The sequence below is a fragment of the Enoplosus armatus genome, chromosome 15 (assembly GCF_043641665.1).
Source record: "Enoplosus armatus isolate fEnoArm2 chromosome 15, fEnoArm2.hap1, whole genome shotgun sequence".
NCBI classification, from domain to species: domain Eukaryota; kingdom Metazoa; phylum Chordata; class Actinopteri; order Centrarchiformes; family Enoplosidae; genus Enoplosus; species Enoplosus armatus.
In genome coordinates, this window is record NC_092194.1 from 13357607 (window position 1) to 13468581 (window position 110975).

A 110975-nucleotide genomic window follows, 5' to 3' on the forward strand; every position below is an offset into this window, starting at 1 on the left:
GACACATTAACATAAGAAATATACAGACAGACGTATAGTTTATACAGAAATATATATGCACACACATTCATATTCACCCGCACCTGCGCTTGGCTTTCCTTTCAGGTGTCTGGGCATGCCTTTAGCTTGCAGCAGCCTCTGACAGGATTTAATTTCTCTTTTATTGCTCGGTATCTTTGGCCTTTTCCCCACCTGGAGAGAGCAACACCGTAACATTACTTATACCTTGCCAAGCCCATTATGTCAAATGATATGATTAGAGCGGTATGGCCTTTTATGAGAGAGGAGGGGAAACAAAGGCTTGTCTGTGGGAATCTCCGCGAAGGACTGTTGTAATTACTCGTCACACAAGACACTGTCAAGGTCACGGATGAATGTGAGGCTTTTGACACCCAACAACTGTATTTTTTCCCTTTCACAGAGAGCAACAATGTGCTGATGGTGTTACTTTTGAATAGCAACCATGCAGTATAGATTTAGTCTTTGATAATACAACAGTGTCCTAAAATGACGGCAGCGCCTGTCAACAAGAATCAGTCTAAACTGTTCAAGAGATACAAAAACACTTCACTGTGTGAGAGCGTGTGTGTGTGTGTGTGGGGGGGGGGGTGTTCACCTGGTTGACTGGCTGCCTATCACATTCATAAGAGGAGGTTAGGGTTACCATCTTACTGAAGTCATTCCCACAGTTACGTAACTTAAAGACAATGAACCCGCGATGAAGAATTTACTGCCCCATCATAATCATGCAATACACAGAGAAAACAATAAGCTTCTGTTCCAGATATTATGAAGAATTATGAAGCACCAGTTAAAAGCAGGGAGTCTTTCATACCCAGGTACAGTGATAGCAGAGAGGTTGCACTGAGTGACAGCACAGGTTGATCCATGCGTCAGGCAGTCTGAGCTGCACTGGGTTTGAACTCTGGGGAAGAAAATGATATGACGGGGCCTGGTAGCATGAAGTGACTGTATTGTCAATATTTAGCCTAATGTATTTGCCACAACAATCCTACATAGCCTAAAACAGACTTTCCTGGGGTCAGTGGGGTCAGAGGAACATCAAGAGTCTTTAAAAGGGTTTTTAAAAGGGTGTAAATCTAATTTTCAAGAGGGTCATGACATATTACATTTTACCGAAAAAACAAACAACAAACAAAATAAAGAGAAAAAACTGTCGAATTCATAATATTTAAAAAAAAAACTTTAGGAACAAGAGTAACTAGATTTCAGATGAGAAAAAAAGGCTGGTTTTGAATAATCCAAAAGAGGTAATAGATTTTATGTGTGACGGTAAGTTATTCCACTCAAAGGGCGCCTTAAAACAGAAGGCTTTTTTTCATCCTCGTTTCTATAGAGTGTATTAATAAATACATTGAGGCATATGGCTGTAAAAATGGCTTCAAATAAACTAGAGAGGGTACAAGCACTTTTTTTGTCCATATCAAGTCACATTTACCAAATCCAGAGGGCCTGAGAGTTCTTTAGGATGTGCTGTTGTCAAACAGGGGCCCACAGTCTCACTTGCATACTTTTTAGGCTGCTTCTTCATGAAAAACTTGCTTTGAATTCCACACAGAACGTCCAAACACAGCGATGCCACTTGCATTTATCAACCTGACTGCATAAAAGTTCCATAACTGTAATCGTGGTATTTGCACATTTATATGCAGAATAACCAGCATTTTTGTGGCGGTCAGTATGCAGTTGCTGCATGTTTTACTGGTGTTACAGTGCACACAAACCAAAAAAAAAAGCTTTATAACAATACAGTGGGGATTCATAATATGTCTGTGCTACTGGAAAATAAATTCATAGTAATCTTATCTGTATTTTTCAGCCCTTGTGCTTACTTTAAGACTCTGGTAACATTACTACAGGTGGTACTCATTGAGTTTATAGGGACTTTATGATACTTCTGGTACTTAATTCCTGTATAAGTACTTTTTAATACTGCAATAGGGACTTAAAACTACGATACACAATGGGAAGCTTAAAGTAAGTTTGTTGTTAATGGTATTTTGTATCCCCAGTAGTGCAATAATATTGCTGTGGATGCTCATGGTGTATCAGTAATTGTATATGACCTATATTAAAATGTATATTGTGTGTGTACAGAGAGAGAGAGAGATGCAACTCAGACTATATTAAGATACGCGGACTATCCACTCACCGTCAGTTTGGTTTCATTCCTCCTCACCGGCCAGACTTGCGTATGTTATGTGGGGGAGAGAGGCGGGACCTCGCAGCCGGGAAGGGCGTTCTCTTTGCGGTCAGACCGGGCAGAGTCATCCCGAGGGGTGGGTCCTCCGGCAGCAGAGAAGGAAAACCCACCTTTTTTCATTGTTAAGGACGCGGTGGAATGTGATGGTTTGATCTCAGACGGGCCAGGGAGGGGAATATCCGAGAGGAAAGGACCGACGAAAGTGATTTAGGGAAAAGGGGGAAACCAAAAACGCAGTCCCACCTCCTGCCGCCTCCAACTCTCTGCTTGTTTCTGAAAATATGTGGATGAACTTGTCCTCGCCGTGTCGGCAGCAGCAAGTCCTACCGTCCGCATGAACTCGAGCCGTGTGAAGTTGTGGATTTACCGTCGCGTTTTTCTGACCCGGCGGTGGACCAGCTGAGGTAAAGTTGGAGTCTTTATTTTTGAGTGTGTTTTGGGTTGAATTGGGAACATGGGGACAGGGGGTTTCGGGGCTCAGACAGCGGCTTCCTGAGTTGGACCCAGTCAGTCGGGACTGCAGAAGTCTGAACTGCGGCAAGTTTTTCAACCCTCCTCCTCCTCCTCGTTCTTCTTCTCCTCCTCCTCCTCTGCTCGTTTAGTAGCCAAAATGAAGCATCTAGGACTGCGGCGAAAACCTCAGGTGGTTAAACTGTAGCGACCACGTACATCTTATTGTGTTAACACGTCGCAGTTTTTACAATGTGTCACCTATTTGGCGGCATAATTGTTACATGTTTGCGATTCGCTCGTGTCTACGCACTCAATAACGTCGGGCTTTTTCATATAGCCTGGGTTACTGCACAGCAAGCTGTACTCCAGAACAGGGGCTTCATGAAAACCTTAAAACATCGACGTATTGGATACAATGCTCCTGACATTCATGTAGTCTTGTGTTTTGGACACTAGGGTAGTATCTTGTGCGCCGTTTCAAAATGTAACTTGGATAATCAAACTGTAATTCTGCCTATTTCTGCAGTCGTTAGGAATATTTATGAATTAAGTTGAAATGTTTCCTTTTCTTTTGTTGACATTCATTATCAGCCACATGAGTTAGCATATATAGACTTTGTACCAGACTGCCAGAAGGCTACTGTTCTGGCCCTCCTTTTCCTTCAGGATATAAGGAGGCATCAACACTGTGTTTACCCGTACACACAAATATATTTCCTACATAAGAGTATGTTTACAGAAATGAGATACTGAATGATATGTGGTAGATATCTAGCTACTGCAGTTGTTCTAGTGAGGTGGCATACACGGTACAGGATATTGTGTGGCCTAAATATATTTTGGGGTTAGCTTAATCACACTTGGAGCACTATAAAATGTCAACTGAGCCCAAAAGTCACAAGGACACACGAATAGACTAGTGGAGGACATACACAAAACACTCAGAGGATATTCTAGTGATTTTTACATTAGGAAGGAGACTTGAACACCACCTGTATTTAGGTCTTTAATCTGTTGAGTTCACTGTTCAGTAGTGCACATGTTCTTGTGTGCAGGGGTCAGTTTTTGGATGATGGACAGCCTCAATGTAACCACCAAAAAGATCTAAATCAGTCTTGGATCTAGTGCTTTAAGTTAGTCTGAAAACCAGTGCCGAAAATGAATTGCAAACAACAATTTAAATGATTAACTAATAGTTTAAAAATGCCAAATATTCTCTTATTCCAGCTTCTCAAATGTGAGGATTAGTTGCTTTTCTCTGTTTATGTGACTGTAACGTGAATATTTATTTGTTTTGGACTGTTTATCAAACAAAACAAGGAATTAAAGATGTGTCCTACAGCTTTGGGAAACTGTGATGGCCATTTTTCGCTTTTCTTTGGCATTTTACAGACCAAATTAATTGAAGTTGACACACTAAACAGTAACTAAAAATAATCGGAACTTGGATTATTACATGTTATTTGTTAAATCAATAAAGAGTGTTGCAAGACACGTTTGTTCTGTTTGAGTATGTGTGCGTGTTTGTTTTCCTTTGCATGAGGTGGAATGTGTTGTGTTGCGTAGGCCACACATGTATGTATGAAACTTAAGGTGGCAGACCTCATATTCTGAACAGTATGTGCCCTGTGCTGCCTCACCCGAACAGTAATGGAGGAGTGTGTGTGATTGCATGTGTCAACAGCAGAAAAGGTAGTTGTAGTGGTGGAATACTGATCTGCCAGGTGGGGCTCGTAAAGAGCAGCACAGGGAGGGAAGGAGATGGAGGGGACCTGCCTTGACCTGTTTCAGACATAAAGGAGACAAAAAAAATCACTGATGACTTTCCAGTAAGGCTCTGCCTCCCAGCCAGCTGTAGTTTATACCAGCTGAGCTACCAGCTTGTGCTGCTGTGAACCCACTTTCTTCCTGGACTCTGCACAGGAACTTTCATGGCAGCTTGTCACGGTGGTAGATGTGTGAACAGGGTTTCCTATGGTATTTCTTTTGGGGGGGGGGGGATTATGATACCGCATGTGGAGGGAATGTCTGCAGTTTGTGCTGTCAGTTGGGAAATGTTGGGAGAAATGCAAAGGGAAAATTAAATGAGAGTACCAGCAAAGTGAAGAGTGAGATGTCTAAAATGTCCCTGATTACTGCTTGATCCATGCATTTACAGACTTGGGAAATTATGCTCCAATGTCAGGTTTGGTTGCATTGGCTCTCAAGAGGGATCACCCCCCCCCCCCCCCCTTTTTTTTTTTTTTTTTTACGTTCATCCCAGTAACTGAACATGATTGCTCAGTGCAATGATAGCTGTTCATGTTGACACAGTAGGAGTGCCACCGCCGCCACCACTTGTGATCTTGATGCCGACAAGTGAAAGTTACAGAAAGACAGAGTTTGCACCATGTCCTCTCCAGGAGTTGTCGCCTGCCATGCAAAGTAATAATCATACCCCTCACTCTTCTTTTTATGACCTGGGCTATACCACGCATGATTGGTTTTCCACTCCGCAGAACGCCGCGACCGCCCTATGAAACTGCCTGCACTGCTTTGGGTGAAACCGAAAACTAATCATTATGGGTGTGCAATAAGGGTAATTATCAGACTAAGCACTGGACCTGGGGATTACGGAGTGGCTAAATGACTGCTCCTGGGATTAAATTAAAATATTGAGGTTTTCTGCCTGGGAGAATCAAACCGCTGGGAATGTCAAACCCAGCCTGTCGGTGATGGTATTACTGCCACTCCGCACATCAAGGTTTATGCACAGGGCCCCTGCTGTTGGTGTAGCACCGTCACATCAGTGTGGAATTACAGTACGTGGACATTGACGTCAGCTGTTGCAAGTGCATGATGCAAATAAGAATGGATATTGTTATTGCTTAGTTGGATGGAAACCCATATTGAGAAATAGTCCGATATTATTTCAGTCGTCAACCTGTATCGTTATCAAAATCCACAAGAAAAAAACACAAAGTGGAGGGAAAGTTAGCTAATTAAAACATAATACTAGTAACAAACCATGTAATATATAACAACTACCAGTTATTTTCATTATCAATTAATCTGCCAGTATTTTCTTGATAAATAGATTAACTATTTCGTCTATGAAATGTCAGAAAGTAGAGAAAAATGGCCATTTTGATTTCCCAGAGGTGAAGGTGATGTAATCAAATTGCTTGTTTTTAAATGAACAACAGTTCAAAACCCCCAAATTCGTAATTTACTAACAAATATGATAATGATATGATATTCTTCACATTTGAGAAGCTGAAACCAGCAAGTGTTTGCAGGAAAGATGACTGAAATGATTAACCAAATATCATAATAGTTAAACAGACAAAATAGTCTGTCGCCCAACTAATCGATTAGTTGTGAACATAAGTTAAAATGTCAGCGTAGCTTGTTTGTTCTCAAAGGAATAAATGGTAAAAAGAAAAGTCAGCACCCACATGAGCAGACGAGTAACATATATATCCTAATAGGCTGTAATGGATCGCTCAGATACAATCTGGACAGGATGGTGTTGGTGTTGGTTATTATTAGTGGTAGACTAGGGCCTCCTTGAAATAGTACAGATGAATCGTGGTCTCTTAGAGGCTCGTATTAAAGCCCACACACAGCCTGTGAGCGTAGATCCTTTGTCAGTGTGTGTATGCGTGTGTGTGTTTTGTGTGATAATGCAATAATGGGCTCTGTATCCGGGACAGAGGCTGCTGTTGACAATATGCAGGCCAGCTGGAGTTGCTGTCTGTCTATTAGCAGCGTTGTAGGAGGATGGCTTAATGCCATATAGTCGCCTAAATGAGGCCGTGTACTATATCTCTGGAGGGTGTTTGTTGGAGGTAGGAAGTGCTGAAACAAATAGTCGATTAATCAATTAGGCAAGCGACCGAAACTATTTTGACATTCAATTTTTCACGCAAAAATTATAAAACATCTTCTTCCAGCTTCTCAATTGTAAGGGTTTTATGCTTCTACTTTGTCATACAAAACAATCAATTTGAAGACGTCTCCTTGGGCTCTGGGAAATCATGACGGGGCATTTAATAGACGAAATGATTCGATCAATCGAGAAAGTAATCGATCGTGAAAACAAACATTAGCTGCAGCCCCAGGTGTAGGAGCCTGCATCTCAACTGCTTGTATTGTGTGTACATATGTGTATGTCCGCATATTTAGGCTCCTCTTGTCACTGTGTGTATGTGTCTAATGTGTACAGCCATCAGACTCTTTTGAGTTGGTTCTTTTCCAGACCTTTTCTAACCCTAAACGTCTTCCCCTCTTCCTCCTTTTCACTCTCTTACCTCCCCTCTTCCTGCCTGACCTCCCTGCCAGCTTTCTTTATCAGTGGTGGGCCAGTGACAGGGCAGGGCTCTGTGATTTCAGCTGGAGTTCAAACTACTTGAACCGTGTGTGTGTGTGTGTGTGTGTGTGTGTGTGTGTGTATGTGCGCGCGCGCATGTCCATTTTCCTCTGTGCTGTTCCCAGCCATGTCAATCTGTCATCGGATACTAGAGTCTGAGAGTGTCAATCACTCAGCGAGTAGTAGCCAGAAGTACATCTCAGCTCCAAGCGTTCACACGCCTCGCTCAGGCTCTCATGAACACACACGCTGAGCGACAGAGCAACAATTATGTGCTCTCACTCTTTAAGAATTCCATGTCAAAGCGAGAATGAATTCTGTTCATACAACTTCTTCTGCGTGTGTGCGATTGTGAATGAATCCCCCCTCGTTAGTCCTCCAAAGCGTGCCAAACAGCTTCCTCATTACCAACTGCACTGGTGGGCTTTCTGTCCTGTGGTGGTGGCGTGGTCACTCATTGAGGCCTTGCCGCTCTGCTGTGCTGCAGGTGAATGTGAACCAACAGTTTCATCACAGAGATCTGCTCCAACGAAAGCTGCAGGTGCACATGATAGTGTTGTGTCCTGAACGTTGCAGCAGATGTCCATGATAACACAGCATTGACTCTTTTTTTTCTCCATGACAACAGGTGGAAAAACGTATCAGTTAGGTGAGAAAATCACTTAATCTCTTTCCAATTCTAACCAGCTCATTTAAATGATTGTATTTCATCAATATGCCAGATTTGAAGTGAACTTCTGTATTGTGCCTTAGTGTACAGTTTAACAAAGAAAGTTTCTAGATAAAGTCTATATATGTAATTTTATTTAGATTCATATACTGTATATGGTGATTGATAACATAACCAGACAGAAATGTCTGTTTTTGGCAAATCCCAGTGAATTAAATGCCTAACAAATAGAGGCGCTTCATCACATTTTTGCATTAATTTCCTACATTTCCCACAATGTTGTAATGCACCCAGAATTGTAAAGGAAAAGCTACCTTAGCATGAAGAATATGGCACATTTTATATTGTATCATGGCATATATTGTCATATCAGCCAACCCTTCATGAAATGGATAAGTGATAACCCCTTTTTTGCGGGGGAAACACTTTTCTTTGCATTGTAGGGCTTCGAAGTTAGTCCCAAACAATAAATACAATGTTTTACCTTCAGTTTTACCTTAACGTAAGCTTTTCTGGCTGTATGTAGGATCTTGTGTTTTTGTAATTTGTGTCCTCAGCAACATTGTAAGATTGTGTAACCAAGACTCCTATTTGACCAGTCAGCCAAACTGACATCTCTGGTATTTACTGACCTGTAGAGGATTGTATTGAGTTACTGGGTGGTTACCAAACCTGTTACATGGTGGTTATGAAATAGGAATGTTCGTGGCAAATTAGGCTTTTCTTAAACGATCAACTTTGTACACTTGGCACAAACTTTTGTTCAGAGCCAAAATCTCTGCCACTGAGAGGCTGACAATAATGAGTCATTGAGTTTGAGGAAAAACGTGTGTCTTTGAAACATTTACTGTAACTTCACTCAGACCTCTGCTCCGCTGAATGACACATTTCCACTTCCTTGTATTCTTTTATGTGTGACAAGCTGCCAAAGCCAGTCAACTTAGCAATTTTGGCAGACGGACATTGCCTTTCCTTTTGTCATTATGGAGAAATCTTCACAGCTCAATGGAGAGCTATAATTGTACGATCCCAATTATGTTTGTAAATCCTTTTGCTATATATGTAGCTGGAAGTCTAAAAAGTCTAGAGGATAGCATGACAGCATATATACGACCTTTCCGTTTCTAAATTTACCTTTGGCTCTGTAAATTATGGTATGTTGCCTGAGGAGTTCAAACCTTTAAGTAGGCTAAAACATGTGGCTGTTAGAACACGAAACCTGGAGAATTGCAATTTGGGGCATCTTTTATGACAAATTATAAGACTGGCTCAGATACTGGACGCACTGGCTCAAAACAAATGTCTCCAATGCTCCTCTTCTCCTTCTCACTTCTCCTCAGGAGTTATCCATTGGTTGTAATGCAGACCTGCACCAAACTTCCAAACTGCCTCCTAGCGCCATTTTTCAGAAATTGTAATTTATGAACACCCATCGCCCCCAAAAGCAGGCAGCTGCCCTGCTGTTGACCATGTGATGGTTTTAAAGCTATGGTAACTGGAGAGGGGAAAAAAAACTCATCATCTGGTCTTCATTTTGGCTCCCCATCCACCATTTCCTTATCGCACGTGGGCAGAGACAGACGTTGTTAGCGGTGAGTCCGTAGATGCTACAACAGAATGTAATTTATTGTTTGTGGCACTTTTGATTGATGATCTGGTCTTGAATCCAGGGTAAAGATAACTGTGAATCAATTAGTTTAGTCTTCAGACTTTACTCTAAAGGTTTCTCATATGAGTCATCCTCTTGAAGTCATGTCTGTCTCTTTGTCTTGCTTTTGCAAACAGTAACATCTATCGTGGATGCGACCTCACTGCAGCTTGTTGATAACCTGTTATCACAATAGATTTCTATGAATTTTAGGTTCTTACATGTGAATCGTGACTTCTTCTGTCTGTCTTTCAAGCTGTCTCTTCCTCTCACCCCCCCCCCCTCCCCGCCCTCCGTGCTGAGTGCCAGTTTATTTAGCAAAACACTCCTGCCAAGAATGTGTTTGTGGCTGTTAGATATACCCTGATAGCTGCAGGTGATAAGTCCTGTAATATTTAATCTGCGGTCTGGCCAGGCCAGCTACCCTGCATGGCTGGAGTTTGGACCACATTGACTAATAATGTGGGTCACTCTGCTACTGTGTTTGTGTTTTACATGCGACACAAGTTTCCTCTTGGTTTTGGTATTTTTTTTGTTTTTTCGAACTGGTTCCTGTGTGGGATTTAGATTTCTGTTGGACATTTCAGCCTCCAATAAGTTGTTTTACAGAAGGTTCCCTGTGCGCCTGTTTTGTTCCTACACTGTACAGGCTCCTCAAAAAATGGCTACCTTGCCGATCCTGGAAGAAAAGAGGAAAGAAGTGCAAAGGAAACAGACTTCAAAAACATGTAGGAGGCACAGCAAGGCAGAGAGAGGGAGGGAGGGGAGAAAGGGACGTTTTAACAGGGAAGAGCTAAAGTTAAGACATTTCTTGTAAATTCCTCAGCCACACTATTTTTTTAGGTGTTCTCCTCCTCAACAGGCCAATATTTCCCCTCTCTCCTTCCAACTGTTATCTTGTCTCGTTCCCTCTCTCCCTCTCTTTTTGCCTCGCTAAAGAGGAGAACCACCCCCCCACCCCCTCACCTTTTCCTGTCACTCCCCCTTCTCCCGCCTGGTCCAGGAGTATTTTTGGAAGTTAATGAAAAGAGAAATCTGAACCGTTTACCCTTAAAAGGCATGTCTGGGTCAGCTGGGTCCTTAACATTTTCTATGTGAGTGGGTCATCTGTGATTGTAAGTATGCGAGCGTTCTGTGCTGTGTACAGCACAGGAATGCTGTGGGTTGGGGGACTAGAAGGGAAGGAGGGTGGGCTAGCAAGCAGACCTACGTCTTCAGGAAAGGGGGGGGGGGTCAGGGGCATATTTGGCATATTTCAGGAGCCATTCCAGTCTGGTTCAAGATGCATTCTTCTTCCTAGAGATCTGGCTGAGCAGCCAGACAGACGATGATCAAGGGAGGAGAAGAAAGGTGAACATCACGCTCTACTTCCTATCAGTCTCATGATGCTGGTGGTGCAAGATGGCACCGCAGACTACACATACCTCGCTTTGATGGAGCCAAAGCTAAAAAAAGCCACTAACACAGGTGGCAAAAAGATACGAAAATACCACCTCATGCCACCTACACACTGACACAGATGTCTATAACCTCAATGATATCCATAAAAGGCTAAATGTTGAACCAAAGTCCTTCACCCAGCAGCAGGGTTTGTGTGTCTTGGGTACCATCACTACAATTTAATGAGTGTTTATATGCTGAGAGCTGTAATATGTCCCTTTCAACTTCTCTTCCGTGGCATTATAGTTACTGCTTCTCTCCCCTAGAATTTATGATGTTTTAGCCTGTTATTTGCAGTCGGATGGCTACTGACTGACGTGACAGCGGTTGGCAGGAGTTCACTGTGGCGGTACAAGTCCAGTGCTCAGCAGAGGTCGGGTTCATCACGAGGTCTCGAGTCTGTGTCGAGGGCCCGGTTGGAGTAGAGTGTACAGATCTATCCCTGACCGGCCAAAACTTCTTTGTTTAATTCTAATTATCTCTGAACATAACAGCAAAATGTTTCCTTTATGTTTTATACAGTCATGGCCTGGTAATCGTGTTGATAATAGTGAAATCAATATGGCACTAAACTGAACGTATAAAAGAGCAAACAATTATAATATCAAATACTTGGTGGGTGCTTACTGTCCTGACTCTGGTGCTGCTGTTTCTGGGTGAGGCCCAACATCAAATGTGGCTGCTGTCTGTCTTGTGCTTTGATGTGTCTGATGTCTCTTTATGTTTTGATCTTAGTAGGAACATGTGCATTAGGGAACCCCCTCCTCCAGGAAAAAACCTGAATAACTGAGTGCAGAACAAATGCAGATGCTTACAGAATCCATGGACTGATGAGTATGAAAATATGAGTCACTAGATCTCAAGCCAGTTGAAAACCTGTGGGAGATTCTGGATCAGTGTTTTAAATTGCACTCTCTACGTCCATCATCAAAACACAAAATGCGGGAACATCTTTTGGAAGAGTGGTGCTCATCAAGTAGAGCTTGAGGATTTGTACTCTTACTGAGTCTTACTGAACTGAGTCTTACTGAACATATTAAACTTACCTGGCCACCTGTTTGTGATATTTGAATAGAAAATAGTTAGTCAGAGAAATTAGAGTATAATTAATATGTAACTGATAAGAATTAAACTTCATTCTTGGCTCTGACCAGTTGCCAGGCAACCAGCTGAGACTCCAGGAAGTTACTGTTTCTGACCAAGAAATAGTCAGACACAGCACTGCCTGTAACTTAGCATTTTTACACTTTGCTTTCTGTAACAAACAAGATATAACTTGTTAATTGGTCTTTTTCATTCACTTCAGTAAAGGAAGTTGACTTAAAGAAAATGAGGGAAAACGAGAAAGATGGACTTTGGACTAGTGATACCTGTGTCAACATCTTCAAAAGAAGCATTCATAAATTCACTTGTTGATGTACAGTGTAGCCGTGGGAGTGTATGTTTGTTCATTGGTTCAAATGGTCTGTCTTGTGATGCTCAGGGCTCGTATCTCCACCTTGACTGTAAGAGGGATAAACACACTCTCACAGCCACACGCTCTCACTCTCACACACTCCTGTCTGACCTGTTCTAATCCTCGGAGCTACAGGGCGGCTCTCAAAATAAAATTCCTCCGACAGATTATTTTTCTTGTGATCAGAAAATATACATGTTCTCAGAGAGAGGAATGCTCAGACACCATGGCGACCGGGCGATTGCTCACTTCCCCCTCTTCTGTTTCTCTCGTCCTCGGCTGTTTTGTCTTCTGTGCTCTGTTTCTGCTTAACTTTATTTTTTTGTTACTTTACTTATGTGCTTTGTAGACAGTTGTACAATAGCTTGGTAAATCTAATGAACTTTGTCACAACGTTTTTTCATGTATATGACCTTTTATCTGACTTTTCTAAGTCCCTTTAGTGTCTGTCTGTCCTTTGTTTTCACCCACCCTCATTTAATTCTGGTAAGATGTTTTTCTCCTTTCCCACAGCCACCCCTCCCTCCGTTCATCCGTCCGTCCATCCATGTATTAGCAAGTCTGGTTTTAGGAGCTTTCATCATTGTGGTGCTGATGCATGCAGACCCCGACTGCTAGGCTATTTTCAGCCTCTCTTTCCCCTCCTCTGTACCCTTTTTTCCCCCCTCTCCTCAGCTTTGGTTTTATTTTGGAGGAGATCTCTGCACTGCTGCCTTTTTGTAAAGGGCAGCTGAGGGCTGGGTTGGCTGGTTTTCCCCTCCATGCCAACTTTGCTTTTGGAGCTCCTTCTCGTGCTAGCTGTCCCGACCAGGGGAAGTGAAGCAGCACAATGCGAGCCACGGCGAGGCCATAAAAATAGATTGGCTAAAGTGCAGCTTTTAAGAGACAAACTCTTTTTAGTAGTAGTAGTAGAAGAAGAAGTTTGGCCGAGTAGAGCTGCACCAAACATTTTTTTTCTACTTTTGTTTGGCAACTAATGGTATAGAGACCAACAGGAAACAAGGGGAGACAGAAGGAGTATGACATGCAACAAAGACTACCAGGCTTCCAGGATACCCCACTAATGATTATTTTAAGTGATTTGATTTGTTAAATTGTCTTTTTGATTTCAATTTTTTAATTGAATAAATGGGGAACACATTCCCAGAGTCCCTGTTTTGTCCAAAGCCCAAAAGCATTACATTTATTACCGAAAAAAGCAGAACATGTCATGTCAAATTTGAGAAACTGTAAACCTCAACATTTTGGCATTTTTGCTCGACTTATCAATCAACTGACTTATTGTTTCAGTACTTTAAAAATAGTCTTGAGTCACTGGAACATTTCTGTGTTAACCTTAACACATTGGATCACTCGCAGTGATTACACACACACACACACACACACACACACACACACACACACACACTGTACTTTTCATTAGCTTAGAGTGAAGCAGAGAAACACACACAGCGACTCAGACTATGTGCGAGTCATCGGCTCCCCTCCGGTGGTCCCTTCATCACTTCTTTTCTTCTCTCTGTGCGTCACTTTATGGCTAAATGTCAGCTAACATTTGGATGACTGTTTAACAAAAGGCACCATTTCACCAAAACGTAGTAAATTCTTAACCTATTTATATTTATACTTTCTTTTCTGTTGTGATTTGTTTTATTGATCAGTTTGCACTCATCATCAAATAACACACTTTTACTTGGTATAGCATTGAATGTCTGGCTCAACCACAGTTAGGTTCAGTGTTTGTGTCTGTGCATGTGGACACATTCAGACACAGGAGCCTCACAGGAATCCCATAACACTCCCAGGTCCCTGAGTGGCTCATTTGTGCACTGTGGAACATTGTGAAATACCAGGCATATTTTATGATCCAACCTTCAGCCGGCTCCCTCTCTTTCTCCCAATGTCTGGGTTTATTTGTGAAGCTAAGCTGGTCTGGCCATCTGCCCCCCCCCCCCCCCCCTTCCCTCTCTTTCACTCTTCAGCAGAATATTTAAACATTGCATTTTAGATGATGCCTTTTTTTCACAGTAACTTAGAGTGAGTGGGTGCAGCATGCTGCTCAGGCGAATTTGGCCAAGGAATCAAACGTGAACTTGAGGCCATGTGATGATTTGCAGAACATCGTTTGTCGCCCTGTGAGAAGTTTGGGTTTCTATGTGGCTAGACATGTATGTATATGCTTGTATGTGTAAACTCTCTGCTTGTGGCCTTGACAAACAGGCCTACCACATGTGGCTGTGTGTTTTGACTGCCTGGGCAAACAAGGGTACAGCAGAGCTCGATGCCCGTGGCAGTGAGTGACTCTCGCCCACCCACCTGGACACACTCGCTGTAGTTTTTACCTCCTTGTTTTCACCCTCTAGTCATACATTTTTTGCTTCTCTCTGTCTAAACCTCTTCAAATCGTTCTCTCATCTCTACTTGTCTTTAACATTCTCACCCGCTCTCTCTCTCTCTCTCTCTCTCTCTCTCTCTCTCTCTCTCTCTCTCTCTCTCTCTCTCTCTCTCTCTCTCTCTCTCTCTCATATCTCTTTCTCTTCCTCTCTTGCTCTTTCTCTATCTAGGTGTGGACTGCACAGAAGAATGCAGCTAAATTAGTGCTTTATCTGTCCTGTCAGCCAGCTGCATCTCCACTCCCAGCCATGCCAAGCATTTGAGACACAATTGACCTTAAAAGGAAACAATAGCGGCCTATCAATTCTGCTCTGCCAGTCAAGGAATGGCTCACTCCTGCATGGGCAGGGTCCAGCTCGCACACACAACACAAGTGTTTGGAAACTGAGAGAGCAACATTGGGCTTTAGGGAATTGTGACAGGTATTTTTCGGTATTTTTCACTACTTTCAGACATTTTAAAGACCAAACAATTAATTGTTGAGTTTACATGCTCCTATATTGTTGAGCTGTGTAAGACAACAAAGGTGTTCTGTGACATTGCTAGTTGTCATATTACTGTTGTTGTGTAAATGAGAAATAGTCAACACTAATCTGTGTAGTCAGCAATAGTGTGTGAACGCCTCTGCTGTTGTTTGTGCAACAGGGAGGGCTAGAGCGCTGTAAGTCATTAGATATTAGAACAGGTTCTGCAGGTTCACACTGAAGTTAAAGAGGTGGATCACTTTGTGTCTGACAGCTCATCAGCTTGTAGAGAAAATTCTTACTCCACCTTGACGCTCAGCTGGAATGCAGATAGCAGCAGTAGGAATGCTGTTCGCAGTCTTCAGTGGCAGCAAATTAAAAATCAGTCTTTTACTTATTCTTCTCTGGCATATTCCCTCCTCCTTTCTCTTGTTAGCTCCCTCTGTCTGCTACTTTCTCTGCCTCTGCTTCCTGTCCGTCCCCATCTTTCTCCTCTCTGTGTATCTGCTCACTCTTTCTGCCTCTTCCCTAGTCCTTCTCTCTCTCTCTCTCTCTCTCTCTCTCTCTCTCTCTCTCTCTCTCTCTCTCTCTCTCTCTCTCTCTCTCTCTCTCTCTCTCTAGGCATCCTGTTCACTGTGTTTGATTTGGGCATTCCTTTCCTCCCCGAGCAGACAAAACAACCCCAGACCTCTCTGAACTGCAACCCCCCCACACACACACACTCACACACACTCTCCCTCCTGCTAATCACACACAGGAAATGGGCTCCCATGCAAACGAGGCCCGCCTGGCCAGTGGAACCCAGGATGGAGTTTCAGGCCTCAAAACGTTCTCCAGTGGAGGAAATTGAACATGATCTCTCTCTTCCCCCTTCTTTCATTCTCCCTCGTTTCCTCTCTTGTTTTACTCGACACGGTTCCTCTGCCCTTTTTTTTGTTTTTGACACTCTTTTTTCCATGCTGCATTTGAATGCATCCATTTTGCTGCGAAACATTGCCATTCAGACCAACTAATGGACACATACAGAGCTTCTCCTCCGTGTGTGTGTGTGTGTGTGTGTGTGTGTGTGTGGCCACTGCATGTGTTTGAAAAGTGTAAGCCTAAGTGCTCAAAAGCATACACTGATAACTTATCAACAGCAGTCCATTATATGTGTGAGAAGACCGTACTCAAAGATAAACATTACATGATAAAATGTTGTATGTAGAATGAAAGGGGATTTTGAAAAGCTCTGTTTAACACTTCAGAGTTTATACTTTCAGGTAAGGAATATTGTGTTGCTTTGTAATGGTAACGCACTGACTGGACATGTATTGTGGGCCAGGACAAGGAGTGCAAGATCGATATGTCTACAGAAACGTATCTCTTTGACATTGATGCAGACGTGTACTGACAGATAATCACATCACATATTGAAACAGATTGTACAGGAACAGCAAGCTTCCTCCTTCAGTGCAATGCAGAGTGTACTAATGTGAAAAAGGACATAACACAAGTGACATTTTAGTTAAATGTCACAAGATATCTCTCTTTGAACTTCATATGATGGTTAAAACAATATAATCATTACCAGAAGAGTCATGAAACAAAACCCTGGATTTAATTTGGTCCAGAACCAAAAATGCACTTAGCAGCTCTTCACAGAATACCAATTTACTGACTCTTAAAATTATTAAAGGTTGCTGTGTTTTGTTTTTGGTAAAAAAGGATGCACTGATTGTATTTATTTGGAGTGATAGCTTTTACTAGACATCTGTATAAATACCAAAATACATAAAAACAACCATCAGATAATCAAGATATTAAGGCTGGACGATAAGTCAGTATCTATATACATTATCAATATATATTTTCAGTAGACTCATATTGTGATGATCTTATAATGTTATCTTGTGTTTGGTGTACAGTGGAATAGTCAGTTTGATTATTTAAAATCAAATCTTGATGCATAGATCCTGGAAAGTATGCTCATTATCAATCATAATGATTTCAGCTACTGTGTATGTGTATGTTCTACCCATGACACATATCTGAATGTAAAGTGGATACAGTGCTGCTGGAAATGACGCTTTGGGAAAAAAGTGTTAATCGAGGTGACGACTGGTTGTTCAGAGACAGATTCAGACTCTGGAGGAAGTGCCACCTCCCACTGTTTCAGTTTATTCTGCTGAGTAACGTCATGAATCCTCCCCAACCTGACATACTGTGTGCGTGAGGGGAAGCGAGTGGGAGCTTGGGATGAGAAGGAGGCAGCTGTTTTTAGTTTTGTTTGGTTACACACACACACACACACACACACACACACACACACACACACACACACACACACACAAAAACACAGACAAACATGTGGTCTCTGTATTTGGCGTCTTCTGGATTGCAAAGAATGTGTTAAATCTAATTTGTAAAATCACATACTTGCATTAAAATCACACAGCACACAAAATAAGCTGCATTTACACATTTGGTTTAGCGCCGTGTAGAAGCGTTGTGTAGTGTGAGAATGTCAGATGATTCCGCAAAACCTGTGTGCCGGTATCATGCCGCTGCCTTCATGAATTTAACATGACAGAGCTGAGTGCAGAGCAGCAGGGCTGTCTGTTCCTACACATCTTTTCTTTACAGGAAGGAAATAGAGAGGATGACACAGACAGGAGTTGAGAGTGGCAGCAGCAACGAAAAGACTGATTCTTTCTGTCCATCAGTAGCTACTTACATGATCAAAGTGTCTCTGAGCACACCGCTTGCCTCTGCTTCTCAGTTAGTTTAGCCTAAGTCAAGAGAGAACTCTCTTTCTGAACAGTTTACAGATGACTGTGAAACTGAAACTTCATTATTTCATGCTTTTAGAGCCGAAACAATTAGTCTATCAACAGAAAATGAATCCGCAACAGTTTTGATAATCGATCAAATTCTTTTTTGAGGCAGAAGTGCCCAAAATCCAGTGGTTCCAGTTGCTTAAATATGAGGATTTCAGATGTCTTAGTCTTTTTGTGGTGGTAAATTGAAGATTCTTTGGGTTTTGGACTGTTGGTTGGACAACACAATCAAATTTAAGACATCAAGTATGGAAGGCCAAAGAGGCCAAAAACACATCTGACATGTGAAGTAACGTTGATAACACGTTGTTACCATGACATGTTAGCTGCATTTTCCACTATTTTGTAACATTTTATAGATCAAATGATTCATTCATTCAATCCATAATGACAATAATAAATATATTTTTTTATGCCAGTTTTTACCATTTTTTTTCATTTACTCTGTTACAGTAAAAGTCCTAACGTGCAGGTGATAAGGCCTTCTTACTTGCTCATTCTGGAGCCTTTAAACGTCTCACACGATCTTCATCAGCAGCAGCAGATGGAGTTTGCTTAGTTGTCATGAAACTGTAGATGTTCAGACTTTCCAGTATTCTGAGCACCTCTTGGAGCACCTCTGGCATAAAAGATGAGCTCGGTAGTTCATTCTTCATGTATGTTTCTGTGTCCTGTTGCTGCTTACAGTTCACAGGAATGTTCCCTTCTCCTTCACCCCTCCCTCCTCCTCGTTTCTCCCCCTCCCTCTACTTCCCTCTCTCATCCTTTAAATTCAGTCCAGACTTGAGTCTTAAATCTGGATTCTCTGTGCTTAACCAAACATATGGAATGCTACTGTAGTGGAATGCTCCAAGTCTGTGTGTGTGTGTGTGTGTGTGTGTGTGTGTGTGTGTGTGTGTGTGTGTGTGTGTGTGTGTGTGTGAGTGTGCGTTAACCATGCACATGTTTTGAAGCAGATGAGAGCTTCTAGGATGATGATGATTATGATAATGGTGCATGTGTGTTTGTGTTTGTGTTTGTGTGTGTGTGTGTGTGTGTGTGTGTGTGTACCAGTGCCTCCCCAGAGAACTGAATAGAGCCTTCTGTTGTCGTGGCCAAACACTGGTTGTCTGCTCATGCATGAGTCTATTGCAAAGCCTCCGAATGCGTCCCATATCTGAGCAGTTAGCTCATTCTTAGCCCGTTAGCTTGACTGTGAACGATCTCCCCCACAGTGACTGCATTGTCAGCCCGGCCGCAGGCTCGGGGCCTTGCCAACTGCCAAACACAACAATGGTGAAAGATGGCATGAGTGTGCGTGTGTCTTGATATTATGATGACCAGTGAGTCCACTTTTACCAACCTTATGCCCTGCTTGTGTGTTTTTTTTACCACAGGATGGAGACTTTGGGAAGAGGAGCTTAAAGTGGGACAGACAAAAGGATGCATTTAAAATGTAAGTTATGCCTTCCTGTGTTTTGGGTAATGTTGATGTATTTCTTTCCTGTTTGTGCATGTTTGGGTTGGCTACAAAAGTCATGAATAAATAAAAGGCCTTGAAATCCAAATCCAAATCCAGAAATAAGTGAAAGATTTCCAAATTTCCATATTACTCTTTACGTATTACTCTAAAGCTCTCTCAGAGAGTGAGATAAGAAGACTGATACCACTTTCATGTCCATGTGTTAAGTACGGAGGTGGAGCTGGGAGGTGATTAGCGAAGCTTAACATAAAGACTGGAAACAGGGGGAAACAGCTGGCATATTCCAAAGTTAAGAACTACATCTCTAAGGCTCACACACTGTGTCTTGTTTGTGTAATCTGTACACAAAAAACAGTGTAATGTAAAAATGACAGTTTGTGGTTTTAGAGGGAGTTATGTAGAGTTCCGTAACAGTTTATCCATCTCCCTAGTACTTCTGTACAGAGCATTTCCAGTTATAGCACTGCTTGTCTGGCAACTTTGATATGATGAGACAAGACTCCGGGAAGTCACTGTGCCTGGCTGTTCACCAAGAAATAGTAACACAACTTTTTTTCACGTTAGAGATAGCCAGGCCAGCTGTTTCCCTTTGCTTCCAGCAGCAGGGAAAAAAGCTTAGCATAATGCTAAGCTAAGCTAATTGCCTCTTCACGAGAGTGGTGTAGATCTATTCCTAAACTTTTATTGATGTCCTTTTTCTTATAGTGACGTTTAATTCTGTGTAAAACGAGAAAGGGGGCAAAATTAAAAAGAAAACCTTTCTTAAACCTAGAGATACCTTAGCTGATAGCTGATCTGTGTGCAAGTGTGTGTTTGTCTCGTATCAGGTCACCCAGTCAGACAAAATCAAATGTTTCCTCTGGCTCCCTTCACTTCTCCCTCTTCCTTCACTCCTCCACCTCTCTTCTTGTTCTTCTCCTCCTCCTTTGCCCACCTTTTCCTCCCTTCCTCTCCCCCTCCGCCTCCTCCTCCTCGCCTCTTCCGCCCCTCCTCTGCTCTTTGTGTGTCAGTTTCCTGTTGGGCACAAACGCCGGCGCCGCACTTCCTTCCCTGTAGCCTGAAGTCACACAGGAGTGGCACACATACATGTATGCTGTACTGTATGTACTGTGACATAACATATGGGTCAGTGCACTCATATGCATGCAACATTCACATTGCTCTGTGGGACAGCAGCTGGTGTGTGTGTGTGTGTGTGTTATCAGGCCAGGTTAGTCAGCAGAGACAGTTTATGTGTCACTGTCTTACCATGTCTTACTTGGCTGTCTGCTAACAATATGTTGTCAATATGTGGCCAAGGCGTGTTCTGTGCGTCCTCACTGAGCTGTATTTACATGCGTTTATTATTCCGGATGCTAATTCATATCCTGTTTGAGCTGAATTCATCATCGGAAACAACGAATACCATGAAAACCAACAGGAAAAGGAGCTTCTCTTGTCAGTATCCTGCTACTAAAGACACCTCACAGTTGTATTTCGGTTTTCATAATCAGGAGCTTGATTTTTTATAACAGGGATGTCCTTGACTGTACATAATGATTCATACTGAAAGGAATAGTTTGACGTTTTGGGAAAAGAGTTAAATGAAAAGATAAATACCACATATGTCTGGACACTTACTGTGGAGCTTGAGCCAGGAGACAGCTAAGCTTAGTTTAGCTTAGCTTATCTTAAATGTCACACTTTTTCTTAAAGTGTAACTATGCAAGAGCCTCAAGTACTTTTATGGAGATTTTCTTTTGTTGTTTCTCCTGGTGGCGCACTTCTTGCTGTCTGCTCAGCTGTGTTGGCTGTTGCTCTTCATGCAAACTGCCTAAATCTTGTTCTTGAAAGTGAGACAACAAACAATGCTCACTTCCTGTGCACTAGAGGTCATTTCAAATGATATTTATTCATATCAGAATCCATGCTGATTTTTAAATTCAAGTGTTACGTGCTGAAATATTAAAGAGCGTGTGAGCACCTTTTTGTATGCTTCATGTGAAATGTAAAAAGCAGCTCCGCTTATCAGTTGTTTTTGCCTTACTTTAACATAAGTCTAACTTCTTTGCTGACTTACAGTAACAAGACGATCTGTAATAACTGTATGATTCAGTATGCCGCTATCTCTCCTCAGATATACAACTTCATAATTTTGCCTCCTGCTCTCCTCGTCTCCTCTTCCCTCCCTCCCTCCTGCAGCCAGTGCTGCATTCCTGCTGCAGTAATCCACTCTGGCAGCTACCTGCTCTGCATTCTGTGGAGTCACTCCCTTCATCTCTCTCTCTCTCTCTCTCCGCCTCGTCTGTTTTCTGTCTCTCTATCTTTCTTTACCTTACCTTGCATTATCACATGCAGTTTGCCCTGCACATTTGCTTCGTCTTAGCTTTTCTTTTATGTTTCTTCCTCATCAGAGAGCCACTGAGGTCTCCATTCAGCCGCAGCAAGCAGCTAATGCCAAGACTCAGGCTGATGAAGCACAGCCAAGCTCTGCCAACCAAGCTGTGTGTGTGTGTGTGTGTGTGTGTGTGTGTGTGTGTGTGTGTGTGTGTGTGTGTGTGTGTGTGTGTGTGTGTGTGTGTGTGTGTGTGTGTGTGTGTGTGTGTGTGTGTGTGTGTGTGTCTGTGTGTGTGTGTTGGGATGGGAAAGCAGTGAATGAGCAGGATGTCAAGCAGCCAGGCAGAAGGTTGAAGGGCTGTATGTTAAGAGCTATTGGATGTGTCTACGAATCGACAGTGTTTGTAGGCAGTTGTCGTCAGCCATCAGGCCTGGTAATAAGCCCAATCCATCATCACCGGAGAGTTTGATGATCAGCTGTCATCTCCTCCTCTCCCAGGACATATAAATGCAGTAGGAAGGAATGAGGATGAAGGGCAAAGGAAGGAAACAGAAGGAATGTAGGAATGGGGGGGTTGGGGTGATATTTAAAGGTAGAGGTCACATGAAATGGGGATGACGGTGACAGAGACCGATGGTAAACAGGAGAGAAATGCAGACGTGAGGAAAGAAAAGAATGAATAGTAATAAGATGGTGTTGTTCTTGCCCTTTACTGGAGGAAATGGCAAAATACACAACTGATGACCTCCCAGTTCAATTTCACACTTCAATTGTGAGGGAAAAGGTGTCAAGATACAAATACACCACCATCATTACATTATCATTGACCGCATTTACTACAGGCTTTTGCTTGATTTAGGTCCTTTTACACATTTTTAACCCAGTCCATCTGGAATGAGTATGTAAAGAACACATGTGAGGTAGCGTTCACAGCCATAAATCTCACCTCAGCCCTCTGATGCCTTTTAATGCATTTGTGCGCTTGGTGGCACCTGGTGTTTAGGTACATTTCTCACATTTTCAGTGTGTCTGCAGACGTCCTGCCAATGGTACTCTGCCGATGCTGCAGACACAGCGTACGGCTCTGTTATCTTCTGACTGTAAATGAAGAATTTTACGTTTTGTATATGTTTGTTTCACAGAGTGTGAACGTTGTCTAACGTCAGGTTTTACTTTTTAAAGTTCAGTTAGAAAGCGCTCAGTGCTCAATCCTCAAAATGTCCAACACATTTTGGCCTAACTTTCGCAGATTTCATTGAATTTTTTTAGGTTTTCGAGATATCCTGCTAACTCTCAAACAAAGAGAAACACATAGTATAGGGTGGAGGTAATGAAAGAGAATAATGCAAAATGATTTGTCTGTCATTTGACTGTTCTTATCAATCTTCATCTCTCTCTTAACTCTTGTCTGTCTTGCCTCATTCCTTGTCTGCTTGACTCATACTTATTCACAGACTGTTAGTTACCCTGTGTTAACTCTAACAAGTGTCATCATGTTGTGATGTTTTCATGTTCTCTTATCAGTGTGAAACGGTGACACACACACATTCCTTCCCGAGCAGTTCATCATCACACAACTGCACATATCTGTGTACACTCGTTCAGTCATATAAAGTCTTTGCTGACATGTGCTGATACCTGAGAGTACCTGAACAGCTGTTAAGCATAGCTTTAAATAGGTAGCTTGTGTTGGTCCTGATAGAAAATACTGTGTTAATGGGAGGTCAAGGAGTTTCTCTTCAGTTGAATTATATCAAAATCCAAGATGCTCACCACAAGGTTTGTAACTCTTCTGGAGCTTTTAATCATAGCTTACAGCCAACCATATTTTAATTATCCATGTGTTTTTTATCTGTACACAACAGCCACATTATTTAGCAACAAAACTCCATTCTCATTTCCCACTAGTCTAGCCAGACTGATTCAGTTCAGCTCAGTTTGGCTCAGCTGCAGTACAACAACACAATCTGCTCCCCTAATCAGGGCCTCACTCCTGTTTGCCCCAGTGTCTTGTGTGGAGTGTTCTGCATGTTTACAGTGTCAGTGACCTCCGACCCCAAACAAAGAGGGCAGCAGGCTGAGGACATGCTGCAGTAGAGTTGGGAAATATTTCATGGAAACATGACGGCAAGTCACACGGGACATGTGTTTACATCAATAACACGATTATTGCCAAAGCACTTATGCAAGTGAGCCCTGCACATATTCAGTATTGCATGCCTTTAAATACAAATAGTTTAGGTATTGTGTATAAATAACAGTAGCAGTTAATAAGGTTTTAGTAATGGTCTGATAATGGACACGCGAGTTTGGGCTAATTTGTTTGAACGTAATGGTGGCTGATGTTGTGTTTTAAATTTACAGTATACTGTAAACATTGTCATGTTTGCAGTGATCACTTATTTGGAAATAATGAATATTTGCAGACGCTTTGCCTACTGCAAAAATGTACGCATTGAAATGTGTCACACACGTAAGTCTGAGTGTAACTGTCCATGGAAACACTATTACACCTGAAATTCATTCTCCGTAGAACGTGAGTTTGACGAGAGTAGGAGGAGGAGATTGATGACAACACTGTCGACAGACGTAAAGCTTGTCAAGGGTCAAAGCGTTTGGAGCAAAACTGTTGGGGTTTTTTTGCACATTTTTTCTCAAATCATTAGTCAATTCATCCTAAAGTTCATTGACAGGAAAACAATCAACTATTATTACACTATATTATACAACTATTTTGATAAACTTAATAAATAATAAATACATTTATTGTAAAATCATTTTTCAAGCAGAAATTTGAGTGTAGCAACCTTTTAACCTGTTTTGGTGAGCATCCATCCATCCATCCAAGACACTAAATCCCTGCCTCCTGCCCTGTGTGATGTTCTGTGTTTCTATTAGAACTGAACAGATCTGCAAGAGGACCAGCTAGCAACAGGCTGGCTAGTATTTCCGGGTGCTGCTGTTTTAAATAGAGCATCTAACATCCCACCCCTTTTCTGCTTCTTGGCTGCAGCGGCAGTGACTGTTGCATGTAATCTTGTGTGTTGTGCTGATTTCTGATCAAGAACATGGTCTAATTTACTGCTTTGCCACCAAGATCAGGAGCCGAGCCGAAAAGCTCTGAGGGCTTTGAGTTTGATTCAACCTCATCAAAGTTACATCAACAATTAGGTCATAATCAGAGGAGCTTTTCTCTCTCACCCTGCCATGTCTGTCTTACCCTCTCTTCCAAGTTTCTCTGGTATTTCTCATCCCCCTCCCCATATTTCCCTCTCTCATCTTCTTATCATGCCCCCTCGCATAAGCAGAGTGCTGCTTTTAAGCCCCAGCAACAAGACTCTTGATGTAGACAGACAGGGAGGAGGGGAGGAGAGACCTAGAAAAGGCTCTGTGTTACTGGGCTAAGGCCGGAGAGAGGACTGTTTCAGCCAAGTCTTTCCAGCCAAGCTTTCAAACTAAATCTGACCATGATGTTCACATAAATGTTTGTCATGAGGATAACCCTCATCCTAAGCTTAACCTTTGACTTCACTGGCCTAAAGGTGTGTCACGTTTTACCTTTATTTCACTTTCTTTTTTGCCAAACAGAAGAATAGTGCATTGTGATTGAGATTTATAATTTACAATCTTATTTATTATTTTAACATTTTATGACTGTGTGTGTGTGTGTGTGTGTGTGTGTGTGTGTGTGTGTGTGTGTGTGTGTGTGTGGAAATGTCTTTGTGCGGACAACCTCTCCTTTTCTTTTGTATACTGTTTTTTTATCCTGCACCTGAACCCAACTTGGGTTGGTTGTGCACAATCTATCCACTTTATTTTCAAAAGTTATTACCATATATGTGAGAACTTTCTAAGAACATTTTTTTATTTTTAATGGGGTTGCAAATGACAATAGTTTTCATTATAGATTTACCTGGCAAATGTTTTCTCGAATTCTCCAATTCTTCTGAATTGTTTCAGCTCTGATTTGTAATCTGTTGTATGTGCTCTGATTGACAGCTTACCTGTAATTGCCAGGTTGGCTCGGGTTTACCCCATCAGGACGCCATCTTTCTTACCCAAACCCTTTTTTTTCCCTTCGCTCTCTCTTATTTTGGTTTTGTGACTCCCTGCGAGTGTTCAAAACCATAAAAAGCGGCTTGTTTCTCTTAAATTGTAAAATTACTTCAGACTGTTAACAAATGACAGGAAATCCAAACTGAAATGAAGCTAAATGTTCATGCTGTGCATTTCCAGTCATTGGCAGCCAGTCCTTGGAGGAAAGACCGTCAAGAGTAATGGAGCAAAACGGAGATATATATCGACTAAATTTGTTAAGGGAGAAATAACTGGTGGAAGCAAAGAAAAGAAAAAGGAAATAATGTCACTTAGGAATATCTTATCATCGAGTTATGTTGCCCTGACAGGCAGACAGCATCTGCTTTGTCATTATAGTGGTGTTGTGGTTAACTTGAATGTCCTTTCCCATAAACAAATTTATTTTTCTACCAGAAACGACGTTTTGTTTACCCACTATTTCACCACATTTCAATACTTATACTGTAAGTGGTCATTTCACCCAGGAGCTTAAGGAAAAATCCAAGGGGAGTAGGTATTCCCATCCTATTTCAGCCTGTTCTAATGAACCAACTACATGACCTTTTGTTCCTTATCCATTTTTCTGCTGAAATTCAACACTGCCTTTCATTTCTTTACCATTTTTCCAGAAGCGGTGCAAAACTGAAAGGGTGAAAAAAAAAAAAAAAACAGAGAAAAAAGTAACATGACAGCACAGGAAACGACAAACCGAACATTATGGGATGCCGGTTTTCTCTTTCTTGGAAAAACAGAAAAATGCAGGCCAAGCATCAGGTCTCCACCATCTTGTGGCTTCCAGTGCTGCGCCAGCATCCATCCACTGCAGTCGTCCCTCCTCACACACGCACACACACACACACACACACACACTCACACACACTCAAAGTATTTGTCACACATTCACATTCGCAAACTGGCAATAATCCCCTACATGAAGATGTGGTTGAGGCATTTTGATTGGACCTGGGCCCTTTATTAACTACCGTTTATGAGGCAGAAGCGCTTCAAACCCATAAGTTCCAATCCAACGTCAAGTGCAAAAGAGAGGGGAATTTTTTTTTCTTCTTTCCTTCCTTCTCTCTTTCATGGAGAGAACAGAATGTACTGAAGGCAACAGGCAGGCTAAAGCCCTAATGATATGGTGTATGATTGTAACCTTGGTGTGTGCGTATGTGTGTTTGAAAGAGAGAGCAAGCTGAGTGGATGGACCTCTTCAACAAAGTTTTACTTCCAAGTCCGTTTGGTATTGACAAGACAAAATTAAGCCCCTCTGGTTATCTATTTCTTTGTCCTCCCCAGGACCACCAGGACTCCCCCCGCATGCATCACTGTCTGACTCTCCCATTGCATCTTTGTCTTTCCTCGCATGTCCGTCTCATTTTCTCTTTACACCTAGGCATGTAACTCACTCACGCACTCTCACAAACTCACTAATTCACGTTTAGCAGGATAGAGAGAGCTGTTCAGTCTTTGTGTGACACGCACATGCCAACCTACAGCAAAGGAAAGCAATAGCAGAACCAGTTTAGACCTGCAATTGTGCTTACAATTGATACCAAAATAATAAAGGCCTTAAACTGTATTTTCTTAAGGATCCTATTTTTTTTTTTCAGTTTTTAACCATGGTGCATACAGTATTAACAAACACATTTTCAATTAATTAAACTACCCCAAACTAATTGCCACATTATGTATCTGGAGCCATTGGGACCCCTGAGGATCTGAGGCCCCAGGACAGTTGCCTGCTTTGGCTGGATGAATGTCCTTGTGTTATTTTTCCCTTGTTTCTTGGCTCATTTTCCCCATTCTGTTACTTGTATTGTTTCTGGATCTACCTTGCTTTCTTCATCAACTTTCTGTCTTCACTCTCAAGCTAACTGTACTCTGGCAGCCTACGCTCTTGCTGCCGATCAACAGTCTCAGTGTCCTGCTTCTCGTAACAACGGCTGTAGGAGTGTAGAAGTTAGCGAAAGGTCAAGTAGGGAACTTCCTGTCCAGTTTTCAGGAAGTGGAAGGTGCACAGTCGTACAGTGTAGGCAGTCGTGGCTTAAGCTGTTTTCAGTGTTCTCTTTACTTTATATAGGGTTGTGAGTTTTGTTACAGCTGCTGTATAAGCTTAGACAACATCCTGCTTTCAGACTTTGGTCAAGTAGTCACAATTTTCACACAGCTTTGCCAGTTGGGACAATAACACCCTGGCAAAGACAATAACAGGAATCTGTTAGGAAATCTGGACTCCAAATTGTCCTGATCCATCTGATGCTCAAAGCAGACGAAAGCAAAACATTAGAAACATCTTATATACTCCCTGGGCCTTGGCCATAAAACCCAGACAATGCCCTGGTTAGGAATGGGCTTCTGCAGAGAGAAGGCTTGGGAGAGCCTGTCAGTGGCCTGGTTAAGAGCAGACGAGGCAGAGCGAGGGACTGGCAGTGCCCTGGTTAGTCCGTCATTAGGAATGTGTCTGAATAAAAGGGGTCAGTTTCCCTGTCTCACGGCTCCTACCCCCCTCCAGTTTTTCCATAATTGTCAAAGAACGCACAAAACAGGGCAATGAAACTCTGTGTTCAATTTGAGCTGAGTTCAGAATACCTCAGCAACTCCCCTCCCGACATACTTCCTTCCCTCCTTTCCCTCCCTTCTCCATGTTTTCAAACCATGTTCTTGGCCAAACAGCTCCACACTTTTGTGCTTTTTGTGCCAGTCTTGAAGACGAATAATAAACTTTGGAATATCCTCCGGATTCATGAGTTTCCAGGTGTGGAAAATCAAAGGAATACGGAAATATTAGGAACGCTTATCTAAGTGGGTCATGGTCCTAAATGGTAGAAATTCATGGTCTAAGACTAAATACTTATGTCCTACACTCTTCCATCATTTCTTCAGCTTTAATCTCTTGCCCTTCCCTTTCCCTCTACCGCCCTACATCATCCTGTTTCTTCTCTCCTCCTTTCCATCTCACCCACCACCCTTCTTATTCCCTCCTGTCTTGTCCCAAATGTAGCTAATGAGGCCCCAGCCCTGCGATAAGTGAATCAGGTATGTTGATTGGTTTGGCAGAGGCGGGCCCTTGCCAGAGTCGCTTTGCACGCACCGCCGCCCCATTAAAAGTGCCCACTTGGCCGCGTTGGTGTGCGTGTCTCAGAGAGATGGAAGGGAGAGATGAGGGAGGGAGGTAAAGAGCTGGCAAAGAAATAAAGGGAGAATGAAAGGAGAGGTAGGCAGCCTGCCAAGACAGGAGTAGCTGGACCTAGAGAAACACCATTATTAACCAGGACGAGGCACAACCAGAGCTGCTCTCAGAGTTGTAGGGGCCCAAAACCCAACCGTAAGGTAATCAAAAAATATGTTAAAGGCAAAATAATAAAGACTGAACTTTGTTTCATTGTGTTGATGTTTCATTATTGAGTGGGTAAGGAGAAATATGACCACCAAATGGGAAAAATTACCATCTAGTTTTGGTGTCCAAAGAATCAACTTTTTCTCCTGAGACACATTGTTTAAAGGTTATTCTCGTACCTTTTTCAGTGGTTACATTTTCCCAGAGCTGCATTGTGCAGTATAAAGAACTGTCATGAAGAATTGCACTGTAGCTATTTAAATGTTTTTGTGCCAGAGAGCGCTCTCTGCTTTTAATGGATATATGGGGATTTTTCATAGTATTTTTAGTCCACTGGAACAGGATCAGTCAGGACAGGTTTGGATCACAGCAACCACCTCAAGACAACAGAGAAAAATTGGTCTACAACTCCCTTAACAAGCCACAGCTGGGCAAAGCTAATGCAACACAAAATGACTTTATTGACTAAGGTGTTTTGGCATTCAAGTGGACAGCTAGACTAGCAGTTTTCTCTCCAACATTTTTCCCCAGTCTTTTTCCCTACTCCCTCTACAGTCCATGTACTTTGCCGTTAGTCTTGTACTCCACTGAGAAGATTACCAAACCACGAGACCTCATGAAAGTAAAGAATAATTAAAACGCTACAGCTAAATGCTTTGAGTTCACATTGTGCTTTTTCATAAAGTAATCGTTGCCATATTGACTTTCAAAGCTTATTGCCTTGGTTGATGTTCAACAAGACATTTAATGAATTGTGGGAAGAGTGGTTTGGGCTTTTTACACCAAATGAAACGATAGAAAATATATGAAACTATGCTGGAGTAAACCATAATGGCAAGTTATACCTTGTTGTATACGATGTACGCACATAGTTCATACAGATAAAAAGATTGAGCAGATTTACTGCATTGGTTGATGTTTTTACAGCAGTAAAAGTTATTTAATGTTAAAGAAAACTACAGTAGTCTTTATATGTTGTGGTTTGTAGCTTTAGAAGGGCAATCTTTGAACATGGTACAGTAGACGAGGAAACGGGAGGCATAGATCTTGTTCTCAGGGGGTCAATAAGTGATGATGTGTGCAGATGTTGCGTTCTACCCTCAGGTCGATTTTCCTTCGCGGTCAGTGGGGGTAGCTCAGCAGAATGACAGGGGGAAGGGGAGTAATAGGATTTAGAAGGAGTTGGAAAGCCCGCTACCTAGAAGATTCAGCTCTTAGATTTATGGAGGCCATGCTAATAATTTCTGTTCTCGTCACATAGAGCCACAGATGGGTACTAGCACATTGTAATGGATGTATAAACTGACTAACAAGGCAAAGGACAACACAGCTTCAATTTATTAAGGGATCTTTTTAATGTCTGATCTTGTATCAAAGCTCATCTCTTTCTGCCTAATAGTCTCTGTTGCAGCGTGAAACACTTTTCTTTTATCATCACATCCGTCCCAAGTGACCATGAATGTGTGTACTGTTGTGACGAGCCTGTGATGTAGTGGTTGCCACGGTGACTGCTGTATATGAGTGCAGATATGTGCTATGTGAAGGAGGCCGGTGTTATTGAGATATGCTGCTGTCAGCAGAAGCAGGCAGGCAAGTATAAATCGATGTTGGAACAGCAGGGAGACTACAAAGTGTGTGAGTCTGTGTGTGCAAGTGTGTTCAGGCATGTTGAAACCCCCATACTCGCACACACATGTGAGCAGTGCCACCCCCAGCTTCTTCAAAGGACAGGCAAGGTGAAATACATGGTGGTTCAGTGGCAAAAAGGAAGAGAGGTGCAATTTGTATATTATGTCCACTTAATGCACACTTTATTGTATAATGATGAATGGTACCTTTGCCAGAGATAATGTAATGTTTTATTGTAGATGTGTTGGTGTTTGGCCTCATTTAGTCTTGTCCTATGTTTTATGTCACAGATGGAAGTGTAAAATTATACAGTATGCTGACTGTACTGACGTGCCACTGGGTGCAGTCCTTTTCCTCACTTACTGAGCTACCTTTTGAGAATGCAAATGACTGTCATTGACAAATTGTAGATGACTAAGTGTTATTTCTCCCTCCTACAGATGACAGATTCGTCTGCTAAACACCACTCTGAGGGAACTTCAGAGTCTTAAAGCGACAGTCATATCAACAAAACAAGACAGGCCACAGAGGAAAAAAAGTTCTTCAAGAACCTAAGGGACTTGATATCACTACCACACAAATGTGGACCTGTCATCAAATAATCTGAGCAACAAAACAAACACAACAGATAAAACACAAAGAATTTTGTAGCCATGTCTGACCATAAAGACATGACGCACCGCCACCTGCGGCACAAGCTACAGAGTCTTGGCCGAAAACTGGATGAACTGGAAGAAGCAACCAACAAGCTGCAGAAGTGTGAGGATGAGCTACTTGACCTACAGGTCAGTACTGGTTGTCATCTGACTGTGTATGTTTGTGTTTGCATTTGAGAAGCAATGTGTGGAAAGAGGTGGAACTGAAATACAGTACATGAATGGATTGATTAATGGTTGAACTCTTTCTCCTCTACAGGACAAAATCATCCAGGCAGAGGGCAGCAACTCATCCCTGCTTGGTGATGTGGACGTCCTGAGGAAATGTCTCCTAAAGATCCAGGGTAAGGATGAAGAGGTACGCAAAGCCGAGGACCTCTGCCGCACAGTCCGAGAGAAACTGGAAGAGGAGGAAAGCCTTACAAAGGAGCTAAAGGCCGAGATTGAACGTCTACAACGGAGGATGGCCGAACTGGAGAAACTGGAAGAAGCTTTTGGGAAAAGCAAGTCTGACTGCAGCCAGCTCTGCCTAAGCCTCAACGAGGAGAAGAACTTGACCAAGAAGCTCTCGTCTGAGTTGGAGGCCCTCAAAGCACGTTTGAAGGAGTTGGAAGGGTCTGAGACAAAGCTGGACAGAGCAGAGCAGGCTTTGGCCATGGAGCTGGAGAAACTCAAGGGATTCACCCAGACCTTTATGAATGAGCGTAAGAGGCTACTAGAGAAACAGAGAGAGGATGAGAAGATCATTCTAAAGCTGACAGAAAAATTGGAGCAACAGAAGAACCGGCTTGGCATGTCGGCAGACCCTGGTCGCGCAGATTTCATTCGGTCACGAATTGAGGATGAGCTTTCATCCACAGGGCTCCTCACTAGTAAACTGGCAGGACGCAAGAAGAGCCTTGACTACTTGAAGATGGCTGATGACATTGGTCTTGTGAACAAATCTGAAAATGAGAAGAACATTGGTCTTGAGGGCTCACAGGAAGAGGACAACAAAGTAAAGGAGCTGACACAGGAAGTAGAGAGGCTGAAGAACCGCCTTAAACAGCTGGAGATAGTGGAGGAGGATCTAAAGAGCTCAGAGTCCAAAAATGGCGAACTTCATGAGAAGTTCCAGTTGGAACGAAACCGGGCTCGTCAACTGAGCGAGCAGGTGGAACAGCTCAGGACGCAGCTGTGCGGTAAAGGTGGAATTGGAAGAAATGGAACCAGTAATGTGGATAAACATGGCAATGGAAGCACTAACGTTGGCCCCAGCAAGGTCCTGGAGAATGGCAAAGCTGATAATGAGGAAATTATTGTGAAGGGAGGTTTCAGACAAGAGAAGCCCAAATATAGAAGTGCTGCAACTGTCTCAGAACCAAGTTCCCCCAAACACAGGAACAGGGAGCTCTCTCCTCAGCATAAGAGAGAGACCAAGCTGAGGAAGGAACTGAGCCACTCAGAGGAGAGCTCTCCCAAGTCTGTGAGGAGAGCCCCCAGTCCGGCTCACAAGAGTAGAAGGACACCCAAAACCCCAACTACTGCGATTTCATCTGATAACGGAATAAGAGACACAGGACGAGGAACTGAGGAAAAGACAAGAGGAGCCACTCTCGGCTCTGTAAACACATCTAGTGATATTAAAAAAGCGTCTGTTCTTAGTCGCTATCCTCCAGCAGCTAATGACCAGAAGCCACTGAGGACCGCTCACAAACAGACTGATGGGGAGACTAAAAAGAGCAGAGTAGAAAAGTTTTCAAAATTGTATGTTGGCAGTGATAGTGAATCAAACAACTCTGATGTAGTGCCTGACAGTAACATCAACAGTATCTCTGTTTTAGAGAAGGACACAGCATCTGCCTCAGATCAGGAATCAACAGACCAGGTTCAGGAATCTGCCTCTGCATCTGTCGCCTCCACCCTGTCCAAAGCCAATGGATCCTACACAGCCTACAGATCCAACGTCACTCCACTGCTGCCGAACGACCAGGGATCAGAGGGCCATTCGTCTGCCTCCGAAACAGAATCTACAGGTTCAAGGCCCTCTGAACCAGAGCCTGGAACTGAGATGACTGCTACAACTGTGAGCAGTAGTACTGCAACCTCCAGATATCCTAGATACTCACATGTCCATGACTCGCATTCAGAGGGTTCTTCTACCAGGAGTTCGTTTGATGAGGAGCTCCACAGCAGAACACCGTTACCTGACGGAGGCCACCAGGGGCCCACACATACGGCATCAGGGATTGAGATCCAGCGAGTGTGTAGCCCACGTGAGGCACTGAGGTCAAAAGCTGTCATCAAGCCTGCAATCGTCGAGATTGACAGGAAGGAAATGATGATGTCAGAACTTTTGTCTACAAATGGCAAACCCAAAATCTCCACCAAACCTATGGTGACCACCACTAGTAAAATGACCAGTAGTATCACCATCTACCCCAATGACCCAAGCTCTTCCAGAACCAGCAGTCGCAGCAGCAGTGTGTCCAGTGAACACATGCCGATCAAAGAGCGCCACACCTCCACCAGTAACATCCTCATAGGTGAGTTCACAATTTACAAACCAGTTTGACTTCAGTGAACACTGCCATTTGTAAATGTTCTGGTAAAGACAACATCTTCAATTGTTCACAGAAGCAACAAACTTAACGTCATTGTAATGCAATGTGACCATTCAAACACTACCAGCTTGAAGCCCTTTGTGGTCAGAAATCCTGTCTTGGCATTGATCAAGTCCATAGTTCAACACTTTTGTTCACATAATGAACCATCATGGAAATGGAGTAGTATATTTACTCAGCAGTAAAATTGCATGTTAACTGGAAGTGCAATGCATTCGATTGTCAAAGTCAAATATTGTTTTGCTAGAGTCTTGTAATTTCTCATTCAGTTAATTTGTATAGTTTTCACTGATTGAGTTAATCAAGATAAAAGGTATCTTGCATTTTCATGGATCAGTTGAAGTGCTACATGATGCTCATATAAAGAATGGTAGTCATGTTTTTAATGGTGCAGGTGCTATGATAAAACATGAGGTACACGAGATGTTGTGTAAAAACAAGCCATGTTAGCAGCTTTGAGCTAAATGCTAACATGCTCACAATGACAATGCTAACACACTGAGCAGTTATAGCAGTTATAATGTTAAACATGAACATGGTCCATGTTCACCATCTTAGCATGTTATCATGCTCACATTGAATTGCTAACTCCAGGAGCACAACAGCAAATACAGCTATGGCTAATGTAAATGTCATTAATTTTGCAGGTTTTTGGTCATAATCTTAAGTACTAGACCACTAGCACGGCTAACGACTAACACTGCATTTCTGTCTTGTGAGTCTTACTATTAGCTTGTTGCAATTATGAAATGTTTTGCTTTGAAAGTATTTGATGATAATTCTACTTATTGCCAGGCCCCAGCAGCGAGCACCATGGCAGCATCTCCGTCCCGTATGAGATCTCCATTCCCAAGAGCGAGATCACCTTGCGGCCGTGCCAGGACCAGGACTGTGGGGTGGACGAAAACAATGATTCCTCATCAAGGTCCAAACTCCACAACACTTCCAGAATGGAGACCACCACCAGCCACCTGTGCTGCCAACGCAGCAACTTCAGCCTCCAGTCCCCGGACATCACCTCTGCAGACTTAAATGACACAGAGTCAGGTTTCGAAAGCAGCAGCAGCAGTAGCACCACCACGGTCACCAGCTGGAGACGCCAAAGACAAAACCAGTATTCCCAGGAAGACAGTTTACCAGACATGAAGAATGTGACTGTGAGAAGCACCTGGAGGAACCGGGGCACTGCGTCAGTGGATGAGACAGGCCGGGGAAGAGGGGGTACACCGATGATGACTGATGGTGGGTCGGAGGATGAAGCAGAAGCCACGACGACATGGAGGGCTTACCGGGCAACCACCTTCGACACAGAAGAAACGATAAACAGCGGAACAGGAGCTGCTGTAAATGCTGAGGCACAGAAGGGAGCCAAGCCGTCCCCTGCAGAGGTGAGTTAATAAATAAATGTATGAGTTGAGAATGAGTACATTCCTTATACAAAAGTAAATTGGAGGATAGGAGTGAACCACTTTTGTGTTGCTCCCTGTCCCAGGTGTACATGCGCAGGATCAACAGTGTGGTTACTAATACTAGAGAAGTCGAGGAACCAGGGCTTCGCCGAGGCAAACGCTCACAGTCTCCCTCCATGGAGGCAGGAGGCCTGGGCAGGATCGTACCCCACGCACCTGTTACCTCTCAGTCCTGGGGCCGATCATACACTCCACAACCACAGGTAGGACAACCAACTTTAGGTTTTTACACTTTTCTGCTCTCATAAGATGTGTTCTTTTCAAACAATGGAGGTCTATAGAAAGTGTTCATATAAATTAATTAATAATAATTAAATCTATATTAAATATAAATTGTTATAGGGTTTTGTTTACATTGAATGTCAATGTATTACCTGTGGGTCATGGGAGATTGCTTCAAACTAAATCAGTTTCATTCCTCCCTTCTTGGAAAAGTGGTCCTTTTGTTTTGTGTCTGCTTTTACGATAGATTTCTCAAACATTTTTGGCATGAAACAGTCATGCCTGAGCTTTTACTGCATAATGTGGCTTCTAAAATACTCTGAAATACTCTCTAAAATGCTATGTAGGTGAAGGTATTATCCACACCACTCTGCAAATAGTTTTGTCTTGAAGATAAAAGTCCAGAAAGTACAACCGCAGGGCTGAGCTCCTGGTGTGTCCACTTTGCATGAGAGCTCAGCTTGTATTTTTCCCTGACGCCAGGCTCTGCGACTTCAAGCTTAGCACAGCAGTTCTGTAGGCCCCACTCCTGCTGCCCCAGTAAGCACAAAGAGAAAAGGGTGGGACAAAAAAAAGAGGGAGGATGGAAATGAAAAAGACCTCAACAGGGGGAAAAGAAGGTTAGGAAAACCTCAAGGAGAAGAAAATAGCTTTCTTGTATTTTAAATGTGCCACCGCATTACAGTCTGTGCCCCTGCCAGGCTACAGTGCTATTCTACGCAAACATTACTGAAGATAACTGTTCAAATACTCACCTCAGCATAGTACGTGTATAGGATTAATGTGTATTTGTGTATTGATCACGTTGATGCTTCTTTTTGCACATACTGTATGTATATCTGTCTTTGTGCAAGATCTTATATTTGTGACTTTAATGTGAAGTTATTATCTGTAATTAGTTATTTAAAGATATTTTGGTTTTCTTTTCACATCTAGTATGGTGAAACTTTCACCATTATAAGCACAACCTGGCACGTAACTTCTCCACCACTTAAGACTGATTGTGGAGCTATAAACAACTAACTTCTGTACTAAGAACCAGATTAAGCCCTCTGATTTCATGTATGTGTGCCTATGCATTCACATGTGAGATTGTGTGCATATCTACAATTTAATTGATGGAGTGTGAAAGTTCACACAAGTCATCAGAAAGATGAGGTGAAAACTACGAATGGGGTACAGTATTAACTTACTTGTCTATTTGTATATAATATATTGTCAAACGGCTGTAGTGCTGCTTACAGAGTGAGCTCCATGGCTACAATAACATGTCAGTCTGTCAGTTTGACAAACTAGGCTGGACCAGAGGCTTTTGGGTAAGATCTGTGTTTTCCCCTATAAATAAACTGGACGTTGCCAAGGAGACAGACACACACATGCAAAGTGTCTGCTGTCTCATCCATCATCTTTGGTCACATTTGCGATCCAGGGCAATAAAGTTATCTGGAGTTAAATTGTCTTGCATGTATACAGCACACAGAGATCGTCTGTAGAAGATAATTCTTGAGACATTTCTTAAGACTACATTTTTTTTTTCCTTCACACGGTATACTATGCACGAGTAGATCTTGTGGTATACCACAGTGTTGTTGTTTTGTAGCTGTTACACTAGAGCCATGATTTAAGGGGTCTTTTAGAAGTAGTGCAGTAGTGCAAGACTTTTGTTAAATGAATGTTCAAACTTGTTGTTCAATGTGAGCATCTGTCAGAGTATCATGCAGACACTCACAGAGGTACACACCAGTCACAGCAAAGACAATCTGAATCTGATCTCAAAACCCTCAGCTGGGGTCTCTCATCTCCAGCCAGACGAGCCATTGCATAAAAACATAAAAACAACTAACTGAGAGCTGTGATTACCTACAGGGCCCCTCCCTCTTATTAGCCTCAATGGATTTAATGAAATCTGTCTAACACTGAGCCTCGACCCTTAACGCCCCCCTTCAGCACTGATACAGACTGGTAGAAAGAGCATTAGGGGACAGCCACCTCCCCTCCCTTCCTCTCTCTTCCATCCCCCTATTTCATTTGTCATCCAAGCCCTGAAATGAACAAAGTGACTTCAAGTCATGTATTGGAGAAGCTCTGTCAGGGTCAGTGCCCACATCAGTTCTACTGCATGGCCTTGACCCCATTTCTGCATTTTCAGGACGGCGGTCATCCTCTTTCTGACCCTCTACCACATCACTCACCCTCGATACCCCTGCTTACTCTTGAGCCCTGGAATGAGTCCCTTCCCTGTGTCTAATGTGGTAAATCAGACGTGACCTGCCTTTCCTCATGTCACTCTTTTTTGTCAGTTTTGTTATGGGAATTTCCTAAACCCACTTTGTTGACTCTGCGGTACAGTAAAACCTTGTTCATCCTGATATTTGATGCATGAACTGGTCACTCCATCTGGATAGCAATTACGAATAAAGAAATTGCTACAGTGCAAAAAAAACACACTTCAATTCGTAATTGGGCTTTAAAGCATGTCTTGGAGCACAGCCGATCATCTTTGGTTTGGATTTCAGAACATTTCAGTGGTCTGAACAGCGTCCATTCCCAAGAGGTTTGGATAAATACAGCTGTAGTTGAGACAGTGGGAGGTTGGGATTAGTTTATGATTGCAATGTCAAAGGTTGATAGAAGAGGTTTGCATTATTACAAGTTTGTAGATGGAGGCACATGGGTTGATGGAAGAGGAATGTAGCTAATCATCAGTAACTGACATCCCATTGATCTTTCTTTCACTTAGTACCAGTGCTCCTCTATCTTTGGCTATAGCTTGATCCATTAAAGTTGCAGTCTGCATGTAAATAGCAGCTGTTATATAAGATGTTATTGTTTGAGACGGTTACTTCTAGATTTGCTTTGAACATAGAGAAGGTTGTTACTAGATATTAAAATCTACATGACTTTAATTTCTTGGTATGACCATTCACATCAAAGGCTTCCCAGTGATGAGAGTAGAGCAGACTGAAAATCAGCTTACTGTGGACCAGTGAGGCACGATCGATCAATAGTCATTAAGGAGGAGACAACACACCAAATTCCTTTAAGTACCCTGGAGCAACCTGGGAAAACTGATAGCTTATTGATTTGCTTTCTTTTTTTAAACCTCATGTATAAATTATTTGGATGTCATTTATTCCGACTTTTATGGGACAGAGAATGACATCTTTTCATCTAAGGTCACGGTTGTGTCATCATGCTCTGTATCCATGGCTGCTGTTTAACCTTGACTGTTGCTGGCTTTATGGATGGCAGTGTCGGTCCACCACTTTGGTCCAGAATGAAATATCTTAACAACTGATTGCTGATGATATTTTGTGCAGATGTGACTTTGTTGATCCCCTAAATTTACCTATAGCACCACATTTTGAATTTGTCTAATTTTAATTTGCCTGATACTGTAACCAAATACCTGCAAAACGATTCCCATCAGCCCCTGCTGCACTGTGTTTAGTGCTAATTAGCAAATATTAGCATGCTAACATGCTTAACTAAGATGGTGAACATGAACATTATACCTGCTAAACATCAGCATTGTGATCATGTTAGCATTAGCTGACAATAGCATTTAGCTCAAAGCACCATTGTGCCTGAGTACAGCCTCATAGCTGTAGACTTAGTCTTGTTAAGACTCTGACATAGTGGGCAGGACTGGTTGCAGGGAAAGAGCATACACATCCAGGTCAAAACACACTTGAAGGCCAATTCTGATATGAATAAACAGGTCAGTGTTAAAATGGGGGAGTGCCTGCTTTCTGTAGCAGTCTCTCCACACTTCAGAGTACAGAACAGAACAGCATTGTAGTAATTCCTCCCCGCTGTAGCAGGAGGAAACCTCAGCCTGTACATGAATGAGCCGTGAACTTATGTTTGGCTGAGGACAGCGGGGCAGATATGGCCAGTGAGCAAGATATTAAAACATCCTTTGTTGAGTCAAAAACCAGTGGCTGCAAGGTAAAGTGTGGGATCTGAGCTGCTCTACTATTCACCGTTCGCCTGATGTGACCCGCACAGAAAAAGCTCTCTGGAATAACAGTCTGTGCAGCAGCTTAAGTTGGACTGTGGGATGTTTTCAGTAGTAAAACATCAGACAACAGACACTGTACCAATGACCTGTGAAAAGCAATAAAAAAAATGGCTTTTATAAATCATAACCAATAAACAGATCATCATCTGGGCAAATGAAACACAAATTTCACCTTTTCTGGAACATTTCATCTGGAGTGTCAAGAGTCTTGTCTTACTGGAAAGGTGATTTAAGAGTTTGGATTGGCAAGACAACACCATTCCTTTAAAATTGGGCAAGAGACCAAGGGCAGACAGATTTAAAGCAGGGGCATAATTTGTTCTGCAGAAGCTCTGACACGCTAACACTAACTTGTGTTATTTCTTAAATCTGCTGGCCTTCATTTGGTATTAGAGGGTCTTCTCACAGTGTCTCTTTGGTTTTCATAGTGAACTCTTGGAAACCGTGTTGATAATTGTTAAATGGAGAGCCTTTTTTCTCATAAAAGTCCAGAGTGCATGAGCTGAATGAAGGATTTCTAGAGATCTACACGTAAAGCCTAAAACACCCGTAAAGGAATAGGTCGACATTTTGGAAAATGCACTTATTCGCTTTCTTGCAGTTAGATGAGAAGATTGATACCACACACGTCTGTACTGTAAACATGAAGCCACAGCCGGTTAGTTTAACTTAGCATAAAGAGTGGCTTAGAAATAGTCCAGCCCACAACTTTTTACACTTTGGTGTGTTAATAAGTGAGTTTTAGAGGTACTGCTATGCAGATTTGGTCACCTTTGGACAGAGCCAGGCTAGTTTTTTCCTCCCATTTCCAGTCTTTATGCTAAGGTAAGCTAATCTGATGCTGGCTCCAACAAAATATTCATCATCATCTAATTCTAGGCGAGAAAGAGAATAAGCTTATTCCAAAAATGTCAAAAAGACTCCCCTGTTCATTTGACATGTAAAAGTTGGAGATGTGTACCTAACAGCACTGCTTTTCTTTGTCCCACCTTTTCTTTTTTCAAATCATCATGCTGTGCTGCCAGACATGATTTAGTGTTTCTGATTATGACAGCCTATAAACGTGGGTTTTCCGAGCTGAAGGCAATCTGATGTGATGTGCAGGAGCAGGTCTGTGATGACAGCAGCACTTGCTGTTCCCAGTAGATTTCCTCTGCTGTGGCACATCAACTTGCTTAACAGCATTTATTACAGGCTGACGTTCCTCTTGCCCAAATATTTTCTTAAATTAACTTTCAGCCACATGGGAAAAAGCTCTCCATTGGCACACACAGAAGTTACTAATTTTCCTTCTACTGAAGCCACACATCTTTTAAAAGCTGTTTAGTTCTATAGCGCATTACACTCGTCATTTTCAAGCTTTTTCTTTGAACTTTTGGTTAATACATGCCAAACCTTTATTGTCTTTATTGTTTATATGTGTACTTTTTATTAACTTTTGTTATTTTAAGTCTGTTAAAATGTGTTGAACAATGTACAAGCCTCCTGTTGAGTGTAGAAGTAACACTGGAAGTGCTTTACATGGCAGCCCTGTGAAAGCCCCCGGTCTTGCAGCAGTGGCTTACCATAGAAGGAGAATATGCCACTCTGCCGTTTCCTCCCCTCGGTGACTGGAGCAGGAAGTGACCACACTGAACACGCCTACTTGGCAGTGTTTGCTGGTGACTGATTTCCTGTCTGTTACCCCTGGAGACCGAGAAAGGCAGTCCAGCAGGGCTCCATTAAAGCCAATTAGCGAGAATGCATTCTAAAACTGCATCAGAAGCCAACTCCAACCCACCAAATGTCACTAATTATGGTGCTTTTTTAAAGCTGAAATTACAGGAGCGGGGTGCTGTTTCTGTGTGCTTTAGGAACTGCATCGTCATCTAACTCTCGCTTTCTTAGAGCAGGGTTACTGAGGTTATGAGAGGGGACGTGCCGTTGTACCAACCACAGACTAGTAACTTGGGGTTTGTTTTCTAGTCAGCCCACCAAATTATAAATCTCTCAGCTTGGGGTATGTTTGGGGTTTTTGGTTGGGGATTTTTCCCCTGGCAGACATCCACATGGCAGACTTTCCTTGTCACACACCAGTTAACATAAACAGCATGTATTTAATGCCCACATAATGCAAAAGTCCAAACAAAATGCCCAGTGCTCCTATATACAACTGCAGAATATGGGACTGAATGAACTGACCTCTGTTGTAATGTTTGTGTTTCTGACCCAGCCAATGCCAAACCAGTCCACTAATTAAACAAGGACTTGCTGCAGCTGCCAATTCAGACTGTGAACAAGACTTTTCTTTATCTCATTTTCTAACCTCTCCAGGCTGCTGATAGCGTAGAGCCCAGTCCAAACCCGAGCCACAGCCCAGCCTCCTGGAGGCGGCAGCTGCCCAGCAGCGACCCTCACCACCTGGGGAGCTCTTATGACCGGGCGCCCAAGACAGCAGGGGCCTCCACCAGAGGGGATCTGTGGGCCAGTCGGGGTCAGGGGTCAGGGGCCAGAGCCGAGGGGAGGAGTGGAGCGGGGAGCAGACCGTGGAGCCATCGTCCCTCTGAACATCATTAGACCAACTTGGTCTGTGCAGGATTTCTACAGCAAAAGGACAGGTAGGAGAGAGGGCAGGATCTTTTCTTTTCTTCGGACTCCAGAAACTCATTAATTAAAGGAAACTGATGTTAATTACCCTTGTTGCAACGATTTCAAATCTCTTAAGGGTGTTTCAAATCAAATTTGCAGTATTAAGCTGACCTGACACTGCTGTAGCACATTTTACAGCAGTGGGTTTAGTGCATCCATCATGGTGGCAGCAGTGCGGTGGTTTAATAAGTAGCATTACCCCCAGTGGGAAGCCCCAAGTTCACTGCATGTAACAGTTAGCATCCACCCTGCTGAGGCGTCCTTGTGCAAGGCAATTCCAGGTGAACTGTACTGTAGCTAAACCTACAAGCAAGCATACAGAGAAATCCTTTATTCATGTTCAGCTGACCTGCTGTGCACTGACTAAAAGCCTCTCTGAGTTATTCTGGAAATTAATTGTAATAATTTTAATTGGAAGTGTACCAATTGAGCACTGTCTCTATTTTCCCCATAATTAGTACCAAATTACCTTGTTCTTTCTGGCAAATTTTCTAGGAAATTATTTGGAAATTACGGGCCAATCATGCTTCTAAAGAAGATGAATAGTTGTGTTTAAAATATGAAGTATGATGAAGTAAGATCTTTCTCTTCATTTTTTCTTAACAGCACTCCATTAAGCTCTCAATGGCACAAGGAGGGCCAAACATCAGTCTCCCATCAACTAGTGGCTACACCATTACCACCATCTCCAAAAGTCAACATCTACAGAAAAGAAAATAGTAGTTGCAGCCATATAGAACAGCAAACCACAGACATCCTTACTCTGGCCCTGAGTGCACGCTGAGACGTGAACAGCTCTTCCTATCCGGAATTTTCTCTGTCCCAGAAGAGGCATAAATGGAAAGACAGTGCCTGTACAGTGTTTTTGGAGGTCGTCTCACCAGCCTGTGTATCCTCTTCTGCTTCTTGTGTTGGATGTATTATAGTATAATCCCGAAACGTGACAAGGGAGAGGCTGGCATGCTGGGGACGGCTGGAGATTTTCCTGCGTGCCAGAGAGGGTTTAAAGAGAGTTAGAGGAAGAAGGACTCAAACGTTGAGAATGCCTTTCTCAGAGGACCATTACAGTGACCTGAATGGAGCTGGATATGTCGCTTCTGCATCAGAACTTCAACCTTTCATCACCGAAGAAAACAACCCAATCTTCAAGCAACAGCAGTACGATGTTTAAGATGCATCTTCATCTCACAGGGCTGGATCTTCATGCAGAATTCTTCACAAACTAAAGGATCTTTACCTTAAATGTGACCAAAAACAGGAAGCGAATTACCATCTTTGTCGACTCATCATATTCACTTATTCTTACTTGCTTTGATGGCCATATTTGCCGATTTCCTCACACATATATACACAAAACCATATAAACACAGGCGCAAACAACAAGAAAACAAAACACATTTTTAAGGTTTGGTTTATTTTGAACCCGTGTCACCACTTTCTGGCATGCAGCCTCAAACTGGATTTCATTTGGGGCCTCAGATGTTGAGCAAACATTTGCATGTTTCTAAGTAATAAATGAAGAGCACTTGAAAGATTGTGACTCAGCATGCATTCTGCTTACAAGATTGCTGGTTGGCTGCATTTAAGGAGCACACACACACACACACACACGCACAATTTCTGACAGACCGGGACCTTATTTATGCATTTTGCCATTTTCACCACCACTTATTTTGATTCTTTGTAATTCGCTTCCTGTTCTGCATTATCCTTTCCTTTTCTGCTCAGCCATACCAAGACAAAAAATCGTATTTGCACGCAATGAAATGCATTGCACATGTAGAAAAAAAGAATAATTGGGGGGAGGGGCATTGTTTATAACCTCAAAACATGCTACAATTTCCATGGTGCTTTGTTTTACAGCTGTTGCAATTGTCCTCATTCATGTATTTTGAGAGAGCCATAGCAAAATGGAGTTTCTGTTTTAACTGAACATTGGACTTCAGATTACCAGCAAACCTGGCCTGGCAAGGCGGACATTTTTTCAGTGCTGCTGTAAATACTGTGTACATGCCAGCCAGTCATAGGACGACACAAGACATCTAACCACAAGGAACTGACTGTCCAGCTTGTGTGTGACTGGGTTCGCCGTGCGAATCGTCCCAGCTTATCTCCTTTTCTTGTTTCTATAGAGGTGTATTATTTTGTTACATCATAAAATATCAACTTGTGGTTGGTATGTTGGAGTAATCTCTCATTTGCGGGGGTCACTGCAGCAATGGGGGTGCCATAGAAACCAATTTAATAGTGGCCAGTAATAAAATAAGGTGTTTTCATTGAGGTAAATGGTGCATATCTATGACAGAAACTTTTCTGTAATGTTTGAGTCTTTCAACAGGCTCCTGCTGGATTTAAAATTTCACACACGAGATTCTTTTCAGTACGACAGGCAATGTAAACTTTGATCCCACAACAAAATTGATGTTGCAAAATGTTGCTATTGAATGCAGCTGAGAATGACCAATTGCTTGATGGCTTGATGCACCGATCCAAAACGACTGCATTCTTTGTCGATCTGACAAGATCATGTAACCTTAACTGTGACAGCTTGGGACACATGGGATCTGTTGAAAAACTTTGGACTTTTAAAGCCCAGTCACACCATCTGGTTCCTCTGCTGTTATGGATTTCAATGCTGCATTGGGTCAGACCCTGCTGGGGATGGCGTGTTATCAGTCTGAGTACATTTCTCATTTCTTCTGTATTCTACCAGCCGCCATCTAGTTGTAATATTTATTAGTCTCCATATATGTACTGGTTCTTTTATTGTGAAAATGTCTGCCCAGTGGCAGGGGCCCAGTCTGTCGCCGCTTTGTCACTTTACTGTTTATGCAAGCAGGAGATTATATGCAATCAATAAAACTACCCCCCCATGCAATGTCTGTAACTGTCAGTCATCATGCTGTATGTGCATATCAGAGGCGACGACTGTGTTGTGATAAGTCCAAACTAAAAGGTTTGTTTACCTTCAGGATGCACATTTTCACTAATGTTCTTTTCCATTACGTTTACCCTCTGCCAGAAATATCTACAGTACTTTCATCTGTGCCTTGAGATACAGGAAGGGAGGTAGATTGTCCCAACAAATTCAGACTTGCTGTGCAGATAATTTACATGCAATACTAATTATGGGTTCTTTTTTTCACATTTTTTACATTTAGAGGATTGCTGTATGGAACATCGTAAAAGTATTTTTGGTTTAAGCATAAAAAGAGGTTCTGCGAGGGAACTCCTCCCTGAGGGATGTCACAACAAGGTTCCCTGAGAAAAAGCTAGTTTTTTTTTCCTAACCTAACTTCAAAGTACCCTTTTAGAATATAGACCGCACCGCCCAAAAAGCTATGTCCCTTGGATTTGTCTGTCAGAGTCGCAGGGTGCAGCGCAGTTTCAGAGAGGATTGCCATGTGGCCTCTTCATGGCCGCTGCTGGCTCTATGATAGAACAGAAACAGACCAGACATGCTGTTCAGAGCTCTCAGTGCACATGCCAAGACTGGATGATCATATAGTCTTTCTGAGCTTTCTCTGTTATTGTTTCTACTACCACTCTTCTCATTTACTAAGAGGGAATGCCATCTCTTTCCCAATCTCTCATCTTTTCAACCGATTCCAATTTTCCTTTTAGTATTTTGGAGAAGTCAGATTTCCCTCCCTCCATCTTTCCTCTCTTCTGTTTCTCTGCATCTTCCTTGGATTCTCATGTCCTAAAGGGAAAGCCTAGTCCTAAACGGCGGTGATATGTGTTGTTGGTTCAGAGAGTTGTTCTGTTGAAGGCCAGAGGCCTGTCACCATATAGTGATGGGCAGCTCCCCGGGTAGATGAAAGGTCAGAGTTCAGGGCTACATCTAATCCTGTCTTTACGTCTTGACTCAGGGCTTCTAAATACAGGCAGGAGGAAGACGGACAGCTTGGCCGTGATGTCCACTTTAGGGATAATTAAAACGGAGGGTATCGAATATCCAGTTCTGCCTGCGCTCATGCTGCCAGAGATACACGTGGTGTGGTCATCCATCGCTGTGTGTTGTTATTAATATGTCAGTGAGGGCTTTCATTTTGAAGCTGGACATGTGAACTGGTGTGTCGTAAGCTGCTGCAGATTCCTGAGTAAGAAGCTGCTGAATGACAACTGCGCACGTGTGTTTGTCAGAGTTGGCATGCAGGGCCGGAGATTGTGTTTTAATATTCAAGGCTGACATCACTGTGGGTCAGGATTACTGTATATAGCAGCTTGATACAAGTGCTAACTCGAATGCCCTCCTCATCCTGCCTCACTGCCCCCCATGAAGTTCTCGTGTCCCATTTCCCTCCGCCCAGTAAATAAAAGTCTACCATGTAGACAATCCTACAGTCTCACCCGTCCTCACTACAACGATACTGTGCAACTTCTATCATTCGTCACTTTCCTTCATTCCTCTACCTCTCTCTCCCCCCTCACCCTGAAGAGAGGATTTGAGTCGGGGGGTCCCAGGAAGAGCTCAGCTGTCGGAAATTGTAGGTTTTATGACGCGTTGGAGGGTTTCCCTCCGAGAAACCTGCTTCAAAGAAAGCTTTTTAAAGGGCAAAGTTGAAACTGCATCTTCCGCTATGCATGCTGCCTTTCTTCCTTACATGGCCCCAAAGTACACTAACACCCAACTGTACGTCCACTGCGTCCATTGAAACCTAGCTGGACTCTGCGTGCCAGGAAGAGGACCGGTTGAGGCTTAGATCTATATGCGTTTTCGGCGACATGCCGCTACTCACATCACGTCTTATCCGTTGCTTCCAGTGGGGAGAGCCTGTACAGTGTTGACGTGGTGGAATGTACTGACTGGTCATCTGGGACTCAAGTGAAGACTTTACAGGTTTCAAGACTTCTATGGCTTTTGTGGCGCTATAAAGAAACAGCTGGGTGCTGTTTCACAGTTTTTGTCGCTTCCTCTCCTCCCTGAATGATGGCAGTTTTGTAGAACATTTGTTGAATCGGAGAATCATGACGGCGGCGGCGGCTGCTGGAGCAGAGTATTTAGGAGATGGCTGTGAATGATGTGATTGGAAAAAGGACAAGAGGTGGTTAAGCAGTGGAACGAAAAAGAGGCTGCTTCCGCTTTCCTGCTCAAATACAGACTAAAGAGTTAACAGAAATCCTCTTAAGCTCTGCTGGTGTATGTATAAACATCCGTTATTTACAAGTCATTGTTTTTTCCTTTTTATAAAGTAGACTAGAATGTACTTAGCGGAGATTGGAGTGGCGAGGGAGAAATGGCTCTCGGGCTGCGAGCAGGCCCTTGTCCTCAAAGGCCTCCATTGTGAAGCCAGGGTCATGGTGTCATTGGGTGGCGTAGGCTGTAATCTGCACTTAACCAGCACTTAACTTTAAGACCTCAAACGACTAATGCCCCCTTAGTCCCCCTTTGTCAAAAAGTTTCCTCTTTTGTGTCCCAGAATTGTACTTTAACTCCATTTCAGTAGCTGTTTGCTGAATGTACCACAGTCACATATGTTATGTGTTTTTGCACCAGCCAAATTAGAGTATTTAAGCATCATCTCACAGTTAAAAAAAACAGGAAATTGGCGTGCACTCAGTGAATGAATCATGTTTTGAACATATTGTTTGAGGTATGGCACCGTGTTACGCCTGCAAACTCAGCCTTCTAACGTTGTGCCAAAATCATTCCACAGTATTTCCAGTTTACAGTTGGAGACGATGCCAGTGTTTCCCAGATGGATACCCTGTCTCTAAAATACTGAAATTAAGGGGAAATAATGAATTTGAGGGTTTTCTTTTTTTTTCTCGGTTTTCTGCTTATGTATGTTTTTATTTCTTTGTTAAACAAAAGATGTCTTATTTTGGAAGCTATATCGGATAGATTTTATTTAAGGAAAATCTTGTAATTTTGTAAAGTGGGCCTTATTATTGAAATATATTAAGTATTGTCCATCTTGATTTTAAGAATGATATTTTTTGCAAGATAATGTATCTTCCTCGTTGTTATTACACTCCTGGAGAGTACTTCTTCCTGTATTTTGTGTTTGTTATTTTAATGCAAGACATTTCTCACGACCTGGAGACATGAATGGCACACCACGGATCAGAGAGAGAGAGAGGGAGAGAGAGGCCAGGGTTGTGTCATAGTCATTGAAGAATGAGAGCGATGTGCAGTTTTATCAGAGCTGAGCAGGTCTGCAGTGCTGAGTGGTTCACCATGTGTCGTCCCATTTTTATCGGGGGCCATTCGGTGCTCCGGCCTCTTCGCTGCTCTGTTCTCCCTCACTCGTAAATTCAGGGTTTGTACATCTTCTGTGCTGTATGTTTGTATGTGCTGCCAAAGAAAGAAGCGTGCAGGCCCCTGACACACATGTGTATATATAAACGCACACAAATAATCGAATAGGAAATAATCGAATAGGAATTAAAAAAACAACAACATATAACTGGATCTCATCTCTCTTACACGCATACATGCACAGATACGAATTTCAGGCCTGTACAATCAACCTTTTTTTTTTTTTTTCATTTTACTGCCGAGTGTTTATAAGTTCATTTTGTGTGCAGAAGAAGGAGACTGACGAACAGAGGTGTCAAACACAAAAATGTATGTGATAAAATCAGATCAAAAGGGTTTTTATGATTATTATTTGCTTCTCAGTGTGTCAGCAATGTCAGGTGGATTGTGTGGGGAGGTTTTTTTTTTTCTGTTTTAGACTTAATACATTGTGCATGTTTTAACCTTACTGTGGCTGGCGCACTCTGCATGTAGGTCTCTTGAAGCTGCCAACTGTACAGCAAACCATATGTATTCCAATAAAATAAAAACCAACCTGTTTGTAACACGTCTCCATGCTGGAACCCGTGTATGTTAATCTCTTTCATGCTTTTTGCTGAACAAGCTCAGCAAGTTTTGATTTCATAGCGGTACACCCTGTGTGTGTGTGTGTGTGTGTGTGTGTGTGTGTGTGTGTGTGTGTGTGTGTGTGTGTGTGTGTGTGTGTGTGTGTGTGTGTGTGTGTGTGTGTGTGTGTGTGTGTGTGTGTGTGTGTGTGTGTCCGTGTCCGTCCAATCCCCGGGTTTGAGCAGAGAGAACAGCAGCTGACGGTATGCAAAATAAGCAGGCAGACAAATGAGGCAAATTGTTCAGGTACAAAGACGAAAACCACAAGCTGTTGTGGAATGCAAAGTCAGCACACACAACTTTCTCTTAAACAGCTACGCCTCGCTTTGTGAAAGCCAGCACTTCTGCTCCTGCAGCTGTACTTTAAATAATCATCTGATCGACACAATCTCGTCTGATAAATCGGACTTTTCATGTGAAAATGGCCGACCTCTGTCCCTCAGTTAATTTAGTATCCATCAGTAACGCTCCATGCATTTCGGGAGAGTATTTCTGGTTTCCATTTTACCCACTTTACCTCAAGCTGCCTGATAATTTTCTACATTTTCCAGTAACAGTTTTGTATAACTGCAGAGAATAAGCCTGGGCGTGTTGAATTCAGCTGCATGGTCTTTATGTGTAGGTGGAGAGAGTGATGGAGTGAAAGATCAAATTATTGTGCCTGCTTGAATAGAATGAAGCCTTCGTTAATGTTATTATCAGTAACAGCTATGCTTTACCTACTATGACAAGTTAACATGTCTGCTGTGAGAAAGGCCTTTTATGGATCACAAATGCTCACAGTCTCAAGGCTTCTTTCAGATTTTAATGGTAAGAAAAAACACTTATCATCAGTAGTCCACCATTTAGTACTGCCAGAGGGAATCAAAAGAAGGCCTTGGGTTGTGCGTGGGGTGTCATGATCAAAACAGTTGAGAGTCAGGGGTTAACGCTGTCTCCTGCTTGTGGGGATTAATCTGTCCTAAGTTCTGATGCAGGGAGGTGCTACCCTAACACAGTGGTGCCTGTTTGGACCCTGGTACTCCTGAGCCTCAGCGCTGGTGCCTGACCAGAATTAGTGCTGTGAAGTCAACCGTAGAAATGACTCAGTGGCACTCCAGGTGAATGTAGGAGGAAGAGGAGGAGTGAGAGTGAGAAAGAGGCTTCACCGCCTACAACAGGTGTCATAGGAGAGACTGAGGGGGATGTTGACTGTGAGAATACATCCAAAGGGTAACTGAGGTCAAGCCTGCAGTGTTGAATAACTTTAGAAGTGACACTAGATTGATTTGTGTCTGCAGCCGTGCTTGCTAAATGCAAACATCAGCATTCTAACATACTGATGTGTAGCAGGTACAGAGTTTACCATGGCCCCTGTCATAGTTAAGCATGTCAGCATGCTAACATTTGCTAAGTAGCAGAAAATGAAAAGTACAGCTTAGCCTGATGGGAATTTTTCGCAGGTCTTTGGTCAGAAGCCAAAGTACTGGACAAAATCAGATCGTCACCAAAGTTATTACAATTGACCTCATGGTGGCGCTAGAGGAAACGTCAGGGGATCACCAGAGTCAGTAGGATTCACCTTCTGGGGAACATGAATGTTTGTATAGAGTCATGGCACTACAAATAATGAAACAAATGTGCAGTGACTATAATTTCTGGATTTATCTCATTTTAGATTATTATGTATGATGTTCAGAATACACATAGCAGCATGTGGGAGGTGTTTGTACCTGTGTTAAGTGTACATTCCTCCCCGCACCTATGAATCACATGAGATGTGCTCAGACACGCTGTGGTCTCTCATCCAAAGGATTTTTATAACCAGCTATCTGACTTTCTATGTCTCTGCCTCTCTTTCAAGCAATCAGTTGATGTGGGCTCAAGGCTATTATGAAAAATAACCTCACCAGTCAACAGTTACACACTGCTCTGAGCCTATGGTTTACCAGGGAGGTGAAAATACCAGAGTGCTGCAGTCCAAAACCCCAGCTCAAATTACTGTTGTTACATCAAACATCTCCTTTGGTCACGATAATAATAACCGCATCTCTGGGGGAAAACAAGGCCCGTGACGCTCGAGAGTGCATGGAGACAGAGGGGCACAGAGCCCTGAAATACAACTCCACAGAAAAGCTCATAGCTCATGGTTGACCATTTTAATCCCCCCCCTCATTCATCAGATCCCCCACTATGTGGAGCTGCTGCCAGGGACCCTCATCTCTCCCTCACACACACACATACATACACACACAGTACCACAGACCCTGGGAAGCAGCCAGACCTGCAATGAAGGAGGGTCACTGGAGGGTCAAAGTAGAAGCAGCCATGTTACTTTTATACATGCATGTACAAGTACAAAAACGACACATCTGCAGGTGATAACGGGACAGGAAGCACTTTGTTCTGTGGTTAAAAATCTGAAAAATTAACACACACACACATTTCCTTTTGAGAAGAAACACACTGATTTCAAGATGCAGTTTCTTTCTTCTTTTAATAACAAAACAATTGACAATATAAAAAAGGTATGTGATGACAACCATAATAAAATACTTAAACTGCTATGGAAACAAAAAACATTCACAATTCTTTCAACATATCGTTATTTTTAGCTTTTAATACAAACTATTTTCACTACACTCTGCAACCTAAATAATAGAAAGTAAATTTAGGAGGCATACAGCTACAGTACATAGCAATGGTTTTAAGCCTTAAGACAACCAAGACAAGGCCTTTGGAGACACCAGAGGGAAACGTCTTTTGCTTAGATAAGCAGAACAGTTTCAGTGGATTGAGACTGCGTAACCGAGTTCTGTCTTATATGATATCTGGTTCTAGGTTGTGTGCACATTTAGTATTTAGACAGGGGCACATAAATAGATGTTGGGTTTTGCAAACATGCTCCACGTGGAATCAAAAACACTGAATCACTCCGAGTACCAAACGTAATGCCATGCTTCTGTTTTTAAGACTGGGAAAACACACATATATAAAGTCTTAGATGAGTTATTACATTAGTATGTAACAAAATTGGGATTTATTCCTCCATTCTTTAGCATAGCCCCCAGTCTTTGTAGTAGGTTACATCTCCTTAATTTGCAGGAACTGAGTAGTCACGAACATCCAAAAAATAAAAGTCTGAGGAACTGAAATGCTCCAGTTAAGGAATCTCAATTTCACATCATACCGAAAGGCAGAAAATAAATCCTCCAAGTGTCATTACTTGAGTAAACGCAAAGATGTGTGCGTCTGGGCCTTCCAAGATCTTTCACATACAGAAATGTCGACAGTTTGTGTGTAAACATTTGCCGGTAGTTCTGGAGTTTGCAGGAACTGGGAGAGGCAATTTTCAGACGCTGGGGGTGGGCTGGGCCTGCTGAGGGTTGCTGGCGGCTGTGGGAGTGGCCTGTCGGGGAAGCGTGTACATGGCACCCAGGAACTGATCTGCAATGCGTCCGGCCTCGCGGAGCCCGCTGAGCAGGGCGCCGTGGACTGTTGCGGGGTAATTCCTGATCGTGTGCTCCCCAGAGAAGAAGAGACGAGGGACCGGCTGAGAGGAAAAGAAAAAAAAAAAACCACATTGAGATCGATGCTGGATTGTCCCAACATAATAAGGAATTAAAAGAATTAGGGGATTGATGAGAGAGGGAAAAGTGCGGTGGTAAACTGCCAGAACTCATCAGTCAATGCATAAATATGACTTGTTCACATCAATCAGCATGCCAACATCAAAGCAGCCAAAAAAACATCTGTGTGGGGAATAAACTGCTCTGCTTTGGTTTGGTTAAATATTGTGGTCAGGCTGGGATGCCTTCTCTCCTTGGCTTTCTCACACACACATATATAAACTCACAGTCTCACCCAAAACACAAACTCAACACTAAGGATTCTTCAGTGTTGGTGTGCTTACCTGTGAGGCTCCTGGGATAGCAGGGCCAGGTGTGATGGGTTGTGCCATAAGGTCGTAGTCGTTACCCGAAGAACCTGCTGCGACGTACGAGTAGGAGCCCCGCGCCCAGGGGTCTGCACGCCAACGAGTGACCACAGTTTCCTTTGGCTGCCATGACAACAAACAACAACACATACTTTTTAGGAGTTTCCATGATGACATTGGAGGGACCTGTAAACAGCTGGATGGCAAACAGTTCCAACGCTGGCCTCCATGCATATGATTTTATCCCATTTGAAACCATAAGCAAATGATTTATAATGACGGGTGGTTTGGATACGACTCCACTTGTGAGTGCCTTTCACATATGCTCGCTGTGTAAAGTCGTGCTGGTTATGGGGGCCAATTCAGGAACGAATTTGACATTCCACTTAAAGTAGTGGAAAAACCAGAGAAAACACTAATGATGGAGCTTAAAAAATACATCCCACCACTACTTTTCTGTAAACAACAAACATAATGAAGTTCTGTTTGAACAAAACTGCCAGCTATGTCAAATTATGTCGTGTTATCGTGTTTGAGTAATAAACAATATGGTATGTAGAAGTTAAAGAAGAAATCAAAGTGAAAGGTGAAGAAAGACGAATAAACAAATGCCATACTGAACATCGATGTATTGGAAATATCAGCAAAGTGTGAGAGTCTCGTACCTGTGGTACAGCGCTGCTTCCGAATATTCCTTTGAGAATAGCCAGGCAGCGTCCGACTATCACATCATCGCTGATGTTCTCCATGATGCCAGCGGCCTCGCCAGCCATCAGAGCGAGTAGGATTGGGGCTGAAAAGGGAAAAGGCACAATTAGTTACAGGGACTAGGGTATTAGAGAAGGGCACTTATGAACAGGAAATATATCTCAGCACCACACCACACCGCAACGAAAGAGTATCTCTTGTCACCTTTGTAGAGGTTCCAGAAGAGGAAGAGTTCGCCCCGACTTGCTGTGGTGGAGCCGACATGACCAAACAGGTTGACACTGGGATCCCAGAACACACGGTCAAAGCACAACACCACCTTCAGACAGGGAGGAACGCAAAATAAAAACAGTCACATAACAATCAAAGTGCTAATTTTAATCAAAAGGCTCAATTGCCTGTGAAGTACATCTCTGGTTCAGCACATTTACTGGCATGGCTTCATAGTTATGAATGTGTGAATGGTAGAGCACCCTCTGCTGGAGATACAGCATTAGTAGCAGCTCAGGTTGCATAATAATGCAGTATTCTCCTCTGTGCTGCAGTAGAATTAGGAGATAAGGTACTCTGCTGCAGATGATGCTCAGTAACAAGAGACGAGAGAGAGAACAAGAGATGGGGGGGGTCAGGAGTGACGCAGAATGAGCACTCTGATCGGATTACAAACACACTGGCAAAAAGCATCATTCATTCGCACGCTAACAGGCCCTGATTGCCTCTCCCTTCCTATACTCAGCAACACATTGCCTATGCCACGCTAAAGCAATATCACTGAGGCATTTAGAGGACGGAGGGAATTCCTCGTCATCTGAGCTTGGTACCAATACCTATTGTGATTTATCTGGGGGAAAAAAAACAACAGGAAGGAGGACGGGGATCTGTTCATGCTGGATGTTGCTGACTTAGACAATGATATATGAACCTGCAAAGAATACTCATTGTTTTTTTGGCTCTCAACCACTGAAGGTCACGTTCCTAGCATAAGGACACTGCAGCAGAAACAGTAGCAGGAGGTCTCTCTGAGGAACCAAATCCTCCGTCCTGCCGGAAACACACTACCTGATTTAAGACCTGACTTGAACATGGCGACTAATTTCAAGACTGGAGAGCACAAAATGTGGCACACGTCCTGTAAAAGGTGGCAGTTTAGCATTACATTCTCTGGCCTCCCACTTAAACGTCAGGGCCATATGGACCATATGGACTATATCAAACATGTTCAGGTTTTACAACTAGAATCTGGACAAATCAGAATGAGATCCTGTAGTTTGGCGAACTGGTTAAGGATAGCAGGATAGAAGGAAGGAAGCACTGTGTGCTTATTTAGAAGTACAACCTTGTTGAGGTTGCCAAAGCCCATCCTCTGTATAGCAGATGTCTTCCACTCAGGCAGGGGGGGGACAAACTGCACAGCAGGGGGCTGCTGCTTCAACACACCGAGAGGCAGGGTGCACAGCACAGCATCACACTTGTATATGAAGGTCTGGGTCGTGGAGCGAGTGTTGACTGCTATCACCTCACAGCCTGGAGAATGAACAGTTGAATAACTGTTTAACACACATTGTTCATCCATATTAACATTGAATTATTAAATCCATAGCGGAACTAGTGGCCATAAGTGGCAGAAGACACACACTCGACCTGTGCACGTACCAGAGGCTGTATATCGGACCTGCCGCACTGCTGTATTTAGTTTGATGTCCAAACCTTCAGCCAGGGCCACAGGAACACAAGAGTAACCATTCCTTACTGTCAGGTGGCTTCCAGTGAACTCAAAGTCATCGTCCTGCGGATAAATTAATAACCTATCATCCCGGTAGCACAATTAACTTTCTAATGTAATAAAAGTAGGTGCCAAAAGTATCTCAGTGTTAAATTATTGCAAGACTATTGTTGGGACTACACAGTCATGACATTTCAAAATGGGTGCGTGTATTTACCTGATCCCAATGCTTGAGAGAAAGGGTGGAGAGGGGTGTAGCGTTGGCAAACTCCAAGTTGGCAAAGTGCCAGTCTAGGATCTGCCGATCCCTGGATGACAGGTAAACATCACTGTGGGAAAGAAGGGAAGGAAGGAGACATGGTGATGTATACTGACAGCTATTCAGACATCAGACGGACAGGTTTACTCATGCACAAACTGAAAAAAATGGCTAATAATACATATTTGAACACATAACATTAACTGAAAAAGGCAAATTGCCACAGGACATACACAGGTAAACATCTGTTGCGAAAGGCCGCAGGGCTTCAACAAGCAATTATTTTTTAGAACCATTAAGGACTGACTGACATTAAGGGCATACTGAGCCTGGATATCTCATTACTAGAACAATTAATAATAGTAGTATTGTGGAGATCTGCATTAACAGTAACATCACAGGCTAAGGCACTGATCCAAACAAGAGCACAAAACAAGCTGCTGCAATAAGTGCTTCATGGCCATATTGGATCAGGGATATATTGCAGACATTTCTGAAAATGTGCTTGAATGTGTATGTAAAAGTTGTAAAATACAGAGACATTTCTTTAGGAATGTTTTCATTTAGCTAATTTCATAGTAAACACAAGAATTGTTCAGCTTTGCAAGTGCTAGGACAGCATTTAAATTACTGATTAACTGAACCATTCCACGCCCTGGGATGTTTTCGCCTTAGGTTCTCAAATATACCAGTTTACTGATGTGAGAAAAAAAAAAAAAGACTTTGACTTGCTCAAGGGCACAGCAACCATTAGAAACAAATAGAAACAAAATGTTAGAGATGTAGGCTTGGGCATTTCTAATGACAAAATAGCTAAGGGAACTGTATGACCAAAACATTATATTATGGTGTAATTTGACTATTGCCCAGTAATAACATACATACTGTGAAGGTATACAGTATACAGTGTGATCAAATACAGTGTGATTTAACCAAAGCACAACTTTATTCTGGCCACTACAACCTCATCTCTCTCTACCGGTTAACATACAGTGAGTTGTCATGGTGCACTTCAAATAATATGATACCAAATAAAAAGAGAAGGAATAGCAGTTGAGAAGAAAATGCTTAAACTTCAGAAGGACTGGTTACCTGGGTGGATTGGCCTCCAGCTCCTGCAGCTTCTCCTCCAGCTTGACCTGCATCTCCACCAACTCATCATACTCCTGCACGGGGACAAGCAGACGCCAATAGATTTTAGATCATGAATATTCATGACAATTAAAATTTTAATGAACTAAAACTTAATTGAGGAGCAAAACTGTTTTGTTACACGTTTGGTATATTACCATCAACATCTTGTCAATTTTTAACAACAATTACAATTTAATTTAATGTTACAATCTTACTTATGTGCTAATATTTTAACATTATACTTAAAATGATTATATATAAGACTCAAAAACAATATGTCACATCCAACTGAATTGGTGTCAGACTTAAGGAGCTGATGTCTTTAACTAGGTGCGTGTGTGTGTATGTGTGTGTGTGTGTGTGTGTGTGTACACACAAGGTACACACCCAGAGGGTTTCAGGTCATGTAGAAAGGACAAGCAGTCTTGACAGAAAGGGCTGACTCAACCTGTTCATCAGTTCACCACAATAGAACCAACTATGACAGCAGCGCAGATTCTGGTAATACCACCTAACATGCCAGGCCCCAGGACACAGCTACACTGAGTCAAATGTCCTAATGATGCCTCCAAGCTAGCAAGCTGACCTGGGAAAATACTAAAAATGGCAGGAATACTGGAAAATATCCCAGCAAAAAATATCCTGACACAGCCATCCCCTTACTGGCTTTAAAATCTTGTTATATGGTGTAGTCATGCATGTCGGGAGTGCACACACACACACACACACGCTTAAGTGCTCATCCTGTCTTGCTGAAAATGTGTGTGTACATCTGCAGACATGAAGACAGTCAGACCGTGATTCAAGGCCTTGACGTGGTTTCTCAGACAGCGGATGGGAAGCAGACAAATCCAGTTGAAACACCAGCTGTGTTTAAACCAACTAAAACCTCCTTCTAAAATACACACATAGCAGTAGTGGAGGTGATTTATCTGAACCAAAAATAAAACAGCAGCATTCACTCTAATAATACATCCCACCGAGGCATTAAACCACTTAAACACAGCCTGTCTGGTTTACTCGGATAGCACGGCATTAAAACTCTGTGGCTGTGAGGCATCCACCCTGACCTCGTAGTCCATAAAATATCCATTTCACATGCTCGTACTTTTGCTTCATAATACTGTTACGAATTGATCTTCGCTTGTCGTTTTCCCTCAGAACAAATACAAAGTTTCTGGTGGACGGCCTTCTGACCCGCAGGTACGCCTAATAATCAACCAAGGAAATCTAATATTACATCAAAGTAGTTCAAACTACAGCAACTGAAAACACAGACGCTATGTAATACCCACAACACCACAAACACAGTTGGAAACAGTTAGCATTTCAACTTAAATGCTTTGACTAAAGTATTTTAAGTCCTGCAGCCTGATTTCTGCCCAGTCCAAGAGAGCTGAGGAAGTAATGAAAGTGTCACATAGAAATCTGTAGGACGTGTAAGGAGATGTAAGAGCTCTATTGTAACTTTCTTCTATGTCGCTCTTCAGCTTTTTGATGATGACATTTCTCTTTTCTGAAATGGTGTTTGAGCTCACTTTGCAGAGCGCGGTGAGGTCACGGTGCTTGCTCTTCACCAGGAACTCAGCTGTGATATCTCTGGGTGGTTTGACTTCACTGGCCTCTTTATACTGCTGATGGAGCTCCTTAACCCGTTCCTTAGTGGTCACCATCTAAAAAGTAAGTAAAACAAAATAAAGACAGAGGAAGGAAGCCATGAGATGAAAACAGGAGGCAATTTGTAAAGTAGACAGAATTTGAATACTGAACAATGTGGTCAATAAAATGGTTATGTTGTTAAAATGTAACCCCTGCAACTGGCTTTGGAAGTGGGGTTTAGTGCTTTACCTAGGGTCAAACTTACAAGGATTTTTCTGCCTAATTTTTAATAGATCAGCCTGAAATTGAAACCAGTAGTGTACCAGTCTAAAGCCCGCTTTTCTTACCATAATGGCACATAATGACTGCAATCAGATCTGCCAGCAATTTACTACAAGTAAACCCCATCTATTAGCTCTTGTAGAGAATCATTCAATCACGTCCTACCAACATGACAAAAACAATTTTTTACATTTTGTTTTTTGTTCAGAAACAAATGAGATGTAACATGTTAATTAATGACATTTAGAGTTGCTGGTAGACCAGGCTAGCTGTTTCCCCCTGCTTCCAGTCTTTATGCTATGCTAAGCTAATCGCGTGCTGGCATCTAACGATCAGTCTCCATTGTCAGTGCAAATAGTAAATTGAGGTGTATTATTTTATGCAATGTTTCTTTACTACTGGGTTTGTGAGTTAAGTTAAGACTTAACCTGTGCTCACCTTGTTGAGAAGATCCCTGAGATCTTCCTGAGTCTTTACGATCTTCTTCCAATGTTCTATCTGCTCATCTTTTACGTGCTTCTCCTGCAGCCTGCAAACACACAGACACAGGATTAGGATACGAGTGTTTGCGTGTATCTGTATACATCTCTTCTTTGGGTACACACATGCAGGATACATCTGTCACCATATCCCGTGTGTGAGCTCATGCAGTGTTCACCACACTCACTGTATGACCACCTCCAGGGCCTGTCCCAGAGAAACAGGTTTGTTGTTGAGGAAGTTAAAGTCCAGCTGGTGGCTGAGGTAGGAGGTGGCCTCCAGCAACCTGTTGAACTCTTGCTCCACCATCTCATCTTTTTCTTTTGGCACCTGGACACACGCACACATGCACACCCACCATAAGCTAAGATAATGGAATCTATAGACACCCAGCTAAAGGCACAAAAAGTATTTGAACTTGTAACTTGAGTCTATTTCTTCTCTTACTGAGGCATGCATTTAAGTCACTGATTCACAAATATAAGCAGAAGAAGGATCAATTATACAGTCAATGTTCCTCAAAGACACTTTACCAGTAACAGCCTTAAAACATGCTTGCAAATTCACTTCATATAGACGTCATGCTTTGATAAACCAGACATTTTAAGTCTCAATCCTCGATTGGTCTGCAGCACCTGCTCTACCCCAACCATCAGAGTCCACGTTCCAGCTGCAACCCAAGCAGTTAGGTGTACGGGGTGATTCTGATGTTGGGGGTGGAGAGGGTGCTGTACATCAATCATGGATTGGGGTTAAAAGGGAAAATCCACATTTGTATATTTCATCAATATGAACAGAGCAATATATATGTTTCACTACAAATCCTTGTCTCTACAAGGTAGCCGGACTCATTACCTTATTATGTTGTTTGCAACTTCTGAGAAAAACAAAATTTTCCTACATTTAAGCAATGAAACAAACTCTTGTTATTGTGTGGATCTTCCCTCGGAAGGGGTTTATTTTGTAAAAAGTAAAAAGATTTAACATGAGCAGCTCATTTGTTTCTCTCTTCATCTCCATAGATGACAAATAGTGAGTTACACAAAATGTTGACTTAAAAATTAAAAATGAGGTAAGGAATGTATAACGTGAATAAACCAATACATACACTTGTGCACCGTTCACCCTTTAGAGGTTCACCAAAAGATGAACATGGAAGGGTTTGAAAAGAGGGGAGGGGAGGGGAGAGAGAGAGAACATATTAAGTAAACACAACTTTAACCTCAAACAGGTTTACACAAAAGTAAAACATGTACATTTAATTTGCCTTTTCCTGCGGAAGAGGAAACCAGTTACACATGATGTGGATGCTTCAAGAGCCCTGCTGGCTAGTCTCTACTTCAGTGGAAGTGCCCTGAGCATGAACCTAAACATCCTACTACTGTTGCTGCCACTTGATGGACAGAACCGAAATGAGATGGAAAAACACTGTTTGTTTCCAATTTAATTACATTAAGCTATATCTGTTTTTTGTTCTGCTCAGTTCTGAAAGGAACTGAAGCTGTTGTTGATGACACGCAAGGGCAAGCAGTTAAATGACTCCACCATTCACTGTGTTTTTGTGGCTGCCTCAGGACAACAACAGGCTTGGAGAACAGCTATAAACCCAGACACAAAGCACCTCTATGCCAAGAGGGAACTTTTGTGCATCCATAAACATCTTCTATTAAAAAGGAAGTAAACAACATCAAACTCATTTCAATACACATATCTAATGCAGCTGTAGCTAAACAACGCTGATGAATGGCTATTATTGACGATAGTGAACTTAACCTAATGTGCAGCTAAAAATGTCAGTATGATGGAAGCAGGCAGATATTTTTTCAGGCATCAGCTGGCTAGATTAAATCACATGCATGCCCATTCTGCCATTAGCCTCTCATCATCTATGAAGTCCTTTCTTGGCTTTACGGGAAAACCTGGGATTTTTGCAAATAATGAAATCACTCATGAACTCCCCATTCTACTTGTTTAATATGAGAATACCCTGAGGAGCTTGACTATGGCAAGATAGTGGATGAGAGGCAACTCAGTTTAGCGGTTAAGATATTTCATTATACTCACAGCCTGGCCATTGGCTTCATACAGTGGACACTTCTGTTTGATCTTGGCCAGCTCCATGTTAACCTGCTTACTGATCACTGCCATGGGATTCCCCCCTGAACAAGCACACACACACACACACACACACACACACACAATTGATGATGACACAGCATAAACATGGACAACACCACCCTCTACAGGTATATTTTAGTAACTGGAATATCTTTGTGGAGAAGACTATAATCTGAACAGCCTCAAATCATGTGTCACTGAGAATAAAGCGCATGTGTGAGTTTTCAATCTAATCACAAGCTAATTCATATCAGGAGGTATTAGGTATTAGTGTGGATTTAAAATGTAAACACTTGCATCCCGATAACACAACTAGACACTAAAGGTTTATAGGATGCTTTGAAAAACTGGATCTGAATCTTACCCAGCCCTGTGACCACCATAGCTCCAAGATCAGCAACATAGTTTCCCTTCCTAAATGTGGCCACCCTGCCTCCAACGCGGTCCTGCATGGGAAAAAAAATAAGTAAAGTTTTCTACAGTAACATGGAAAACTTTATAAACTTACAATATTACAAAAAGCAAAGTCCCTCGACGGGTTATCATCTAAACCCTTAGAAAATGTATGTATACCATATTATTTAGAATGTATAAAGTGTCTAACATAATATGTAATTAATAGAAACCTTGTTGGTGACCTACCCTGGCCTCCAATACTGTAACATCCATCCCGAAGCTCTGCAGCTGCCTGGCTGCAGCTAGGCCAGACACACCTCCACCAATGACTATTACCTTCCCAGTCTTCTTAGCTGCGACAACAAGCAGGAGGTTTATTTACTGTGTATCATTGCACCACTGACTGTTCCAAGATCAATGTCTCTGATTGCTTTTGCCTACAAGCCAAAGTAGCTAGTAAATCCCAATGTTAGACAACCACTTTTGTAAATCCGATTGTGTTTTTTGGGGGAAAAATTCCAACATATTTTCCAACCAAAGTGACTAGTGAATACAGTAATTGCAGCAACATTTGGCTAATGGCTAGTGTTATTTTACCAATGAGATGAAAGAAGTGAACTCACTGGGTAAAGGTTTGACCCTCTTGTAAATGCCAAAGTTAATGAGACCATGCCTTTCCAAGTAGCTGTGTATCCTGTGGACAAGCACAGCATCACCTAAAAAAAAAAAAGAGAACAAAAACACATAAAATCTCAACTTCTGTATGACTGTAATCTTCTTGAAAAAGACAAAAAGGAAATATAATATAGAAAAATTAAAAAAAATGCTGTGTCATTTAATGTCTCACTGTTGTAAGGAGCTTCAAGCTGCTGTGCTGTGGCCTCAAAGGTCAGCTGGATCTTAGGGTTGTCCAGCCACAGTTGGAGCTGGATGAGGTTAATATGAATATTTTTAAAACAACAATCCCATAGTCCTTCGTTTTTTAACACAAAGTCATGCGTTTACATTGGCACTTACCGTACGGTTGCGGATGTAGAGGAAGACCTTCTGAGTCTGCTGGGGACCGCTGATGATGTCGGGGAAGCAAGCAGCCTCCTGGGATGTCATACGGTCATGAGGAAGACGGCTCTGGAAAGCAGCTCCTTCCACACCTAAAAATAAACATACATATCACTATTCTACTAACAGCATTGAGTGTCATATATGATCAATTCAAGACCAAAAGAAAGAGCATTCATGTGCAATAAGTTCTGAACTGCAATCAAACACGGGATAAATTATGAGACTCATCAGACACGGCCTTCATCTTAGTAGAGAAGAATCTCCGCATTGTTGCTTAAAGAAAAGCTCAGGCTTTTTACCAGAGTTTTTTATTAAGCATTTTAAGTTTATTTCCTCAACAAAAACATCCGTTTCAATTCACTGCATTGATATGATGAGTCTGAAACTTTGATCAAGTTTCAGACTCACCAGATGGTTCCTCTGGTTCACTGTCATTCTCTTCCTCAACTGGCGGAGCCGGAGGTGGGATGACCTGCTTCCTCTCTTTCTCTGCCTTGGCATTCCTCTCCTCTTCAGAGTAATATTCGTCTTCCGACAGATTGGCCAGGCTCTCGTCCATCTCGCGGTACTCCACCTGCAACGGTAGGCACAATAAAAGCATCATTAAAACCAGCATTGCCATCTGTGATTGGTTGGTCTGCTCCCACGCCACTTAAAACTGCCAAAACCTTTATGGGAATAAGAAACAAATACCATGAACATCACACTGCACAGACTATGAGAAACTGCTTCTGTTTCTAATTTCCACTGGTGCTCACATGCAAGTGAGAACATGTGACTTAAGATACAGAGCAATTTTGTGCCAAGTTTAAATGATTCAAATTTCACTCATCATTTGTTTTTTGGCAGCATCCTCTCCTCCCTGAGCACACAGGGAGGAAGGAAAACCCTAAAATATTTACTTTTGCTCGCTTGCGTCGACTTGTCCTACGAACTTCAGCTGAATCTTGGTCTGCCCCCCCAGGACCTGCTTGGTGGGGCAAAGGGGCTCCTCCAGGTTCCCCACTAGGGGATGACCTCTCCTTCTTCTTTACATCCATAGCGCCTGCAGCTGAGGCTGACGGACCAGTTTGGGCATCGGAAACTGTGGCCCTATCACCTCCCGCTGCTCCCGCAGTAGATGAAGCGGAGGAGGAAGAGGAGCCAGCATCTGACTTCTTGCTAGACAGCATCATGGAGGATGTTGGAGGCCTCTCCTGAACAAATGGGGAACAGAAATGACGTGAAACTCAAAGTGAAACACTCAACAGCCTAAGTTATACTAATTTTTAAGTGAAATGGTTGAAATTTAAATGTTAAGAATAGTATAATCAAAGAAAAAAAACATATTCCTAAAAGAAGAGATGAATATGATGAAGTGTGGGTTGTGTGTGCTGATTTTTTTTTTTTTAATGTTTGTGCCCTTTGTTATGGCACTTTGAGGCATTGTTTGAAAATGATAGCCTACAACATTTAAATTGTAAAACCTACAAAATCCAGGCCAAGTGGTTATTTCCCTCACTTTCTAGTGGCTTTTAAACAAATAAACTCCTATTAGAAACACTTGCTTAAAACCCCTATGTCAACTTTCACTTTGCTGTTAGGGGCTGGGAATGCACCTGCTACAAAAGGCTAACAACCACCAAATACTGTCGGGCTTTGGGAGATGCTTCACCCAAAAATGTCACATCTGTATCACTGGATGATTTAAATAACGTTAACTGTACATGAATGTTATGGTTTATGAAATGAGCGTTCCATGGTTACAGTAACCTTGTCTTGTTTTACCCATTTCTCCGTGCACCTGGTAATATCCATTCAAACACTAAGAAATGAAGACAGAACCAGAAATATGGTTACGAACAGGACCAGCTGAATAACAAAATGCTGGCCTTTCACATTACTTCCATTGAGATTTAGCTAGCTAAACATTTCGCAAACCATTTAGAAAATATCCACTGAATAATACAAGGCAATCCGGTAAAATGCTTTTCAATGTAGCTAGCTCACTTGCTTATCAGGACTTTTAATAAGTTAGCCAAGTGAGAATATCCACTCGAGAAAAATGGAAAAGTCTGAACGTGTGCCCGTATGGACCCTGGTGCTTGATTAATTTATTTGAACAAAACAGCTGTTAGTCAGAAAGATTTGTTGTGCCGAGACCGTTAGTAGTTCCTTGATTGCCATCCTGACCAAATGGACTATCGTTAGCTAGCAAGTTAACAGAGCTAGCAGCAGATGGGTATGGCTATCAACGTTAGCTTGCGTTAGCTAACGATAGCTTTGTTCTTGACAGCGACTTGTCTATAGCACATACGAATATAATATTGTGTTCCTTTAATACCAGTGCAACATGAGCTATACTGTAAACATAGATTTGAATCGCTTCTAAATGTATTGTCTTTCAAAGGCATCTTACGAGACCATGCTACGTTGGCTAACGCCGCTAACAATGAGACCTAACTAGCACCTACAGTGGCACAGTAGCAGGTGCGACTTCGTGAAAAAGAAAGCGCCGGCTTCGCTTGCAAGGGGATCTGTATTGATAAACGGATAATGAAACTGTAGGTCCACCAGGCAGCATTATTTTAGGAAACAAATATAAGCATTAAAGATTGAAAATATTATCCTTACCTCTCAATCCTCCGAAGATGTCAACACAAAGACGGCACAGTAGCAGGTCTTCTTTCAATGAACTCTTTCGTGATTGGTGGATCGAAAATGTTACCCAATCCCACTCAGCAAAACGATTGGTCAAACTAACTGTCAATCTAAAAGGAGGCGGGGCTTTATTACTCAAAACTACTGCAATGGATATATTTTGTGTTTAGTTTACGGTTAGTCGTGCTCAATGCTTTTCAAACTGTTTTTCAAAATGTTTTTCAGGTATAAATGTTAGAAAGAATTTGTATTAACGTTGCATTCTGTCGCTTATCGGGATTCAGCGTTTCCGCCCCGTTTATCTTCCGTTTACTGTTTGTGGAGAAACGACAAAACTGATCCCAGCTCTGCTAACAAACTGACGTCAGCCTGTAAGAAGAACAGGATGGGCAAGCAAGCGAGGTGGGGGTAGACAGGTAAAGGTGAGCGTCTCAGTCGTCGCGCCTGGTACTCAGCAAAGCATACCGATGTTTTGTTGACTGCTTTGTTTCTCCATTTTGAGCCGACTGTGTGTAAGTAGCACCTAAAACCCAGATTTAGATTTAGATTTAGATTTGTTTTAAGTTTGTGCCTCACTTTAACCGTATCTCTTTACCAGCGAGTTTTAAAATGAGCGAAAAGTCAGTCCTCTTCCTCGTCTGTGTTTTGCTCTCGGCTAATTTGGGTGTCACTGGTAGTTGAGTTTCAAGATTTGTGTGTGTGATATGAAGCCTTTTTTAGGTGTGGTGGGCCTATAGCTCTCTGCAAAGTCTTATATTAGAAAACTCAAACTTAGAGTAGACACTTAAACAGGAATAGGGAAGTCAGAGCAGAGAAAATAAAGGCTCGATCATTTAGGGTTATATAGGAAGTGTTTTATGTTTTCATGGCTATTATATGATACACTTGAAGTAAGGTAAAGTATATTACAAACAAGTACATAGCTGATTAACAATCTATCCAACAGAACCAAGAAAATGGTGAAGGAAGAGCAGGAGATAGCCAACCGGCCTGACAACACCGCCTTCACTCAGCAGAGGCTTCCGGCATGGCAGCCCATGCTCTCTCCTGGCATTGTCATCCCAGGGTTTGTCATCATCGGTCTGGCATTCATTGGCATTGGCGTCGCTCTCTTTGTCACGTCACGGAGCATCCAAGTGTTGGAGGTATGACTGGGACCACTGAACACACAAATCAGTCTGGTGTCATGCTGAGAATCAAGGGTCAAATGTCAGCAGTAAAAAGAGAAGAAGAGAGACAGCATAAATGTGTTTACTGGGTTGCAGTGAACAAGCCAATAATAAAACAATGTGTTTTCAGTGTTGAGATTAAAGACAATGGTGTAAAATCCATAACCGTATGCTGCTATCTGCTCACAGACTTGTCACTTGTAAGCGATATCGTGCTCTTGAGTTTAAAGACATGTGGTGTCAGGAAGACTCCATGCAGACAGGTGTTGCAGCCATTAATAATTAATAATAACCTTTCTTGTTCTTTCCTATACAGATAGACTACACTGGGACTGAACAAACCTCACCATGCTTCAAGTGCTCTGAAGCAAATACCAATAACTGTGTGTGCCAGATGGACTTCTCCATCGACAGTCTATTTAAGGTTGCATTGGAAGCTTTGCACAAACACATTCACACGCATGCAAACAGGACTTTTTAATTACATTTAACTCTACTCCTGCTTCTGACCCTTTTGCTGTGTTTTTGTGATTCTGTTTTTCTCCACAGGGACCCGTGTTCTTTTATTATGGTTTGACCAACTACTTCCAGAACTACAGAAATTATGGTGTGTCCAAAGATGATAACCAGCTGTCTGGAAACCTGGATTCCTTTACGGTGAGTTAACAACATAGGATATCAGAAAAAGAACACACACACAACACTCTGGTTTTAATTTCCAGGGGGAAAACAAAATCCATATGCTCTCAATTGAACTAAATAGACTTATATAAGATGTGCTGTGTTGAGTACAAAGATGCTAACTTGTCACCTTGGTTAAACATATGCAGTTCATATTTTTGTCAGTGTACATTTGTGTAAAAATGCTGTTGTACATCTGTAATATACACAAAGATTTCTGACTACATATTTGAGCAATTCATTTTCTGTCTCCTTTTGAAGAATCCCAGTTCCACCTGTTCTCCCTATATATATGCCAACAGCAAACCAATTGTACCATGTGGATCAGTAGCAAACAGCATGTTCAATGGTAAGTAAGGACATTTAAAATGACCGTAATGAATTTGGAATTAAGTTTATTTGTTGTGTTAAGGAAGAATTCAATCTTTTTTTTTTTGTTTGCTTTTTTTAAAGACACCTTCAAGATGTATCAGATTGTCAATGGGAAGAGGAAGCAGGTGCCCTTTGATGGAAAAGGGATCGCTTGGTGGACAGACTACAACATCAAATACAGAAACCCTGCTGTCACTCCTCTGAAGAACGCATTCAACGGTAGTAACCTTGAATTTACATTTGAATTTACTGTAACTTTCTGTCTGTTCTGTTTAAGTAGTGCTAGGATGTAGATTAATGTGTTTAATGAGCACAGTCTGCTGAATTAATTAATCGCAAGGCTTTTACAAAGTGGTAAAGGAAGTAGTGAAGTGAGTTTGAGCTTTGTGGACAAAAGCAGTAATGTAGTTTAGTGCAGTAAATAGTGGGCTACTAAAGGTGAAATCCCATTTTGAATAACATGTAGTTAATATAATGTTTGAAAATCATGATAGCTGATTGAAAGTTTGACTTCCAGGTACTGTGAAACCCATATTTTGGCCAAGGCCTGCTTACGAGTTGGACCCCTCAGACCCTGCTAACAATGGCTTCATCAATCAAGATTTCCTGGTGTGGATGAGGAGGGCAGCCCTGCCAGATTTCAGAAAGCTGTATCGACGAATCACTGAGGGTGATTATGCAAACGGTCTGCCAGCCGGAAACTACTCAATTGAAATTGCCTACAGTATCCTTATATGAGTGTCAGATCCTGAGAGGATTGTGCTCAGAGGTATGGGCAGTTATGTTTGTTTTCGATAGGTCCTGTGTTTAAAAAAAACAAGAACATTTGTGTAGTTAAATGAGTTTTACACTGTTCCATCCATATGAGAAGTTTTACAAAGCTTCAAATCTGCCTAAAGGGGTCAACCATTGAGTTGGCCACATGTTTTGTGCCACGTTACAACAATAACAGCAGCTTAGTTTAACTTGTTTTACCGGTTGGGTGTGGTTATATTTTAAGCTCTCCAGAGTGAACACAATGACTCAGCAATTTCTTGAGATGGGGAAAAAGAAACAGGCAAATCTTCTGACGTAAATAAATGAGCTAGGCAAATAATTATTCACGATTGATTTCCGTCTACCTGAAGCCAAGTAAATACCTAATTTTGCTTAAAGGACCACACCAATGTGTTTAAAATTTTAAATCCCTTAACTACTTGTAAATACCAGACAATTTTAGTTGTTTGAATGAATTTTTTTTTCTACCATATCAGGTGGCCATTTGGTTTCTATTCTTTTCTGTATGCACTGAAAATCAATTCACAGAATATTGATTGTTGGTTTAGTTGTGTAATCCATCACAGTGGACATCAAGTCTACATTTTTGTCAGTGATACATTAGCGTTAAGTGGTGATGCTTTGAAAAGTCTACACTGCAATTAATCACAACAATGATGCAACTCAGATGGATTATATAGCTCAAGTGAGTTTCTAGTCTGAAATTAATGGAAGCCAGTCCCTAGAAAAAAATACATTCAAATTTCCAAAACCACTGGTTGTTCAATACAGTATCGTAACGTATTTGCACGTGGTCACTATGTCTTAAAGTTTTTTTATTTTGTTTCCATTTTTGCTGTATGTCCTTAACATTTTGCCCCCCCAGACTATCCTGTTCTGAGCTTTGATGGGAGAAAGAAGGTGGTGCTCAGCAACGTGTCCTGGATGGGTGGCAAGAATGAGTTCCTGGGCATTGCCTACCTCGTGATTGGTTCAATGTGTGTCGTCATGTCCATTGTAATGCTAATTGTCTATGCTAAATTCAAGTTTCCTGAGGAAGACTGAGTGCCTGGTCATGGACTGTGGTTGGCTGGGGGTTAATCTCTACCCTATCAACAATTTTTCTTTTTTACTCAATGGGATGACAAAAGCACAGTATAGTGCTCATACAAAGCGGAGTATACAGCTAGAATCCACCTATGAACTGAAATTACATGTGTTACTGTGGACTTGAAGTTGTCTCCTAAGGTGCAGAAGAAGCCTGGTGTCATTATGTGAGGCAGGACTTGACACTGGAGTTTCCCCATTGACTGCAAAATAGGAAATGGCTTTGTTGGCACTGTGAGATGATTTCCAATATGGATACATGTACTTGTCTGTTAGCACATCTAGAAGTTAGGCTCTGCTGAGTGCACTGCAAAGTCATTTACTATTCATTGCTAGCTACAAGAGGTGTCTCTTGTTGGAATCTCAAATTTGACTGATCATTAAGGAAATGTCTTTATTCACAAGCCAAGTCCAAAATCAGAATAATAAGGGATGTTAAATCTGTAGTAAATATATCTATATTGTCTTATTGGTACTATGATAAAGCCTCCACTGTGAATCTTGATATCTGGTGGATAAAAGGAGACATACAGCTCATGTGTGTTCATGTTAGTCTAGTCTTTTACAATACTTGGATATGACAGGGTTTCTCTCAGGCTTCTAATACTGTTTTCTTAAATGTGTGCTTTCATAATCACAAAATGAGCTGCCTCCTCATTTTAGGTCAGTAATAATATTAAAGCCATAAATGATTTGATAAGCCATTTGATGCAGACAAAAAGTTACCTTTTGTGTATGTGTGTGTAGCTTAGCTTGGAAATAATGCTGTAAAATGGGAATATGTCGCTAAACTCAGGGATCTGGTGTACAGGCTATGCAAAATCATGTTACTATGTACTTGTAGTTTTAACTCTCACTATTGTTTCTGAGATTTTACTTTCATGTTGATATTTATGTAATAAACATCAAAACCATAACTTCACATTGCTCTCTGTCTTATCAGGACATTTGGATTCCACAGGTAATGCTATATTTATTTTTGTCATTTTTAGTAGTCTATGCTGGATTCTATGGAGATGTGGACTTTCTGCTGTCAGTAAGTTTTTGTCCCTCAACCACATGTTTATGATGACTTCAGAGGTCTCTAATTTCAGTTGTTCAGATCTAGAATGATATTCTGCATTGACCTTCCCCCAAAACTAAGCACCATTTATCTTTTGTCAAATGGATTTTATTTTCATGGGGTCCTGGCTATGTAATACTGGTGCCCTAAGGTCTGCCTTCTCAGCTGACTCAAGACCAAACTCCAAGTACTCTTATGTACTACTCAATGTATACGATGCATAACAAATGTATGCATTTCATTAATTCTTGATAGCACTAGTCTGCAAAAAGTGCACTTATGCTAATGCAGATCAAACTGTGACAGAGGCTGTCATGAGCTTATAGCAATTATACTTTCTCAACATTATATTATCACTGAATTAGCAATGACATTAAGTGTATCGCTTTGTTCTTAACTTTGTTGTAAAAGCTGTACTGTAGCAAAGAAGAATTTGTCGATATATAGCTGCATCATTGGAGACAACTCCCTTTCTCCCCCTATCTGTCATACACGGTTATAACAAAAAGAGAAAAAATCTGATTCGTTCAACTGCATCGTGGGTATTGTAGTTTCCGCCTAGGATAGTCCAGTGAAATGCGTATCCCTTGAACGACAAGTCCCAAAATCCATTGCGCAAATAAACCTGACTAGCACGGTTGCGACGTTTTGACAGCGGCAGTCAGCGTCTGACCGGCTTGGTTGACACTGCAGTAAGCTAGCTACACAACGGCAGCCTCGCTTCTTTGTTCACTTTCACATCGCGACCGGTCGTCGTCGACCGCTTTTAAGAATGTCCGACGGCGGGGGGACGGAAGAAAACTCCGGCACCATGGAGGTGTCGGCCGTTCAGACGGTCGCTGATACTTCGGTGCTGCAGAAGCACATTAGGAAATTGGTACCGCTGCTCCTGGAAGATGGCGGCGAGGCCCCAGCCTCACTGGAAACCGCCCTGGAGGAGAAGAGCGCCGTGGAGCAGATGAGGAAATTTCTGGCCGATCCCCAACTTCATACCATCCTGGTCGAGAGAAGTGCTCTCAAAGGTACATTTAGCAACAACCGGTCAGCAAAGATAGCAAATAAGATTTGAATAACAAGACCATTCGTATTCTATCACGTTCGCTATTAAAGTCGTCACCAGTGAAATATCTTTAAACCAAAGTTAGCTAAGTTAAGTTAACGTTGCATGTGATTAAGTATTATTTGACAGCCGGCTAGATAACAATGTTAACCTAGTTGGCTTGCTATCTCCATCCATGACAATGTTAAACTAACTACGCCACAATGGGTGGGGTACAGAAAACAGTGCTAATGACAGCAATGCAGGTGCTCAGTGTTAGCTATCATTTTCAGGTGTGACACTGCTCAACTTAAGCCACAGTTAGCTAATACAAATGTTGCCAAAGCAGTGTAGAATATTGTAAGTTGTAAGTTAGCTTTCCCATTGCATTAACGACACAAAACACCAAAACATGGAAATTCAGAGAATGAATCCTTTGTAATAATTGCAAGTCATGCTGTCTGCACCTTCTTGGGGTCTTATCATATGAACCAGCTTGTGTCAATGAGCACATTATCTTCAGTTTCCTCCAGGCGAATTAATTCTGAGCTTCAGAGCCGCTTGCCCTTACTAATGTTTTATGAGTCCTGATCCCTTGATACTGCACATGATCAGCCCCTGAGTCTGAGCCTGCAGGTTTTGGATTTCCAACCAGAGAGACATTGTCCCAGCCTATACATGTTTTTGCACTAACAATACTGATGCTGCAATGCAGAGAGGGCAGTTTCTGCAGCTGGCTGTCATTTCCTACAAGCTATGACCTCACTTGTTAAGGAGGGTGGGGACATAGATGGATGGAAGTAGATGAAAGTGTCAGATTGCACTGTCATCCTACTTTTAACATGGCTTATTATACTCCGACAAACTCAACTCCTGTCTAGGTTTTTTAAAGGTAATTTTATTGGTTATGAGCAATCAATCCTTACTGCTTTGTGCAAGTCTACATCTATGTTTTGATTATTAGTGCTACATACTGGTGTTAAACATTGACTTATTAGTAATGTGCCACGTTTTACTTGTTAGTGTAGAGTGTTGATGTGTCTTAACAGCTTGATACTCATTGATCATTGAAGATAGGCAAAGAGAAGAATATGATTTCAGGAGTCGTCTGTGTATTTGTTCAGATAAGACTTAGATTTAATTTATTCTTCACACAGAGGACGTTGGAGATGAAGGAGAGGAGGAGAAGGAGTGCATCACTTATAACGTCAGCATTGACATACACTATGGGCTCAAGTCCAACAGGTAAATGAGGCATCTAATCCACTGAATTGAATTCTTCTTTTCAGTCATGTAATTGTATGTGATTTCATCGCTAAAACTGAAAGAAAAAAACAAACAAATTTTAATTTATTGTGTAGCACTTGGCTTCCAGTTAAGTTCTGTTCATTCTGAACTATGAATGTTTTCGCCGTTTTTCCCCTGCAGCTTGGCTTTGATCAAGAGGACCGGCGTCATTGATGCAGACAAGCCCATATCAACACAAGTTCGAGTTCTGACCTTGAGTGAGGATTCTCCCTACGAGACACTCCACTCTTTCATCAGCAATGCTGTCGCTCCTTTCTTCAAGTCCTACATCCGTGAGTCTGGCAAGGCCGACAGGTAATCCTCAAAATATGTCTTATATTTTGATAAAACCTTTCATCGAATTAACTGAATCCTGAATTCAGCATGGAGGAATGATGTAACATTGCTGGAGAATTCATCTGTACTGTAATCTCTCTCCTAACCCTCTAGAGATGGGGATAAGATGGCTCCCTCGGTGGAGAAAAAGATTGCTGAGCTGGAGATGGGCCTTCTCCACCTTCAGCAGAACATTGAGATTCCTGAGATCAGCCTGCTCATCAACCCCATCATCACAAACATCGCCAAGCAGTGCTATGACCGCGGGGAGAAGCCCAAGGTCACTGACTTTGGAGACAAAGTGGAGGACCCAACCTTCCTTAACCAGCTGCAATCTGGAGTCAACCGCTGGATCAGGGAGATTCAAAAGGTAAAGGGAATTCCCATATTTCTATCTAAAATTTAAACAAAACTTCATATAATAGCGGGTATAGGGATAAATCTGTTTCTCTTATACTCACCACTGGGCTTATTTGTCTCCTCCACCCACTCTTTTATCAGGTGACAAAGCTCGATCGTGACCCAGCTTCAGGCACAGCCTTGCAGGAGATCAGTTTCTGGCTGAATCTGGAGAGAGCCCTCAACAGGATCCAGGAGAAGAGAGAGAGCCCTGAGGTTCTGCTCACACTGGACATCCTCAAACATGGCAAACGTTTCCATGCTACTGTCAGCTTTGACACCGACACTGGTGAGGAACAACCCATCGAAAAAAAATGTTCCTTGACTTGTTTCACTTCTGCTGCCTTTACTGGCAGTATTGTATTGAATACAGTATGATTAATTGTTTATCCTTTCTCTACTTCTCACAGGTCTGAAACAGGCTGTAGAAACCGTCAATGACTACAATCCTCTGATGAAGGACTTCCCTCTCAATGACCTGCTCTCTGCTTCAGAGCTTGATAAGATCCGCCAGGCCCTGATGGCCATATTCACTCACTTGAAAAAGATTAGGAACACCAAGTACCCTATCCAGAGAGCACTGCGTCTTGTAGAGGCCATCTCCAGGGACTTGAGCTCCCAGCTCCTCAAGGTGTTGGGCACCAGGAAGCTCATGCACGTTGCCTACGAGGAATTTGAAAAGGTTGGTGGCATAAACCTATTGTATTTATTTCCCCAGAAGCACACTCTTACTTTAGCTACTCTAAATCTTATACATCCTAAATTAAATTAAACGTTTGTGTGCAGGTGATGGTGGCATGCTTCGAGGTGTTCCAAACCTGGGAGGACGAGTATGAAAAACTGCAGGTGCTTCTGAGGGACATTGTGAAGAGAAAGAGAGAGGAAAACCTGAAGATGGTGTGGCGTTTGAGCCCCGCCCACAGGAAGCTCCAATCACGTCTGGATCACATGAGACGTTTCAGAAGGCAGCATGAGCAGCTGAGAGCTGTCATCGTCCGTGTGCTGAGGCCTCAGGTAAAGTACCATCAGTGTCTGTAATGGCCATACTTGAACTGACTAGCATGTCCTGCCATTTTTACTTAATTTCCTTTTGACTGTTGTTTTCCTGTAGATCTGGAAAAATAGGAATTCATATTTGGTTTTAGCCACACTTGATTGAGAAATGGTTCTTTTAACTTTTTGTCTCCAGGTTTCTGCTGTGCCACAACATGCTCCTGGAGAGACAGTTGAGCCTCAAGACATGAAGGTAGCTGCAGTTCTCTTTGACGCTGCTGATGCCAATGCTATCGAGGAGGTCAACCTGGCATATGAGAATGTCAAAGAGGTTGATGGCCTGGATGTGTCCAAGGAAGGCATGGAGGCCTGGGAAGCCGCCATGAAGCGCTACGATGAACGTATTGACCGCGTGGAGACCCGTATCACTGCCCGCCTGCGTGATCAGCTGGGAACCGCCAAGAACGCCAACGAGATGTTCCGCATCTTCTCACGCTTCAATGCTCTCTTTGTGCGTCCCCACATCCGTGGTGCCATCCGTGAGTACCAGACGCAGCTCATCCAGCGTGTGAAAGATGACATCGAGTCACTGCATGACAAGTTCAAAGTGCAGTATCCTCAGAGCCAGGCCTGTAAGATGAGCCATGTCCGAGACTTGCCACCGGTGTCTGGCTCCATCATCTGGGCCAAGCAGATCGACCGTCAGCTGACTGCATATATGAAGAGAGTGGAGGATGTTCTGGGAAAAGGCTGGGAGAACCATGTGGAGGGGCTGAAGCTTAAGCAGGATGGAGATAGCTTCAGGGCTAAACTCAATACTCAAGAGATATTTGATGACTGGGCTCGTAAGGTATGAAGCTGATCATACACATAAATATAGTATAGTATTTTAAATGTTTCTAGTGTTCGCCTCTCTTACAAAGCATGATTTCATATTTTGTCACCTCTTGTAAATCAGGTGCAGCAGCGTAACCTTGGTGTTTCTGGTCGCATCTTCACAATTGAGAGTACTCGTGCCCGTGGACGCACCGGAAACATGCTCAAGCTTAAAGTCAACTTCCTCCCAGAGATCATCACTTTGTCCAAAGAGGTCCGCAACCTCAAGTGGTTGAGCTTCCGTGTTCCTTTGGCCATCGTCAACAAAGCCCACCAAGCTAACCAGCTGTACCCATTTGCCATCTCTTTGATTGAGAGTGTGCGCACCTATGAGCGCACTTGTGAGAAGGTGGAGGAGAGGTCCTCCATCTCCCTGCTGGTGGCTGGTCTTAAGAAAGAGGTCCAGGCTCTCGTTACTGAAGGCATCACTCTGGTCTGGGAGTCCTACAAGCTGGATCCCTATGTTCAGAGGCTGGCTGAGACAGTCTTCAACTTCCAGGAGAAGGTCAGTGTGGAGGAGCTTTCACTACAAAATATTACTCTTGTTTCATTAACCCAAACATTAATTCTAATGCTTTTTTATTTTCTGCTGTATGTTGTTTCCAGGTGGACGACCTCTTACTGATTGAGGAGAAAATTGATCTTGAGGTTCGCTCTCTGGACACTTGCATGTTCGACAACAAGACCTTCTCTGACATCCTCAACCGCGTCCAGAAGGCTGTGGACGACCTCAATCTCCACTCCTATTCCAACTTGCCCATCTGGGTCAACAAGCTCGATATTGAGGTTGGCACCACAAAGCAACAATACAAGGATTACTTGTTATTCTCATTCAGTTAGTCAGAATGGAAATACTTTAAACTCGACTGATTTCTGCTTTGTTTTCATAGATTGAACGTATCCTGGGAGTGCGTCTGCAGGCTGGCCTCAAGGCCTGGACCCAGGTGCTCCGCGGCCAGGTAGAGGACAAAGCTGATGTGGACATGGACACAGAGGCTCCACAAGTGAGCCACAAACCTGGAGGGGAGCCCAAGATCAAGGTAGCCATTGTGACTGTAGTGACTCTGTCTTGCCTTATGGCATGTTCTTACTTTAACGATTATACATTACTCATGAAACCTTGGATTTCTGGACACAGCTGACTATTATAAAAAACAAATCGGTTATTTTTTTCCCAGAATGTTGTCCATGAGCTGAGGATTACTAACCAGGTGATCTACCTGAACCCACCGATTGAAGACTGTCGTTACAAGCTCTACCAGGAGATGTTTGCCTGGAAGATGGTCATCCTTTCCCTTCCCAGGATCCAGAGCCAGAGATACCAGGTAGGGATGTCTGAACAGTTTGAGTTGTAGGGCTGTGATTCCCACTGCAGAATGCGATGATATGAATGCATATCTGAATGTCTGTGGTATGCAAACATGCAAGGACCAAACATAAAATATGGTTGTGTGCTGTTGCTTTAATCGAAGCAAATCTGTCCGTCTTCAACAGGTGGGAGTCCACTACGAGCTGTCAGAGGAGGAGAAGTTCTACAGAAATGCCCTGACCAGGATGCCAGATGGCCCTGCAGCCTTAGAGGAGGCCTACAATGCTGTCGAAGACATTGTCAATGAAGTGGAGCAGTATGTCAAGGTAAGAGTCATCTTGTTATAACAACACAATAGAATGTCATACCTGTTAAGTTTACTGCTGATAGAATTACTTTTGTTTGAAGAACAAATTTAAAGAAATGAAATGCTTTTTTTCTTTTGTACGGTCTCCTCTAAGTCTTTATATCAAAATGCATAATAAACACTACCATGCACATTAGATTGTCGGTATCATCTCTTTCCTTTGTTGCCTCTGTACAGGTGTGGCTGCAGTACCAGTGCTTGTGGGACATGCAAGCAGAGAACATCTACAACCGTCTGGGTGAAGACCTCACCAAGTGGCAGGCCCTGCTGGTCCAGATCCGCAAAGCACGTGGAACCTTTGACAATGCAGAGACACGGAAAGAGTTTGGACCTGTGGTCATCGACTATGGCAAGGTGACAGTTTTGGGTGCTGTATAAGAAAAATATTTCTCAGACGAAGCGTGAGGTCTCTCTGTATGAATCCCCGTATTTGTGCAAATTTGTTTCCTTAGAATGCAATGTTATATTCTCTTTGTAATGTTCTTCTACAATAAATATAATTTTGTTTATCTATTGACTTTTTATTAAATGTTTGTGTGTGTGACAACAGGTCCAGTCCAAGGTGAACTTGAAGTATGACTCCTGGCACAAAGAGGTGCTCAGCAAGTTTGGCCAGATGCTTGGCAACAACATGCAGGACTTCCATGCCCAGATCTCCAAGGTAACACATTCTTTTGACAAGCCTATTAACATTGATTTCCAATAGAAACTGATCAGAAGATTATTCTATGAACTACATTTTTATCTTATCGCCTTTCTTGTTGTGCTTCCTCAATAGTCTCGTCAAGAACTGGAGCAGCATTCTGTGGACACGGCTAGCACCTCAGATGCTGTCAACTTCATAACATATGTCCAGACCCTGAAGCGCAAGATCAAACAGTTTGAGAAAAATGTGGACGTAAGTAGTCAAATAAGTTCTCATTTATTATTCTTTCCTTCATTCTTTTGTACCACTGCATGCAAAAACAATATAGGGTCCTAATCAGATTCTCCCTCCTTTTACCCCTAGTTGTTCCGTAATGGACAGCGTTTGCTGGAGAAGCAGAGATTCCAGTTCCCTCCATCTTGGCTCTACATTGACAACATCGAAGGTGAATGGGGTGCCTTCAGTGACATAATGAAGCGCAAGGATACCGCTATCCAGCAGCAAGTGGCCAACCTGCAGATGAAGATTGTCCAGGAGGACAAAGCTGTAGAAAACCGCACCACTGACTTGCTCAATGACTGGGAGAAGACCAAACCAGTCGCTGTAAGACAAATGAAATCTTTTAACTAAATTTGAAATACAATATACAGTACAGTCACCCCTAGGTCATACTTTCTAATTTGTTTCTAATTGTTAAATTAGAATAACGTAATATGAAAAGTACAGCAGAAAGAATGTGCTATTGTGACAGAAACCACTTGAAAAAATTTAAACTTAAAATTGAAAATCATTAAATGTTTGACATTTTTTACTGGTAATCTCTTTCACCAGGGTAACCTGCGTCCAGAGGAGGCTCTTCAGTCTCTGACAATTTACGAGGGTAATTTTGGCCGTCTGAAGGATGAAAGGGAGAAGTGTGCCCGAGCCAAAGAAGCCCTGGAGCTCACTGACACTGGCCTGCTCAGCGGCAGTGAAGAGAGAGTGCAGGTAATGCCAGGCAGCAAAAATCTCACAGGCACTCATTTGGAATAGGAGTAATATTTAACCCATTTTTCACAAGTTGCAGCTCATACCTTTCACGTTTATAGATGTTCCAAAACAAAATGTTTTTCTTTTGACTTTGTTCTTTGTTCCTTTGTGGTGACTTGTAGGTGGCACTAGAGGAGCTGCATGACCTGAAGGAGGTTTGGTCTGAGCTGTCAAAGGTCTGGGAGCAGATCGACCAGATGAAAGAGCAGCCATGGGTGTCTGTACAGCCTCGCAAGGTAACAAATCCACAATAATCATTCCGTTAATTGAATCTCTACTGTTCATTTATGGAATTCTTGGTATATAACTATTCTTGTGTTGGTGTTTTGTGTTTTGTAGCTTCGTCAAAGCCTGGATGCTCTTCTGAATCAGCTGAAGAACTTCCAAGCAAGACTGAGACAGTATGCCTCCTACGAGTATGTCCAGAGGCTGCTTAAAGGATACCTGAAGGTCAGGCGGCTAGTTTTCCCCACTAAGCACACATTTTGACTCAACTTAAAACTGGGTTATTAAATTCTCTACTTATTTCTTTTCTCACCAGGTTAACATGTTGGTGATTGAGCTGAAATCAGAGGCTCTGAAGGACCGCCACTGGAAGCAGCTGATGAAGCGTTTGCATGTAAACTGGGTCCCGTCAGAGCTGACCCTGGGACAGATCTGGGATGTGGATCTGCAGAAGAATGAGATGGTGGTGAAGGACGTCCTCCTGGTAGCCCAGGGAGAGATGGCTTTGGAGGAGTTCCTCAAACAGGTGAAGGAGGGCCCTCAAGAGATTGTGCAGTGTAGTTGTTTTTATCTCCAGCTTCCAATCCAAATTATTAACAATTACTCTCGCGTTTGTAAACCTTTTAATAATAATTTGGTGGTTTTTGGTCCTCAGATCCGTGAAGTGTGGAACTCGTATGAGCTCGACCTGGTGAACTACCAGAACAAGTGTCGTCTGATTAGAGGGTGGGATGACCTCTTCAACAAGGTCAAAGAACATATTAACAGCGTGTCTGCCATGAAGTTGTCTCCATATTACAAGGTAAACAGGATTACATGCAGTGTTCATTAAGACAGTAGTTTAAGCTTTTATATTTAAGCTTTTACAACTGCATCAACACCATCTTTTATTTTCTCCCAGGTGTTTGAGGAAGATGCCCTGAGCTGGGAGGACAAGTTGAATCGCATCATGGCTCTGTTTGATGTTTGGATTGATGTCCAGCGTCGCTGGGTCTATCTGGAAGGCATCTTCACCGGCAGTGCTGACATCAAACATCTGCTGCCTGTAGAAACCCAGAGATTCCAGAGGTAAATAAAGGACCCTTTATTGTATACTTAACAAACCAGAATTTATTTGTAACCACTGTAACAATATTTTCTACGAGAACTTACTTTAATTTGTCTCTTTTTCTGTATTCCACAGTATCAGCACAGAGTTCTTGGCACTGATGAAGAAGGTGTCAAAGTCTCCCTTAGTGATGGATGTGTTGAACATACAGGGAGTGCAGAGGTCTCTGGAGCGACTGGCTGACCTTCTGGGAAAAATCCAGAAAGCCCTTGGAGAATACCTGGAGAGAGAAAGATCCTCATTCCCCAGGTAAGAAGATGAAGGATCAAGGGACTGCACATTGTTGTCAATGTACATATAAAACACAAAACCTAGAAGTTCATGATAATGCTAAATATTTCGAATCACTTTCACCAATTCATACATTCTTTTATTAACTATCGTTAATTGATCCATCACACCCTTTTTGTTTCCAGGTTCTACTTCGTGGGAGACGAGGACCTGCTTGAAATCATCGGCAATAGCAAGAATGTGGCCAAACTGCAGAAGCACTTCAAAAAGATGTTTGCTGGGGTTTCCAGCATCCTGCTCAATGAGGACAACACTGAGGTGCTGGGAATCTCCTCCCGCGAGGGTGAGGAGATTGTTTACAAGACACCTGTCTCCATCACACAGCACCCCAAGATCAACGAGTGGCTGACGCTGGTGGAGAAGGAGATGAGGGTGACGCTGGCCAAGCTGTTAGCCGAGTCTGTCACAGAGGTCACATCCTTCAACAAGGGCACAGCCGTTGACCTGAGTCAGTACATCAGCTGGATTGATAGTTACCAGGTTGGTAGTGAGAGCATGTATTCTACAAACAATTAGTTATTCAACATACATGGAAATCAGGCAATGTGTTAATGTAATTTTACTTGATCTGTTTCCTCTCTTCACAGGCCCAGCTGGTCGTCCTGTCCACTCAGATCGCCTGGTCTGAGAACATTGAGTCTGCCTTGACCACCATCTCTGGTGGTGGGGACATGTCACCCATGCAGGGAGTGCTGTTGAATGTGGAGGCCACCCTCAATGTGTTGGCTGACACTGTGCTGATGGAGCAGCCTCCACTCCGCAGGAGGAAACTGGAACACCTGGTTAGAGGGGATTTTTTTAAAAGTACGGTTTTAAAAGAATGTTGTCCAATGAAAAGTGTGTCTGAAATCCCTCTTCTGCTCCATCTTAGATCACCGAGCTGGTGCACCAACGTGATGTGACTAGGACTCTGATCAAGAACAAGATCGACAACCCCAAGTCCTTTGAGTGGCTCAGCCAGATGCGCTTCTATTTTGACCCCAAGCAGACAGATGTCTTACAACAGCTGTCCATTCAGATGGCCAATGCCAAGTTCAACTATGGCTTTGAGTACTTGGGTGTTCAGGACAAGCTTGTCCAGACCCCTCTGACAGACCGCTGCTATCTCACCATGACCCAGGCCCTGGAGGCCCGCCTTGGAGGGTCACCATTTGGTATGGAAGCGTTTTCGGTACACATAACAAATTTTAAGAAAATTACAGATTTATTTATAAAACAATCATCCTCACTGAGTTTGTCTTCCATCTAGGTCCTGCTGGCACAGGGAAGACTGAGTCCGTGAAAGCTCTTGGTCACCAGCTGGGCCGCTTTGTCCTGGTCTTCAACTGTGATGAGACATTTGACTTCCAGGTACATAACTGTTGAGATTCAGAGTCTTTGTTCTTAGGCTAGACAACAAACACTTGTACATCATGTGATTATCATTTGCTTTTTTCTTTTCTTATCTGCTTCATTTAACATACAAATGTCTTGTGTTTTTAGGCCATGGGTCGTATCTTTGTGGGTCTGTGCCAAGTGGGAGCATGGGGCTGCTTCGACGAGTTTAACCGTCTGGAGGAGAGAATGCTTTCTGCCGTCTCCCAGCAGGTCCAGTACATCCAGGTGGCCTTGAGGGAGCACAGCAACCCCAACAGAGACAGGAGTACGTATATATGTGGGAACTCGGGTTTCATGATATGTAAGGAGACTGTTCGAGAACAAGAATGTCCAGATTCAGCTTAGTATTTTTGAACACCAATTTGCCAAAAAAAGAGGGGTCCAAGACTATTCAACAAAATGGCTTTCTTCATTTTAGAAAATCTCCACCTTATTCACCACCATCTTTAAATTTTACATGAGAACTGCATTGTAAAATATGTTCACATCTGTCACCCCTCAGGTGTGCCAGTCACCACGGAGCTCCTGAACAAGCAGGTGAAGGTGAGTCCAGACATGGCCATCTTCATCACCATGAATCCTGGCTACGCTGGCCGCTCCAACCTGCCTGACAATCTGAAGAAGCTGTTCCGCAGCTTGGCCATGACCAAGCCCGACCGCCAGCTCATCGCCCAGGTCATGTTGTACTCGCAAGGTTTCCGCACAGCTGAGATTCTCGCCAAAAAGATTGTGCCGTTCTTCAAGTATGTACTGAGAAAAATGGACGTAGCTTTGATATAGTTTTGAGAGATCTTTCTTCTCTGAATTTATACCTTGCTTCTATTTCAGGCTGTGTGATGAGCAGCTGTCATCCCAGAGTCACTACGATTTCGGCCTCCGAGCTCTCAAGAGTGTGCTGATCAGTGCTGGTAATGTCAAGCGTGAGCGCATCCAGAGGATCAAAAGGGAGAAACTAGAGCGCGGAGAGGTCGTAGATGAGAATGACATCGCTGAGAACCTTCCCGAGCAGGAGGTATAGAAAATTATATATATATGTATTGTAGGACTTGGAATGAAGTTGCTTTATTGTTTTGTTATTGAATTTTGGCAGGTCTGGCAAATCTGTTTTTTAGAATCCAGCCAGAAATGTGAGTATCTCAAATGGTTATTTCACTCAGTCTGTGTCTTGTTACTGTAGATCCTGATCCAGAGTGTGTGCGAGACCATGGTTCCCAAGCTGGTGGCGGAGGACATCCCTCTGCTTTTCAGCCTGCTGTCCGATGTTTTCCCTGGAGTACAGTACCACCGTGGAGAGATGACTGCTCTGAGGGAAGAGCTGAAGAAAGTCTGCAATGAGATGTACCTCACCTACGGAGACGGTGACGATGTGGGCAGCATGTGGGTGGAGAAGGTATGTGGCTAAATGTATATCTTATTGAGTGTTCCTGGAAATAGTGAGCCCTGCCCACTCCTAGAGACACAGAAGTCCTCTACAGGGCTAGGATCAAATTGCTCTGCATGACATTGCATAATGAGTAGTTACTCTAATTTTCTGTTCCCTAAATTTCCCCTTCCAGGTGCTGCAGTTGTACCAGATCACACAGATCAATCACGGTCTTATGATGGTGGGACCTTCAGGTAGTGGGAAGACCATGGCATGGAGGGTGCTGCTCAAGGCCCTGGAGAGGCTTGAGGGTGTCGAGGGTGTAGCCCACATCATCGACCCCAAGGCCATCAGCAAGGACCACCTGTATGGAACCCTGGATCCCAACACCCGTGAATGGACCGATGGCTTGTTCACACACATCCTCAGGAAGTGAGTTCTGTAATGCATTTTATTGTTTAGGGTATAAATCAACTCAGGTCTCCTTTATCTTGCTAAAAAGGACTTATGTAAAAAAAAAAAACTGATGTAAAGTATATTTTACTTTCAACTTCAGGATTATTGACAACGTTCGAGGTGAACTGCAAAAGCGTCAGTGGATCATATTTGATGGTGATGTTGACCCTGAGTGGGTTGAAAATCTCAACTCAGTCCTGGATGACAACAAGCTGCTCACCCTACCCAATGGAGAGCGTCTCAGCTTGCCACCTAATGTAAGAGCACAGAACTTCAAACGCAGATGTCTGTTTATGTCTCATTATAGTCAAAGCTGGTGAAAGCATGCTGTAATTATTCTCTCTCTCTAGGTGCGTGTGATGTTTGAAGTACAGGACCTGAAGTACGCCACCCTGGCCACTGTGTCTCGCTGTGGTATGGTCTGGTTCAGTGAGGATGTCCTCAGCACTGACATGATTTTCAATCACTTCCTGGCTCGCATTCGCAGCATCCCATTGGACGAGGGAGAGGATGAAGCTCAGCGCCAGAGGAAGGGCACAGATGACGAGGAAGAGGCTGCATCACCAATGCTGCAGGTAATTAAGGGGAAGAAAATACACTATTAGAAAAAACAAGACCTATTAAGCAAGGAAAAAGTGCAGTAATTCATTCAAGAAGGATATTTTATGACATTTCTTCTTTACTGATGTACTATTGTATGTTTTACACTAGATCCAGCGTGATGCTGCAGCTACCCTGCAGCCTTACTTCACCTCCACAGGCCTGGTGATCAAGGCCTTGGAGCATGCCTCCAAGATGGAGCACATCATGGACTTCACCCGCCTGCGCTGCTTGGGATCCCTGTTCTCAATGCTGCACCAGGCCTGCCGTAATGTGGCACTCTACAACAACAACCACCCTGACTTCCCCATGCCCATTGATCAGCTGGAGAAATACATGCAGGTAATGTTCTGCAGTGTACATGTCTTCTTGTTGCTATATCAACGTGGAACAAAAACATATGCATTTTCTTAAAACTGATACATTTTGTGGCATTATCTTTCTACAGAAATATCTGATCTACGCTGTGCTGTGGTCCTTCTCTGGTGACGGACGGCTGAAGATGAGGGCTGAGCTTGGAGAATACATCCGTCGCATCACCACTGTACCCCTCCCCTCTGCTCCCAATGTCCCCATCATTGACTACGAGGTACAGCGTCTTAGTGTTAAAACAGATATCGATTGTTCTCTTGAGTCTCCATCTCTTGTTTGATTCTCTGTATTTGCAAGTCACTGAACTAAAACTGTTGCTGTCTTGTAATGTCAGAATAACCATTGTATCGTTTTCTTTGCAGGTGTGCATCTCGGGTGAGTGGCAGTCCTGGCAGGGCAAGGTGCCTCAGATTGAGGTAGAGACCCACAAGGTGGCGTCCCCCGATGTCGTGGTTCCCACCTTGGACACTGTTCGCCATGAGGCGTTGCTTTACACATGGCTGGCAGAGCACAAACCACTGGTGCTGTGTGGACCTCCCGGATCTGGAAAGACTATGACTCTGTTCAGCGCCCTCAGAGCGTTGCCCGATATGGAGGTGAGAGACTGGATGAAATAATTTAAAAACTGATTATAAATCTTTGAAATCAGTTTAACCAGTTTAACTGATTTAACCTGTGATGTAAATCCTTTTACATCACTATAGGGTTTTTAACGTACCAGAAAGGTCTTATATACCCTTTAAAATTTGGTATTAAATAATTTTGTACATTGGAGTTTGACATATTCTAAACTGCTGAATGAAGATGAATAAACTGGGTTCAAATGAGGAAAAGATTTTGTAATTGTCAACATTTGTAATTTCCCTCCTCTCTACCAGGTTGTGGGTCTGAACTTCTCCAGTGCCACCACCCCAGAGCTGCTGCTGAAGACCTTTGATCATTACTGCGAGTACCGACGTACCCCCAGCGGCGTGGTCCTCGCCCCCGTCCAGCTGGGCAAGTGGCTTGTGTTGTTCTGTGATGAAATCAATCTGCCGGACATGGACAAGTACGGCACACAGAGAGTCATCTCTTTCATCAGACAGGTATGATGCATTGTTTACAAACTGACATTTTATTTTCCCTTGTTGCACTTGGCTGCATACGGGACATGAAGTGTGCGACCTGAAATTTAGTATGTTAAGGACTCCCCCATTGTGTTTTCTTGCAGATGGTAGAACATGGAGGTTTCTACCGCACCTCAGACCAGACTTGGGTCAAACTGGAGAGGATCCAGTTTGTTGGAGCCTGTAATCCTCCCACTGACCCTGGCAGAAAGCCTCTCACACACAGGTACGGTACTCCTGAACAATAATATAATTAATACCATGATTAACAGAAAAGATAGTAAAAATGTATACTTACAAAAATAAACATTGTGTATGATGAGCCCTAACAGTGGCCATATTGTGGTGTGCTGTTTTTAGGTTCCTGCGCCATGTGCCTGTGGTGTACGTGGACTATCCAGGCCCAGCCTCTCTAACCCAGATTTATGGAACCTTCAACCGCGCCATGCTGCGACTCATCCCCTCTCTACGTACCTATGCTGAGCCTCTTACTGCTGCTATGGTTGAGTTCTACACCATGTCTCAGGTAAATATCTGTATAATAATCAAATATGTAAAGATCAAGTTTACGTAATGGTGTCACTGGAAACTAGTGTACAAACAAAAGATAAGATGTATGTTTCATTCATAACGTTTCAGTCCGTTCATTCACACTATTACTAATTTGTTTGAATATATCATTTTCCAGGAGCGGTTCACCCAGGACACCCAACCTCACTACATCTACTCTCCCAGAGAAATGACCCGCTGGGTGAGGGGGATCTTTGAGGCCCTGCGGCCACTTGAGACTCTGCCTGTGGAGGGGCTCATCCGCATCTGGGCCCATGAAGCTCTCCGTCTCTTCCAGGACAGGTGAGTGCAAGTTTCTGAGACGTAGAGGAGGCGATTCCTATCTACTCTGGTAGTGCTCTAAGGGACATGGTTACAGTATGTCTGTTTTAGACATGAAAATGTGTTCACGATATGGAATTTGTTGGAGTTTTTTTATTCTGATAAATATAAGTGCCACTTTAGAAATGCACATGTTTAAAGAATGATAATGTTGGTGATAATGTGGTTCGTCTTAAACCTTTTTCCAGGCTGGTTGGTGATGAAGAGAGACGATGGACAGATGAAAACATCGACATGGTTGCTCTCAAACACTTCCCCAACATTGATAAGGAGAAGGCTCTCAACAGGCCTATCCTCTACAGCAACTGGCTCTCCAAGGTAAACCGGGAACAGGTTGACCATGCTGTAGTTTTCCTGAAGACCTGAAGTCTTCAGCCGTTTAATTTCCATTTTCACTGAGTTTTATTGTTTGTGAATGCAGGACTACATCCCAGTGGAACAGGAGGAGCTGAGGGACTATGTGAAGGCCCGTCTGAAGGTCTTCTATGAAGAGGAGCTGGACGTCCCTCTGGTGCTCTTCAATGAGGTGCTGGACCACGTTCTCAGAATTGACCGGTGAGTAACAGCTTCTTTAGCTCATGGCTGCTGATTGCAAGAAATCAAGAAATGAGAATTTCAGGTCTGAAATAATTGTTTTGGAGTAAATTTTAAAATGATATATCCTCCTCCAGAATCTTCCGTCAGCCTCAGGGTCATCTCCTGTTGATCGGTGTGAGTGGAGCAGGAAAGACTACTCTGTCTCGCTTCGTAGCCTGGATGAACGGACTTAGTGTATACCAGATCAAGGTTGGTAGAAACACGTGTGAAGATATTTGGAGCCATATTACTACAATTGTCTGTATTTATTGATTTTTGTGGTGTGTTTTCAGGTACACAGGAAATACACTGGAGAGGACTTTGATGAGGACCTGCGTACAGTGCTGCGTCGCTCAGGTTGTAAGAACGAGAAGATTGCCTTCATCATGGATGAGTCCAATGTGCTGGATTCTGGTTTCCTTGAGAGAATGAACACACTGCTGGCCAACGGAGAGGTAACTTGCTGACAACACTGCCTTTTAGTTTTTTTCCTGAGATATCTATTTGGGTTGTGCACTAATATGTTAATGTTGTTTGATCTCTGTAGGTTCCTGGCCTGTTTGAGGGAGATGAGTATGCCACCCTGATGACTCAGTGTAAGGAGGGAGCCCAGAAAGAGGGCCTGATGCTCGACACGCACGAGGAGCTGTACAAGTGGTTCACCAGCCAGGTTATCAGGAACCTCCATGTTGTTTTCACCATGAACCCTTCATCAGAGGGCCTGAAGGACAGGGCTGCCACATCTCCTGCCCTCTTCAACAGGTACAGAGAAACATGCTGGACATTGAGCTTGAATTAATTGATTTTAATTCAACTTTCAACAAGATGGGGTTTCTTAGTTAACTGAAAACTTTTCTTTGTGTTAGGTGTGTGCTGAACTGGTTTGGAGACTGGTCCACAGAGGCCCTTTATCAGGTGGGTAAGGAGTTCACCAGCAAGATGGATCTGGAGAAACCAAACTACAAGGTGCCAGACTACATGCCCATTGTCTACGACAAACTGCCCCAGCCACCATCTCACCGCGAGGCTATTGTCAATGGCTGCGTGTTTGTACACCAGACACTCCACCAGGTAGGGATGTTTCCAGTTTTCAGTGGTGGTTAATGAGGTGATTGTGTGGTTTGCTTTAACAGAAATTGGGAATTTGGAAATCCTGTAAAACCAAGTTCACTCATTTAACAGCTTGGTAATGCATACGTCATATGTTTTTGTTAACTCTACACAGGCTAACAACCGTCTGGCTAAGCGAGGTGGTCACACGATGGCCATCACTCCTCGCCACTACCTGGACTTTATCAACCAGTATGCCAACCTGTTCAATGAGAAACGCAGCGAGTTGGAGGAGCAGCAGATGCACCTCAACGTTGGTCTCCGCAAGATCAAGGAGACTGTCGATCAGGTGAAGTAATTTTGTATTTTACTCCATTTCTGCTTGTATAGATTAAGTGCCATTCTATTCCACCTGTTTCTCAAAACCTGACAAGAGTTGGTCTCCACAAACCGAGACGGTGTAATTTTTGTTAGTACTTGCCAACTGCTGCTTGCTCTTGTCTGACTCCTTGATTGTACTCTGCCTCCTCATCAAGGTGGAGGAGCTTCGTCGTGACCTGAGAATCAAGAGCCAGGAGTTGGAGGCAAAGAACGCTGCTGCCAATGACAAGCTGAAGAAGATGGTCAAAGACCAGCAGGAGGCTGAAAAGAAAAAGGTACACAGGAAGGAATTTAACACTTATAATAAATTACTATATTGTGACTTTCGTCCTTCTTCTTGAAGACAAACCTAACCTCTTGGTAATATGTTTTCTAACTTATAGTACAGTGATCCCTTTAGTCTTACATTGCACATTCAGATTAACTGATGCATCAAACTATACTCCCATACTATTGTGATTCCAGGTGATGAGCCAGGAGATCCAGGAAGCTGTGTACAAGCAGCAGGAGGTGATCAAGGACAAACAGCTGAGTGTCAAAGAGGACTTGGACCAAGTGGAGCCTGCTGTTATTGAGGCTCAGAATGGTACAATAGTATATTTTCTCACAGCTGTCTTTATAGTACATTTGATTTGTTGTCACAGAATGAGTACAACAGTCTCAAATGCCCTACAATGTGTGCTACATTACTGTTATGCCAAGTTTGACTTATTTGTTGTTCATCCTTGTACCTGCCTTTTTGTCCCCCGAGCATTTTTTCTTACAATGTTATCACATAGTCATTTATGGTGCAAGGACTTCTGGTTAACAGCTTGATCTTTACCTGCATCCTCCCTTCATCACTGCCCCTTCCTTGTCATAATCCACATCCTTGTTCACCTGATGTTCGATAGCCGTTAAGTCCATTAAGAAGCAGCACCTGGTGGAGGTGCGTTCCATGGCCAATCCACCCGCGGCCGTGAAGCTGGCCCTCGAGTCCATCTGCTTGCTCCTGGGAGAGAGCACGACTGACTGGAAGCAGATCCGTTCCATCATCATGAGGGAGAACTTCATCCCCACTATTGTTAACTTCTCTGCTGAAGAGATCAGGTGAAACAAAAAATAATGTATTCTGCAATTGTTCACTAAAAGCTCTCTCCCTCTCTGTCTCTGCCTCTCCTCTGACTTTTCAACCCCTGAATCTTTTTCAAATTCCTCCCTCCTTTTGCCCTATATGCCCTTCTCCCTCTCCTCTTACTCCTCCTTTCTTTCAAACACATTCCTCCTTCCACCTAACTAGCGGTGAGTTCTATTAAGCGTCAGCACCTAGTAGAAATGCGGGCCATGACCAATCCCCCAGCAGCAGTCAAGCTGGCCTTGGAGTCTATCTGCCTAATGCTGGGCGAGGAGACCAGTGACTGGAAAAAAATCAGACAAGTTATTATCAGGGACAATTTCATCAGCAGCATAGTCAACTTTTCCTCTGAGGAAATGAGGTACCAGTGTCAGAACGTCTGTGTAGTCTTTAATGGAAGCACAAATAATATTAATCAATCCGTATATTAATCAAGCAGCACCTGTGATCAGAATTTGATTTTAGGTTGGTTTTTTTTAACTGTTGATTTTTCTGAATCAGAAAATGAGCTGATGGTAACGACATCTTATCAGTGGTTGTTGTCATGATTTTGCATTTCTCACAGTGGAGGTGGTAGAAATTGCTCCCCTTTCCCACCCCAAACAAAATTTGAATGATCCTCTGCAATATTTAATGTTTTCATTTCCTGTGATTGATGATCATTGTTACACACTTCACATTGAAGCATTTGACTGTGTAAAGTGCTGCTATATTCTGACTTCTTGGACTGTTTCTAATTTATTCAGTGACTCCATTCGTGAGAAGATGAAGAAGAACTACCTCTCCAACCCGAGCTACAACTATGACCAAGTCAATAGGGCATCTCTGGCCTGTGGACCTATGGTCAAATGGGCGATTGCTCAGGTAAGGAAGCCTAAACGACATTAAAATGAAGATAATAACTGGGTAAAGAGAGCACTCCTTTAATGTATACCGTGTTGTACCACTCCTCTAGCTTAATTATGCTGACATGCTGAAGCGCGTGGAGCCTCTGCGTAATGAACTGCAGAAGCTTGAGGATGATGCCACCGACAACAAGACGAAGGCAGAAGAGGTGGAGCAGATGATCAGAGACCTGGAGGCTAGCATCGCTCGCTACAAGGAGGAGTATGCCGTCCTCATCTCAGAGGCCCAGGCCATCAAGGCCGACTTGGCTGCCGTCGAGGCTAAGGTAACTGCTCATCAGACCAATGTTTACTTCCCTCTGTATCGGTCTCTCTTAATACAGTTTAAACTGAAGTATCTTGCAGCATTTTTCTGATCTCTTGCTCTCTCCTCTCAGGTGAATCGCAGCACAGCCCTACTGAAGAGTCTGTCGGCTGAAAGGGACCGCTGGGAGAAGACCAGCGAGACCTTCAAGAACCAGATGTCCACCATCGCTGGAGACTGTCTGCTCTCTGCAGCTTTCATTACCTATGCCGGCTACTTTGAACAGCAGATGAGACAGAACCTGTTCACGACTTGGTCTCACCACCTGCAGCAGGCCAACGTTCAGGTAGTTAAAGCTCTTACACACAAGGCCAAAGTCATTGTTGATCACACCTACAAATCATGGCCTCATTCGTCATTACCAATATATATATGTAGGAACTTCTTTTTGTTACGGTAGATCCCATGTTCATTGACACCAGACATCAAACACCTAAGCACACTACTTATTGGTCAGGAATGCACAAAGGATGTCATTATCATATAAGCGGATTATAGTCAGCTGCCATAGAATAATGATAACAAATACATCATCTTTGTGAGTTTAGGTTTTAGTGAGTTTAAAGGTGGTGTACACCAATTATGGATTGGGCCTTTATTTATGATATTTCTGTTTAACTATTGTTCTTTTAAACATGTTTAGAACTTCCAATCTACCACATACCCTACCATACTGTATGCACAACCACATATTTTGCATTTTATGTCAGAAGACATATATATTATTCTAAACTCCCATTGTGTAACTTCTTTCCCCCCAGTTCCGTACAGATATTGCCAGAACTGAGTACCTGTCCAACGCTGACGAGAGGCTCCGCTGGCAAGCCAACTCCCTCCCCGCTGACGACCTCTGCACTGAGAACGCCATCATGCTCAAGAGGTTCAACAGGTCAGTGTCTTTCTCTTCTGGCACTATTACTATTGTGAAAATACTAAACATTCCTGACCATTATTTAGCCATGAGCTGATTTCGCTTGCCATGTTGATCTTTTCTATACTGTTGCCTTTTCTAGGTACCCACTAATCATCGATCCATCAGGCCAAGCCACAGAGTTCATAATGAATGAGTACAAAGAGCGCAAGATCACCAGAACCAGTTTCCTGGATGATGCCTTCAGGAAGAACCTGGAAAGTGCCTTGCGTTTCGGAAACCCACTGCTGGTCCAGGTATGAACAGCTACTTCACACTCCTAACATTTTATTGTGTACTTGCTACTTGCTGGCCCTTGTATTCATCAAGGACTTGTTTGTTTATTCATAATCATTTATTATTTATGTTTATTTTTGCCCTTAAGGACGTAGAAAGTTACGACCCCATCCTAAACCCGGTGCTAAACAGAGAGGTCCGCAGGACTGGAGGACGTGTCCTCATCACCCTGGGAGACCAGGACATCGATCTGTCACCTTCGTTTGTCATCTTCCTTTCTACACGAGACCCAACGGTGAGTAGTCATTTAGGTTTTATGTAGAGATAATATAGACAGTATTTTTAGGTCAGTATTAACAAAGTCTGTCATAAAGAAAATGTTCATTTGCTTTCATCTTAGACTGAAATGGAGCTTCTTGTACAAATAAATGAATCTGTGTTATATGGTGTCTTTTGTGTATGCAGGTCGAATTCCCACCAGACTTGTGTTCTCGTGTTACATTTGTCAACTTCACTGTGACTCGCAGCAGCCTTCAGAGCCAGTGTCTCAACGAGGTCCTAAAGGCTGAGAGGCCTGATGTGGATGAGAAACGCTCCGACCTCCTCAAACTGCAGGGTGAGACAGAAAATGGCAGATGTGCTAACACATCTGAGGATGATGATGATGAACACTGACAGGGATGCAAAATAATTCAGACTTGAGTCACGGTGGAAAAAGAGTTTAGTGAATTAATAAAAGGTGATGACATCTGCCCTCCTGTCTCTTGTAGGCGAGTTCCAACTGCGTCTGCGTCAGCTGGAAAAATCCCTTCTGCAGGCCCTCAATGAGGTTAAAGGCCGCATCCTTGACGATGACACCATCATCACCACGCTGGAGAACTTGAAAAAGGAGGCAGCTGAGGTCACCAGGAAGGTGGAGGAGACCGATATCGTCATGGCAGAGGTGGAGGCAGTGTCACAGCAATACCTGACTCTGTCCTCGGCCTGCAGCAGCATCTACTTCACCATGGAGTCTCTCAACCAGGTCTGGACCCATCTTACTTGCTCTTTCATCCAGTCCTTTTTTTGGCAGTAGATTTTCTTTTTAATCTCTTAATCTCACCAAGCACACTAAATAATATTTGTATGCTATGCTGTCTAATATGTGCATACTTGTAAACCAGCCAAACAACCATTTAGGAAAATTTTTTGTATCTTGCTCCAGATGCACTTCCTGTACCAGTACTCCCTTCACTTCTTCCTGGATACCTACCACACGGTGCTGTATGAGAACGCAAACCTCAAGAGCATCAGCGATCACACACAGAGACTCGATGTCATCACCAAGGACCTCTTCCAGGTTTGAACCACACACTTAGAAAACAAGAGGCTCGTTTTCTTTTGTGGTGTGATTGTAATAGACATCATTTGCTTATGTGGATTTAGGTGGTGTTCAACAGAGCAGCCAGAGGTATGCTGCACCAGGACCACATCACTTTTGCCATGCTGCTGGCTAAGATCAGCCTAAAGGGCATAACCAGGTAAGATGCCAGTATTACACATATGTACTGCCAGTGGTAGTATTACATAAATCAGAAACATCAGACAACATAAATCTTAATCATTGAAATCCATCTCTTTCCAGTGAGCCTTCATATGATACAGAGTTCCAGCACTTCCTGCGTAGTAAGGAGATTGTTCTGACTGGCATGTCACTGCCCAAAGTGAAAGGTCTGACCACTGAGCAGTGTGAGGCCATGGTCCGCCTCAGCCGCCTGCAAGCATTCAACGACCTGGTGGACAAAGTCGAAGCTGATGAGGTGAATATTGACAGATACTGTCAATCTATAGAAGCTGCATATGAACACGCTCGGATTTATAAGCATACTGCTTAATATATTAATCAGTGATCATCGCTTTGTTTCGTTACTTCAGCAATTCTTCATGTGGATTGAGAGCAACACTCCAGAGCTGTCTGTTCCTTATCTGTGGTCAGAGGAGAAGCAGTCCAGTGAGTATAAACACTTGTATATGTATATATTTTGTAAATGCTGCATAAGGCCAATCAGGTATTGATTTAAATATTGATTGATATTAGAATTGTGTATATATTCTATGGATACATGACCCGCTCTGACCTGTGTGCTCTTCCCTGTACCGCTCCCTGCTCAGCTCTCATTGGCCAGGCAGTGCACCAGTTGTTGCTGATTGAGGCTTTCCGCCCTGACCGTCTGCTGGCGATGTCGCACATTTTTGTCTCAAAGGTGCTGGGAGAGAGCTTCATGAACATCATCGAGCAGCCTCTTGACCTGGCTAATATCGTGGATAGCGAGGTAGTAACCAGTATTTCTTCAATCATTTTCTCTCCAGAGGTGTTTGCCATTGTCAGTGTTGTTGAGTCTGTTGCTGACGTTCCTCCCTTGTGTCTGCAGGTGAAGCCCAGCACTCCAGTGTTGATGTGTTCTGTACCAGGTTATGATGCCAGCGGCCTGGTCAGAGATCTGGCTGCTGAGGAGAACAAACAAATCACCTCCATCTCTATTGGTAGGGAAGGCATAAGCTCATCTTCTTGACACAAATTAGATCCTCAAGTCAAATGTTTAGTGAGGATATTATTGATAACTGTGTTCTTCCACTGTCCACAGGTTCGGCTGAGGGCTTCAATAAGGCAGAGAGAGACATCAACACTGCTGTCAAGTCTGGCAGGTGGGTAATGTTTTTCTCTCTCTATTTTCTTAGCATGTGCACTTTGTTTTGTTATACTGACATCCAGACTGTCGTCCTGCAGGTGGGTGATGTTGGAGAACGTCCACTTGGCCCCCGGATGGCTGATGCAGCTGGAAAAGAAACTCCACTCCATGCAGCCTCATTCCAGCTTCAGGCTTTTCCTGACAATGGAGATCAACCCCAAGGTAAACCACATCACTCATGAAAATATTTACACCATTTCATAATCTTGATAATGAAGACTTTAGTGACAGCGCAGCCATAAATTAATTCTCACTTTCAGCCCTGAAGTTCGTCAAAGTCTCAGTACTGTGTTTTCCCTCCAGGTGCCAGTGAATCTGCTTCGTGCTGGTCGCATCTTTGTGTTTGAGCCTCCTCCTGGTGTCAAGGCCAACATGCTCAGAACCTTCAGCAGCATCCCTGTAGCTCGCATGTGCAAGGTGACTTAATCTTACCAACATATACACTCATCACACTTTTCCACCAAAAGCTTAATCATTACCATCAACTGTTGCATTCTTAATGCCTTTTTGCTATGTTTCTACAGGCTCCCAACGAGCGTGCTCGTCTCTACTTCCTGCTGGCTTGGTTCCATGCCGTCATTCAGGAGCGTCTGCGTTATGCACCACTGGGCTGGTCCAAGAAGTATGAGTTTGGAGAGTCTGACCTCCGCTCTGCCTGTGACACCGTTGACACCTGGTTGGACGACACTGCTAAGGTCAGATCATATACAGTGCTTTGGATATGTCAGCATTTTATTATTATTATTTATTTATTACCAATAGAAATTATTATTATTATTATTATTACAACAACCTTGTCACACTTCTACACACACAGGGTCGTCAAAATATTGCACCAGACAAGATCCCCTGGGCAGCTCTGAAAACCTTGATGGCCCAGTCCATCTATGGCGGCCGCATTGACAATGAGTTTGACCAGCGTCTGCTCAACACCTTCCTGGACCGCATCTTTACCAAGGGAAGCTTCGACAGCGAGTTCAAACTGGCTCTCAAGGTTGACGGACACAAGGACATCAAGATGCCTGATGGCATTCGGTCAGTAGTGGCTTTTAATGTTCTCACACAAGTGTATTCCAGTTTATTATACTAATGTTTTCCTGATAACCTCAATCAATTAAAAGTGATTTATGATTTTGATTGTTCACAGACGTGAGGAGTTCATGCACTGGGTAGAGATGCTTCCCGACACTCAGACTCCATCTTGGCTCGGGTTGCCTAGCAATGCTGAAAAGGTCTTGCTCACCACTCAGGGTACGCCACAGCCGGTCATCTCGATCCTCTGTACTCTGGTGTTCTGTCACAGTAACTGGACCACAACACATCCTGATTCTTCTTCCTCATTTCAATCAGATTTAATGTTGTCACAGGGCAGATCATTAACCATCTTTCTCTCTATTCTAGTGTCTTTACTTTTATTTTGACAGGGTGGCTCATTGCAACGAGAGGTTATTGTGTCTGCTTTGGGCAGAACACTGTGTGTGCATGTGTGTGTGGTGATGGCAAAGAATATGTTGAGGGTGCTTCTCAAGCGTTTACTTCACCAGTTAGTTTTCTATAGTATCACATGTAGCTCCTATTTGCAGACTTGTATATCGTAGTCACATAGTGTAGCTGCGTAGTTGTAGCCTAGCTGGAGTCATAGCCATCGTACTTTGAAAGTGCTCTGCCCAAAGGAAGGGTGTGTGTGTCCTCACCCTCCAGCAGCTGTATTTCACAGCCATCATGTCGCTTTGCTAAGATACTACCCCCACCCCACCCTCAGATGAAGGTTCAAAACAGCCACACACCTCCCCATCAATCCCCTCCCCTCAATCACATCCTCCCTCCCTGTTCTGTCATATTGATTTCCACACCTCCTCCAAACTCCCACAAATCCCAGCTGCCGAGGCATCCACCCCTTGCCACACTCTCTCTCCCCCTCTCCATCATCCTCACTCCCACCCCTTAGTTTCTCTCTCAAACCTGTTACCCTATTTTGGTTATGTTAATTTCTTTTACAGATCCAGTCATTCAAGAATGCGGTTAATTTATCCACTTGGAAACTATGTTCAATGTTACATTTGGAAATATTGCCTGAAGCCTTGTGTGTATTTCGTCCTACCCAGTGTAGTCCTAATGTGTTTGTCTGTTTCCTTTTTTTTGTTTTGATAAAACATTATTACCTTATTAACACACCCTCGAGGTAAACTGTTTGTTTCTTTGTTCCACTATTAATTTCTTCTCCCCCTACCTCCCACCATGGCCTTGTCTTCCACCTCCCTCCCCGCTCACTCGCTCCCTCCGCCGGGCTGCGCAGGCACTGACATGATGGGTAAGATGCTGAAAATGCAGATGTTGGAGGATGAGGATGACCTTGCCTATGAGACGGAGAAGAAGGAGCGCGCTTCGTCCACATCTGATACCCAGCCGGCCTGGATGAGGACCCTCCACACCACTGCTTCCAACTGGCTGCAGCTCATGCCCCAAACGGTCAATCCACTCAAACGCACGGTGGAGAACATCAAGGTAAAGGGATAAGAGGAAAGGTGGTTGGCAAGCAGACTTCAGGGGACAGGCCAACAATATTGTGTGTCTCTACAAGAAGCTGTACAACATCCTTGGCAATCACTATCATGTTGATCAGTTGTTTTGATATGTTTTACATTTTTGTGCTTGACTCATGAGGCAATGAGGTAAAATGAAAAGAAATAGATGCACATGTTTGAATTTTGGCAGATGAATATGTACTTGCTTTTCTTTGTGTCACTGATGTATCTGCCAAGCTTCTGTATTTTATCTTAATGTCTTCTTTGTCCAAACACCAGGACCCACTGTTCCGGTTCTTTGAGCGTGAGGTGAAGATGGGTGGCAAGATGCTGCAGGAGGTCCGCCAGGATCTGTCCGATGTGGTGCAGGTGTGCGAGGGCAAGAAGAAGCAGACCAACTACCTGCGCACACTCATCAGCGACCTTGTTAAAGGTAAAATCTTGCTTTTTCTTAAGGTTTAGCTTGCTTGTTTGAAGTCAGATTACTTAATATAGGAAAATCACTGCACACTTAAAATCCTCATTGTTGGTCTCAACCAACAAGATTATACTTTGAATAACTGGTATACACCTGTTTCTTTCTCCCCAGGCATCCTCCCTCGCAGCTGGTGTCGGTACACTGTTCCAGCCGCCATGACTGTGATCCAGTGGGTGGCAGACTTCAGTGAGAGAATCAAGCAGCTGCAGCAGATCTCCCAGGGGGCTGCCAGTGGGGGTGCAAAGGAACTGAAGGTACTGTTTGGTTAACTGTTTGTGTTCTGGAATCAAACAACCTATGACTCTTTGACAGAGCCACTCACAATACTTATTGTTATTTTCTCTCCTTCTCCAGAACATCCACGTGTGCCTCGGCAGCCTGTTTGTGCCAGAGGCTTACATCACCGCAACCCGCCAGTATGTGGCCCAGGCCAACAGCTGGTCTCTGGAAGAGCTGTGTCTGGAGGTCAATGTCACCACCGCCCAGGGTGCCGCACTGGATGCCTGCAGCTTCGGCATCAAAGGTCAGACAAGGAACACGTCATCTGCTGTAGTCAGGAGTTGCATGGTGCAAATTGCATACCAAGGTTCGGATGGAGGTATATGTGAATTGGCAAAATGTCCTTCAGACATACATAGGGTCATGTATGTCTGAAGAAAGTAAAAAGGAAAGATGGGTATTTGATAGGTCATTATAATTCTGTAGCACCCAAATACTCACACAATAACAAAATGGGATTGAGATTGTTTAGTTTCAAGGGTTCTGATGTCGAACATGGTCTGTGTTTCTCTCAGGTCTGAAACTGCAGGGATCTACTTGTGCCAACAACAAGCTGTCTCTGTCCACCTCCATCTCCACTGAGCTGCCTCTCACTCAGCTCCGCTGGATCAAGCAAAGCAACGCTGAGAAGAGACACATGGTAGGAACAAGATATGTATACACGATACAAACCCTATTCATCTTTATATCAAATAATCTACGCAGACGATTTAGAAAAATATCTAATGATGGCATTAAATTCAGCTTTTGCCTTGGTTTAGGAGGACTGTCCAGAACCACTCATCACATTTAGTTTTTCTTGTCCTTGCAGGTGACTCTGCCCGTGTACCTGAATTTCACCAGATCTGACCTCATCTTCACTGTTGACTTTGACATCGCCACCAAGGAAGATCCTCATAGCTTCTATGAGCGTGGAGTTGCTGTCCTGTGCACCGAGTAGATTTAAAAAAAAAAAAAAAAAGTCATTCCTGAAGACCAGAGAGTCTTGATTATTAAACCACACATAATCATTTACATTCATTGCTTATTAACCACCATTTAAAAAGCATTCCAATATGAAACGTAGTTAGAAACATTTGTGGAGCAGTAATGAAACATGTATTTCTTAGTTCCCATTGTTAGTGTTTTTTGAAAGTGTCTTTGAGGGTCAAGGGAATGTTGTCAGATGGAAAATGAAGAGAAAACTAAATGTGGAAAAGGGAAGTTGAAAGTAAGTTGTTTTTAAGAAAGAACCAGTATGTTTTTAGATCAAATAAAGCTTGTTGGAATGAAATTCACTGCTTTAATGACTTCAGCGTGGTCTTTGTGTACTAGTAAATGTTTGATTTGAAGTAAATATAATTTGCCTGTCCTACAAGAGTTAAGTGATATGAGAATGAGGAATTTAGGCTTGTATAGCTCTTGAAAGTCATCAATATTTAAATATCCTGATAACGGTATCCTCAGACTATGGAAGATTTTTCATTATTCTATTTTGAGACTCTTCAGCTCTCAGTATTGTGTACTCTGTCAATCTCTCACCTTTACTTGTCATCAGTTTGCCGGACTTTACAAATTACACATTTACTGACAAGATAAAAGAGGAGAGGATGATAAAGTCAATTGTTGGTTTCATGATAAATAAAACTGACATCATAAACAAGGAAACTAATTGAAATATGTCTGATAACCTATTTTGGTTTGAATAGATGACCTTTGTCACTGTTAAAGATGTGTCACTGAGGGGAACCCCATTCTTGTCTTCTATAAATTAGGTTTAGCCAAGTGTATAGTGGTCAGTATCTGAATATGAATTTTCAGAGATGGTGGTCTCATGTTTTGGTCCAGACCAGATCCCAGGTCATATCCTGGCCTCCTGCATTACTGCCACCTGCTGGTTGGAGGGATAAACTGGTACTTTTGCTAGAGTAAAAGTACATAAACAATAAATAATGAAGAAAATCAAACTAAATAACTGCAAGCAATTAAAATACAAATAAGAAGTTTCACAACACTAGTGTGAGGAAGAAGAGGAAGGATGACTTGTTTGTCGCAAAAACATGGAATACATTTTGTGTTGTATGTTCAAGACTGAAGAAAAGTGATTAAGTTGCATTTTTAATTTGTCCCAATTTTCAAATATAGACACAATGTCTTCTAAGAGGAATTTACACAGCCCATGTATGTACAATACTTGAAACTGGTGAAAACGTATGTAATCTCTTTATTTTTTTCTCTTTATGAATTTGTACAAAGTAAAATTTTAACACCTCATCATTTTAACAAAATTAGATTACGATGGGGTACCTGTGGCTAAAATTCATTGGAGCTATAGTTGCTGAATGTCATCTTTATCATTAAAATCAGAAAGTGCCCAAACGGTACTACCCAGTGCAGCAGTGGATATTTATTTAGCTTATGTGTACAAAAGAATATTTTTGAAAGATGTTATTTCTTTTATTGTTCTGTAATGTACAGTTTCTTCATTGCCAGTGCATAGGCTGTACTTCGGTCTATTATGGAGACCCAGGCCACGATGGTAATTCTCCCAACAAAAATCATAATAAAGACATTCAGCACAATATGTGACACCTGTGAGACACTCAAAATAACTGGAGGTAGAACAAATGAGCCCTCAGGTCTCCACAACAACTTATCTATACATGAGTAAACAAAGTGCATTGCTAAGCAGCTATTTATAGTATCTTCTCATGTTCGTCCTCCATGTTGACAACACACTGCCTCTTTCTTTGCCCCAGCTCCACCACTTCTGCTCCAAGGACACCCATCTTTCTCTTGCAAAGAAATCTGGGGTTACAGGGCCTGGCAGATCTCTCAGAGGAGCTGTCCAGCATCTGGGTCGCACTCCCTTCCACTAGGGTGACAGGTCCTGGTGTTTGAGGCGTCAACGATCTTGTAGCGTGCAATCCTGAATTATCAAATTCGCAATGTAATTCTATATCCGTGGTTTGGGTGTGCATTGTTGAATCATTGGCCATTTCCTCTTTAAGATCTCCACAACCATCCCTGTCACTGTGGGAGGGCAGAAGGTCAAGCTCACAGACCCACAGCTCAGAGTCACTCCCACATTTCATCTGGACATCTGTTACAGCATCTCTCATCCCATTTTTCATCACATCTCTGAGAGCAACGGAGGCAGGGTGGTGAAGGATAAATCTCCTGCTCCTGCTTGAGAACCGACAGCCTCCTCCTCCACCTTTTCCCTGCTGCCTTGTTCGCCTGCTGGAGACACCCACGTCGACATTTGACTCGTCAGAATCCTCAGAGCTCCCATCGTATGGGTCCAAAAACTACAATCATGAGCACATGATTCATTCATAACCACATCAGAAAGCAGAAAGGGATGGATTAGAGAAAGGAGAATGCTTACCAAAGAATAACAGCCATGTCTTCCTGCAGGCTTGTGTGTTAGCGGCAATGTCCGCCGAAAAGGCCCGCTCTCTGGGGCACTGCTGACACATCCCTGCTCATGGAATTCAGGTTTTTTTTTTGCATTGACAAGACAGTAATTCATTTTTAAATCAAAAAGCGCAATGCATGCTGGAGCCCATCCCAGTGTCTAAATGTTGTTACTGAGACCATGGACATAGGAAGGTGTGTATGTGTGCAGTGTCCAGGGTGGTGCCAAGATAATGGGCATGTAGAGTCAGTTTCTGGGAAAGAAACTGAAGTTTGAAACTGAGACTTTAAGTTTACATTGTCGCTTATCCATTTGTGCTTATTGTGCCATTGCGTGTGTAATGTTCACATTCAAAAATAAAGCAATACCATGGTGCTGGTGTCTGACCATCTTGGACTGATCTCGGAGTCAGAATCGGTGCTGGACTCCACTTTACACATCTCCTAACAGAAAACAGAGGTCACCCCAGTTCACATTTATATGTCAAATGCAAGTGATGTATAATTTTCAAACTGAGAAGAGGCCAGAACACCCTCAATATGGTGATCAAATGTGGCCAGCTGATCTCACCATGTACTTGAAAGCAAGCTGGTCCATGTTGTTGGGTGCATGTCCATCACTGTGATCTAATTGGAGGAAATAAAATTTGAATTTGTAGTGTAATAATGTATGTCAGCCCATCAATACACACAATTTTTAAAAATTCTTTAAAGAATTATATATTTTGTCAGAATATATATCCAAGAAAGCATAAACTATATGAAATGAGTACCATCCAGTAGATATTACACAATGTAACGGTAGTATGGTATGTTTTTAATTCTGAAAAAAAAAAGAAGAAAAAAATCGATAACTTACCTGGACGTGAGAGTTGTCGTCTGCTCCTATATGCCATGACATTTGGCACGTATAACTTGTCTGGACCACGATAAAGCAAAAGACTTAAAAGATGTCGTTGCTGTGTAGTCAGGTAAACTGCTAGATTAATTAGCCAGCAGAGTACCAGGTGCCTTTGATATGATGCAGCCAAGTGTGGCCACATGTGAGCAGTCTACACATGACGAACAGGAGGGACACGAGTTTAAAACGCCACTGAATTAGCTAATTTTAAGATTTTAACAAAATAATACGTCCGGTGATATTTGTTTTTCAAAATAAAACTCATTGACATTGCTTTTATAGCTAATTATTTAGTCCTGGCTTTTTAAATCCGCACAGACCGAGGAAGCGGTAAATTACTTCAAAATAATGTCGAACGTTTGGTTAAACGTTTCTATAACCTAACAACAATTTACCACCAACGTAAAATATATCATACTGTAGTATAACTAGCTGTTTTCCCCAAATGTATTATTTGTAACATATGGTTTGAAATTAGTCTAATGTTGCAACGTTTTAGAGAAGTACAAAGCTGTGACAACTTATTCTAAAATCGTATCCTCCTCCACCAGTTCCCCGGTGAACCGTTGGGGGGAACGGGAGAGTCAGAATGCCCGCTCCATGGCCCGCTCCCCTCCGTGCGTAAGATCCGGCCTGGGGGAAAGGGATGAATGTTAATTTCAAAGATGGCGGCGGAGGGAGGAGGGAAGGAGATGAACGAAATTAAAACTCAGTTCACCACTCGGGAAGGCGTCTATAAACTCCTCACTCACTCCGAATACAGCCGTCCTAACAGGGTGCCTTTCAACTCGCAAGGCTCCAACCCCGTCAAGGTCTCCTTCGTGAACGTCAACGACCAGTCGGGCAACGGCGACAGGATCTGTTTCAATGTGGGCCGTGAGCTCTACTTCTACATCTACAAAGGCGTTAGAAAGGTAGCGTGCTAACGTGGCTAATGTCAACGGAAATGTGTGATACTGTGTGTTAAAAGACATCGCTGCTGTCTGAGATGTTGCTGAACTTAAGGCTTGTGTCGGCTGCATTAAATAACTCTAGCAGGTGCTTGACTTTGAAATTAGCTGGCAGCTAGTTAGCTTGAAGCTAGCCTACTAGTTAGCTAGCCAACGCAACTGGCTAACGTTAGCAAGCCAGCAGCTACCCCGAGGCCAGGGGCTAAATTCCGTCCCCAGTCCGTCACTCTGTTTTAGTTTTGTCGGTTGGAAGGATTCGTGAGGTTGGATAACGATCACTAGAGTCAATTTGGCCTTTTGATTAGATTTAAGTTGTCGTGGTTGAGATTGCTGTTGTAACGGTTGTAGTTTGTGATGACAGTGACAGTTATACGTTGCCTCCCATAACACCTGTCGACACTTTTTGACTGACAGGTGTTTAAAAATCACAATAATGCCGATTCAGTGTATGTACACTCATTTGGCTAGTAAGCTAACTGCTGCCGTCATCCTTTGATGTAACATTGGTACTCAGCTCTTCGCTTGGGGATGTGTCAGGACAAAATCTATGACCTGGTCAAACTAAGCCGACTTGCTCTGCAAGTAGGGAAATGCTAACGTTAGCTAGTTTTGACATCTATTTGGTAAACCATCTTTAATTACAAGACATAAACGTCTCTGAAGGCTCTATCACTTCACGGTATATGTTTATATTCTGCTTAGATGTTCAGTCTCTAACAGATTTGAGTAATTTATTTCCTCATTAACTCATGGTGGTGGTGGGTCCTGACAAATATGTGATTGTTTTGTAGTTATACAGAAGGTGGAGAACGATGTTGCCTACAATTTGCTGGTGCCATATAAAGGTGCCACATGCTATATTTAAAAGCAATCATATATTTTTGTCACTATCGTTACATAAAGTGGTTTCAGCTAACAGCTAAGCTCACATCACAGGTTGACAGGAATCAGCTGACTTCCAACTTAAAGCAATGTGTCATAGCCTTTTTATTATTCACACAGAAACATGCAAGGTATGTGTGTCATCATTCCAATGTAAAACAACAATGGACTGCCTAAAGGCTGAACCACCTGAGATTCGAACAATTCCAGAGTTTGTAGTAAAAGGCAAAAAGACTGCGTGTATAGTAGTTCTACTCTTGTCAATCCTATCAATTTAAGTTTGACAGAAAATGTGAAATGGCAAAGTATTACAACACAAGCAAATTAGTCATATGCCTAATAAAACCAATTATATTTGGTTTCAGTTTCAAGAGAATGTTAATAATACATCATCTTATTGATTATTTGTCCCATACCTAAGGTACAGCTGGAAGAGATTGGCAATTTTACTTGTCTGATATGTTTTGCTGGAATAGGTGCATGGCTACAGGTTTAAATCATTGTATGTGTATATCTGTGACCTCTTTACTTAAAAGTATCCTTCACCACTGTTGACATTTTTGCTGATAATTTCAATCATCAAATTACTGCCTAATGTCATTCATGCTGTTGTCAGGCATAGGAGTTGTGCTTTTGACTGGACTCTTTATTTAAACAACTTTTAAGACTTTGAGTGTTTCTGTCTCGCCTCAGAGAGACAAAATGTCAAACCATGTCACATCTAACAGTAGTGGAGGAACCACTGAGTCATCATCTTCCACTCAGAGAATTTTCCATTCTACCAGTAGTGTAAACTGTAAATCATTAACAAATGGAACTGTTGTTATGCTGACAACCTACAGTAAATGTCAGTGTCTTGTTCACAGTGGTAAAATACTGTTTCCCTGACATCGAAAACAACTGTACATCATACAGTATGATTGCTAGCATCTACCCATCTACAGAGAAAAGACGTACCTCTATACTTCAGGTCTTGCTCAGTGACTGTCAGCTATTTGATGTGTTGCTAAAGGTCATACAGAACTATTTTATGTTCAGATGGTTTATTACTGACAGTTTGACCAACAATAGCCTTTGTCATGCAACCAAGCGCACACTGTCATTTTTAGATATTTAAAGGTTACTGCACTCACTACGTGTGCGTTCATGCTCTCTCTCTCTTTCTCCAGGCTGCTGATCTGAGCAAGCCCATAGACAAGCGCATCTACAAGGGAACGCAGCCCACCTGTCATGACTTCAACCACCTCACAGCTACGGCAGAGAGTGTGTCCTTGCTGGTGGGTTTCTCAGCAGGACAGGTACAGCTCATTGACCCCATCAAGAAGGAAACAAGCAAGCTCTTCAATGAGGAGGTAGGTCTTACTAAGAGTTCTGTGCACAGCATTTTCCACAAGTAGCAGGTGCTGGTCAGTAGAGGAAAAATTGGGAGAGTCAGTGGATTTTAACAGTTTAATTCATTAATTTCATTCATTGATTTATGCTACTTTTTGTGTTTTCCCTACCCAATGCATATAAACAGAATATTACCAAGTGGCCTAAGACTTTTAACAGAGTATTCTATGTGAAATTGTAAGACTTTCAACATGTTCAGAATACCGATTTCTTGATGATACTGTACTGACATTATTTTTCTCCCTTTTTCCCTCCGCTCTCTGCTCCCTTGTCTGCCTCTCAAACCTCATCCTTCCTTCTCTCCTGCCAGAGACTGATAGACAAGTCCAGAGTAACATGCGTGAAATGGGTGCCAGGTTCTGAGAGCTTGTTTCTGGTCTCTCATGCCAGTGGGAATATGTACCTGTACAATGTGGAGCATACTTGTGGCACCACGGCACCACACTACCAGCTGCTTAAACAGGGAGAGAACTACTCTGTACACACTTGTAAGAGTAAATCAACGCGGAACCCTCTCCTTAAATGGACAGTGGGTGAGGGGGCTCTGAATGAGTTTGCCTTCTCTCCAGATGGGAAGTTCCTAGCCTGTGTTAGCCAAGACGGCTTCCTACGGGTCTTCAACTTTGACGCGGTTGAGCTTCATGGCACCATGAAGAGCTACTTTGGTGGCTTGTTGTGTGTGTGCTGGAGCCCTGATGGAAAGTACATAGTTGCAGGCGGAGAGGACGATCTAGTGACTGTGTGGTCGTTCTTGGACTGCAGAGTCATCGCCCGGGGTCACGGGCACAAGTCATGGGTGAGTGTGGTGGCATTTGACCATTACACCACCAGCGTGGAAGAGAGTGACCCAATGGAGTTCAGTGGCAGCGATGAGGACTTCCAGGATCAGATGATCCACTTTGGACGAGACCGGGCCAACAGCACGCAGTCTCGACTCTCCAAGCGCAACTCCACGGACAGCCGGCCTGTTAGTGTCACATACCGGTTTGGCTCAGTGGGCCAGGACACTCAGCTGTGCCTATGGGACCTCACTGAGGACATCCTTTTCCCCCATCTTCCACTCTCACGGACACGAACACACACTAACGTGATGAATGCTACCAGCCCCCCTGCGGGTGCTACAATAATCACTAACGCCTCTAGTAACACTACTAATGGAAACAACAGTGGTGCCAATACTCCTGGCATTAACTCCCTCTCTACTACATTACCACGCTCCAACAGCCTACCCCATTCAGCTGGCACCACAACAACGGCAAACAATACCAACAAGGCTAGCAGTGGTGGCGGCGGCATCGGCAGTGGTATTATGGACAGTGCCATCGCTACAGGTGTGAGTAAGTTTGCCACACTGTCGCTGCATGATCGGAAGGAGCGCCACCACGAGAAGGACCACAAACGCAACCACAGCATGGGTCACATCAGCAGCAAGAGCAGCGACAAACTCAACCTGCTGACAAAAACCAAAACAGACCCTGCTAAGACTCTAGGCACTCTACTGTGCCCGCGCATGGAGGATGTGCCCCTCCTTGAGCCCCTCATCTGTAAAAAGATAGCACACGAGAGACTGACTGTACTCATATTTTTAGAGGACTGTTTAGTGACTGCTTGTCAGGAGGGATTTATTTGCACATGGGCGAGGCCAGGCAAAGTGGTAAGTTCTTTTTAATGCAGGAAATGTGGGGAAAATTGAAGCGATAACAGTATGTCTGTCAATCTTTAGCTGTCCTAAAATCAGTCGGTGGGCCGTAACTAAAAAATCAAGACATATTCTAAAAGCAGAAAATAAACTATGGACATTTGGAAAAGCATTTTTAGCTTTTATAGTCAGATTGTCACTCTCTGCAGGCAGGCAAGTAACATATCAAACTTTGTTTAATGTACATCTGCTTTCCAATGAAAGACCTATTATGCTTAAGTTTCAGATATAACCAATGCTATGAAAATATTGCAGCCTGGTTATATAATACTGATAAGGAGGATTTGATGTGTAGACCTGCGAGGGGAACGAAGACGTTAATCCATATGAAGTGTGTTCATTGGTTCATCATAATCATCCCACTATGCATAGCAACATAGCCAAGAAGTCATCTGCATACACTCTTACATTTCAGCTTTTATGCAAATGGCTGTGTATTTGCCCAAAGAACCTCTGCAGTTTCTCACATGCTTACAGCTTAATATGTGTATACACCCTTGTATACTTCCCTTTTTGTCTGTGTTTTGAGAGATTTTGTCAGAACGAGGCACATGATAGTCTGGAGTTGGACATTAACAAGTGCTACAGACAAAAATATCCTTGAAATTTCATCAAATGTCTCTTAAATTAAAAATGAGAACACAAACAATTCCTGGATATCGAGGCGTCTTCTGGGTGAGAAAATGAAATAGATATAAATTGTACAAAAACGTAAAGTGAAAGTATACATTCTGATTCATACAAACCACTTAATACAACAAAGTGGATTGGAAGATGCAGTGGATAAGGACAGTCTTCTGAAAGATAAATTAGTATTCAGTAATGAGGAAGAAGTACCTCTAATTTTTATGGTTAGGATTGAGTGTAATGGCTGAAGTGCAATAAAAATCGAATGCTTAACAGTTTGGTAAGTTTGCCCTGTAAAAAAAAACAAACAAACAAAAAACAAGTCAATTGTTTGTTTATGTACATTAGGAGTGCCTTGATCGGACAAACCTCTCAAAGAAGTCATTAGTCTTACACTGTACTCTTGTCATCCACTTTGACTGCCGTGCACAGGCTTTTAATTACATGCAGGGGACCAGGATGTGGAAAGAAGACAACTTTTAATGAGCTATTTGTTGCTTGATTTTTTTGCTACAGTATGTGAACTTTCCCAATGCAAATCTCCTTGTTTTCCTTTTTCCAGGGTTTATTGTCATCCCAAAACCAAGCCAGCTCTCCCAGTGGAACAGTAGTATAGCCACAATATTTCTGCTGCTAAAGAACCCTGCAACCCAGAGTCTGATGCTGCTCTTCACCCTGCAAGCATTGCAAGTTTTCCTTTTCTTTTATACCCCTTCCCTCCCCCTCCCCATTTTGTTAATGGCTTTTCTGTTCTTTTTGTTTATCACTCACTTTACCTAGTGGAGGAATGAAGCAAGAAAAGGTGTGGTGCAATTGTGGACTGTTTTTTGCGCTAATGTACTGTTCTCTGGAGTTTTAACACATTTTAGATTTTTTTTTAAAATCTTTCTTTCATGTCAAATCTCATCGAACTGTTGTCCCCTCTGGAAATAAAGCTTGGCTTCGTTAGATGCAAACCAGACAATTGTGGCTTGAGATTAAAGGGATAGTTCATTTAATTTTCAGACTCTTTTTGACCTTGTGGTGTAGCCTGGTCTCGGCTCAGGGCTACTGACTAAAATGTGAATTTTGGGTGAACTGTCCTTTTTATGACCAAGTGCGTGAGCATTTGAAAATTTTGCATCCATCCACTTTCACCCACCACTTCTGTCTTTTCTGGAGTAGACTCTCTCCATCAACGACTTTGCACTGATTTTGTTAGTTCTTTTGTTGTTTGTTTTTATAACTACTCTAATGGAACAAAAAAGAAGAGGGTTGAGGACTGCCTTGTTGCACTCGGCTTTAACATCCTCAATCTTGAAATCTGAATCTATAAAGCTGGATGCTGCAATCATAGTCTTTTTAAAGAAAGAAAAATTGTTTGCACTTAAATTAGTTTAGTAGAAGAAAATGGCTTTACATTTTTGGGTGTGCTCAGAACTCACAGATGGCTAATACAGTAGGTGAAGAAAATGATAAAAACTATTAAAACCTTTATCTATTGAGCATTTATTTTAATATTATTTCAGATTCAAATCTGCTCTGTATCATAATGTGTATATTGTAATTAATTGATTTGATGGGGGCCTAAGCAAACTACCATTACTCCAGTGGAAGTTTTGTCATTGATAGTTATATTTCTAAAGCTAAAGTATACATATTAATAATATTAAAATAATCTTGAATACACCGTTTTCTGTTTTTTTTTGTTCACCCACTTGTACTGTATTTACATAACAAAGCCGTAATGTCTCTGGCGTGGAAATTGCTTACATTGTCAAAAACATGCCGAAGTTGCACTAAAGGAGCTGTCAAGTATGGAAGTCTGTGAATCTCAGGAAGTCTAGCAGACAAAGATCGAATCGCAAAAGACTCCTCAACTTGATACAAGCTCTGTTTATGCCTCGGTCACAAAAAGTACTTTGAGAAGAAAACACTTATTCCCCGACTTCTCTTGTGTATGCTGAGATTTTCTCCCTTTTAAAAGAAGAAATAGAAGCCACATTAAAGATTTCAGATAAGAAACTTGAGTCTTTCCCCTTTGACACTGCAGAATTCATGTACTTTATTTTTGTGTGATAACCAATCATCACACCAGACAGAAAGTTAGTGAAGCAAATATATTTTAAAAGTTGATGAACATGAACATGTTACGTTTCCCACTTTATTATTCGTAAAAAAAAAAAAAAAAAAAATCAGGGTTCTCATCAATTTGTTGTCTTAACATGTTTGTGTCTGGAGGTTATACAGACATTATGTAAGAGATTTAAGTATTTGTTATGCAGGTTAATGACAACATATAAATTAGACTTTACTTTTTTAGTCTGACTCTGCATCACAATAACCAACACGATGTGCAGACTGGATCACAGTCCATTTTAATGAGCTCACATCTCCGAATGAAATGGTACTTTTTTTAATGTGAGGAGGTTTGAGGACACTGGCCAAGCTACATTCTAAACAAAGCACTTAACAAAAACATTCAGGACTTTCTTAAGGCCCGATCTGCAAATACAGAGGTTTTCACATACATAATGGATCAAAAGAAAGTCATTTTTTTGTTATTAACTGTTTCAATTCTGTGTTTTGTTATTTTTACATTACAGTTGGATTATGGAATGTGCCTTTTAAAATAGCTCTCCAAAGACATGGCTTGTGGCTTAAACTAATTGCAAAGCACTTAATGTGAATGTTTTTGCTGTTTCATGTTTGTACAGGAAGACTGCAAATCGGTTTGCCCCCGAGGGGTTCATTCACAGCTATTGAAAAGAGATGATCAGTATACAGTATCTATAAAAAGGGTTCAACTCCACCCTTGGATGTTTCATGTTTATTGCTCTACAACTTTGAATAACCGCTAATTAATTAAAACCACTATGTGTAGTATTTGAAGATGCCTGCCTTCT

At 42.6% G+C, this 110975-nt stretch overlaps 5 protein-coding genes across 10 annotated transcripts; 4 read left to right on the forward strand and 1 right to left on the reverse strand.

The window, feature by feature from the left end:
• Positions 1 to 2540: 2540 nt before the first annotated feature.
• luzp1 (leucine zipper protein 1) lies at positions 2541 to 43045 on the forward strand. Its single transcript, XM_070920757.1, has 8 exons — positions 2541 to 2628; positions 19296 to 19354; positions 31185 to 31529; positions 31660 to 33925; positions 34799 to 35391; positions 35496 to 35675; positions 42032 to 42315; positions 42953 to 43045. Exons 3-7 carry the CDS (start codon positions 31398 to 31400, stop codon positions 42272 to 42274), a joined length of 3414 nt encoding a protein of 1137 aa, XP_070776858.1. The 5' UTR covers positions 2541 to 2628; positions 19296 to 19354; positions 31185 to 31397; the 3' UTR covers positions 42275 to 42315; positions 42953 to 43045.
• An 8670-nt stretch (positions 43046 to 51715) lies between these two features.
• kdm1a (lysine (K)-specific demethylase 1a) lies at positions 51716 to 64066 on the reverse strand. The gene is made up of 19 exons (XM_070920213.1): positions 63797 to 64066; positions 63303 to 63468; positions 62850 to 62983; positions 62680 to 62758; positions 62456 to 62548; positions 62079 to 62185; positions 61801 to 61882; positions 61383 to 61477; positions 59506 to 59648; positions 59277 to 59367; positions 58496 to 58630; positions 56916 to 56989; positions 55782 to 55893; positions 55495 to 55627; positions 55178 to 55365; positions 54046 to 54160; positions 53799 to 53926; positions 53110 to 53256; positions 51716 to 52749 (listed from the first exon to the last, which is right to left on the reverse strand). The coding sequence occupies exons 1-19, from the start codon at positions 64064 to 64066 to the stop codon at positions 52549 to 52551; spliced, it is 2493 nt and encodes an 830-aa protein (XP_070776314.1). The 3' UTR covers positions 51716 to 52548.
• Positions 64067 to 65957: 1891 nt separating this feature from the next.
• Positions 65958 to 70548, forward strand: tmem30b (transmembrane protein 30B). The gene is made up of 8 exons (XM_070920020.1): positions 65958 to 66046; positions 66481 to 66679; positions 67020 to 67127; positions 67253 to 67360; positions 67646 to 67733; positions 67838 to 67975; positions 68274 to 68480; positions 69399 to 70548. Exons 2-8 carry the CDS (start codon positions 66491 to 66493, stop codon positions 69575 to 69577), a joined length of 1017 nt encoding a protein of 338 aa, XP_070776121.1. The 5' UTR covers positions 65958 to 66046; positions 66481 to 66490; the 3' UTR covers positions 69578 to 70548.
• An 815-nt stretch (positions 70549 to 71363) lies between these two features.
• Positions 71364 to 99517, forward strand: dync1h1 (dynein, cytoplasmic 1, heavy chain 1). The gene is made up of 78 exons (XM_070921109.1): positions 71364 to 71704; positions 72879 to 72966; positions 73150 to 73323; positions 73459 to 73714; positions 73846 to 74032; positions 74154 to 74425; positions 74530 to 74757; positions 74933 to 75586; positions 75695 to 76117; positions 76219 to 76398; positions 76503 to 76652; positions 76791 to 76937; positions 77107 to 77247; positions 77466 to 77642; positions 77839 to 77949; positions 78067 to 78186; positions 78298 to 78537; positions 78766 to 78921; positions 79086 to 79199; positions 79303 to 79413; positions 79505 to 79714; positions 79844 to 79990; positions 80090 to 80256; positions 80372 to 80545; positions 80713 to 81067; positions 81175 to 81369; positions 81459 to 81741; positions 81837 to 81937; positions 82070 to 82229; positions 82467 to 82707; positions 82793 to 82976; positions 83142 to 83354; positions 83521 to 83759; positions 83884 to 84040; positions 84134 to 84358; positions 84495 to 84725; positions 84832 to 84972; positions 85118 to 85351; positions 85634 to 85840; positions 85966 to 86087; positions 86222 to 86387; positions 86550 to 86713; positions 86941 to 87070; positions 87174 to 87307; positions 87424 to 87538; positions 87622 to 87783; positions 87876 to 88090; positions 88195 to 88399; positions 88554 to 88727; positions 88915 to 89034; positions 89225 to 89345; positions 89653 to 89848; positions 90620 to 90737; positions 90829 to 91044; positions 91156 to 91368; positions 91844 to 91971; positions 92096 to 92249; positions 92378 to 92524; positions 92695 to 92845; positions 93000 to 93253; positions 93434 to 93568; positions 93655 to 93749; positions 93854 to 94028; positions 94144 to 94219; positions 94381 to 94541; positions 94641 to 94752; positions 94854 to 94914; positions 94997 to 95120; positions 95262 to 95375; positions 95483 to 95653; positions 95776 to 95993; positions 96106 to 96209; positions 97255 to 97463; positions 97763 to 97916; positions 98073 to 98215; positions 98316 to 98484; positions 98756 to 98880; positions 99052 to 99517. The coding sequence occupies exons 1-78, from the start codon at positions 71455 to 71457 to the stop codon at positions 99178 to 99180; spliced, it is 13923 nt and encodes a 4640-aa protein (XP_070777210.1). The 5' UTR covers positions 71364 to 71454; the 3' UTR covers positions 99181 to 99517.
• A 3673-nt stretch (positions 99518 to 103190) lies between these two features.
• On the forward strand, positions 103191 to 109719 carry wdr20a (WD repeat domain 20a). 6 transcript variants are annotated; one of them, XM_070920101.1, is made up of 5 exons: positions 103203 to 103454; positions 105542 to 105724; positions 106075 to 107047; positions 107096 to 107418; positions 108653 to 109719. In XM_070920101.1, exons 1-5 carry the CDS (start codon positions 103206 to 103208, stop codon positions 108704 to 108706), a joined length of 1782 nt encoding a protein of 593 aa, XP_070776202.1. In that variant the 5' UTR covers positions 103203 to 103205; the 3' UTR covers positions 108707 to 109719. The 6 variants fall into 6 exon arrangements, with proteins under 6 accessions (XP_070776198.1, XP_070776202.1, XP_070776200.1 ...); XM_070920097.1 differs by having other exon boundaries at positions 103191 to 103454; positions 106075 to 107418; XM_070920099.1 differs by having other exon boundaries at positions 103206 to 103454; positions 106075 to 107415.
• Positions 109720 to 110975: the final 1256 nt, after the last annotated feature.

Coding starts and splice junctions, on each gene's coding strand:
- luzp1 (XM_070920757.1), top strand. CDS start 31,398: ATGTCTGACCATAAAGACATGACGCACCGCCACCTGCGGCACAAGCTA. Junction 33,926..34,798: donor CACCAGTAACATCCTCATAG/GTGAGTTCACAA, acceptor ACTTATTGCCAG/GCCCCAGCAGCGAGCACCAT. Junction 35,676..42,031: donor CATACACTCCACAACCACAG/GTAGGACAACCA, acceptor TAACCTCTCCAG/GCTGCTGATAGCGTAGAGCC.
- wdr20a (XM_070920097.1), top strand. CDS start 103,191: ATGTTAATTTCAAAGATGGCGGCGGAGGGAGGAGGGAAGGAGATGAAC. Junction 105,725..106,074: donor GCAAGCTCTTCAATGAGGAG/GTAGGTCTTACT, acceptor CTCTCCTGCCAG/AGACTGATAGACAAGTCCAG. Junction 107,419..108,652: donor GGGCGAGGCCAGGCAAAGTG/GTAAGTTCTTTT, acceptor TCCTTTTTCCAG/GGTTTATTGTCATCCCAAAA.
- tmem30b (XM_070920020.1), top strand. CDS start 66,491: ATGGTGAAGGAAGAGCAGGAGATAGCCAACCGGCCTGACAACACCGCC. Junction 66,680..67,019: donor GGAGCATCCAAGTGTTGGAG/GTATGACTGGGA, acceptor TTTCCTATACAG/ATAGACTACACTGGGACTGA. Junction 67,734..67,837: donor AGCAAACAGCATGTTCAATG/GTAAGTAAGGAC, acceptor CTTTTTTTAAAG/ACACCTTCAAGATGTATCAG.
- dync1h1 (XM_070921109.1), top strand. CDS start 71,455: ATGTCCGACGGCGGGGGGACGGAAGAAAACTCCGGCACCATGGAGGTG. Junction 91,369..91,843: donor TGCAGCAGGCCAACGTTCAG/GTAGTTAAAGCT, acceptor CTTTCCCCCCAG/TTCCGTACAGATATTGCCAG. Junction 93,254..93,433: donor CCATGGAGTCTCTCAACCAG/GTCTGGACCCAT, acceptor ATCTTGCTCCAG/ATGCACTTCCTGTACCAGTA.
- kdm1a (XM_070920213.1), bottom strand. CDS start 64,066: ATGCTGTCTAGCAAGAAGTCAGATGCTGGCTCCTCTTCCTCCTCCGCT. Junction 62,984..63,302: donor TGAACCAGAGGAACCATCTG/GTGAGTCTGAAA, acceptor GTTTATTTTTAG/GTGTGGAAGGAGCTGCTTTC. Junction 55,628..55,781: donor CTCTCAAGCATTGGGATCAG/GTAAATACACGC, acceptor ATTTATCCGCAG/GACGATGACTTTGAGTTCAC.